The sequence below is a fragment of the Macaca fascicularis genome, chromosome 8 (assembly GCF_037993035.2).
Source record: "Macaca fascicularis isolate 582-1 chromosome 8, T2T-MFA8v1.1".
In the NCBI taxonomy this organism is placed as follows: Eukaryota; Metazoa; Chordata; class Mammalia; order Primates; family Cercopithecidae; genus Macaca; species Macaca fascicularis.
Genome location: NC_088382.1, coordinates 152644468 through 152786258, shown reverse-complemented (window position 1 = coordinate 152786258; position 141791 = coordinate 152644468). Strand labels below are relative to the sequence as shown.

Sequence of the window (141791 nt, the reverse complement as noted above, 5' to 3'; positions counted from 1 at the left end):
CCCAAGCCCAGCCGTTCCCCACCATGCCCCTCCTATGTCCCTCCCATTCCCCGCCATGCCCCTCCCATTCCCCCCGCCATGCCCCTCCATTCTCCGTGACTCCCAGCCATGTCCCTCCCATACCCCACCATGCCCCTCCCATGCCCCTCCCATTCCCCACCATGCCCCTCCCATACCCCACCATGGCCCTCCCATGCCCCTCCCATGCCCCCCCATTCCCCCGCCATGCCCCTCCATTCTCCGCGACTCCCCGCCATGCTCCGCCATTCTCCGCCATGTCCCTCCCATACCCCACCTATGCCCCTCCCATGCCCCCCCACTCTCCACCATTCCCCACCATTCTCCGCCATTCCCTGCCATACCCTGCCATTCTCTGCCATGTCCCCACCATGTCCCTCCCATTCCCCACCATACCCCTCCCATAGCCCTCCCATTCCCCGCCATGCCCCTCCCATTCCCCCCGCCATGCCCCTCCATTCTCCGCGATTCCCCGCCATGTCCCTCCCATACCCCACCATGGCCCTCCCATGCCCCTCCCATGCCCCTCCATTCTCCGCGACTCCCTGCCATGCCCCGCCATTCTCTGCCATGTCCCCACCATGTCCGTCCCATTCCCCACCATGCCCCTCCTATGACCCTCCCATGCCCCTCCATTCCCCGCCATACCCCTCCTATTCCCTGCCACTCCCCGCCCTGCCCCTCGGTAACGTGGTCTCTGTGTCGCCATGCCCCACCAGGCCCCTCACTGTCGCCGTTGGACATTGCACCAGCCGAGGGGCTTTCCTGGGCGGCCCCTCTCTCCGGTGCTTCTTCCCGCCACCTGGGACGTGGCCAGCTTTTCTGGTGTCGGGATCATCTAATGCTCTTCCATGCACGAAGAGTTCCAATGACCCCCTAAGATTCCTCCCCTGTCCCCACCACTCCGTGAATACCCGTGGGTGCTGCTGGGAAGGGGCCTTGCAGATGTGCTGTGTGTCCCAGGTCAGCCGACCTTAGGGTGCATGGATGCAGGTGGGCCTGGTCGAATCACACCAGCCCTTTAAAGGCAGAAGAAGAGTCAGAGGCCAGGGAAGAGTGCTGTGGGGCCGTTCGAGACGACAGCCTCCATGGTGGAGACCAGGTCCTGCTGACCGCCAGCAGGGAGACAGAGAACGCAGCTCTGTAGCCGGGAAAAGAGTCTGGCATCCGTCTGAACAGCCCTGGGCCTCCACCCAGGAGCTCAGTTTTACCTCGACTGCAGTCTGTGAGACCCCAGCCCAGCCGAGCCCTCGCACTCCCACCCCTCGAACTGCCAGGCAGTCACCAGGCACTGACCCACACTGTGGAGTTGTGGTGGCTTGCAGGGCAGTGAGGGCCCCAGCAGGGGCGTCTCCCCAGCACAGCTGCCGGCTCACAGTGGTCTCCCAGACAACATAAAATAAATGCATCAGGTAGCCCCTGGGTCCCAAATCTGATTTGCATTTCTGTCAAAAGCCCATCTCTTCTGACCAAGACCTGGGCCCTCCCAATAGAGCCTGAGTGGCCCTGTGAGTGCTGCCTGGGCCCCGTCCCAGCTCGTTTCTGAGCAGGGCCCTTTCACATCGAGGTCTTCCCCACAGTGACATTGTGATGAGAATCGCAGGATTTCTGGATGAGGAATTTAATTTTGCAAAAACCCATACAGTTTCAGTCTTGGGGGCTTCTGTTTAGTGGCAACGTTGGTGTCAATGGCATTAAATTAGGTATCCCCTTGTTCACCGTAAAGCCAGCCTAGGGTTGCCTGAACTTGTAACTTCCCACCTGCTTTGGAAGCAAGATGCCATTTGTGGGTTGGTGGGGGGCAGTCACTTCTCTCAGGATAAAACCCCCACCTTCGCCCACCGCAGCAGGTGCGGTGTGGACCCACCTGGAAGCGTTTGCTCACAAGAATTTGCAGCCTCGGGCCGGGCGCGGTGGCTCAAGCCTGTAATCCCAGCACTTTGGGAGGCCGAGACGGGTGGATCACGAGGTCAGGAGATCGAGACCATCCTGGCTAACACGGTGAAACCCCATCTCTACTAAAAAATACAAAAAACTAGCCGGGCGAGGTGGCGGGCGCTTGTAGTCCCAGCTACTCGGGAGGCTGAGGCAGGAGAATGGCGTGAACCCGGGAGGTGGAGCTTGCAGTGAGCTGAGATCCGGCCACTGCACTCCAGCCTGGGCAACAGAGTGAGACTCCGTCTCAAAAAAAAAAAAAAGAATTTGCAGCCTCTTGGGGACTGGTTCTTGGCCCTGACCATCACTTCCATTCAGCAGTATCTAGAATCAGTGGTGTGCCCTCCCCTCCCACTGATAATTTAGGAACCTGTGCCCATCGTGAGCCATTGGGCTTCGCCTGCCACTCTCCCCGAATATCCTGGCTCTTCTCAGAGGACCCTCGGGTTTGCGTGGCCGCTTGCCATGCCCTTCCACCAGCAGCATGGGTTTGCAACCAGTCAGGTTTCTCAGCTGAGTCACTTTTCGGATGAATGTCACATCTGTTTAATTGGCCACTGGAGAGAGGAGACTGCACTGACCCAAGGGCCGGGTCTGGTTTCTTTCTTGTTCCCCAGCTGCTGCTTCCAGTGGCCTTGCTTCTGCCTGGGTGTCAGTGGCACCCGCCACAGAAGAGCTGTTTCTCTTGCCTCCCTTGTGCCAGTCCTTGGCCAGCTCTCCGCCCCGGGTCGGCCTCCTCTCCATCCCCTCGGTAAGGCGCGCTCCCCGTGCCCAGCCTCAAGGGTGTCAGTGTTTTGTATCAGGGACAGGTTGACAGCCAGCTGGAGCCTGGTCCTCAGCAAGCTTCTCCCCCGCCCCCTTGCCTTGCCTCGGAGAACCTCAGCTTTGATAATAAACAGCCGTGCTGCTCGTGGCACCCACCGGAGACAGCACATAGAGCAGGATGGTCTCGTTTGCCTGGGAGCCAGGGGACCACTGGGACTGCCCACTCGCCCACCTCCCCCCTCCCGCCCCCGTCCCTGACACAGGGAGGTACCCTGCATCAAGGTTTAGGGTAGCAAGCTCCCCGTGATGCACGAGGGGCAGCTCTTACCCAAAGGGGACTCTTTCCGTTATGAAACTTTTTCCCTTTAAACTCCAGAAATTGCCAGAGGCACTGACATTTTCCAGTGGGCCGTGTGCCATAAGCCCAGATGTGTTTAATCCTGAACAGAAGGCTCTTCCGTGCTCACAGTCGACACCTCCAAGAGTTCTCATTGGCGTGTTTACAAGGACATTCTTTTCTTTTGTCTGATTTCTTTCTCCAAGAGCATCCCCAGGGAAGAATGGATGGGTTGCAAATGGTAACACTTTCCATATGTGTGTGTATGTGTGTGTACACGTGTGTGCATGTGTGAGGGTGTGTGAGAGGCATGTGTGTACATTTATCAGGGTGTGTGAGGGTGTATGTACATGTGTGAGGGTGCATGTGTGTGTATGTGTGAAGGTGTGTGTACATTTGAGGGTGTAGATGTGTGAGGGTATGCACGTGTGTGTGGGGATGTGTACATGTGTGAGGGTGGGTGTGTATGTGTGAGGGTGGGTGTCTATATGAGTGTGTGTACTGTGTAAGGGTGTGTATGTGTGTGGGGTGTGCACACGTGTGTGAGGGTGTGTGGACATGTGAACATGTGTGAGAGTTACGGGTGTGTGTGTGAGGGTGTGTACATGTGTGAGGGTGTGTACATGTGTGAGGGTGTGTACGTGTGTGAGGGTGTGTGTACGTGTGAGGGTGTGTGTATGTGTGTGAGGGTGTGTGTACGTGTGAGGGTGTGTGCATGTGTGTGTGGGTGTGTGTGGTTGTGACATGTGCAAGTGTGTGACATGTGCGAGGGTGTGTACATGTGCGAGGGCGTGCATGTGTCCCTGTGTGAGGGTGCATTTGTGTGCATGTTTGTGCACATGCATACGCTCGTGTACTATATTGTGTTTGTTGATATGGGCCATGATCAGAAAAGCTGAATGGCCGCTGGCTGAAAGGGCTGAGCTCAATCTGATTTCCCAGTGTTAAGTCTGGCTGAACCCCAGTCATCAGCAAGGTGTGTGCCATGACCTCACTACTGTCAGCTGCAATAGAATCATGTGAGAAAATGCCGTGGAGCTCCTTTCGCTGAGCTGGACTAGGGCGTGGCGTCCAGAGGCCTATCCGAGTATAGTCACAGGAGCCCATCTCTCTGTGGACTGCATCTTGACATCCAGGGCACGTGCTCTGCTGGGCTCATGGGCAGGAGCAGGGGTTTCCTGTCGGCTGGGCTCTGCTGCTGGGAGCTCAGATTCCTGTCCCACTCCCGCCCCGTAACCCCCACTCCGCCCCCATGGGGCTGCGGGACTCAGCCTTGCATCGGCTCCTTCCCGACTCTTCTCCTGGTCACACATTTGGTTTATTTCTTTCCCTCACCCTTTTCCTGGACTCTTGGAGCGTTTGTTGATGGGCTCTGTGAGCCTTGATTCTTTGGCTATAGAATGGGGTCGGTGCCTGGCACCCTGGCTCTCCGGTTCACTGACTTGTGTACAGGACCACGCTCGCCCTCAGTTCTGACCGTGTGGACAGAGCTGTCTGGTCCGGACTCCTTCCAGCTGTGCGATGACACAACCAGGAAGAGAGTTGGAAAAGCTGGGTCTCGGGGTGTGCAAGGCACCCTGGGCAGATGCAAGGCGGGGCACAGCTGCTTGAGCGTGGCAGCCATACCCCAGGCCCTGCGCCAGGTTCCAGGGCTCTGGGACTCTTGGGTGGCTCCACTTGGCTCTTGATGAACACAACTTAGTGTTTCAACTTCACATCTGGCAAAAGGGAGAGGATCCAGTGGTTCCAGGGGTGCCTCTCAGGCAGGTTTTTCTCCCTCTCCCCACCCATCTGCAACGTTAATCATCTCACAGGCAGCTGCAGAAGCTTGAGTTGTGCGTTCAGCACTTTCATCTCATTCTAATGGCCCAGATTCCAGCGAAATGCCATGTTTATCACATGACACACTGTAGTCACCACCCCCAGTCAAACATTAAGAAAAGCAGATAAGACGGGCGCGGTGGCTCATGCCTGTAGTGCCAGCACTTTGGGAGGCTGAGGCGGGCGGATCACGAGGTCAGGAGATCAAGATCATCCTGGCTAACAACGGTGAAACCCCGTCTCTACTAAAAAATACAAAAATTATCCAGGCATGGTGGTGGGCGTCTGTAATCCCAGCTACTCTGGAGGCTGAGGCAGGGGAATTGCTTGAACCCGAGAGGCAGAGGTTTCAGTGAGCCAAGATCATACCACTGCACTCCAGCCTGGGCAACAGAGTGAGACTCCATCTATATATATATATATATATAGGCCGGGCATGGTGGATCACGCCTGTAATCCCAGCACTTTGGGAGGCCGAGGCAGGTGGATCACGAGGTCAGGAGATTGAGACCATCCTGGCTGACACGGTGAAACCCCGTCTCTACTAAAAATACAAAACAAAATTAGCCGGCGTGGTGGTGGGCACCTGTAGTCCCAGCTACTCAGGAGGCTGAGGCAGGAGAATGGCGTGAACCCAGGAGGCGGAGCTTGCAGTGAGCCAAGATCGCGCCACTGCACTCCAGCCTGGGCGACATGAGCGAGACTCCCTCTCAACAACAACAACAACAAAATATATATATATTTATTTTAATATATATTACATATTTTAAAATTATATATATACACATTTTTTAAAAGGCTCCTTTATTATAACTTTAGAGAATATTTATTAGCTAGAAAAAAATAGAATACAGACTGCACCAATTCTCCTTGTGATAAGAATGTCCTGTGTGTGGTATGAGTGGAGCCATGCTAGTTTTTTCTTGGTTTACATGGTTTGCTTTTCTCTGGGGTTTTACTCTTGCTCTTTCTTGAGTTCTTATATTTTCTCATAAGCAGCTTTGAAAATCTTATTCTTCTGCTTCCAGTACTTAATTTGTTTAGAGTTAATGAAATTACTGATAGTAGGGTAGTATCTACCTTTGTTGTTTTTTTTTTTGGGGGGGTATTTGTTTCATCTGTTTTATGTTTCTTTTCTCATCTTTCTTTTTTTAGATTAAGCAAATATTTTTATTCCACTTTTTTCTGTTACTCAGTCACATGGCTTTTACTTTTAACTAGTTGCCCTAGAAATTACAGCATAAAATTTGACTTATTGGAAGTAGATGCAATTACTTTTTTCATATTTCTAGTACTGCTAGAATCTTAGAACTTTAGGCTATATTTACTGGAACTTACATCTGATAATGGCTGAAAAGCTCCTATTATACCAATCTTCCCTTAGATAACAACTCTAAATTCTAGACAAAAGATTAACAACTATCTGAGGGTCATCACTGGAGTGTGACAGAAGCGGGCCAGGCCCGGGGGATAGTCAACATCTGGGACAGGAGAACCCCAGGGATGGGGGGAGAGCGGGTTCCTGGTGTCATGGATTTTAGCCAGAGGATGGATTCCAGTCTGGCTGTTTTAGGGCAATCGAGTTATCTTGCATATAATTAAAATTAACAAAGTGTTACTGTATCAAACAAACATTTAAAAACAACAAATGTGTGGCAAGCAGGGATGCCACACCACACCATACCACGCCACGCCACGCCACGCCACACCACACCACACCGCACCGCCCATGGCGTCTGTGCCCAGGCCCAGGTGGAGAGGCTAAAACTCAGGTGGAAAACCCACAGCCTGATTGACTTGAAGAACCAGATAGCAGAGTTCAAGGCAACAGCAGCAGCTGGAAAGTGAGGGAGAAAATCCAAGACAGAGACAGAGAGGGAGAGCCAACATCCTATGCACACAACGTCCTCCTATTTCTGGCTAACCTCTGGGAACCTAGTATCCCCATATTTCTAAGAAATAAACTTTTAAAAATTGTTTTTTTCTCTTCTCCTCCCCTGCTCCTTGTTTCCTACTTAGCCCTTTAGAAAGGCAAACAAAACCACATATTCCCTACAGAGCAAGTTCATCTACCTGTGTGTTCCAGGACGGAACTCTCACCTCCAGAGGCTGCCTTGAAAATGGAACTCACGCCCACTAAGACGGCATGTCGAAAACATGCCCACTTGGCCACTTTTATAACCTACTCTGCCCAGGAAGGCTCCGACTCTAGATAACAACTGCCTGGTAGATACCAACTTCCCAGTAGCAGGGCACCCCTGCCCTTGCTCATTTCCTCCCTACCTTATAAAAATGCCTACATTCGACTCCAAAGGAGAAGCAGCACATTTAAAGGCAGGATGCTGTGTGCCCCTTCCCCCAAGCTAACTTCAGCGTAAGCTTGCTTCTCTGGTACCAGAACTTGCTCTTGTTAATTGGACACTGCGTGTGGTGAGCAACGAACCTGCTTTTCAGTTTCTGAACAATATTCAGCAAGGGTGGACTCCAAGTAGCCCAGCTAAGGGTGAATTGAACCAAGTAGAACTGAGCTGAAATTTCAGCTACCATCCACGCTTGGATGACAGAGTGTACAGGCTGAGTTCAGCCAAGTTGAAAAGCCTGGTTAAAAAAGGAATGCCCGGCCGGGCGTGATGGCTCATTCCTGTAATCCCAGCACTTTGGGAGGCCGAGGCAGGCGGATCACCTGAGGTTGAGAGTTCGAGACCAGCCTGACCAACATGGAGAAACCCCGTCTCTACTAAAAATACCAAAAATTAGCCAGGCGTGGTGGCACATGCCTGTAGTCCAGCTACTCAGGAGGCTGAGACAGGAGAATCGCTTGAACCTGGGAGGCGGAGGTTACAGTGAGCTGAGATCGCTCCGTTGCACTCCAGCCTGGGCAACAAGAGCAAAACTCCATCTCAAAAAAAAAAAAAAAAAAAAAAAAGGAATGCCCTTCAGAGGAACATGCACATCACTGTCAATGTCCAGAATTGATCTAAAATTACCCGTCTGGGCGTGGTAGCTCACACCTGTAATCCTAGCACTTTGGGATGCCAAGGCAGGTGGATCACCTGAGGTCAGGACTTCCAGACCTGTCTGGCTAACACGGTGAAACCCCGTCTCCACTAAAACAAAACAAAACAAAATACAAAAAAATTAGCCAGGCATGGTGGCACGCACCTGTAATCTCAGTACCTGGGAGACTGAAGCAGGAGAGTCACTTAAACCTGGGAGGCAGAGGTTGCAGTGGGCTGAGATCATGCCACTGCACTCCAGCCTGGGCGACAGGGTGAGACTCTGTTTCAAAAAAATAAAATTACTTGACACAAGAAGAAACAGTAAACTATGACCCATCCATTAGAAAAAAGATAATGAATGGAGATAATCTCTGAGATAACTCAGATTTTGTAACGATCACATCAAGGCTTTAAGCAGGAATTATATCTATGTTCAAGGATGTAAAGGAAAATGAGCTTTTAGTGAATGAAAAGATAGAAAATCTCAATGAAGAAATAGAAACTGTAAGAAGAATCAAGTGGAAATTCTAGACCAAAAAATTAAAATATTTGAGGTAAAAATTTGCCAGTTAGACTTAAAAGAAGATTGCGGGTGACAGGAGAAAGAGGAGCTTGAAGATAAATTAATAGAAATTAACCAATTTGAAGAATACAGAGGAAAAGGAAAATATGTACAGAGCTTCAGAGAATTGTGGCACAATATTAGAAGGCTTAAGATAAATGTAATAGGAGCTCCTGAAGAGGAGAGAAAAAACTGTGCAGAAAAAAATATCTAAAGAAACCACTGCCGAAAAACCTCCATATTTCATGAAAGGCATAAAATTACAGATTTAAGAAACTCAGCAAACCCCATAGAGTATAAATACAAAGAAAACTACATTTAGGCACACCGTAGTCAAACTGCTGGCGGCCAAAGATACATTTTGAAAGTAGTTGCAGGAAAACACACATTCCCACGAAGTATTAGAACAGCAACACCAACATGAGCTGACTTCTCATCAGAAATAACGGGGGCCACCCGGGTGTGGTGGTTCATGCCTATAATCCCAGCACTTTGGGAGGCCAAGGCGAGCGGATCACCTGAGGTCAGGAGTTCGAGACCAGCCTGACCAACATGAAGAGACCTGTCTCTACTAAAAATAAAAAATTACCTGGGTGTGGTGGCGCATGCCTGTAATCCCAGCTACTCAGGAGGCTGAAGCAGGAGAATCCCTTGAACCCGGGAGGCAGAGGTTGCAGTGAGCCGAGATTGCACCATTGCACTCCAGCCTGGGCAACAAGAGTGAAACTCTGTTTGGAAAAAAAAAAAAAAAAAAAAGAAAGAAAAAAAGAAAGAATGAATGGGGCCAGAAGACAGTGGAAAATGTCTCTAAAGTGCTGAAGGAAAAATAAAGATCTACCCAGTATTCTTTTTTTTCTTTTTAAATTATACTTTAAGTTCTAGGGTACATGTGTACAACATACAGGTTTGTTACATATGTATACATGTGCCATGTTGGTGTGCTGCACCCATTAACTCGTCATTTACATTTGGTATATCTCCTAATGCTACCCTTCCCTCCTACCCCCACCCCACGACAGGCCCTGGTGTGTGATGTTCCCCACTCTGTGTCCAAGTAGATCTACCCAGTATTCTATATCCAGTGAAAATATTCTTCATATTCTTCAAGAAGGACGGTGAAGTAAATACTTTTTTTTTTTTTTTTTTGAGACGGAGTCTCGCTTTGTCACCCAGGCTGGAGTGCAGTGGCAAAATCTTGGTTCACTGCAACCTCCACCTCCCAGGTTCCAGCGATTCTCCTGCCTCAGCCTCCCGAGTAGCTGGGATTATGGGCATGCACCACCATACCCAACTAATTTTTCTGTTTTCGGTAGAGATGGGGTTTCACCATGTTGGCCAGGCTGGTATTGAACTTCTGACCTCAGGTGATCCACCTGCCTTAGCCTCCCAAAGTGCTGGGATTACAGGTGTGAGCCACTGTGCCTGGCAGTAAATACATTTTTAAATAAAATAAAACCACAAGAATTTATTATCAGCACACAGGCACTACGAGCAATGCTAAAGAAAGCTATTCAGGCCGAATAAATGAGATCAGACCACAACCTTGGTGTGATATTTGGATTTCCTAAGGCCAGATCCTGAAATTCTTTAACCCATTTCCCGTTTGCCCCAAGAATGCTGGCCGATGGTACTTGTGGTTGCAGCGTTTACCCCGAGACAACTTTGCCACAAAGTAGCTCACTTTTATCACTATTTTTGCATTGCTCTAGCAGATTGACTTTGGCAACAAAAGACATTATTCTATTTATACATTCTGTTTTCAGTAAAGGCATTTCCAGTTATAAGATACAATAATTATCAACCACTGAAAATGTCAAATCTTAGAAAATGTAGCATTCCTGTGATGTTAACACCGTTTTCGAACAGTTGTTGGCTGAAGATTCATTTGATGAATCCTATTTTTCAGAAATAGATGATTCGGGTGTTTCAGATGACTCTGATGTTAGTCCTGTTTAGAAATAACTCCAAGAACAGTTTTTATATTTTATTTTCACATTGAAAAGCAGTCAGATTTGCTTCAGCCTCAAATAGTGTGTTTATGTAAAATTAAAGGAGCGCTGGCACCTTCTTTTTTGTCAATGGGAACAGGGTTAGGTAGAAGGCATGAGATGGTGGAGGAGGAGCCACGTCCCGCTCCTGTTTAGGTGGAAGGCATGGTGAGATGGTGGAGGAGGAACCACGTCCCACTCCTGTTCTATCTCATATACGTTTACCTGGGTCATGTGTATGTGACCTGTCAATACCAGCTTGTATGAAAGAACTCTAAGTGGCTTAAAGGAAATTTAAACACTTAAATATCTTATCAGGCTAATAGAAGCTAGCTCAAAAGCCTTTTAGTTCATGTGACTTTGGTAATCTTTGGTAAGTAAAACTAGTTTCAAAATTCTCTTTATAATATAAAATCTAAAAGTCATGTTATGCTAAATTAAGCCTAGAATTTTCTAGAAATAAAGAGTTACTAAGAATTATAGTAATAGTTTATATATGTACTTAAAACTGGTAGATAAAGGCAAAACTGTTCTACATACAGAGTGTATGAAAAGTAAGATGTGGTTTTTTTTGTTTTTTTTGTTTTTTTTTTTTGAGACAGTCTCGTTCTATCCCCCAGGCTGGAGTGCAATGGCACAATTTTGGATTCACTGCAACCTCTGCCTCCCGGGTTCAAGTGATTTTCCTGCCTAAGCTTCCTAAGTAGCTAGGATTACAGTCGCCTGCCACCACACCCCGCTAAGTTTTATATTTTAGTAGAGATGGGTTTCATCATGTTGGCCAGGCTGGTCTCAAACTCCTGACCTTGAGTTATCTGCCTGTCTCACCTCCTAAAGTGCTGGGATTGTAGGCGTGAGCCTCCGTGCCTGGCCATAATGTAAGATGTGTTTTTGGTAAAGGTTACAAAAATCATAAAGATATGGTTTCTGCTTAAAGGAAAAGTGCTCTTGTCTAGTTTGGAAGCTATTTAGAGGTTGTTTCAGAACCAAGGAAAGATGACAAGGATGAGAGTAAACGGATAGAAAGAGGAAGAATAAAGGGCTGGGCAACAAGGAGCCTTTGATTCCTGAGCGGCCACGCGTCACCCCTGGTCTGGAGCTGCAGCTGTGTCGTCCTCAGCTGCCAAACGGGAAAGCTACCAGTAGAATTAGAGATGACACAAACCCTTGGGAAGTTGGTTCAACGGATGCGTAAGAAGATGCAGACTAATAAGCAAAAAGCAAAATATGCAATCCCTTGGTTACTGTTAGCTGCAGTAGCTAAAATGAAAGTATAAGAGTGCTGGGTTGGGCCTGGACCATGCTCGGTTGTGGGTCTGTCTGAGCTCAGGCCACTAGCCTCAAAATAACCTACAAAGGGGAAAATAATGCCAGGGATGAAAGAAAGCACCCTTGAGACCTGTGGTTACCAAGAAGGTAGTAAGGGGCAAAATTAAGTAGTATTGAAGCTAGAGGGCGTGATGTGGTGGAATTGCTTCGTTCTGTAGATTCGCTTCCTGAGGAACTTCTACCAAAACGAATTATGAGAACAACTAATTTGGGAACAGTGTTTTTGGTTTTAAATGTGTAACTGAGCAGCTTGGCTTCAAATCATGTTTTAAAACTTTGTTTTTTCTCCTTTCTCCCCAATCTCAAGATATAACTTTGAGTCAAGCTACATACGTGTTTCTTTCATCTTGAAACACAGCCTGGGGATGTGCTGTGGCCTCCCCTCCCTTTCTTTTTCTATTCCATGCTCTCATGCCTTACACACACTTATTTACCTGGATGCTTGTTGAGCTCACACCATGCTCACTTATCTGGTGATATATTTTCTTAGAAGTTTCAGGGACTGGATCCTGGTATGGACCAGACACTTCCAGCCACAATGGTGCCAGCCCCTTCACCAGATGGAACAATAATTCGAGACGAGCCATGGGACTGGGTCCTGCCACCGGGCACCTCCTCACCCCCTGCCTCTTCTGCATTCCAAACCCTCTCTTTAAAACCTCCTGCGTTCCCTCCACAAACAGAAGAGTGGAATTGTTTTGTGCTTGTCCATTTGCTGGCACGGATAGGAAAGTCTCACTCTCTTCTATCACACCTCGTTATTATTTTGGCGTCTTTCTACAAGCGGTGAGCAGCCTCACCCTTCTGTTGGTCACAAGTGCAGCAGAGTGGAAGAGCACGTGTGGGCTGAAGCGGGACCCACAGCTCACTGCTGAACAATGGCAGATGGTGTGTGTGATCCAGACGCACAGATTATTCCTGAGGGAACGGCCAGCCTGGTGGACTGGATAAAAGGCACTGTAAGAGAAGGGGACCACCCAACTGTCCCCATAAATGCCAAATGGAGCATCCGTGATGAAGTAGCTGATGTGCTTCGTAAGCAAGCCATGTAGGACTGACTTTATGATGACCGGGATGTTCATGGCTGAGTATGCCCAGATCATGGTAAATGCTGTGGTTGAGGGGGGCCCATTGGCCTGGGCACCTCATTGGATCTCAACTTCCCCTCATGGGTCATCCAGATGCTAATAAAAACATTAGGCTAATTAATAAAAGCATCAGGAAAGGCAAAAGGGAGTCCAAGGACTCATCCTAGGCAGGGGAAAATTTTTAAACGATTATTTTTAAATAAGGTAAAAAATGGGCCAGGCCTGGTGGCTCACACCTGTACTCCCAGTACTTTGGGGGGCAGAGGTGGGCAGATTACCTGAGATCAGGAGTTCGAGACCAGCCTGGCCAACATGGTGAAACCCCATCTCTACTAAAAATACAAAAACTACCCAGATGTGGTAGCACGCACCTATAATCCCAACTACTTGGGAGACTGAGGGAGGAGACTTGCTTGCAGTGAGTCAAGATTGTGCTACTGCGCTCCAGCCTGGGCGGCAGAGTAAGATTCTGTCTCAAAAAAAAAAGTAAGTGAAAAGTGGATGGGGTGAAACCAAGAGGAAAAAGGAAAGGAGAGAGTCATGGGGTGCATCCTAGCGGGGTGGAATTTGTAGATGGTTGTTAAGCAATGGAATGAATAATAGAGGAATGGTGGGATCTTAACACAAAGGTCTTAATACAGCACTATCGAAAGCTGGGTGAACAAAGGGAGCCCCCGCTGGTCCCTCAACAGTAAAGAGCTCCAAACCAGTTTTCCCCAGATTGGAGAAGGCAATCTAATTATAAAAATTGGAAGGCAAAAGTTACATTGAGCTAACTGACCAACAATTGCCGGGGCCAACTTTGAGGTGGGTTAATCAAGATAAGATTGACAAAAGAACCAGGGTCCCTTGGATCAAGCCCCTGTGGGGCACCCAAATCCTTTTTCACTAGAGAGGGTAAAATGGTCTGGGGGTGGGAAAAAGAAGTTCCTGGGAGCAGAACAGAAAAATGTCAAATTATGAAAGTTGAATTGTATGATACAATTATGAAAGTGGAGATGTTTGAACAGGCTTTATGTAAGGTAGTTAGATACCCTTTATCTAAATGCTTTATGAAAATGGATATTGAAGCTGGTGCGGTGGTTCACACTTGTAATCCTAGCAGTTTGGGAGGCTGAGGTGGGCAGATCACTTGGGGTTGGGAGTTCAAGACCACCCTGACCAACATGATGAAACCCTGTCTCTACTAAAAATACAAAAATTAGCCAGGTGTGGTGGCACACACCTGTAGTCCCAGCTGTTGGGGAGGCTGAGGCAGGAGAATTGCTTGAACCCGGCGGACAGAGGCTGCAGTGAGCCAAGACTGCGCCACTGCATTCCAGCCTGGGCAATAGAGGGAGACTCAGAAAAACAAACAAACAAACAAAAACAGAAAATGGAAAATGGATACTGTACGTGGACTGGGGAAACCCCTACCTACTATTGCAAAAGCAGAGGCATGAAAAAATCAATGAAAAGAGTCAAACTCTGTAAAATATTGGAAGAGATTTATTCTGAGCCAAATATGAGAGACTATGGCCCATGACACGGCCTCAGGAGACCCTGAGAACATGTGTCCAAGGTGGCTGGGCCACAACTTGATTTCATAAATTTTAGGGAGACATTACTTTCTCTGAGAAAACGAAGTCAATCAATACAAGTAAGACATCCGGTCCGGAAAGGTGGGACAACTTGAAACAGGGACTTCCAGCTCATGGTAGATTCAAAGATTTTCTGATTGGCAATTGCTTGAAAGAGGTAGGTTATTATCTAAAGACCTGCAATCAACAGAAGGAATGTCTGGGTTAAGTGAGGGGTTGTGGAGACCAAGTTCCCATTATGCAGAGGAAGCCTCCAGGTAGCTTCAGAGAGAACAGATTGTAAATGTTTCCTACCAGAGTTGATTCTCTCCTGGATCAGGGAAAAGGCCTGAAAAAGGAAAAGGATTCTCTTCAGAACGCAGCTTTTCCCCACAAGAGACAGCTTTGCAGGGCTATTTCAAGACATGGCAAAGAAACACAATTGGCGGTAAAATACTTCAATTTCATTCAGTGAATCCTTGGCTTGGCTTCCTACCCTTGAGGCTTTTAATAAGTTGAATCCAAAATTCTCTAAAAAAGTTCCAGCAAAGTCAACTTAAAAAGAGTCCACCAGCTTAGGCAACATGCTGAGACCCTGTCACCACAAAACATAAAAAATGAGCTGGGTGTGGTGGGGTGTGCCGAGGGAGGGTCCCAGCTACTTGGGAGGCTGAGGCAGGAGGACTGTTTGAGCCTGAGAGGCTGAGGCTGCAGTGAGCTCTGATTGCACAATTGTACTCCAGCATGGCTGACAGAGCAAGACCCTGTCTCAGGAAAAAAAAAAAAAAAAAATGCTTCTAGGGCTGGTTACTATTCTTGCCACACTTTATGCAAATAGGCCAAGTATAAAGAGACCATTTATTTTGCAAATAAACTAGTCCTACTATGATTTATCCTTGGTAGAAATGGGGAAACGGGAGAGAGAAAAAATTAGATTCTAGCTCTGCCTGTTGTTTTTGAGTCTTTATTGTTTGTTTACAATTTGGGCTAATCCCGAATCATTCAGTGGCTACAAGTCTCTAAAGAAAAACCGGGTTTCAGTTTCCTTCACGATGTTTGTAGTCGGTTTCTTAATGAAATAGGTTCTTTTATGTTACTGTTCTGGCATACAAATTCCCTTTTGATTGGCATCCTTGTGTGCAAACTAATAATGCTATGTATCTCTTGTTGTTTTACTTTCTCTGAGAAAACGAAGTCATGGTATCCTGAAGACTAGAGGTGATTCAACAGCCCTCACTGGGACTCTCACTGCGCCCGGCCTGTCTTCTGACGCCAAGGCAGTGCTGCTAAAGCCGGACATCCCCAAGCACCCTCCCTGAGGCCCAGGGACCGTCGCGGAAGAGGAGGGCAGGTGCGGCGGTAAGAGCCGGGTTCGTGGGGCGGAGCCTGGAGGGCGGAGTACGGAGGCCGAAGCAGCTCCATCCTGGTTGCTAGTTTGCCGTGTTGGATACTGATTAACGTCAGTTCCGGGAACGCCTCTGAGAGTTCCTGTTCATCTGTTGTTCCTTGTGTAAGGGCACGTCCTTACCACACGTCCTGGCCTTAGGGAAATTCCTACCCACCGGCTCTGAGGCTTGTGCACTGTGGCATAGGAGCCCTGGGCCCGGGGAAGGCGCGGGGAGCCGCCATCTTGACTCACCGTAGCCTGAGACTGACATGGCGTCTGTTTCTGGGTCCCTATTAAGTGTTTCTTTTTGGCCGGGCGCGGTGGCTCAAGCCTGTAATCCCAGCACTTTGGGAGGCCGAGACGGGCGGATCACAAGGTGAGGAGATCGAGACCATCCTGGCTAACATGGTGAAACCCCGTCTCTACTAAAAATACAAAAAAACTAGCCGGGCGAGGTGGCGGGCGCCTGTAGTCCCAGCTACTTGGGAGGCTGAGGCAGGAGAATGGCGTAAACCCGGGAGGCGGAGCTTGCAGTGAGCTGAGATCTGGCCACTGCACTCCAGCCTGGGTGACAGAGCGAGACTCCGTCTCAAAAAAAAAAAAAAAAAAATGTTTCTTTTTAAGAACTGAATTTGTGGGCCGGGCGCAGTGGCTCACACCTGTAATCCCAGCACTTTGGGAGGCTGAGGCAGGCGGATCACGAGGTCAGGAGATCGAGACCATCCTGGCTAACACGGTGAAACCCCATCCCTACTAAAAATACAAAAAATTAGCCGGGTGTGGTGGCGGCGCCTGTGGTCCCAGCTACTCGGGAGGCGGAGGCAGGAGAATGGGGTGAACCCTGGAGGTGGAGCTTGCAGTGAGCGGAGATCGTGCCATTGCACTCCAGCCTGGGTGACAGAGCGAGACTCCATCTCAAAAAAAAAAAAAAAAACAAACCCCGAATTTGTCAGCCTCTTTGGCCTCTCAGCTTCCTTGGACTTTGGGGTAGATGTGTTTGGACTTGCTTATTGTGAGATAGTGGCTGATAAGTGTTCTGTTGTATACACTTACACATTTTGACATTTTGTTTATCTGTCATTTGTTGAGAGATATTTGGGTTGCTTCTACCATTTGGTACTTGTGAATATTGCTGCTATATTAGGCTGTTCTTGCGTTGCTATAAAGAAATACCTGAGACCGGGTAATTTATAAGAAAAGAAGTGTGTTTGGCTCACAGTCCTGCTGGCTGGACAGTAAGCATGGCGCTGGCATTGGCTCGCGGAGGCTTCTCGGGAGGCCTCAGGGAGCTTTTATTGATGGTGGAAGTGGGAGATGGCGCGTCACATGATGGGAGCAGGAGGAACAGAGTGGGGGGAGACGCGGCACACTTTTAAACAGCCACATCTCCCAGGAGCTCACAGTGAGAAAGCACTCATTACCAAGGGATGGCACCAAGGCATCCGTGAAGGGTCCACCCCCATGATCCAGTCACTTCCCCCCCCAACACCGGGGATTATTTCCACGTGATATTTAGAGGGAACAAACTTCCAAACCATATCAGCTGCTATGAACATTCGTGGACACGTGTCTGTTTGAATGCCTGTTTTCAGTCCCGTTGGGTATATGCCTAGGAGTGCCCTTGCTGTGTTGCACAGGACTTGCACGTTTACTTTTATAAGAAACTGTTTTCCAGCGGCTACAGCATTTTACATTCCCACCAGCAGGGTCTGAGGGTTCCAATCTCCCCACCTTCTCACCAACACTTGTTATTTTCTGTAGTTTTGATGATGACATTCCTAGTGGGTATGAAGAGGTATCTCATTGTGGTATTGGTTTTCATTTTCCTAATTACTAGGACTTAGAGCATCTGATACATGACATGTGCAGATGTACCTGCTACATGACATGCGTGGATGGACCTGACACGTGACACGTGTGGATGTAGCTGATACATGACACATGTGGGTGCACCTGATATGTGACGTGTGGATGGACCTGATATGTGACACATGTGGATGTAGCTGATACATGACACGTGTGGATGCACCTGATATGTGACATGTGTGGATGGACCTGATGTGTGACACATGTGGATTCAGCTGATATGTGACACGTGTGGATGCAGCTGATACATGACACGTGTGGATGGACCTGACACATGACACGTGTGGATGTAGCTGATACATGACACATGTGGATGCACCTGCTATGTGACATGCGTGGATGCACCTGATATGTGACACGTGTGAATGTAGCTGATACGTGACACGTGCAGATGCACCTCGGAAGCCTGGCACCAAAGGCTGCGTGCTGTATGGTTCCATTCGTATGAAATGTCTGGAACAGACAAGTCCAAGAAATAGAAAGTGATTGCTTAGGGGCTGGGGAAGGAAAAAATGGGGAGTGACTGCTTAGTGGGGCATGGGGTTTCCAGTTGGAGTGATGAGAAGGTTCTGGAACAAGATGGTGGTCATGGTCACATATTATGAGTGTACTTAATGCCACTGAATTGTACACTTTAAAATGATAAAAATGGTAAATTTAAACAAATAATTTTACTTTAAGTTTGGGGATACATGTGCAGAATGTGCTGGTTTGTTACATAGGTACACGTGTGCCATGGTGGTTTGCTGGTTTGTTGGTTTGTTACGTAGGTACACATGCACCATGGTGGTTTGCTGGTTGGTTACATAGGAATACATGTGTCATGGTGGTTTGCTGGTTTGTTGGTTTGTTATGTAGGTACACGTGTGCCATGGTGGTTTTCTGGTTGGTTACATAGGAATACGTGTTCCATGGTGGTTTGCTGGTTTGCTGATTTGTTATGCAGGTATACATTTGCCATAGTGGTTTGCTGGTTGGTTACATAGGTACACGTGTGCCATGGTGGTTTGCTGGTTTGCTGATTTGTTACGTAGGAACACGTGTGCCATGGTGGTTTGCTGGTTGGTTACATAGGTATACGTGTGCCATGGTGGTTTGCTGCACCTATTGACCCATCCTCTAATTTCCCTCCTGCCGCTCCCCAGCCCCCAACAGGCCCTGGTGTGGGTTGTTCCCCTCTCTGTGTCCTTGTGTTTTCACTGTTCAATTCCAACTTATGAGTGAAAGATTTGGCGTTTGGTTTTCTGTGTTACGTGCATTTTACAACAATAAAAAAAAAGCCAAAGGAAAAAATGTTTTTTTGTGTGTGTCAGTACCTTTGTACTTTGACAAATAAAAAGTGTGGCTGGGCGCAGTGGCTCATGCCTGTAATCCCAGCACTTTGGTAGATCAAGGCAGGTGGATCACCTGAGGTCAAGAGTCTGGCCAACATGGGGAGACCAGTCTGGCCAACATGGGGAAATCCCTTCTCTACTGAAAATACAAAAATGAGCCAGGCGTGGTGGCATGCACCTTTAGTCCCAGCTACTCAGGATGCTGAGGCAGGAGAATCACTTGAGCCTGAGAGGCAGATGTTGCAGTGAGCCAAGATCATGCCACTGCACTCCAGCCTGGGCAACAGAGCGAGACTCTGTCTCCAAAAAAAAAAAAAAAAAAGTGCAACAAAAGAGTATTCCAGAACTGCAAAAACGTTGCTTCCCCTGGCCTCCTGAATTCAGTGAGAGACAGTCTAACTTGATTTGTATAAGCAATGATTAAAACAAAATCCTGGCCTGGCCAGGCGCGGTGGCTCACGCCTGTAATCCCAGCACTTTGGGAGGCCATGGCAGGCAGATCACCTGAGGTCAGGAGTTTGAGACCAGCCTGGCCAATGTGGTGAAACACATCTCTACAAAAAAAAACAAAAATTAGCCAGGCATCATGGCAGGATCCTGTAGTCCCAGCTATTTCATAGGCTGAGGCAGGAGAAACGCTTGAACCCAGGAGGCAGAGATTGCAGTGAGCCGAGATTGAGTCACTGCCTTCCAGTCTGGGTGACAGAGCAAGACTCCATCTCAAAAAAAAAAAAAAAAAAAAAATCCTGGATCCTGGCCTGGGCAGCTCATGTTAGAAGTGAAAGACTCAAATGAGAACCCACCGTCCACCCCTGATTCCCATATTTTAGCCGGAGCACCCTAAGTCAAGTGTAGGCAGGGTTCCACTGAAGGAGAATGCTGTTGCATGCACAGATTCAGGGTGTAAATCTTCCTAGCCGTCCTCTTGCCAGGATGAGTGTGCATTGGAGGAGGAGAAATGACCAGATTTTTCAGGATTTTCAGGATGACTGCACACCGATAATTCCTGGAGACTTAACATGACACCGTTCCTTCATTCCAGGGGGTGGGGGTGAGAGTAAGCAGGTCAAATGGCAAAGAACATTTGAGATCAGCTCCATCTTATATGGAGCTATTAATAGCAAGCCAGGAACCACCATCTGTGGTGAATATTCCATTTCAGAATCCATGCTTAGAACACAGAAATGTTTGCCAGAAGCTTGGAAAAGAAGCCACACAAAATCCAGGCGTCTTCTGTCTCGGTGGGATCTCTGGGGTCCAGCGGCTGGGGGCATCTTCTGATTTCCCCCCAAGGGAAAGAGAATTGCTGTCCTGGTACCTCCCATCAATAAGAGCGGGGCACAGTGCCAGGCAGGGCATTCTGGAGTTTGGAGGCAGAATAGTCTTCGGCAGATAACTGTTCTCCTTTTAAGAAAAATAAAGAGTCTGGCTTTTGACTAGGCTCAAGTGGAGGTTCACCACTTACTAGAGGTGAAACTAGTAAGCCAATGAACACTATGAATGCTCCATTTCAGAATATATGCTTAGAACAGACAACCTATACCATAAAGTACAGGTTGTCAAGGGACCTGGGCCTCTCTGAGTGAGTGTCACCCAGCACTCATGCCCCAGATGTGCATGGCAGCACCCCGCTAACCAGGAGGGGTGAGGCGTGTGGCTCAGGCTTGTGCACGACTGACATGGCTGCACCCCACTAACCAGGAGGGGTGAGGCGTGTGGCTCAGGCTTGTGCACAACTGACATGGCTGCACCCCGCTAACCAGGAGGGGTGAGGCATGTGGCTCAGGCTTGTGCACGACTGACATGGCTGCACCCCGCTAACCAGGAGGGGTGAGGCGTGTGGCTCAGGCTTGTGCACGACTGACATGGCTGCACCCCGCTAACCAGGAGGGGTGAGGTGTGTGGCTCAGGCTTGTGCACGACTGACATGGCTGCACCCCACTAACCAGGAGGGGTGAGGCGTGTGGCTCAGGCTTGTGCACAACTGACATGGCTGCACCCCGCTAACCAGGAGGGGTGAGGCATGTGGCTCAGGCTTGTGCACGACTGACATGGCTGCACCCCACTAACCAGGAGGGGTGAGGCGTGTGGCTCAGGCTTGTGCACGGCTGACATGACTGCACCCCACTAGCCAGGAGGAGTGAGGCCTGTGGCTCAGACTCACACATGGCTGATACGGCTGACTCCTGTTGCACTCCCTGGTCTCTCCCCACACTGATGGCCTCACAGGTTGTTCCCTCTGACCAGTCCCATAGAGGAGAAAATATTTCGGCCTCATTTCTGGATGTTTTTTAATGAAATACTGGCATTACCTAAAAGTGCATGGCCACACCCTTCCCCTCTGAGGGGTGGCCCTAAATGATGCAGAGGGTGAAACTGCCTTTGCAAAAATGATAAGAGTGAGAAAATCATGGCGGTGAAAGAGATCTGACCTGACCAATCCTATCTTGCCTTTAACTCCAAACTGCCCTCAGTCATTCCTAGGCTTGGGCCGAGCTAACTGTGGGAAAATTTTAGTTTATAGTTGAAATTATTAGGTTTGTGCAAATGTCATTGTGGTTTTTGCCATTAAAAGTAATGCAATTACTTTTGCACCAACCCTTTCCCCAGACTAAATCACCTTTGTAAAATGAATGAAAGACTGCCAGGTTAGGAGACTGAGAGGGACCTGAATTCTGCTAAGATGTGGGCATAGTTATATGATTACCAGCCATTGCTCTGGAGGCCACAAGATTTGCAGCTTCCCCAATTCCTCCTGCAGATAACTTCACTATTATAGAACCTAAGGTGGCATTTTGAGGTGTCTTTTCAGGCTTTTGCATTTCTGACAACCGGATGGCCCCACCCAGACCCTCGACTCTTGGCTCAACTGGTCCTGTGGTCCTCACCCAGAGGCAGACTATCATTGCGTCCCCAACCTGTCAGCAGCACCCATTCCCCTAGCCCCCCTGCCCACCAAACTATCCTGGAAATGTGTGGAGAAAACCGTGAAAAACCCTAGCTATCAAACTCTCCTTGGTCAGGCGATTACGAGGGGAGAAGGGAAAGTCCACCTTATAAGCAGAACCTGTGGGACTCACCTGGCGTGGGTTTGCCTGGAAGGAGAAAGGGACAGAGCTGTAGCTGTATGTTGATTCAGCACCCAAAGGGGCTGGCCTGGACAACCGGGGTCTGGGAGGGAACCCTGTGGGCTGGAAGGTCCCAGGGAATAGCTAGTGGGTAGACGTCTCTAAACGAGCCCAAATGTGGAGATATTCGTGTCCCAGCTACGTGCTCAGTAAGTGCAGCCTCAGCAGAGGCCTCTCCTGCCAGCGAAGTGTACAAGGTGCCCCCAGAGTGGCCCATCCCGGTCTCTGCTGGTGCGGGCGGCCTCGACAGCGGAATGGGGGATGTGCGGCTCCACCTCGTGGTGCCCTCGCCCGTGCTGACGTGGCTGCTGCACTGTGAGGTCCAGCTCCTCCCTGGTGTCTGCTGCAGCACAGCCCAAGGGGCTCCTCAGGGGCCAGACCCAAGTCTGGGTGCCCAGAACAGGAACCTGGACCTCTGCTGCATACACACCTCTCTCTGGGCTGGTGAGTCTCCCTAGCCAGGGGAATGACACCTTCACTGCCGTGGGTCCAGCCCCAGGCTATCGAGATCCTGGACTAGCTGGGTGGTCTTTGGGCTCAGAGTTCCTTGACGGACATGAGGGAGCTTCGAGTGTTCACAGCAGAACCCCAAGAGGGCACAGCTGACACCACTAAGAGAAACACCTTTCACCCCTTTGGGACCTCTCTGCCTCATGCCTCCAGCATGTGCGTGGTCCACAGGCAAGCCACTCTCCAGACTGAGCCCCAGCTCACCCCAGCAGACACTTCCTGCTGACCAGTGGGATTGTAAATGGTCAGGCTCCAATTTGGAATCATCACCCCCTCACACGGTGGACTGTAGGATTAATGTGTGTCAGCAAAAGAGGGTGACAGGACAGGACACACAGGCACCCCAGGGGGCCCCTCAGGCAGTGGCAGTGCTCATCGGGCCCCGTCTGCCTTGAGGAGCTCAAGGTCCTGTGGAGACAGAGAAACAAAACGTCAGTGCCTGTCTACATGAGCACTCGCTTCCATAAACCTGCTGTGCCTCTGGGGAGGTTCTGACGCAGCCTGAGCCCTACCTGGTCCTGGCCTGCCTGGCGCTGGGGGTCCTGGGTGAGCATCTGGAGCATTGCTGTCATTGTGGGTCCTAAGCCTGCTGCCACCAAGTCCAGGGGCCCCGGGCCCAAGAGGAGCCTGCGTCGTCTGATCAGCACCTTGGACAGGGGCACGGGATGTTGTTCCTGGCCACGGCCGCCGACTCCTGGCACAAGCCTGGTGCCTGGGCCCAAAGGGATGAGCGGAGCAGAAGCCAGCTCAGGTGACTCTGACTCCAAAGCGCGGGGCCCAGAGCTCTAGGACGTCTTTCTCCGTGAGGAGCTCAGAGCACAGCATCAGGCCTCTTGCATTGTTGTTCTCTGACCTGGGATGTTGGGAAGTCATCAGCACATCCTTCTCTGCATATTTCTCCGACTTGTTCTTGTTTTTGTTTTTAACAGCTTTATTGAGATATAATTGACATACAATAAACTGTAAAAGTTTAGAGTGTACAGTCTGATAATCGTTGACACATGCATGGTGAACCAGCATGCTGATGGAGGTAAGGAATGGATCCGCCACTCTCAAACCCCCCCTGCCCCTCTGTAATTCCTCTTCCATTCCCTCCCTACCCCGCAAGGCAATCACTGACTCACTTTCTCTAACTGTAGACTAGCTTGCATTTTCGGGAGTTTTATCCAACTGGGATCATTCAGTTGAGACACGTGTTTTTGTCTGACTTACTTATTCTGAGCTTCATCTGCGTGGCGGCGTGTATCAGCAGTTAATTCCTTTCCATTGCCGGGCATTCTTCCATTCTTGGATGGAGCACACTTTGTTTACTCATTTGCATGTTGGTGGGTGTTTCGAGTCTTTCCAGCTTCTGTCCGCTACGAGTAAGCCTGCTACGAACATTCGCATACAGGTCTTTTTAAGGATGTGAGCTTTCATTGCTTTCTGCTAAATACCCACAAGTGGAATGGCTGCACCATATGTAGGCATACATTTAACTTTTTAAGGAACTGCCAAGCCATTTTCAAAGGTGGTTGTAGCATTTTCCATGTTCACCAGCAGGACAGGAATGGTCTGTGACTCCACCTTTTCACCAAGACTCAGACTCGTATGATTGGAAAGTAAGGGATAGTTCAGAGGATGACAGCGACATCTCAAAAGCACACAGAACCCCACTTGATCGGGCTCCTAGGGACCAAGTCTGGGATACTTTTTAAAAATTCAACTTTTAATTATGAGATCATTGTAGATCCACATGTAGTTGTGAGGAATAACACAGAGAGGTCCTGTGTGCCCTTCACCCAGTTTCCCTCAATAGTAACATCTTGTAAAGCTGAAAAGTACAACAGCACAACCAGGACATGAGCATTGATGTGGTCAAGGCACCATGTGGGTCCCTCCTGTTGTCCTTTATAGCCACACCCCTCCTCCTCTTACCCCCATTTCCAAGACCTCCCTCACTCTTGGGGAACACTAATCTGTTCTTGGGGAATACTAATCTCCACTAACTCTTGGGGAACACTCCTCTCCATTTCTATAATTGTGTCATTTCAAGCATGAAATAGAAATAGAGCCCTACATTATGTAACCTCTTGGGGCTGGGCACGGTGGCTCACGCCTGTAATCCCAGCACTTTGGGAGGCTGAGGTGGGCAGATCACTTGAGGTCAGGGGTTCAAGACCATCTTGGTCAACATGGTGAAACCCCATCTCTACTAAAAATAAAAAAGTTAGCCGGGTGTGGTGGCAGGCACTTGTAATCCCAGCTACTCAGAAGTCTGAGGCAGGAGAATTGTCTGAACCTGGGAGGCGGAGGTTGCAGTGAGGCGAGATCGCACCACTGCATTCTGGTCTGGGCGACAGAGCCAGACTCCATCTCAAAAAAGAAAGAATGTCACTTCTTGGGACTGGCATTTTCCCCTCAGCATAGCTCTCTGAAGGTTTATCCATCTTTGGAGTGCGTCGAGAGCCCATTCCTTTTTCTTGCTCAGTAGTGTTTCATGGTATGGATGTGTTGCACTTTGTTTAACCATTTGTCCACTGAGGGACACCTGGGTTGCTTCTAATGTTGGGGTATTTGGTATCAAGCTGTGCTAAACATTCATGTTTAGGTGACATGGTTTGGCCGTGTCCTCACTCACATCTCATCTTGAATTTCCACGTGTTGTGGGAGGGACCTGGTGGGAGGTAATTGGGTCAGGGGGCAGGTCTTTACTGTGCTATTCTCACGATAGTGAATAAGTCTAATGAGATCTGATGGTTTGAAAAAACGGGAGTCTCCCTGCACAAGCTCTGTCTTTTCTTGTCGCCATCCTCATAAAACATGACTTGCTCCTTCTTGCCTTCCATCATGATTGTGAGACTTCCCCAGCCATGTGGAACTGCAAGTCCAATAAACCTCTTTCTTTTGTAAATTGCCCAGTCTCAGGTATGTCTTAATCAGCTGTGTGAAAACGGACTAATACGGCAGGTTTGGGTGTGAACATAAGTCTCCATTTCTCTAGGTAAATGGCTGGGAGCGCAATTATTGGGTGGTATGGTAGTTGTATGTTTATTTATTATTATTATTTGAGATGGAGTCTTGCTCTCTCACCCAGGCTGGAGTGTAGTGGTGCTATCTTGGCTCACTGCAACCTCCACCTCCCAGGTGCAATCGATTCTCCTGCCTCAGCCTCCCGAGTAGCTGGGACTACAGGTGTGCACCACCATGCCCAGCTAATTTTTGTACTTTTAGTAGAGGCGCGGTTTCACCATGTTGGCCAAGATGGCCTCAATCTCTTGACCTCGTGATCCGCCTGCCTTGGCCTCCCAAAGTGCTGGAATTACAGGCGTGAGCCACAGCGCCCAGCCGTATGTTTAGTTTTTTGAGAAACAGCTGAAGAGATTTCCAGGAGGCGTTTGCTATTGTATGTTCATATCAATAATGTGTGAAGGATCCTGTGTTCCACATCTTCACCAGCAGCATTTTTTAATTTTGGTCTTTCCAATTGGTGTGTATAATATCTTGTTGCATTTTAACTTTTCATTTCTTTCACTTATAAAGTTGTTGAACATCTTTTTATGTACTTATTTTGCTATCTATATATTCGTTTTTCATGAGGAAAGCCCTCAATTTGAATATATATTCTCTTCAGTGAAATGCCGTTTCATGTCTTTTGCCCTCCTTTCTAATTGATTGACTTCTAACTGTTGAATTTTGAGAGTTCTTTATACAGTCTAGACACTAGTTCTTTGCTGGATAAATGGTTTGCAAATATTTTCCCCTAGACTGTAGCTTGTCTTTACACCCTCTTAACGGTTTTTTTTTTTTTTTTTCAGTGCTAAAGTTTTAAATTTGAAGAGGTCAAGTTTATCAGTTTTTCTTTTTATGGATCATGCTTCTGGTGTCAAGTCTGAAAATCTTTTTGCCTTGTCCCAGATCTCAAAGATGTTCTCCCGTGGTTTTGTTTTCCCTAATTTTTTTTTTTTTTAATTTCATGTTTGTGATCTGTTTTGAGGTCACCTTTATACAAGGTCTAGGTTGCGTTTCGTTGTTGTCTGTTGTTGCTTTTTGCCTATGGATTTTTGATTGCTGTGGTGCCGCACTTTGAAAGCAATGTATCTTCCACTCAGTTGCACTTGCATCTTTGTAGAAATCCCCAGGGTGCCCAGGGTGTATTGGTGTGAGTCTATTTCTGGGTAGTTTGTTGTGCTGCATCAATCTGAGTATCTGTCCCTCTGCCAACCCCACACTCTCTAGGTCACTGTAACTACTATATATAAGAAGTCTTGGGATCAGGTACATGGATTAACCCCATTTTTCTCTTTTTCCAAATTAAACCTCTTATTATTATTTTTTGTTTGTTTGAGACAAAGTCTCATTCTGTCACCCAGGCTGGAGTGCAGTGGCGGGATCTCGGCTCACTGCAAGCTCCACCTCCCGAGTTCAGACCATTCTCCTGCCTCAGCCTCCCGAGTAGCTGGGACTACAGGCGCCCCCCACCACCCCCGGCTATTTTTTTAAATATTTTTAGTAGAGACGGGATTTCACCATGTTGGCCAGGATGGTCTCAATCTCTTGACCTCGTGATCTGCCTGCCTCGGCCTCCCAAAGTGCTGACATTACAGGCATTAAACCTCTTTTCTTTAAAAATTACCCAATTTTAGCTATTCTAGCTCCATCACTTTCCATTTATCCTTTGGAATAATCTTGTACTTATTCATGACATATCTTTTTGGAATTTTGTCAGACACAATAAGAACTGTGTTAAACCCATAGATCAGTCTGGGGAGAATTCAGCTCTTTACGATGTTGGGTCTTCCACTCCATGAGCGAGGCATGCCTCTTCACTTGCTTACGTCTTCTTTCTTCCATCACAGTTCTGTGTACAAAACATATATACAAGTCCAGTACATTATTCATTAGACTTACACCTAAGTATTTCATTTTTTTGAGTGGTTAAAAATAGAAGTACATTTTTCATTGTGGTGCCCATGTGTTTACTGCTATTACGTAGAAATACAATTGATTTTTCAAACGTTTAATCTTCTTTCTTGTGACTTTTCTGAACTCACTGATTAGTTCTAGGAGGCTTTTATTTGTTTCAGATTCCTTAGGATTTTCTAAGTGGGCTACAAAGTCATCTGCTTATGGGACGAGGGCATGTCTTCCTTTTTGATGTGTATGCCTTTGGTTTCCTCATCTTGCTGTGTGCACTGACCAGAGCTTCCAGCACTGTGTTGTGTTGGACACGAGGGTTTCCCTGTCTTGCTGTGCACACCGGCCAGAGCCTCCAGCACTGTGTTGTGTTTCACAAGAGTGAAACTTCGTCTCAAAAAAGAAAGAATAAGAATAAGAATTAAGAATAAGAATAAGAATAGGAATAGGAAGAGGAAGAGGAAATCTGACTGGGCATGGTGGCTCACACCTGTAATCTGTAATCCCAGCACTTTGAGAGGCCGAGGTGAGTGGATCATTTGCGGTCAGGAGTTTGAGACCAGCCTGGCCAACATGGTGAAACCCGATCTCTACTAAAGATACAAAAATTAGTTGGGCATGTTGGTGGGCGCCTGTAATTCCAGCTACTCGGGAGGCTGAGGCAGGAGAATCGTCTGAACCCAGGAGGCAGAGGTTGCCGTGAGCCGAGATTGCACCACTGCACTCCAGCCTGGGTGACAGAGCAAGACTGTCTCAAAAAACAAAGCAAAACCTAAGATTGGGAAATTTATAAAGAAAAGAGGCTTAGGCCGGGCGCGGTAGCTCACGCCTGTAATCCCAGCACTTTGGGAGGCCGAGGCGGGCGGATCACGAGGTCAGGAGATCGAGACCATCCTGGCTAACACGGTGAAAGCCCGTCTCTACTGAAAAATACAAAAAACTAGCCGGGCGAGGTGACGGATGCCAGCTACTCGGGAGGCTGAGGCAGGAGAATGGCGTGAACCCGGGTGGCGGAGCTTGCAGTGAGCTGAGATCTGGCCACTGCACTCCAGCTTGGGCGACAGAGCGAGACTCGGTCTCAAAAAAAAAAAAAAAGAAAAGAAAAGAAAAGAGGCTTAGAGGGCTCAGGAAGCTTGCAACCATGTCGGAAGGCAGCAGGTGCGTCAGAGGCCGGAGCAGGAGAAAACTGGGGGGTGGGGGAGGGGAAGAGGGGAAGGTGCTACACACTTTTTAAATGCCCAGATCTCGTGAGGACTCTGTCATGATCCAGCCATCGCCGTCCACACTGCCACTGGGTCTTGGCTGCCTTCCTTGCCTTCCTCACCCTCCTCGTTGCTCACTGTTTGCTGAGGCACATTCCCAGTGCGGGTGCCTTTGCTGGGCTTCCCTGATGGGCGTGGAATCTGGGGCCGGTGGACAGGCAGAGGCTCCTCCCACCTCACAGCACAGAGGGGTGGCTTTGTCAGGGGACGGCCTCCTGGGCTGGAGCAGAAAGCACGCACGGGGGCATTGGCCACCCCCCGGCCCTGGGGGAGGGGATGGGGGCTGGACCTGCCCAGACTTACAGGCTCAGAAGGAAACGTGTCCCTCCACTGTCAGGGGAGGCAGTGAGTCAAGGGAGCCTCACCTGGGAGGGGGGGCCCCACGACCGGTCCAAACAGAGATGGGGGATGAGACGCGCAGATGGTCATCAAAGGACCATGCAGATGGGAGAGTGGGCATCAGGGAGGAAGGGTGCTAACCACCGGGTGAGTTGCGGCCCCCTTGCAGGGCCTGGGCAGCGCTGCCTGCCGTGGCTTCCCGGTTACCCAGGTTCTCGGAGCAGCACAAGACACTGGCACAGAGGACGCTGTCCCAGGCGAACTCCTCCCAGCCGGTTGTTGGTGCAGCCCCTGGTGACCTCTGTCACTTGTTCTGAACCTGGGGAGAGAGGAGGCTGGGCTCACAGCTCTGAGCCTCCAGGGGCAGCACAGAAGCCGGCTTTCCTGGAGGCGGTGAGGACCAGGGAGGACACAATTCCTCCCCAGACCTCCCTGAACCTGGGGGCGGAGTTCAGAGCAGCAGGTGTTCTCCCAGTGCCTGTGGGCGTCCGACCCAGGCTTGGCTGGGTCCTGCTTGTGTGCACAGACGGGACCGAGATGTCAGGAGAGGCCTCTGCCACTGTGTCTGTTTATAGGGGACCCTCCTGACAAGCCCAGAATGGCCCTGAAAGAAGAAAGGCTCGTGTGGGCGCAGCAGGAGGTGCCAACATCACACCCCACGCTCAAGAAGAATGTTTTCCAGCTGAAGGAGGCCTGGGGTCCTGCTGTCCCCGTCCCCAGGAAGCACAGGGAAGAAACAGGATCTTTAAAGTGCGAGTCAGTCCCGAGGGCTGAGCCGCCCCTGTAGCCCACCCACCTCCCTCCTGGCCTGCCCAGGGCTCACCCAGGTGGGGGCTTTGCTGCCACCAAACCTGGACCCAGAAGGACAGAGGGGAGGAGCAGAAACCAGCATGAGCTGCATCCAGGCGAAGCTGCAGTCTCCATTGATACAAAACTTCCTTCAAAACAGGAGGAAGGAGGAGCAGATGCTGAAGGAGCAGTGGGGTGACTGCCTGAGAAGGCGGCCACGGAAAATGGCAAACAGGAACAGCCCGCCCAACAGGGCTGGAGTTCAGTGCTTGTCAAAGCCCCAGCTGGCCAGCCGGGTGCAGTGGCTCATGCCTGTAATCCTGGCACTCTGGGAGGCCAAGGTGGGAGGATCCCCTGAGGCCAGGAGTTGGAGATCAACCTGGGCAACATAGTGAGACACCCATTCTATAAATAAATAAATAAGTTGGGTGTGGTGGCACGTGCCTGTTGTCCCAGCTACTTGGGAGGCTGAGGTGGGAGGATCACTTGAGTCTAGGAGGGCGAGGCTGCAGTGAGCCATGATCGTGCCACTGCACTCCATCCTGGGTGACAGAACAAGACCCTATTTCAAAGATAAATGAATAAATAAAAAGCCACCCCAAACCACTGGGAGAAGAGGACATGGTGCCGGGAGGGCCATGGGCGTGCTGAGGGCTACATGCCCATCAGCACATCAGTGAGGGAGTTTTCAAGGGAAGGTGACTTGCAGCCAAAATTCAAAATGTGCCTCTCTTATCTAGACTGGTGACAGAGGATGCAAAACCACGTACAGCAGGGTGGCGGCCTAGCCAGGCAGGGCATTGACGTCTTTGAAAGTAACAAGCCAGCCCTGCACCTGCCCCCCAAATACTCAGAAATGATCACAAAGAAAGAGGAGGGGGACGGTGCAGCAGCTCATGCCTGTAATCCCAGCAGTTTGGGAGGCTGAGGCAGAGGATTGCTTGAGCCCAGGGGTTTGAGACCAGCCAGAGCAACATAGTGAGACCCCATCTCTACAAAATAAAAATGATAGATAAAAAAGAAGGAAGACAGCAACACATGGCTGGCACGTCCTGGGGATGCCTGCTGGTGCCTGTGTCCCTGGGATGCCTGCTGGTGCCTGCGTCCCTGGGATGCCTGCTGGTGCCTGTGTCCCTGGGATGCCTGCTGGTGCCTGCTGCAGAGTTTAGAGTTGACCTGCATTGTGGCTTATGCCCTTTGGAACCAGAGCAGGGAGAGGACTTCCTGTTACCCAGGGTCTTCCCATGGAATTGGAATGTACATCAATTCTCTATCTGGTCACCCAAAAAGAGATGGGTTTCATTGGCTCTCTGGACTCCTGGCTGCTCCCCTCCTCTCCAGGCATATGTGGCATCCTAGGGCCTGCTTTTCCCAAGGTATCCAGAGGCTCAGCATGGAGTCCCCAGCTGAGTCCACGAGGAGGATGAAAGGAGGAGGAGGTTGCCTAGGCCAGAACTCGAAATCTAGGTCCCCCCACCCTGGATCCCCAGGCCCTGCTCACAGCTGAGCAGGAGCCCATGGAGGGAACCACTGAGCTCAGAAGCCCACCCCCACCCTCTCCAGGGACTGTCCAGGCTGGCCTTGCCCTGTGTGGACCACCGCATGCTGGGAGAAACCTAGGCCCTCCTGGGCGCTGCAGGAGACTGGCTTGTAGGCCGCTGACGTTGGTGTGGAGGCAGTGGTAGCTTGACAGGCTTTGGTCTGCAGGAGTAGGGGTGAGGGCAGAGCCCTGGGCTCTGAGCATACCTGGGTCTGGGACCAGCCACCACCGTGTGAAGATGCTCAGCAACCCCAAGCTCACAGCACCTCAGGTGACACCGTCAACCCTGAGCACACATTCTCCACCCTGGGGCCGGCGTTCACAGCCACGGGTGTGAAGCCACATAGCATCCCACCCCCCTGCAGGGTCACAGGGCAAAATGCACTCAGCATAGCAGGCCTGGGTTGTCCTCAAGGAAACATGCGCCTCACAGCACAGAGACACAGCTGGCCTTTCCTTCCACCCCGCCCTGGTGTCTTCACCTTTCTCTGCACACACCAGCATGGGCCCCAGAAGCAGGAGGAACTGTCCGTTATGCAGGCAGCAGGTCTAGGCTGAGAGCAGAGGCAGAATCTTGCAAGGGCCCTGACCCCTGTTCTCTCCCGTCAACCCTTGGTCTTACCCCTGGACGTCTCCTCTGTGCCCAGTGGGATGTGTCCTCCTGGCCCCTCCGGCCCTATCCTCATGGAGGTCTGCATCCCAGGGAGCCTCACCTGAATCCCCCTCCTGCCCCTTTCCTCAGACCTGGGCTGGGCCTGACAGAGGACAGAGGTACTGGGGAGGATTCCTGGGGTTCTTACACAGCAGCCTTGGAGGCCCAAGGAGGAGGATGCAGCCGTCACAGCCCAGGGGGACATGCAGGTCCACCCCCTGCCAGACTCAGCCCCAGCCTCAGCTCTGATGCATCCCCTCTTTGTCTAACAGTCCCCAAAAGCAGGGCACGGGGCTCCACACCGTGGGGTCACCAGGGACCGTGAAGGCTGGGAGCAGACCCAGAAGTCTCTGAGCTCCTGAAAGGACAGGGGGCTGAGGCTGAGAAACTGTGGAGAGAACAGTTTGTTTTATCGAGTTCATGTTCAGTGAAACAAACTGGTCCCTCGGGCTCCCTCGGCTCTCACCCTGTGAGCGTGATGGACATTGCATGCCCCTGGCACTCAGGCACTCAAGCCTGGGTGCTTGAACAAGGACATCCAGGGCTTTGATTTTATCCAGCATGTCCAGATCTTATCGTTCTTAAAAGCTTTCTGTATCTCATATCTTAAGACCATATTCTCTGATACAATGAAGTCATACAGTCATAACAAAAAGGATAAATACATATTTTCACAAGTGAAAATGCAAAAAGCACATTCCAAATGAATAGATTCTTTAAAAAGAGATCTTAAATATTTTTTTAAAAACCTAGAACAGATGAATGAGGAAAATACCGCTTCTCAAAATGGGATGCGGTGAAGGGTGGTAGCTGAGCAAAATGCGTATCCTATGTCCTTACATGAAAGAAGAATAAAGGAGAATGTTCTGTTGGGAGTTCGTTTTTAGCTTTTCAATTTTCTTTTTTGTTGTCGTTTTAACCTCTACTCAAGACAACTTGGATTAACTTCTCATTTTGAAACAGTTTCAGATTTATTAAAAAGTTGCAAAAAAAGTACAAGAATTATTCTGTCTGCTTTATATAGATTTTCTGAGTCTTAACATTTTTCATAACTATAGTACAATCAAAACCACAGAATCAGCACTGATAGAACAGTATAATCTAATCTACGGACCTCATTCAAATTTCAGCCATTGTCCCCCTCACAGCCTTCTCCAGTCCAGCATCTAATCCAAGCTCACACGTTTCACTTGGTTGTCTAGCCCCTTTAGTCTGCTTTAACCTGGAACAGGTCCTCAGCACAGATTTATTTCGTGACCTGACACTTTTGAAGAGTAAAGGCCAACTGTTTTGTAGAAAGCCCCATTATTTGGGATTGTTGCTTAAGTGTGCTGCTCTGTGTATTCACACTGACACATCTCTCCCACTGCCATAATATTCTGTATTTCCTTCCTTCTTGCGTACTTTTGATCTCTTTTCTCCCACAGTGACAATGCTGGCTTGTGACAAAATCAATTTATTTCAACAGTTTGATGATAATGTATCTGCATCTGTATTTATCCTATTTGAATTCACCGGCCTTTTGAATCTGTAATCTTTAGGTTTATGTTCTTTTTCAAAATTGAAACATTATCAGTCATTAGTTCTTCAGATCTCATTTCTGTACTCCACTCTTTCTCCTCTCCTTCTGTGACACCAATTATACAGCTGTTGGACTTTTTGGTATTGTTCCTGAGGTGTGGTTCATTTTTTGTTTTGTTTTGTTTTGAGACAGAGTCTCCGTCTGTCACCCAGGCTGGAGTGCAGTGGTGCGATTTTGGCTCACTGCACCCTCTGCCTCCCGAGTTCAAGTGATTCTCCTGCTTCTGCCTCCTGAGTAGCTGGGATTACAGGCACCTGCCACCACACCCGGCTAATTCTTGTATTTTTAGTATAGATGGGGTTTTGCCATGTTGGCCAGGGTGGTCTTGAACTCCTGACCTCAGGTGATACATCTGCCTCAGCCTTCCAAAGTACTAGGATTACAGGCGTGAGCCACTGAGCCCGGCCTCATTTTTTTAAAATCAGTGTCTTTTGTGTTGTTCAAATTGCACGACTGCCATACTGACTCTTTCCCTTTTCATTTCCAGTCTGCTGTTGGCCCAGCCAGAGACTGCTTTATCCTGGTGATTATGTTTCCAGTGGTGCAATTCCCACTTGGCCATTCTTCATACATTCCACTTTCTCCCTGAGCCTTCTTATCTTTCCATTTATCTCAAGAGTGTTTGCCATTACTTGCTAGAGCATTCTTATGATAATTACTTTAAAGATGTTACATAAAAAATTCTTATGATAATTACTTTAAAGCCAGTGCTGAGGGTTGGAATCATCAGCACTGGCACCTACTGGTTGCAGTTTTCCTTGCTCATTGAGATTTTCCTGATCTTTTGTAGAAGTAATTTTGGATTGTGTCCTGGGCATTTTGAATGTTATGAGAACCCGTGTCTTATTTAAGTGATATGGAAAATGCTGCTAGTTTTGTTTTGGCAGCAATTGATGTGGTTGGGCTTATACTGCAAGTGCAGACCAACCTGCAGAGGCTGCGGCTTCCACATCAGCTCAGTCTTTAAAGCCTCATGGTGTTTGGGTATGCAGGTCACTCTGACACCTCGGTGGAGGTTGATCCCATCACCTAGCTCTCATAGTCTATGCCATCGAGGGTCACATCCATGCATGCCCAGCTCGGGAGTGAGCCCGGGGTTTTATTGACAACACGATGAATTGCTTTGCAAAGTTCCTCACCTCCTGCAGTTTCTCTGATGCTGTGTGGTCACCTGGGATTCTTCTTTGGGGCATCTAGTCAGAAAGCTGTGGCTCACTATGTCACGGTGCTTACACTTCCTCCCTCCTCAACCCCCTCTGGGGTCATGATGTGGGAAGATGTGGAGAGAAAAAGACCCATGGCCTTTACCCGCCCTCTCGGAATCACAGCTTCTCTGATTAGAGGAAAGCTCCCTGCCCTCAGCGTTGTGAGTCCCTGCAGGCTTCATGGTGGCTTCTGTGGCTACTGCCAACCCACTCCCTGAGTAAGCCCTGGAGGGGTCCCCCAGAGCTCCCCACCTGTGCCCTGGTGTCTGCTCCTAGAGTGTGGGCTGCCTTGAGTCAAGGCCACGCAATGCCAGAGGAATGAAAAGGGAAAACTTTCCACTGGTTTGGTGGCCCTCACATTTTTATCTTATTTCTCAATCTTCCTGCTAATTTTCTGATCAGAGTGTCCATTTGCATGTGTCCTGGAGGCAGCTCAGATAGCTTCTCCACGTGTTTCAGGCCGGTTTTACAGCTGCACTCAGCAGAAGAGATGGGGGGGAACTGCCTCCTCCACCTGACCTTGAGCTCGAACCAGCCTTGGCAGTGCTGCCCTTGACAAGGCTGCAAGTTACCCTCTGCAGCAGGTGCCGCCCCAACATCCCTAGGGCTGTTTTCATTTGCATTTCTTCCACAAGTGAAGGGCAACATTTTTCCTTGTGTTTAAGTGATATTTTATATCACTGCTACTAATTGTTTTTGTATGTTGCTCATATTTTCTATCAAGCTTTTGGCCTTTGCCTACTTCCCCCAATTAAAAGTTGTTTATAACTCCCTGGTATGTGTTTGTTTATTTGTGTGTGTGCCCATGTGCACCTCATACAAAATATATTTTTATAGAGTCAAATTAGTCAATCTTTTATTTTTTGCATTTGGACTGAATTAAACTTAGGAAGTCTTTCTCCACACTCAGGTTATAAAGATATTCACAGTTGAGCGTGGTGGTTCACGCCTGTCACCCCAGCACTTTGGGAGGCTGAGGCGGGCGAATCACAAGGTCAGGAGTTCGAGACCAGGCTGGCCAACTTGGTGAAACACCGTCTCTACTAAAAATACAAAAAATGAGCTGGGCGTGGTGGCGGGCGCCTGTAATCCCAGCTACTTGGGAGGCTGAGGCAGGAGAATGGCTTAAACCCAGGAGGCAGAGCTTGCAGTGAGCTGAGATCGTGCCACTGCACTCCAACCTGGGCAACAGAGCAAGACTCCATCTGAAAAAAGAAAAGATTCACATATCATTTCTTTTGGTATTTGTACACTTTGGTTGTTTAACATTAATTCTTATGTGTGCTATATGGATGTATGGGTGGAGGTCCTATTTGACTTCTTCCAGGAATCCATTCATTTGTTCAAACATCAATTTTTTAATAAGTTTATCTTTGATTCAGAGATTTGAGATTCTCCCTGTTTTGTACACTGAGTTTCCATGCATTCTTGGGTATATTTCTGGTCTTTCTATTCTACTTCACTTGATTATTCATTCTTATGACAACACCACACTGTTTTAATTTTTGAGGGTTTTTTTTTTTTTTTTTTTTTTTTTAGTATGTTTTAATCTCTGGTAGTGCTAGCCCATCAATAACTCAACTTTTTTCGGAGTTTTCCTAACCAATCTTGAATGTTTTTGTTTGCATATGTTTCAACTTGTCTTGTTCAAGAAAAAGAAGTCATGATTTTTATAGCAATCACGTTAAATGAAAACATTTTATAAATTAGGGAGGACTGATGTCTAATGGCATTGGTGCCATTAGACAACAAGGAACCACTGAGAACAAGGAACAGCTTTACCGTTGCTCAAGGCTCCAGGTGCATCTCGCAGGAGTGCATTGAATTTTACTCCCTTAGATTTTGCACATTTTAAAATCCGATTTATTTCTAAACATTGGATTTTCCCCCTAATCGTAAATGAGGTTTTCTCTTCCATTATATCTTCTAGTTGGTTATTGCTTCTATATAATGAGGCTGTTGGTTTTCACTTTAATTTCATATTATACTACCTCACTGAATGATTTCATTGAATTTTCTAGTCTCAGCATTGCTCCATTAGGACTTTTTTCCTTTTTCCTTTTTTTTTTTTTTGATGGAGTCTCACTCTGTCATCCAGGCTGGAATGCATGGTGCAATCTTGGCTCACTGCATCCTCCACCTCCTGGGTTCAAGCAATTCTCCCACCTTAGCCTCTTGAGTAGCTGGGATTATAGGCGCCCACCACCACACCCAGCTAATTTTTTGTATTTTTAGTAGAGACAGGGTTTTACCATGTTGGCCAGACTGGTCTTGATCTCTTGACCTCGTGATCCACCCGCCTCAGCCTCCCAAAGTACTGGGATTACAGGCGTGAGCCACTGCGCCCAGCCAGGGCTTTCTTTAAAAAGAGTTTCTGAGGTAGATGGGTCAGCTGCAAATAGACTGTTTTCCTCAAATCTTATGCCTCCAATTGCTTTCTCTATTTTTCTTTGCTTCTGTCTCCACTGCAATGTTTAAAAAATGATGGTGCCTGTCCTGCTCTTGTTCAGTGCATTAGTGGGACTGCATCCAGTACTTTCCCATACAGTGAGTTTCTGGCTTCAGGGTTCTCTCACGCACACACACATGCACACACACACACGCACACACACGCATGCACACTTGTGCACACACACAATCATGTTATTGTCCTATGTGCTACTGTATTTGTCTTGCTAATATTTTATTTAAGATTATTGCACTGATATATAAAAGTGCTGTATTTTCTTTTTTGGTATCCTCTTTATCATGTTTAGCTGTCAATGTCATGCTTGCCTTGTAAAAGGAACTTGGAAACTTTACCTCTTGGGTCCAATCTGGCAAATTATGTTTTTGCTAGAAATACTTCATTTCATCTAAATTTTCAAACTTATTCCATATAGGTATGCAAAATGTCTCTTGTGGTCATTTATTTCATTTTTATTTATTTTTTTGACACAGGATCTCATTCTGCTGTCCGGTCTGGAGTGCAGTGGTGCGATCTCAGCTCACTGCAGCCTTTACCTCCTGGGCTGAAGCAATCCTCCTGCCTCAGCCTCCCCAGTAGCTGAGACGACAGACATGCACCACCCAACCCAGCTTCTTGTGCCAGTTGGATCAATTTTACTGAAGTGTTATTTACACACAACAAAAAGCACCCATTTTAAGTGGTCAGCTCAATGAATATTGGCAAATTTACACACCACATACCCACCACCACGCTCATCACACTTGCCTCCCACAACAGGTGCCTGCCATGAGTGGCATGGCCCCCCCATCGACATCCAGCTCCAGGCAGCCACTGATCCACTTCCCACCACTTGATTCAATTTCCACTTGCTGGGATTTTGCATAAATGGGTGCCTGGGACAGTTCAGCTTCTTTAACCACTCAAGCCGTTTATCTGTGTTTCCCCTTCCGTCTCATTCTCAGTCCTGCCAGCAATGTCACCATTTTGTGCATCTGTTGACTTTGTGGATCTTCTCTATTTTAGTTTATTTTGATTTCTGACTTATTCAATAACACCTTTGGGGGTACATTTTCCTTCAGACCTCCTTGGGTTTCATTTATTGTTCTTCTCAAGGTTCTAGACCTGAATACATGGTTTCTTAATTTTCAACCCCTCTTCCTTTCTAACACTAGGGCTTAAGTCTATATGTTTTCCTCAAAGCACTGCTCTCATTTAAAACAAATGCTGGTTCTGATTTTTGTTACTATGCAGCTCAAGGAATTTTTAAAAAGCCTATTATAGTTTCCTCTTTAACAGATGAACTAACTGAAATGTTAATTAAATTTCCCATATTTGAAATTTTAAAGTTTATCTTCATAAACATTTAATTTAAATGCACATGGTCAGAGAACATGCTGCATGGGAAATGTGTTACACTGGGATATTGAACATGTCAGGTCTTTACCACTGGGCTGGTATGTTACCGTGGGACATTGAATGTGTCAGGTCTACACCACTGGGCTGGTGTGTTACCCTGGGACATTGAATGTGTTAGGTCTACACCACTGGGTGGGTGTGTTACTCTGGGACATTGAATGTATCAGGTCTACACCACTGGGTGGGTGTGTTACCCTGGGACATTGAATGTGTTAGGTCTACACTACTGGGTGGGTGTGTTACCCTGGGACATTGAACATGTCAGGTCTACACTATGGGCTGGTGTGTTAACCTGAGACATTGAATGTGTCAGGTCTACACCACTGGGCTGGTGTGTTACATGTCAGGTCTACACTATGGGCTGGTGTGTTAACCTGGGACATTGAATGTGTCGGGTCTGCCCCCCTGGGGACAGCATCGCCATTTCTGGCTGTAGGGTGTCTGATAAAAGGTCTTGATTTTCCTTTGTTACTCAACTGTATAGAAGGTTTTTTCCCCTATCAGTAGGGGGAGGATGGGTGATTGATTATCGATGTTGCTGCAGTTGTTATTTTTAAAAATAAATTTGTATATAAAAAATGATGTGTTAAAATTGAAAATCCACATACAAAAACAAAACAAAACAAAAAACTAACCCAGACACAAATCTTATACCTTTCACAAAAACTAACTAAAAAGGACCATAGGCCTGAATGCAAAATGCAAAACTATAAACCTCCTAGAAGAAAATGCGGGAGAAAATCGATGTGACCCTGGGTTTGGTGATGAGTTTTTAGATACAACATTGAAAACATAATCTCTAAAATTAAAAAAAATTGATTAAAAAAATCGACAAAGAGGTTGGGCATGGTGGCTCAACCTGTTTCTCTTGGGCTCAAAGAATCTGCCCACCTCAGGCTCCCAAAGTGTAATCCCAGCATTTTGGGAGCCTGAGGCAGGCAGATTCCTTGAGTCCAAGGGTTTGAGACCAGCCTGGGCAACTTAGGAAGACCCTGTCTGTATTTTTTAAAAAAACAAAAAACAAAAAACAGTCAATAAGAACATAAAAAATTAAGAAAGCATCTGACCAGACACCTTACCAAAGATACACCACTGGCAAGTAAGCAGATGGAACAAGGCTCAGGGAATAGGGAATTGCAAACGAAGACACCTATAAGACACCAGCACCGCTTTTTAAGTGGCTGAAATCCAGAACATTGACAATATCAACAATATCAGTTTCTGGCTGGGATGCAGAGTGATGGGCACTCCCTGTCATTGCTGGTGAGGGTGCAAAGTGGTGTGGCCGCCGTGTATTGGGGGAAATTTGCCCCTGATACACGTAGGTTCTTTCCTATTTTCCTAAGTGTCAGTTGGTCTGAGAAATAAAGGGAAAGAGTATGAAAGAGAGAAACTTTAAAGCTGGCTGTCTGGGGGAGACATCACATGTTGGCAGGTTCCGTGATGCCCCCCTGCCATAAAACCAGCAAGTTTTTATTAGTGATTTTCAAAAGGGAGGGAGTGTATGAATAGGTTGTGGGTCACAGAGATCACATGCTGCAAGGGCGACAAAAGATCACAAGGCAGAAGGTCATGGCGAAACTCGAATCACTAATGAACTTCCATGTCCAGTTGTGAACACATTGTCATTGATAAACAAGGTTCAAGAGCAGAAAACTGGCCTGACTAGAATTCGCCAGGTGGGAATTTCCTAATGCTAGCAAGTCTGGGGGAGCTGCAGGAGACTAAGCTGTGTTTCATCCCTATCTACGTCTGCATAAGGCAGACACCCCCAGAGCGGCCATTTCAGAGGCCTCCCCTAGGAATGCATTCTTTTCCCAGGGCTGTTAATTAATATTCCTTGCTGGGGAAAGCATTCAGTGATATTTGTCTTACCCGTTTTTGGTTATAAGAGAAATATGGCTCTATCCTGCTCGCCCACAGGCAGCCAGACTTTAAGGTTATCTCCCTTGTTCCCTGAACATCACTGTTATCCTGTTCTTAAGGTGCCAGATTTCGTATTATTCAAATACACATGCTCTACAATGTGTGCAGTTAACGCAGTCATCACAGGCTCCTCAGGTGACATTCATCCTCAGCTTATGAAGATGACAGGATTAAGAGATTAAAGACAGGCATAGGAAATCACAAGAGTATTGATTATGGGGAAGGGATAAATGTCCATGAAATCTCCACAATTTATGTTCTTCTGCCATGGCTTCAGCCGGTCCCTCCGTTCGGGGTCCCTGACTTCCTGCAACAGCCATGGAACACAGGTGTGAAGTTTCTCACACAGCTACACAGAGGCTTCCCGGCAGCTCTGGCAATTGTGCTCCGTGGCATTTAACCAGAGGGGCTGAAGACTGACGTCCACATAAGAACCTGAATGTGGACGTTTACCGTAGCTTCATTCATAATTGCCGATGCTTGGAAGCAACAAGATGTCTTTTGATAAGTGAGTGGATAAACAAATAGTGCTACATGAAGACGGTGGAATATTATTCAGGGATAAAAAGAGATAAGGTAACTAGCCATGAGAAGACATGGAGGAACTGTAAACGCACATCGCTAAGTGAAAGAAGCTAATCTGAAAATGCTCCACACTGTGTGTTTCCAACCACAGGTCATTCTGGAAAAAGGAAAACTGGAGTCAGGGAAAGAATCAGTGGTTGCTGGGGTTCAGGGGGAGGGAGGGATGACGAGGGAGAGCACAGGGGATTTCTCTCCAGCCGTGAAAGTATCCCACTAGACACAGCAGCGATGGCACCGGACACTGTGCATTTATCAAAACCCACGGAACTTTAAGGCACAAAGAGTGAATTTTTTTTTTTTTTTTTTTGCCATTCTTCTTTTTGAAATGGAGTCTCTCTCTGTCACCCAGGCTAGAGTGAGGTGGCGTGATCTTGGCCCACTGCAACTTCTGTCTCCCCAGTTCAAGCGATTCTCCTGCCTCAGCCCCCCGAGTAGCTGGGATTACAGGTGCCCAACACCACACCTGACTAATTTTTGTATTTTTAGTAGAGACAGTGTTTCACCATGTTGGCCAGGCTGGTCTCGAACTCCTGACCTCAGGTGATCTGCCCACCTCGGCTTCCCAAAATGCTGGGATCACAGGCATGAACCACTGTGCCTGGCCTGCCATTATTCTTACGATATGGAAAAATATGGATTCTGGCTGCTTTGGTTTTTATGCGTTGCCGCACACTCCTGAGCGTTTGCCTGGCCGGCCTGGCTGCCTGCCCCGTACCTCTCCCTTGTACAGGTGGTGCTGGGCCACCTGCCTGCATGTTCTCAAGGTCCCCTGCCCTGCCCCGTCCCCCTGTTGGAGGCTCAGCCCCCGGTCTGATCGCTGCCTGTGGGGAACACAGATGGCTCAGGTTCCCCAGGTAACAGGGGGGGCCCCACTGCCCTGGAGAGACTAGAACAGTGGCTCAGAATTTTCTCAGGTCAGAAGGACAGGGAAACTGAGGGCCAGGAGAGAAGCAGTGGTGCGGGAAGGCATGCACCGCCCTCCTCATCCACCCTGACTGTCCCTTCTGTGACCACTTCCCAGTCTTATGTGCTCACCCTCAGCAAGCATTTATTTACCACTCGAGGAGTCTTTTCTCATTAATCTCTGAAGCATTCAGTCATCTTCATCTTTCCTTCCTTCATCCTCTTTTTAAAAAATCCATTTATTCAGACAAACTGTGGTGGCACACACCTGTAATCCCAGCATTTTGGGAGGTCGAGGCAGAAGGATCACTTGAGGCCAGGAGTTCAAGACCAGCCTGAGCAATACAGTGAGACTCTGTTTCCACAAAACATAAAAATGAGCTGGAGTGGTGGCACGCGCCTGTGGTCCTAGCTACTCAGGAGGGTGATGTGGGAGGATCGTTTGAGCCTGGGAAATCAAGGCTGCACTGAGCTAGGATTGTGCCACTGCACTCCAACCTGGGCCACAGAGCAAGACCTTGTCTCAGATAATAATTTTTTAAAAATCAATGTATTATGCAATGTTTCTGAGTTCCAGCTGAGCAGGCGCCCTGAAGGAATTGTGGTTCCCGTCCTCCTGTCCAGAGAGGCCAAAGCCCCCAGCTCTCAAAGGCACAAGAGTGGCTGGTCCAGTGGCTGTGGGGAGGGGGGCCATAGGCCCCTGACCCCAGCACAGGTGCCCAGATTAGATTCACACATATTTCCTGGGAAAATGCATCAGGGAAGACCTGCACCGCCACTCTCACTGCGGCCAGATCACTTCCCAGTGCCTTCCTGTGCAGAAAAACAGAAGCTTTCGGGCCAGGGTCCTGGGGAATCTCCTCCCAGCACTGGTCTTGCTGGCTGCCCCAAGGCGTCGGATGCCAGATTCCTGACGTTACGAGGAGCACCAGGTGCCCTGCCCTGAGGATCTGCCCTAGCCAGCAGGGTTGGAATTCAGCCGATAATTCATAACCGCAAGAGGAGGGGAGCAGGTCCTGCTCTGCCTGGGAACCCGAGGACCCTTCTCTGGAGAGCCTGCAGCCTGCCGAGGACAGGGGATCCAGGGCCTCTACCTGAGGGGGCTGCCATGGCCACCTGGGTCCACAGGGGCAACATTGACTGGCTGGAGGACAGCGGGGGGTGCAGTGCACAGGCGCAGGGGTGCAGGCTGCAGGGGTGCTGTGAAGACCTGCCCTCGGGCAGCAGGCGGCAGACCCAGCATTGTCCTTCATCTGGGGCTTTGCTACCTGGTGAGGTCACCTCCTTCCCGATGCAGAAGGCCTCCTTCTCAGCCACCCCTGCCCTAGGACAGCTCCAGGATGTCCCATGGTGCCCTGCTTAGCCTGGCCAGTCCTGAACTCGGCATTGGTCCCCTCTGCCCCAGGCTGCCCATTACCCGTGCCTCACCTGGCAGCCCTCCCATTCCTACCCTCCCCTTGCTGGCACTGTCCATCAGTCCTGACCTCCTGTTATCCTACTGTGGCTGCTCAGACGGGCACCCCAACCCTGGTCACATGCCACAGACCCCTTTCTCCAGGCTCATCCCCACCTCCACTCAGGGGCCCCAGCCCTTCTAGGATCCCAGCCCCGAGCCTGTGACATACTGCTTACCCACTGCTGGGCCCTAGGCTGCAGGGACAGTCCCTATCCTCAACCTCCCAGCTGGAAGGTTTTTTGCAGATCTGGCTGCTCCAGTGGCCGCCGGTACCAACCCACAGAGCCCTTTGCTGAGGACTGGGCAGGGTGGGTGGACGGGAAGGAGCAGGAAGGAATGAGCACCATGGAGCATGAGAGTTTATTATCTCCAAGAGGGTGAAGGTCATTGTCCCAATGGACGGGTGGGGGCACCCACAGTGTTATCCTTCCTGGGTTTCCCTTGGGCAGAGGGGGAGCCCCAGCTGTGGCCGCACCCGGGCTCTCCTGCCCCTCAAGGGGTCCTGGACAGCATTCAGGGCAAGGGGCCTCATGCAAGGGGCCATCGTCCACGAGAGACACCGTCCTTCCCCATCACCCAACACCAGAGGCACCGTCCTTCCCCATCACCCAACACCAGAGGCGCCGTCCTTCCCCATCACCCAACACCAGAGGTACCGTCCTTCCCCATCACCCAACACCAGAGGCACCGTCCTTCCCCATCACCCAACACCAGAGGCGCCGTCCTTCCCCATCACCCAACACCAGAGGCGCCGTCCATCCCACCACCCACACCGGAGGCACCGTCCTTCCCCAGGAGGAGCAGTTGCTGAATCCACAGGGTTCCCCAGCAAAGGGGCCCCTGTGGGGGAGAAGCGAGGTGGCTAGATCCAGGGTGGAGGCAATGGCACCTTCCCCACCACCTCAGAGAGGGAGGGTCCCCCCCAGTGTCCCGGAAGGGGCGGACACAGGATGGTAGTGGGAGGCAGGAGACAGGACGGGCCAGCAGGGCCAGGAGGGGGTGTAGAGGGAGGGCCCTCACAACAGGGCCCTGAGGAGGCCGAGGCCCACCTGGAGCAGGAGCCCCCCTTGCAGGGCCCAGCGCCCCTCCTGTGGGGTTGGTGCCCTGTTGCAGAGAGCCCCGGAACAGCAGCGCCTAGTTATCACGCCTTGCACCGTGGGGGCTGGCGTCCATTCGAACTTCGTGTTGGTGTTGGGACATCTGGGAGCACAGCGTTTGCTGAGCAGGGTGTGTACGCTCCATTCTGCAGAAAAGAGGAGAGGCAGGTGGCCCCAGAGCCCCCAGCAAGGAAGTATCCACAGTTATCAGGAAAATGCAAGGATGCTTTCCAAAGGGGCAGCCGGGACCCAGAAGAACTAGAGCAAGGAATCTGGCCCTACGAGGGGGACCAAGAGACCACCGTCTCCTGTCCTTTCCTGGGCAAGGCGCTGCAGAGCTGGGGACCCTGGCTGCCCAGGCCACCTCCGCCCCGCAGCACAGCAAATACAGACTCCAGGGCAACTGGCTGTAAGGGGCTTTCCCTGGAAGCCAGGCACAGCCTGGACCACCCCTGCCAGCCCGGGGGCGTGTGCGTCGTGGGGAGAAGGGGTGACTCAGAGCAGTGGAAAGGGACTGCCCATCACAGAAAACCTGCTGGGCTGGGTGCCCAGCCCTGGGCTCCTTGCTCTGCTGCTCACTTAAAGACACGGCAGAGACTTTCTGATGGACACGTGTCTGTCAACAACCACGGAACCCCTGAAGGGATGTACAACACTCAAAATCCAAATGGTGGAGAAAAGAGCTTGGGTGGAATCTCCTTTATGTGTCATAGTGTGTTATGGCGTGTTGTGTTGCATTCTATTTTATTATATTATGTTGTATTGTATCGTATTATATTAAGTTGCAGTATACACGTTATATTCATTACGTTGTGTTATACTCTATGACACTGTCATACAGTGTATTAGATTCCAGTGCAGCCTGCCCCATGCTGGGCTGTAGGGCTGTGCCAGGAAGGGCGGATAACCCATCCACCCGAACAGCTGCCTCTTCCCCACCCCTGTGTGTTCTGCTGTCTTCGTAAATTCAGTGACATCAGAGCCTTTGTCCTGCTGACAGTTCCTAGAGACACCTCAAATGGAGGAGAAAAAGAAAAGTCAAAATTCACACTCTGGGATGCTCGCCCAAACCCAGCGCGGGAGAGAGAGCAGGAGGCACTGTCGGACCCACACGTCCCCAGGTCCTGGAGGACGCATCAGCTGAGTTGCTGAGAGGCGGGGCACCCGGCAACTGCCCTCTGCCCCAGGGGGGACTCACCAAAAGAGACGACCACCTCGTTGGAGATGCAGACTTGGTCCAGCGGGCTGCACGCGGTGGGCGGGCACTGCCTCCAGCTGCTCACCTTGAAGCACTGGTAGCAGCTCAGGTTCCGAGCTGTGGGCAGCAAGCGGGCCGCGGTGGACCAGGGTCCCCAGACCCAGCCCCAGCCCTGATGCCCCGAGCCCTGTCAGGGCCGCTCCTTACCTGGCATCGTGGCGCAGACAGCAGACGCGGCAGCCAGCGGGAGGGCACACAGGGCTAGGACGAGCCCCTCCATGACGCCAGAGGGCTCAGCCTGAGTGGGGTGAGGTGGGTGTTGCGGGGGACTTCGCCCAGAGAGCCCCCTCCCCAGCTTCCTGCTCCCTAACCGGGCTTCACTCAGGGCGCAGCCCCCATCCCACCCCAGCCTCCTGCGCTCCTGGACTCGGCTTCACCCAGGACGCCCCCCACCCCCAACCTCCTGCACTCCTTGGCGGGGCTTCACCGAGGGCGTCCCCGACCCCCAGCGTCCTGCTCCCGCGCTCGCTCTCCTCCCTTCCCCGCATCCCCTCTCCCTGGGCCCTCTGCCTTTGGTCCCCCTTCCAATCTCTCTGTCTAAACTCCTCGGAGCCCCATTCTCACCCGACCCTCATCCCAGCCCCCGGCCCACAGTCCGGACCCCTCTCCAGGCACCTTCTCTCCTGCCGGGCTGCGGGGATCTGCGCCCTGGAGGAGGAGTCAGCCCTGGGACCGAGGGGCTGGACCGGCCAGCCCCTCCTCTGGTCTCTTGCACTGGGGCGGCTCCGGGGTTCCGAGGGCCTCAGCGTCTGCCTGCAGCCGCCTCCTGGGGAAAATAGCCCGAGACCCGGGAGAGGGGGACGCCTGCAGGTCCCCCCAAGGCCAGCCTCAACCCCAATCACAGACCCTGGGCTCCACGCCGTAGGGAACGTCGGGCCAGATTTGGTTCCTGACTCGGGGACCCACGGAGGCTGAGGGAGACCCAGAGGGCGCGGAGGGCGGGACGACCCTTTCCCTGGGGTGGGGCGGGAGTGGTCTGGATTTGGCCGCGGACGGGGGAGGGAGGAGGCTTCAAGGCGGAGGAGGAGGAAGAGGGAGGAGGCGGAGTAGGGACCCTGGGGCGCAGGTGAGGTTTGGACAACCTGAGATGGAACGGGAGGCGGCCAGGGCAGGGCGGCCTGGAGCCGGCCAGGCAGATCCAGGAAGGAGCATAGATCCAGGAAGGGCAAATGAGGTCGGCGGGGATGGTTAGGCCACAGGCACAGAATCTTCGTTCTTTCTAGAGTGCTTGGAGGCTTTCCCCGGCAGAGGTGGCCTGGGAGGAGGGGAGAAGGGAGGAGAAGGGCAGACGCCTCCAGGGGCCCCTCGGGCGCGTTCAGTGGCTCAGAGAAAAGCAGGGCTTAGCCTTACAGGAGCCTGGAGCTGCCGCAGGGGTTGGAGGCTGCTGCTCCAGAACCCTTGCTAAGTTTCTGGGACCTGCAGGGGGCTGAGTCCGGGCCTTTGAAGACTGGTGCCCTGGAAAAACGGCTCCTGCGCAGGCTGCCTCCCAGCTCTGTCCTCCCACACTTCCACCTCTCACAGGTGAGGCTGGGGCCCAGCCGGGTCTGTCCGGGTGCTTAAGCGTCCCTGGGCCCCTCGGAGGCTGTGGTTCCAATTTATTTTGCAGCATCTGCCCGGACCCATGTAGGTCCTGGATGCAGAGTGTTAGGCCGCCCCGTCACAGCGCAGACCTGCCCCCTCCCCACTAAACTCATCTGCCTCCTACACGGAGTCTTCCCTTTGTCCTGTCGTTTATTCTGTTGTTGTTGTTGTTTATTTTTTTATCCCCAGGAGCCAAGGGAGTTGACCCATGTTCTCACTGGGCCACTGGAACCCAACAGCGTGGACATCGCGGTTGGTGGGCACCCAGCTCTCCCCTCCAGAGGCACTGTCACACCCTCCCCCACCTCACCAGGGGGCACAGGGCCCTGCTGGACCCAAGCGACGTCAGGAAATGCTGTCCTCAGTCTGGAGGACCACCGACCCACTTTCCTCCACGGAGCCCCTCCCTGGGACCTCAGTGTCCTGAAGCTGTCTCACTAAGGGGTAGCCCCAGGCTCTCCCCTCCAGCCCGGGTGGTCACACAGTTTTCACTCTGTGTCAGGTTCACTCTTTTCTCCTTCCTGCCTTCATTTCCTGAATCACATCCTTTTGAGCATGTGTGATGACAAGGCAGGGCTGGACCCTGGGTCTGCAGCAGTGAACCGGCCCAGTCACCTGCCCTAAGGGGTCTTGCAGGAAGTAAGTGGCAGAAAGAAGAAAGGGGTAACTGCTACCCATAAGGTGGTTGGGAAGGGCTGCCCCTGGCCCCAGCGTGACTGCTGCCCACCACCTCCAGGGGCCTGGCATCCTCTCCTGCACTGCAGCCCAGCAAACCCCTCCCCTGCTGTGGCTTCGGGTGACAGCTGCTGGGAGAGAAGGTGCCGACCCGGCCCAAGAGTGAGTGTGCAGGCAGGTGGCGCCATTTCCCCTTCGTCCACGCAGTGGCCCACCCAGCAGGACTGTCCCGTTCCTGTTTCCCCTGGTGCATGCTCTAGGGATGCCCCAGATGGGCCCTGCCCTCTGACCCCTGCCTGACCAGGCTCAGCGTCCTCTGCTCCCTTTGTCCTCTGATGCTCTAGCCCTTTCTGCCTGTGTGTCGGTCGGGGCTGTTTTGGGGGTGGGTTTAGAGGGCACGGGATGGAAGTCGTTTGGAGGGGAGGGGCCGTATCCCCTTTGTTTATCATGTGCATTTTTTCATTTGCCATTCACACTGTGATTGATTTGAATGAATCTGGCACTGTGAAATCTGCAAAGTCAAAAATCAAAAAGAACAATCAAAAGAACAGTGGCATTGGAGGCACGTGCAATAAAGGAGTCCAGGTGGCAGTTGGAGGTCAGAGGCTGGAAAGAATACACAGTTCTCAAAGGAAGTGGCTGAGGGGTCTGTAGATACTCATCTGAGCCTGCGGCTGGTGGTGGGATGTTGGAGCAGCCACGGCCAAGAGGGCCGTGCTCAGAGCCGCACAGCTTTTAGTGCCCATGAGAAGGCACTGGCCCTCCTCAGGGCTGACCAAGTTCCTCGGTACTGCATCCAGCTGTGCTCCTGGCCTCGTTTTTTCTCTCCTTGGTGAATTAACTCCCAGACACAGCAGCCCCTGGAGGTGGCGGGGAGTAGCCAGGGATGGGAAAGGGTCAGTCAGCCTGTGGTCAGCAGGGCGGCGGGTGCAGGCCTGGTGTTCCCAGGATACTTTGCTGGGTCATGCAGTTGTCCCCATCACGGATCACTCCAGCTCTCCGGAAGGCACAGGCTGTTGCTGTTCCTGGGGGCACCCCTGGAATGAGCATAGTTCGTGGACAGGCTTCAAAACAGCCCAGAGCAAAGATGTGGCTGTGAGGGAGGGGCACGGCTCTGGGGTCTTTGCCTCCACGGTTCCCTGACTTGGTCCCGCAGTTGCCCTGGAGAGGCAGGGCCACCTCGTTAAGGGCTTGCTTGTTCCTGGTGGTCTCTGTCAGGAGCCCCCGTCCCCTGGCCCCAGACTCCAACACCTGTCCAGGTGTGTGAGCCAGTGTCCCTCTGGCAGCAGAGAGGCCTGTAGGAGCACAGCCCACAGGCCCCAGTGACATTTGCTGAGTGTTTATTCTATCAATATTCTTCATTTCTGGCCTGACTTCAATCCTAGGAGGTGGGTACCATGATGAGTCCAATTCTAAAAATAATAAAATGGAACAGAGACCTGAGGAGATGGCTTCCTGATGGGGGACCAATGTCCCAATTTTAGCACCAAAATCCTGCGACCTGGGAAGCCCTCAGTGCTGGGCAAACCCGGATGGTTGGTGCCCTGATTCAGGATCACCCAGGTAATAGGTAGAGGGCTGAATTCAAGCCCGGCGCAGCCGCGCGGAGCCTCGGCCTGCACTCTGCTTCTGAGCGGAGCCGGGAGCAGCACTGTCCAAGGAACCCGGGTCATAAAACCCAGCTGGCGAATAGGAACCATGTTTGTATGTTCTAGAAGATGAAAGAATAGAATTTAACTGAATAACAAAGATCAGGGTACATTATGCACAATTAGGACACATATATTTTAATGAAGAAAGTAATTAAATAAAAAAGTGTTTTATTTATGTTTATATATTTTTGCTTGTGTATATATGTGTATATAATGTTTTAGATATACAAATATATATTGTAAGTGTTTCATATTTTATTTCATATTTTATATTTATGTTTTGTTATAAATATGTTGATCAGTTATAAATGTATGTAAATAAGTTCTGTGAATGTTTTCTGTGTCAGTGTTTTGGGTGTGTATATATTTATTTAACTTTTTAAAGTATAGATCTCAATCAGGAAAATGTGAGAGCTTCCTGTTTAGATGAAGTGGATGACCTTCCTTCCTGCCCTTATTGTATTCACCGTCCGAGAGCTGGGTGCCAGGAAGCTGCTGTGTGGGTATGTGCGCCAACCCTGGCATAGGCATGGACAGAAACACACTGTGGAATTTTTCCAGTGAGGGAATCTTGGAGCGATGTCCAGAGGCCTCCCCGAGAGGTGTCCTGAATGAGTCCCACAGTCTCCGTCCCTGCACTCTTGCTATGGAATGCTAGGCTGAATTGTTGAACTGAAGATGACTGTGCTCCCGCTACACTTATACCTCTGACTCTTTTTCCTTTTCACCTTGGCTGTTGGGAAGCTCAGATCCTAACCATTTGCCCCCAGGCACACGTGTGGGGCCTGGCAGGTTTCTTGTTGCCCCTCGTGGCTCTGCTCAGGTCGTAACTTGCTTGCCTTTCTCCTCCCCTTGCCATGTGGAACCCTGGTTTGAGCGTCAATTCTTAGGGCCGTGGAGCTTTAGCCCTTTTGACTGTTCATAGTTTTGGTGCCTTGGCTTCTTTCATGCTCCAGTTCCTGGCCCTGCCTTGGGGGCTCCATGCACAGCTCTCCCTGCGAACAGGTCGTCTCCTTGCCCTGTCTTAATCTGGGGACTGGTGTCTGGGTGTCCCCAGCGAGACCCCTCTCTGCTGCTGACAGGGCTTCCAGGAGGAACGACAGCAGCACCCCAAAGAGGCATGAGGGTGCAGAGAGAGCTGGGTCAGCAGTGGGGGCCTCACACTCTGGCTCCTCACTCCCCATGCCTGAGCAATTCATCAGGTGCTCTCCTTAGATGGACAGGTGTGTGCGATTGTGTTCCGTTTCTGACTTTCGGTTTAGTGACGTCAGTAAACATCAGGTTTAGACCTGAATGGTCTCCCCACGGTGCACAGCCCTTCTTGTTAATGCTGCAAAATCAGTCAAACACACAGCCACCAGGGAGCCCTTGAACCAGAGAGCCCAGTACTTTCATTTTGTTCTAAATGTACAGATTGTTATTATTTTCTTTTTTTTCAAGGCAACAGTGAGCAAGGATTTTGTTATCATTTTCAAACTGGCACATTTACCACGCTGACAATATTCTCTGACCCAGCACAGAAGTTCTTAACAAAAGCATCAGTGACATAGTCACACATATTAAAAGATTGAAAACCACTATTCTAATAAACCACAGTTAAAGAAGAAGTCATATTGGAAATTAAAATACCTAGAAATGATTAAAACTAAGATACTACTATCAAAACTATTGGGCTGCAGCAAAAGCTGTACCTGAGAAAAAAAATCTAACTGTACATATTTGCATTGGGAAATAAGAAAGGTCAATTTTTTTTTTAAGATGGAGTCTTGTTCTCTTGCCCAGGCTGGAGTGCAGTGGTGCAATCTTGGCTCACTGCAACTTCTGTCCCCCGAGCTCAAGTGATTCTCCTGCCTCAGCTTCCCAAGTAGCTGAGAGTACAGTTGTGCACCATCACGCCTGGCTACTTTTGTATTTTTAGTAGAGACGAGGTTTCATCATGTTGCCCAGGCTGGTCTCGAACCCCTGGCCTCAAATGATCCACCCTCCTCAGCCTACCAAAGTGCTGGGATTACAGGCATGAGCCACCATGCCTGGCCTTATTTTTGAATTAATAATTTTCTCAGCCATTAGAGTGATATTTAGTGAGTAGGAGGGAGACTTTTTTCTTAGGGAATCAATGCTGGAGTTATTGGGGGAAACCGGTGGGAAGCCTGAAGTTAGCAAGCTCAGGGTCCAATCTCCGCATTTTGAAACTCAACTGAAGAAAAGAGACAGGACTGAGAATGCCTATTAACAAAACAGAAAACCAAGGTAAAATCACATGGCTATGACTGTGTCTTCGAAGGAACAAAAATTAGACAAATATCTGGTAAGACTGAATAAGGAAAAAAGATCCACAGATGAATAATGTAAATGAAAAAATGGGTCATAATGACAAATAACTCCCAGATTTTGTAATGCAAAAAGACAAGAGTTTCACTTCCAGTTAGCATGAGGAAAGAGTGTGAAGCCATCCTTTCTATCTCAACAATGAGAAAGAAATGGAATTATGTACAAAAATTATCACTGCTTTCAAATGCATTGGAAAGTGATGGGTGCAAATCTGAAGGAACTGCCAGTCTCGGGAGGCCCTTCCTCGCAGTGGAGCTGAATGGTGCTGAGGGCGGGTTAGTCATTGGCAGAGCTCTATCTGCAGGGAGAGACTGATGTTTCTTGGTTCTTTTGCATATAATTTCTAGTACACTACCAAAAATTATAAGAATTACAGGAGAGTGTGATTTTCTTCCTTTTTTTTTTAATTTGAGACGGAGTCTCGCTCTGTCGCCCAGGCTGGAATGCAGTGGCCGGATCTCAGCTCACTGCAAGCTCTGCCTCCCAGGTTCACGCCATTCTCCTGCCTCAACCTCCTGAGTAGCTGGGACTACAGGCGCCCGCCACCTTGCCCGGCTAGTTTTTTGTATTTTTTTTAGTAGAGACGGGGTTTCACCATGTTAGCCAGGATGGTCTCGATCTCCTGACCTTGTGATCCGCCCATCTCGGCCTCCCAAAGTGCTGGGATTACAGGCTTGAGCCACCGCGCCCGGCCGAGAGTGTGATTTTCAACCAAGAGATAAGCTATGCAATAGAAGCAGACACACAGATAACCCAGATGAAAGAATTAGCAGACAAGTGCTTTACAATACTGTTGTAAATACATGAAATAAGATGGAGGAAAGGATGAACAAAATGGATGAAAAGATGGAGAATTTCAACAGAGAGATGGAAGCTATGAAAATAAGTGCTTATCTGTTATTAAAAATAAATAATAAAAATAAGTTTTTATTATTATATTAACCAATTAATATAATACCTGAAATTAAGAACTCATTGGATGGGCTTAAGAGCAGACCAAACATACAGTAGCAAAAAAGATTAATAAAATTTCAGACAGGTCCATAGAAATTATCCAAAATATGGCCGGGCGCGGTGGCTCAAGCCTGTAATCCCAGCACTTTGGGAGGCCGAGACGGGCGGATCACGAGGTCAGGAGATCAAGACCATCCTGGCTAACATGGTGAAACCCCATCTCTACTAAAAAATACAAAAAAAAAACTAGCCGGGTGAGGTGGCGGGCGCCTGTAGTCCCAGCTACTCGGGAGGCTGAGGCAGGAGAATGGCGTAAACCCGGGAGGCGGAGCTTGCAGTGAGCTGAGATCCGGCCACTGCACTCCAGCCTGGGCAACAAAGCCAGACTCCCTCTCAAAAAAAAAAAAAAAAGAAATTATCCAAAATAAAGCACAGAGACAAAATAGAATTAAAAGTACACATACACACACACACACACACACACACACACACACACAGAGGAGAGGGCCATATGGTACTGATCCAACTGTCTAACATGTATATTGGAATCCCAGGAGAAGGGTGAGAATGGGATAGGAGCAATATTATTTTTATGTATAGTAGCCAATTTTCCAAAACTGATAAGAGGCATTAACCCACAGATTCAATAGGCTTATTGAACTCCATGAAGTATAAAGCTGAAGAAAGCCATACTTAGTCACATCGTAGTCAAACTGCTGAAACTAAAGGAAAAGAGAAAACTGTTAGATGTAGCCAGGAGAAAAAAAAACACCTTAGCACTAGGGAACCCCGAGAACGACGGCTGTCTCCTTAAACAGGAACCCTGAGAACGACGGCTGTCTCCTCAAACAGGAACCACGAGAATGACAGCTGTCTCCTCTAATAGGAACCAAGAGAATGACGGCTGTCTCCTCAAACAGGAACCCTGAGAACGACGGCTGTCTCCTCAAACAGGAACCACGAGAATGACAGCTGTCTCCTCTAATAGGAACCAAGAGAATGACGGCTGTCTCCTCAAACAGGAACCCTGAGAACGACGGCTGTCTCCTCAAATAGGAACCCCGAGAACGACGGCTGTCTCCTTAAACAGGAACCCCAAGGATGACGGCTGTCTCCTCAAACAGGAACCACGAGAATGACAGCTGTCTCCTCTAATAGGAACCAAGAGAATGACGGCTGTCTCCTCAAACAGGAACCTCAAGGATGACGGCTGTCTCCTCAAATAGGAACCATGAGAATGACGGCTGTCTTCTCAAACAGGCACCCCCAGAATGATGGCTGTCTCCTCAAACAGGAACCCTGAGGATGACGGCTGTCTCCTCAAACAGGAACCCCCAGAATGATGGCTGTCTCCTCAAACAGGAACCCCGAGGATGACAGCTGTCTTCTCAAACAGGAACCCCGAGGATGATGACTGTCTTCTCAAACAGGAACCCCGAGGATGATGACTGTCTTCTCAAACAGGAACCCCGAGGATGATGACTGTCTTCTCAAACAGGAACCCCCAGAATGACGGCTGTCTTCTCAAACAGGAACTTTGGAAGCCAGAAGCAGACACTGGTAAGAAATCAAATTGCCAGCTTGGACTCTGACACTATGCACAATTTCCCTCACAAATTAGGGCAAAATAAAGGCATTTTTCACATAAATAAAAGCTGAGAGGAATTGCTGCCAACTGTGATGTCAGGAGGAAGCGTGGGGATGTCACATCCTTTTCAGAAGGTAAATGTGAGGGGAGGTTGTGTTAGATGCTGTGTTGACTTTGGGGTGGATGGTGCTGGATTTTCTGTTGTAGCCTTGAACCCAGCACACCCTCTTCTGAAGAACCACCAGACTCCCTCCCGTGTGGCTCTGAATTAGAGTTTTCCAAGGGAAACTCACGTAGAACTTGGAAGATTAAGCAGAGGCCCTCCTTTCCGGTGATGGCTGAAGCCGGGCGCGTGTGTAGACGGCACAGAGATCCTCCTGCGAGCTCGTGGAGATGCTCGTTGCTGTAGAGAGTGACAGTAGGTGGAAGCTGTTTGGGGACCTTGGGGATTGCAGCAGCTTCCAGGAAAACTTATTTATTTATCAATAGACTCTATTTCTTTGAGCAGTTTTAGCTTTATAGAAAATTGAGAAGATAGTACAGAGGGTGCCCATGTATCCTCCTGTCTCTCACATTTCTCCTGTTACTAACACCCTGCATTCACGTGGTACAATGGAAAAACCAATATTGACACGTGGTTACTAACACAAGTTTATAGCTTACATCAGGGCTCACTCTTTGTGTTGTATATTCTGCGGGTTTTGACAAATCCATAACATCATGTGTCCACCATTACAATGTTGCAGAATCGTTTCAGGGCCCTAAAAATCCCCTTGCTCCACCCACTCATCCCTCCCCTCTAACCCATAGCCCTCTGACCACTGCTGCCAGGAGAATGTTTGAGACCTCTTCTTGGGTGCTTCAAGCTGACATGTCCACCATCAAGTCTTCTCACTGTGTTGACTTTGGTGTGGCCGCTGTAACATCCCCTGTCCCCTGTTCATTCACGTGTATTTTGTCCTCAGTGTGGGGACAGCTTCCCTGACATCCATGCTGCTGGGTCTTCCACCAGTCGTGCTGCCTCCTGAGTCTATATTCCACCCTTTATTCCATCCCGTGTGAAAACAAGCGACCTTCCTTTCCCCACCACACTCTGATCAATACACATCTCTCTCTGGGTGAAAGTGTGTGCTCTGGGAAGCCAGCCAATCCTGTTAGAATACTTTGTAACAGGCCGGGCGCGGTGGCTCAAGCCTGTAATCCCAGCACTTTGGGAGGCCGAGACGGGCGGATCACGAGGTCAGGAGATCGAGACCATCCTGGCTAACACAGTGAAACCCCGTCTCTACTAAAAAAAAAAATACAAAAAAATAGCTGGGCGAGGTGGCGGGCGCCTGTAGTCCCAGCTACTCAGGAGGCTGAGGCAGGAGAATGGCGCAAACCCGGGAGGCGGAGCTTGCAGTGAGCTGAGATCCAGCCACTGCACTCCAGCCTGGGCGACAGAGCCAGACTCCGTCTCAAAAAAAAAAAAAAAAAAAAAAAAAAAAAAAGAATACTTTGTAACATAAATACTAAGTCTGTTAATTTACAACAGATTTAGTAATTTGTATAAAATAATAAGGTAGAGGAGGAGTGAGAGGAGAAGAAATAAAATAATACATAAAAACACAGGGCAACTGAGGCTGGGCGCGGTGGCTCACACCTGTAATCTCAGCACTTTGGGAGGCTGAGGCGGGTGGATCACGAGGTCTGGAGTTTGAGACCAGCCTGGCCAACATGGTGAAACCCCGTCTCTACTAAAGATAAAATAATTAGCTGGTTGTGGTGGTGCATGCCTGTAATCTCAGCTACTCCGGAGGCTGGGGCAGGAGAATAGCTTGAACCCAGGAAGTGGAGGTTGCAGTGAGCTGAGATAGCATCACTGCACTCCAGCCTGGGTGATAGGGTGAGATTCCATCTCAAAAAAAAGAAAAAAAGAAAAAAAAAATATATATATAGCAGCTGGAGAAAGCCCATGGGCACTTGTTATGGCTGAACCGTGCCCCCCTCAAATTCATAAGTTGAGCCCTCACCCCCACTATCTCAGAATGTGATCGCATTTGAAAACAGGGTCCTTAAGGTGATTACGGTAGAATGGGGTCATTAGGGTGGGCCCTCGTCCAGCATGCCTGGTGTCCTTATAAGAGGAGATGAGGACTCAGACACACACAGAGGGCAACTGTGAGAATGCAGGGTGCAGATGCCATCTGCACGCCAAGGAGAGGGGCCTCACGGGGAGCCAGCCCTGCTGACACCTTGATCTTGGACCTCCAGCCTCCAGGACGAGAGAATCCATTCCTGTAGCTTAAGCCCCCAGTTGTGGTGTTTGTTATGGTGGCCAGAGCTGACTAGTGCACTGCTGGACCCTAATGCCTGGGGCTTCCTACGACGCTGGGTGCGGCCGCTGTAACATCCCCTGTCCCCTGTTCATTCACGTGTATTTTGTCCTCAGGAAAGGGCTCTTTACTGGTGGGCTTGGAGCCGCCACAGGTTCAGGGGTTCTCTGCTGGCAGAGTCTGATTAACAACAGCAGGCGCCGGTAGAAAGGAAGAGGTTTCATTAGCCAAGACTAGTGAAAGGAAGTAGCTGGATTCTGACCCAGAGCAACCACTTCAAACGTGGGGGGAAAGGCAAGCGTTCACAAATGGAAAGCTCGATATGGAAGGCATGCAGGAATCATGCTGAGCACAGCGCCTGTGTGTCCTGTCCTGGTGGCAGTCTTGGGTCTCAGTCCACCTAGAACGTGGGCTGGCATCATCGCAACTATGGCCGGGCTGTTAATTACCCGCTTTGAAGTCATCTCCGGAATTTTGCAGCTGGGTCTCCAGGCTTGGCCTGTCTGTCTCAAGATTAGCCTGCGGCACTTCTAAGAAGGCACATAATTAGATACTAATGGACCGTTAGAGAAATGGGAGGGGTTATTTACGGTGAGAAAGGGAGGGATGAGGAGTCTATTTCAAGGCTAAGGGAAAAGGCTTCTGCAGTTTGCTTCGAGGTTATATCTTGAAACCGAAGAGAAAGGAAACAGGTCTAAAAATGCATTTTGAAGACCAGCCACTCAGTTACAGGGTGACCAAGCCCTCACTGCAGAAGTCTTTGGACTTTCCACAGCCTTGTCTCTTTCTAGGGGCTCTGGTTCCCATTAACTTTTTCTCTTGGATGTAGGAGACATAAGAGATGACAGAGAGCCTCGAGCCCACAGACATTTCCCCCCACGCCGTGGTGCGGTGCCAGCTCGCTTCCTTGGTTGAGTTGAAAACAGCCCCAGCTAGGATGGCACAGCCACTTGATTTGCCTATTGACTCAGAGATAGGAGCTCAGAACCACCATGGGTCAACCTCCGCTTCCAACTTCCAGGGCCCCTGGGGTCCTCCTGGGGTGGTGCGGGGAGCATTTCTCCCTGGGACATAAGATCTCAGACCCAGCCCAGCTCACTCCCACAGTGACAGGACAAACAATTCTGGGAGTGGCACGGCAGAAGAGCTTGGATTTTTATCCTAAGCATGGTAGTTTTCTAGGAAATTATTAGTCAATCTGGAGCAAGATTCTCAGGAAAAAAAAAGAAATTATTAGTCAAGTGCCCTTTTGTTGGCATAAATCACCATAACAACCACTATAAATATAAAATTACTGTTCTCCAGGGAAACTGAGACAAGAAAATTTTGACTCTTTCCTGTTGTATTAGTCTATTCCTTTGTTGTTGTAAAGAAATACCTAAGACTGGGCAACTTACAAAGAAAAGAGGTTTAATTGGCTGTTGGTATTGCAGGCTGTACAGGAAGCATGGCGCCGGCATCTGCTTGGCTTCTCGGGAGGCCTCAAGAAGTTTCCAATCATGGCAGAAGGCAAAGGGGAAGTAGGTTGCGGGGAAAAGAAAGAGAGATCAGATTGTTACTGTGTCTATGTAGAAAAGGAAGACGTAAGAAACTCCATTTTGATCTGTACTAAGAAAAATTGTTCTGCTTTGAGATGCTATTAACCTGTAACTTGAGCCCCAGCCCTGTGCTCACAGAAACATGTGCTGTATTGAATCAAAGTTTAATGGATTTAGGGCTGTGCGGGATGTGCCTTGTTAACAATATATTTGCAGGCAGTATGCTCGGTAAAAGTCATCGCCATTCTCCGTTCTCTGTTAACCAGGGACACAATGCACTGCGGAAAGCTGCAGGGATCTCTGCCTGAGAAAGCCTGGGTATTGTCCAAGGTTTGCCCCCACTGAGACAGCCTGAGATATGGTCTCATGGGAATGGAAAGACCTTACATCCCCTAGCCTGACACCCGTGAAGGGTCTGTGCTGAGGAGGAGGAGTGAAAGAGGGAGGCCTGTTTGCGGTTGAGATAAGAGGAAGGCCTCTGTCTCCTGCTCTTCCCTGGGAATGGCATGTCTCAGTGTAAAGCCGACCATTCATTCTATTCTGAGATAGGAGAAAACCGCCCTGTGGCTGGAGGCGAGATACGCTGGCAGCAATACTGCTCTGTTACTCTTTGCTACACTGAGATGTTTGTGTAAAATGAAGCATAAATCTGGCCTATGTGCACATCCAGGCACAGTACCTTCCCTTGAAATTATTCATGATACACATTCCTTTGCTCACATGTTTCCCTGCTGACCTTCTCCCCGCCATCACCCTGTTGCCCGGCCACACCCCCTTCACCAAGATAGTAAAAACAGTGATCAATAAATACTGAGGGAACTCAGAGACCAGTGCTGGTGCAGGTCCTCACACGTTAAGCGCCAGTCTCCTGGGCCTACTATTGTTTCTCGATTCTTTGTCTCTGTGTCTTATTTGTTTTCTCAGTCTCTGGTCTCCACCTGACAAGAAATACCCACAGGTGTGGAGGGGCAGGGGTCCCTGTGGCTTTCCGCAGTGCATTGTGTCCCTGGTTAACAGAGAACGGAGAATGGCGACGACTTTTACCAAGCGTACTGCCTGCAAACATATTGTTAACAAGGCACATCCTGCACAGCCCTAAATCCATTAAACCTTAATTCAATACAGCACATGTGTCTGTGAGCACAGGGCTGGGGCTCAAGTTACAGGTTAACAGCATCTCAAAGCAGAACAATTTTTCTTAGTACAGATCAAAATGGAGTTTCTTATGTCTTCCTTTTCTACATAGACACAGTAACAATCTGATCTCTCTTTCTTTTCCCCACAGCAGGTATCTCACATAACAAGAGTGGAGTTGGGGGTAGGAGGCACCTCACTCTTTTAAACAATTACATCTCACATGAACTCAGAGTGAGAACTCACTCACTGTCATGAGGACGGCACCAACATGTTCATGAGGGACCTACCCCTACAATCCAAACACCACCCACCAGGCCCACCTCCACCACCAGGGACTACACTTCCGGAGACTTCTGAAATCCCACCAGGCCCACCTCCACCACCAGGGACTACGCTTCCGGAGATTTCTGAAATGCCTTTGAGGCCTTTTCCCCATGAGATTTAGAAGAGACAGACATCTAAACCATATCATTCCACCCTGGGCTTCCCGAATCTCATGTCCTTCTCATATTGCAAAGTAAGATTGTCCCTTCTCAGTAGCTCCCCAAAGTCTTAACTCGTCCCAGCATCAACATAACCAAAAGCCTCCAGTCCCAGGTTCAGTCTCATCTGGAAATGAGTTCCTTCCACCTATGAACCTACGAACTCAAAGACAAGTTATTTATTTCCAAGATACAATGGGGATGCAGGCATTGGGTAAACATTCCCATTCCAAAAGGGAGACATTGGCCAAAAGAAAGGGACAATTGTCTTCTCTCTGGTCTGCGCCTCCAAGATGACAAAGAAAAGAAGTAACAATGGTCATGCCAAGAAGGGCTGCGGCCATGTGCAGCCGATTTGCTGCGCGAATGGTGCCTGATGTGTGGCCAAGGACAAGGCCATTAAGAAATTCATCATCTGAGGCCGGGCGTGGTGGCTCACACCTGTAATCCCAGCAAGGCCAAGGTGGGTGGATCACCTGAGATCAGGAGTTCCAGACCAGCCTGGCCAACATGACAAAACCCCGTCTCTACTAAAAATACAAAAAATAGCTGGGTGTGATGGTGGGTGCCTGTAATTCCAGCTACTCAGGAGGCATGAGAATCTCTTGAACCTGGGAGGCGGAGGTTGTAGTGAGCTGAGATTGCGCCACTGCACTCCAGCCTGAGCGACAGAGTGAGATTCCATCTCAAAAGAAAAAGAAAAAAGAAAAGAAAAGAAATTCATCATTGGAAACATCATGAGGCCACAGCAGTCAGGGACTTTTCTGAAGCAAGCGTCTTCAATGCCTGTGAGCTTCCCCAGCTGTATGTGAAGCTACATTCTCGTGCGGGTTGTGCAATTCACAACAAGGGAGTCAGGAATGGATCTCGTGAGGCCCACAAGGACTGAACACCCCCACCTTGATTTAGACCTGTGAGTGCTGCCCTGTGATCCCCACCAAAGCCCACATGAGGAACTGAGTCCTTAAAGACTGAAGACGGACTATTCTCAGGAGAAAAATAAAATGGATATTTACTGAAAGAAAGGAAGAAAGAAGAGAGAGAGAAAGAGAGAGAGAGAGAGAGGAAGGAAGGAAGGAAGGAAGGAAGGAAGGAAGGAAGGAAAGAAAGAAAGAGACAAGTGGCCACATGCAAGTCCTATGCCCAGCACAGGAGTCATTATGTCTTCCGGCTCCAGTACAGACAATGCTCTGTCTCTCCCTACACAGTCATTTAGGGAGAATTCTGTCACATTGGAAGAACTTTGGTTATCCATCCATGACCAAAAAAAAAAAAAAAATCTTTTATTGCAACACAGCTTGGCCAATGTTTGTTTGGGGGTCTGAGAAACGGGGGCCAGTTTTTGGATCTTTGCAATTTCATACCATTTATCCATTAAAACTGTTCTGCCAGAGGTCAGGTAAAGGGGGCAGAACACCTTGACATGTATGTGGCTGCGTAACGAGGATGCTGAAGCAAAGGGAAATGAGCTCATGGAGTGAGGCACTGCTAAGGTCTGTCCTGCTCCCCAGGGGAGGAGGAGAAAACCTCCAAACCTGACAGTGAGTACCCTAAACCCCATAGTGTCTCCTGCCCCAGCTCAGAAAAGAGAGGGAATGTGACTCCCAGAGTACAGGGAAGCACCAGGGCTACTGTCTTCCTCTCAGACTAGGCTAGGTACTAATTTTGGCCGAGAAGTCACGGAGTCCAGAGCAGGGCACTGCATAATGTTCCCACGATGACAACATCCATCAGCAAGCAACTCCAGCCCGAAATGATTGGGCCTGTAGTCCCTGCTCCACCTCAGACTTGTTAAATTGGAAGAACTCTAACCCTCCCTACAGACAGGGAGGATCCCCGAAAGATGGCTGAATTATTGACCACTATTTGCTGCACACCATCTCACCTGGGCAGATGTGCAGGCTCTCTGGGACAATATGCTCACTGCAGATGAGCCACAACTGGTTTTAAATGAAGTAAAGGAAGAGGCACAGCAGCTTCATGATGAAAATCCAGACAACACTCTAGATCCTGACCAGAGCAATTCCCTGCACGGACCCAAACTGGGATGTTGTAGAGGACATACATCCCACTGTAGCTAACCTGTATACTATGTCTGTTTCTCTTCCTGGAGATCATAAATGGTTTGCAGTATTGGATTTAAAAGAAGCTTTCTGTTGCATACCCACAGACACAGAAAGCTAACTGTTGTTCACCTTTGAATAGATAGGTCCTAAAGCCACACACAATTTCAGTATCATTGGACTGTGCTCCCACCAGGATTTCAAAGCTCTCCAACTATATTTGGAGTAGCCTTGGCTCAAGATTTGAGGAGCTTACAATTGAAAAACTGGGTATAGTTACAATATGTGGATGATTTACTAAGATCTAGCCCCTCTGAATGGGACTATCAGAATAACACCATTAAAACGCTAAACCATCTAGCAACCTGTGGATCTAAGGTTTCAAGTAAAAAGGCTCAAATATGCAACAAACTGTGGAATATTTAGGTTTTCTCTTACAGAAGGGAAACAGAGCTCTAACAGTGGAAGGGCGAAATGCAACCTCTTCCATCTCAGCCACAGCTACCCGAAGGCAGCTAAGAGGATTTCTAGGTATAACAGGGTTTTGTTAATCTGGATTCCTAACTATGAACTACGGTGAAGCCACTAGACAAACTGTTGAAGGAGCTAACCGTGGCCCCTTCTCCTGTGAACAAAACACCAGCACGCATGTGAATAACTGAAACCTAAGTTAACCTCTGCCCTAGTCCTCGGGCTCCCAAACTCTCACAAGCCCTTTCACGAGCCTGAGAGACTGGGTCTAACACTAGGGGTCCTTACACAGAAATTAGGAAGAATATTGCAGCCAGTGGCTTACTGGACACTGTGGCCAAAGACTGGCCCCTTGTGTAAGGGTGGTCGCTGCCACCTGCCTGCTGTTAAAGGAAGCTGAAAAGTTGGTTTGGGGACAGCCCATCATGATCCACGAACCTCACCAGGTGCTGGTGTTACTAGAACAGAAGGACTGACAGCAGGCAGGCTGAGCAAATGCCAGGCCACACCTCCAGATGACCCTGCAGGAAAAGTGCAGACTGCTGGAGCCTTAAACCCAGAAACTGTACTTCCTGCTACTGAAGAGCACAAAGAACCTATGCACAATCATTTAGAAATTATCTACCAGGTGTCTTCCAGTTGCCCTAATTTATTTGTTTGCTTGTTTATTTATTTATTTATTTTATTTTATTTTATTTTTGAGACGGAGTCTCGCTTTGTTGCCCAGGCTGGAGTGCGGTGGCGCGATCTCGGCTCACTGCAAGCTCCGCCTCCCGGGTTCACGCCATTCTCCTGCCTCAGCCTCCCAGTAGCTGGGACTACAGGTGCCCGCCACCACGCCCGGCTAATTTTTTGTATTTTTAGTAGAGACGGGGTTTCACCGTGTTAGCCAGGATGGTCTCGATCTCCCGACCTCGTGATCCACCTTCCTCGGCCTCCCAAAGTGCTGGGATTACAGGCGTGAGCCACCGCGCCCAGCCCAGTTGCCCTGATTTAAAGGACACAGACCTGCCACATTCAGACTGGACATTGTTCGTGGAAGGGAGCAGCCTGGTAACCAACAGAAAAAGAAATGTTGCATATGCCTTGGTAACTGTTTCCAAGGTAACAGAAGCAGGGACTTTACTAATGGGAATCTCTGCACAGGAGGCAGAACTGATTGCCCTTATGAGAGCCCTGTGGTTGTCCCAAGTACACAGGGCACTCGGAATAAATTGGGAGTCGCACTCAGCATGGAGACCACAATCCTCTGGACCGATGGAAAGGAAAAATCAAACCCTAAAAACAGTTCTTACCAAACCGTGTCAGGAAACTCAACTGAAATGGATTTAGGGCTTTGGCCTTGCACTGCTCCGGGTAAGAGTGACCCCCAGAAGTGGGATCAGGTTAAGTCCCTAAGAAATTATATAGGGGAGACCCTTGGCTGCTAATCTGTCTCAGGTTACTGGGGTGCCCCTTGGTAGAAAGCCAACTATTAAACATACTCAGGTGGGACAAATTCTTCATGTTTTGCATAAGCTTGCTCTGAACAGGAGCCCTGTGAACTCGGCAGAACCGGTCCGCTCGTTCCAGCCTGGTGATCAAGTGCTGCTAAAACATGGGCCCAACTCAGCAGCTGTCTGTCCCCTTTGCCAATACCTAGCTGTCACAACAACAGAAAGTTTCAGAAAATCTTGACACGTGATTCATAAGCCCTTGTTCTTCTCCAAGGTTGCCCTGGTTATTCTAAAATTTTAGTATTTCCAGGTAAATTATAGACTCAGCAGGCGAATTTTGACATCTTCATCATTATCATCATTCCTGATACCCTTTTGATCAGGATTGCATCAAGTCTATACATCAGTTTAAAAGTATTAACTCTTCCAACAGATGCCTTTGTATGTCCTTCCTTATGTAGATCTCCATTTTTTTCTCATGTGTATTTTTATTTTTATTTCTTTGAAATGGAGTCTCACTCTGTCGCCAAGGCTGGAGTGCAATGGTGCGATCTTGGCTCACTGCAACCTCCACCTCCTGGGCTCAAGTGATTTTCGTGCCTCAGCTTCCCAAGTAGCTGGGATTACAGGCACCCACCACCATACCCGGCTAAGTTTTTGTATATTTAGTAGAGACAGGATTTCACCACGTTGACCAGGCTGGTCTTGAACTCCTGACCTCATGATCCACCCACCTCGGCCTCCCAGAGTGCTGGGATTACAGGCGTGAGCCACCATGCCCGGCCTCATGTGTATTTTCTTGGTTTTTCAGGGTAGAGATCTTCTGCATCTCTTGTTGGGTTTCATTTTAAACATTATATTGGTTTTGATGATAATATAAATGATATTGTCTTTTACATTTCACTTTACCTTGTCAGTCTATAGAATATATTTGATTTTTGTACCTTGACCTTCAGAACCCTGTTAAATTTATGTATATTTTGTTTGCAAATTCTTTTGGTTTCTCCCCATATGCAAGTATATCATTTGCAAATAATGACATTTTCATTTCCTTTCTAGTCATACCTTTTTCTTGCCATATTGCATTTATTTCTTTCCAACCTTTATATGTTTTATTTCTAATTCTAGATTAATTGCATGGCTGAGCATGGGACACATGTGATAAACGTTCTACATTCACTTAAAGAAATGTGGATTCTCCAGGTGTTTGGTACAGCATTCCATATATGTTCAGTATGTGAATATTTATAATCCTGTATAAATTCATGTATTCTATTTTTTGGTCTGCTTGTTCTATCAGTTACTTAAAGATTCATATTAAAATACCTGGCCAGGCACGGTGGCTCGTGCCTGTAATCCCAGCACTTTGGGAGGCCGAGGCGGGCAGATCACCTGAAGTCGGGAATTCAAGACCAGCCTAACCAACATGGAGAAACCCCATCTCTACTAGATATACAAAATTAGCTGGGCATGGTGGCACATGCCTGTGATCCCAGCTACTCAGGAGGCTGAGGCAGGAGAATCACTTGAACCTGGGAGGTGGAGGTTGCATTGAGCCAAGATCGTGCCATTGCACTCTAGTCTGGGCAACAAGAGCAAAACTCCATCTCAAAAACAAAACAAAACAAAACAAACACCAAACGAACAAACAAACAAACAAAAACCTAAGTGTGATTGTGGATTTGCCTTGATTTTCAGCTTTGTCATATTGTGCTTAAATATTTGGAAGCTGTTATTAGATATGTACAAATGTAGGATTAAAATATTGTCCTATTGTGTTGACCCTTATATCACTATAAATATCCTTTTATTTCAGTTGCATTTCCTGCCTAATACTATCAGTATGATGTATCTTTTCCCATTGTCTTCTTTCAGTGACCTTTTTTTTTTTTTGTAGACAGGGTCTTGCTATGTTGCCCAGGATTGTCTTGAACTCTTGGGCTCAAGAGATCCTCTGACCTCAGCCCCTCAAAGTGCTGGGATTACAGACATGAGCCACCATGTCTGGCCTGTGTCCTTCCTTTTAAAATAAGTGCTGTGACCAGTTTATTGTTATCTTTATTCAGCCTAAAACTTTCTGTCTTTAAATTAGAATAAGTTCATTTACATTTAATGTGAGAACTAACATAGTTGGGTTAAAATATTCCATTTCACTGTTTGCTTTTATTTTTTCCCAGCTTTTTTTTTCTTTGTTTTCCTTTACTGTATTCTTCTGGATTTGTTAAATATTTCTCGTATTTTGTTTTGTTATATTCTGACATATATTTTACATGATTCGTCAGTGGTTATTTTAGACATTACGATATGCATCTTTGACCTATAGTCCATCTTAAGTTGGTTACTGTCTCATCATAGGGTCCAGCCCTACAGGGCCTGTGGGTTTTTCTCCTCATGTGTGGAGATGAGAGATCGTAGAAATAAAGACACAAGACAAAGAGACAGAAGAAAAGACATTTGGGCCCTGGGGACCACTACCACCAAGGTTCGGAGACCAGTAGTGGCCCCGAATGCCCGGCTGTGCTGTCATTTATTGTATACAAGGCAAGAGGGCAGGATAAGGAGTGTGAGTTGTCTCCAATGATAGGTAAGGTCACATGGGTCACATGTCCACTGGACAGGGGGCCCTTCCCTCTTTGGTAGTCAAGGCGGAGAGAGAGAGGGGAGAGTTTGTGTCATTATTTCTTCTATGTATTTCTGGAGAGATCAAAGACTTTAATACTTTCACTAATTCTGCTACTGCTATCTAGAAGGCAGAGCCAGGTGGACAGGGCGGAACATGAAAGTGGACCAGGAGCATGACCGCTGAAGCACAGCATCACGGGGAGACGTTTAGGCGTCCGGATGGCTGCAGACAGGCTTGACTGATGTCAGGCCTTCCACAAGAAGTGGTGGGGCGGAGTCTTCTCTAACTCCCCAAGGAAAGGGAGACTCCCTTTCCCAGTCTGCTAAGTAACGGGCGCCTTCCCAGGCACTGGCATTACCGCTAGACCAAGGAGCCCTCTAGTGGCCCTGTCCGGGCATGACAGAGGCTCACACTAGTCTTCTGGTCACTTCTCACCGTGTCCCTTCAGCTCCTATCTCTGTATGGCCTGGTTTTTCCTAGGTTATAATTGTAGAGCAAGGATTATTGTAATACTGGAAAAAAGAGTAATGCTACAAACTAATGATTGATAATATTCATATAGAGTCATATCTATAATCCATTTCTAGTATAACTATTCTCATTCTATATATTTTCTTTATTAGACTGGAACAGCTTGTGCCCTCGGTCTCTTGCCTCGGCCCCTGGGTGGCTTGCCGCCCACACTCATGAACAATTCAAGAACATTACACAGCATAACTTCATTTACCTACCTCTATTCCATTGTACTTTCGTTGTTTTAATATTTGCTTGTGCCAGACACAGTGGTTCATGCCTGTAATCCCAGTACTTTGAGAGGCTGAGGTGAGAGGATCACTTGAGCTCAGGAGTTCAAGACAAGCCAGATATCGGGGAAACCCCCCCAATGTTTCAACACAGGCTCTTTCTATTTTCCGTGTCAGCTGGCTGAGAAATAAAGAGAAAGAGTACAAAGAGAGGAATTTTACAGCTGGGCCGCCAGGGGTGACATCACATATCGGTAGGACCATGATGCCCACCTGAGCCTCAAACCAGCAAGTTTTTTATTAAGGATTTCAAAAGAGGAGGGGGTGTAATTACAGAGAGTAGGTACAAAGATCACATGCTTCAAAGAGCAAAAAGCAGAACAAAGATCACATGCTTCTGAGGGAACAGGACAAATGGCAAAAGCAGAACTACTGATAAGGGTCTATGTTCAGGGTGCACATATTGTCTTGATAAACATCTTAAACAACAGAAAACAGGGTTCAAGAACAGAGAACCGGTCTGATCACAAATTTACCAGGGCGGAGTTTTTTCCCCACCCTAGTAAGCCTGAGGGCACTGCAGGAGACCAGGGCGTATCTCAGTCCTTATCTCAACCATGTAAGATAGACACTCCCAGAGTGGCCGTTTATAGACCTCTCCCCAGGAATGCATTCATTTCCCAGGGTATTAATATTAATATTCCTTGCTGGGGAAAGAATTTAGCAATATCTCTCCTACTTGCACGTCCATTTATAGGCTCTCTGCAAGAAGAAAAATATGGCTCTTTCTGCCCGACCCCGCAGGCAGTCAGATCTTACAGTTGTCTTCCCTTGTTCCCTAAAAATCGCTGTTATTCTGTTCTTTTTCAAGGTGCACTGATTTCATATTGTTCAAACATACATGTTTTATAATCAATTTGTACAGTTAACACAATTACCACAGTGATCCTGAGGTGACATACATCCTCAACTTACAAAGATAACAGGATTAAGAGATTAAACACAGGCATAAGAAATTATAAAAGTATTATTTGGGAACTGATAAATATCCATGAAATCTTCACAATTTATGTTCCTCTGCTATGGCTCCAGTCGGTCCCTCCATTTGGGGTCCCTGACTTCCTGCAACACCAGGCAACATATCATGATTCCATTTCTACAAACAAATTTTAAAAATTAGCTGGGTGTGGTCATGTGTGCCTATAGTCCCATGTATATTTACTTGTATGTATGTTATAAACCTACAAGATGTTATTCTTATTTTACACCAATAATTACACCAATATTATTATTTTATTTTATTTTATTTATTTATTTATTTTTTTTTGAGACGGAGTCTCGCTTTGTCGCCCAGGCTGGAGTGCAGTGGCCGGATCTCAGCTCACTGCAAGCTCCGCCTCCCGGGTTTACGCCATTCTCCTGCCTCAGCCTCCCGAGTAGCTGGGACTACAGGCGCCCACCACCTCGCCCGGCTAGTTTTTTGTATTTTTAGTAGAGACGGGGTTTCACCATATTAGCCAGGATGGTCTCGATCTCCTGACCTCGTGATCCGCTCGTCTCGGCCTCCCAAAGTGCTGGGATTACAGGCTTGAGCCACTGCGCCCGGCCTCACCAATATTATTTTATATTTATCCAAGTAGTTATTATTTCTGCTTCTCTTGCCTTCTTAGAGTTCCATACTCCCATTTGGGATCGTTATAAGTTAGCTTGAAGAACGGTGCTGGAACAATTGAATATTTGTCTAAAAAAAAAAAAACTCTTCAGTAAATCATGACCCCAAGCCTCACAGTCTACCCAAAACCATCCTAACCCTGAATGTAGGACTTAAAAACAATAAAACATTTAGAAGTCAACCCATGGGAATATTTTAAGAAATCCTTGTCTACTCCACAAAAGCACTAACTATCAGAGTAAACGTACATGAATTTGACCTCATTAACATTGAGAATTTCTGTTCATAAGAAGATGTGGCCGCACGTGGTGGCTCATGACTGTAATCCCCGCACTCTGGGAGGCTGAGGCAGGCAGATCACTTGAGCCCAGGAGTTCAAGGCCAGCCTGGCCAATCATCTCTATTTTATTTTTTAAAATATATTACAAATATGGTGGATATGCATGTTTAATCATTCACCTGCCACCTCACTGCCTGTCCTTTCTGAGGTGGCCTTAACCTGGTCACTCCTCATCCCAGCCCCTTGTTTGTGCATCCTGAGAACCATCATCACTATCTGAAATGCTCTATTTGTTTGTAATTGAATACAGTTAAATTAATTGCACTGACATTAATGAACTTGCCTCCACTTTCTTTCTTCTCAATTTGACTCAGTCTGTGGGCTGCCAAGATTTGAGAGAGATGCAGAGGGAGGGAGGGTCAGACAGAGGCGACGCTGAGACCACCCTCACCATGGGCTGTATCCCTCTAGAGCTGCTGAGACCACCCGCGCCGTGGGCTGCAACCCTCCAGAGCTGCTGAGACCACCCACACCATGGGCCGCAACCCTCCAGAGCTGCTGAGACCACCCATGCCATGGGCCGCAACCCTCCAGAGCTGCTGAGACCACCCATGCCATGGGCCGCAACCCTCCAGAGCTGCTGAGACCACCCACACCGTGGGCCGCATCCCTCTGGTTGCGCGTGGGCTGGTTGAAATCTCTCATATGGCACCCGACACAGGCCACCAATCAAGCCGGCTGCAAGAGCTGGAAAATCTCACCCAGTCTAACTGGCTGTTGGATGGTTTTTCAAGGACATTTCGACAGGCAGAAGCCCTAGATAGGGCTCATCAGATCGACGCAGTGATTAGCCTGAATGTGCCCTTTGAGGTCATTAAACAACGCCTTACTGCTTGCTGGATTCATCCCGCCAGCGGCCGAGTCTACAACATTGAATCAACCCTCCCAACACTGTGGGCACTGATGCTCTGCCTGGGGACCCTCTCATTCAGCATGAGGATGATAAACCAGAGATGGTTATCAAGAGACTAAAGGCAGCCAGGCACAGTGGCTCACACCTGTAATCCCAGCATTTGGGGAGGCCGAGGCAGGCGGATCACAAGGTCAGGAGTTCTAAACCAGGCTGCCCAATATGGTGAAACCCCATCTCTACTAAAAATACAAAAATTAGCTGGGCGTGGTGGCGGGCACCTGTAGTCCCAGCTACTCAGGAGGCTGAGCAGGAGAATCGCTTGAACCTGGGAGGTGGAGATTGCAGTGAGCCGAGATGGCGCCACCACACTCCAGCCTGCGCAACAGAGCGAGACAGTGGCTCAAAATAAATAAATAAATAAATAAATAAAGAGACTAAAGGCTTATGAAGCCAAACAAAGCCAGTCCTGAAATATCACCAGAGAAAAGGGGGTGTTGGAAACATTCTCCGGAACAGAAACCAATAAGATTTGGCCCTCTATATATATTTTCCTACAAACTAAAGTGCCACAAACAAGCCAGAAAGCTTCAGTTACTTCATGAGGAGAAATGTGTGTAACTATGAATAGTAAGATGGGCAAACCTCCTAGTCCCTGCATTTAGAAGCGCTTTTCCTAAGACTTCCAGTATGTATGAATTCTTTGAAAACTATATGACTTTTATTTCTACTGATTTTATTCTGGATACTAAGGATGTGCCAAATGAGTCAGATACTAAGATTCATCCTTTGAAATCACGTAGTGTGTTTTATGCAGCTATCCTCAGAAACATCAGTGATGCCTGAACTTTTAAAACATCTGTTAGAGCAAAATTAAACAAGCATTTGGTAGTAATCTCACTTTGTGTTCAGTTAATAAGTGGTTGATAAAGTTTCTATATTTGTCTGGAAAAGTTAAAAAAAGTTACATGTCATTTGAGGAAAATATGTAATCAGAAATTTTTGCATAGATTGATTCCAAAAAAGGCATTTCTAGCATTGTGGAACATGGTGAGACATTATATAAATTCCAGAAAGAAAGCAACTGGATTTAGAGATTTATTGTAAGACACAAATTCACTGCTGCCTTTACAGTAAGAAATGTATGTGCTAACCATATATGCTGTATTTATTTTGTTGTTAAGCATACTTTCAGTTTGCTCAGAATTTTCAATTTGCTATAAACATGTATCAATTAGCATGTAGAAAAATATTACTTTAAGATGACTTGTTTCCTTTGAAAGTACATATATACTCAGGGCTATGATTTATGTCAGAAACTGGCATTATAAGTCCTTGGACAAGCACCAAAGTTGAATGAATTTTCAACAAAATGTAATTAAAGTCTGTATGTTTTCAGATATGACTCAGGTGAAGAAATGTGTTTTAGGATCTACTTGACGGTTTCTCTTTTTGATCCAAACGTATGATCTGCCCTGATAAATAACAAGTCACAGTGCCACCCCGCTGCCCAAAAAAGAAAAGAAAAAAGAGAAAACTGCGGCACTGTGTAAATAAAGTAAGCACACGTTGTCGTGAGTAAATAGATGAGGCATGCCTGGCATAAATAGCAATCAATCGTAATTAGTAAACAGGTGTGCCAATAAAGAGAATTTACGTGACGGGTTAACAAGGACCAGGAAGGTGAGTGAGTTTCCTGAAGGAGTTCTTGGTTCCTGATCAGAGAACTCAATGCTGTTAGCACTCATCGCCGCCTTATTGTAAGGGGAAAGAACTCTACTGGCGTCATCTGAGCAGCCATTTACAAATCGGAATCTAAAGTGATTCCTCAGTGGGGCAGCAAGGACGGCTGTTGACGTGCTGTGTGGTCTGATAGAAGTGGGGCAGCATGAGAGGTGGAGGAAATGCCCGATGGCGTCTTCCATGGCGTGTTTACTCTTCCTTTACTTGGTGCCAAGTCAAATGAAACAAGCCCTCGTACAAGCCGTTATTAATTGCCTTTAAAAATCTGTTCCGTTGTTTTCCAGGTACTTAAAATACCAGTGCCAGTAAGTAGTTCTTATGTATTTTGGGGGAAAAATTTCATTTTCCTTTTCTTCTGATATTTAAAAAATTCATCTATCTTTCAAGATGAACCAAAGTTTCTTAAACTAATTATAGCAAACACTTCATTCTTCATAAAACCTTCTATAATGCCTTGTTTGAATGTTAATCGTATGTGCTTTCTAAAATGTTGTGAACTACTAAACTTATGGATTATTGCTAGGCTATCAGGCATACATTAGTCTTTATCAGAATAAAATGAAATTAAATAACTGTGGCTATTACTTTGTCCTTGGTCCTTCACAGGGCCTGCTCCACCCTACCTTCCTTCCTGCTGCCTGATGGCTCAATGGCTTCTGAATGACTGTGTTCTAATAAAAGATCTTAAAACAGAAAAGCAGCAACAACAACAATAACAAAACAAAGTTGGACTAAAAGTTAAGGCTAAAAGTATGACAATAATCAGCACTATTAAAGGGAGTAGGGCAGACAACAGCCATTGCTTCCAAGTTCCCATGGAAGTTCTAAAGATTCAATTTTGTCTGCCTGGGTAACGATGTTTTTAATATGTTCTAGGACCAAACTGGGCTGACTGATGTAGCCACAGCATTGTCCTTTTAGATACAGACATGTTCCTCCTTGTCTGGCATGAGAAGATTTAAGGTCCCTCAGTTTTGCAGGACTACAGCAGCCAGGGAGTCCAGCTGCTGTTGAAGACTCGTGAGGCCCTCTGCCGTTTGCTGGAGGGCCATTCGGTCTCCCAAGACAGTTTATGCTGGATTCCCAAGGCTCTGTCTCCCACAGCTGTCTCTGCTAATCCCAATAGAGAGGATGACACTAAACCCAAGGGAATAAGGGGTCCTGCTCAGCGGTGGCTCGCGCGATGTTAGTACATGGGAAAAGGGAGAGACACAGTAGCCCATGGGGGGTTAGATGGGGCGAGCTGTAAGCGATGGAACGCTGTCCCTTCCAGAGTGCAGGGAGTCGTAGATACACTGGAGACTGTCCCTTCCAGAGTGCAGGGAGTCGTAGATACACTGGAGATCCACAACCCCCAAAACTCCGTGTGCTACAAAAGTATTTTTCATTAAAGTGGTGAAAGCAGTGGAGGTTCTATAAAAGAGGGTTTTCTATTTTCTGGCCTACGAGTGAAAGGTTTTGTGCAGCTATGTTGGCAGTGCTCACTGGGTCCATCAGGGGATGGTAGAGTTGGATGGTGGTGTTAACAAGTTCTTTAAACGGTGCTCACTGGGTCCATTAGGGGATGGTAGAGTTGGATGGTGGTGTTAACAAGTTCTTTAAATAGGGTTCCCCTCTTAGGGTCCCACCACATTTAGTTTATTTTTTTATTATTATTTTTTTTTGAGACAGAGTCTTGCTCTGTTGTCCAGGCTGGAGTGCAGTGGCACGATCTCAGCTCACTTCAAGCACTGCCTCGTGGGTTCACGCCATTCTCCTGCCTCAGCTTCCCAAGTAGCTGGGATTACAGGTGCCCGCCACCACGCCCGGCTAATTTTTTGTAATTTTTTTAGTAGAGACAGGGTTTCACCGTGTTAGCCAGCATGGTCTCGATCTCCTGCCTTGTGATCCACCTGCCTCAGCCTCCCAAAGTGCTGGGATTACAGGTGTGAGCCACAGCGGCCGGCCAAGTGTAGTTATCTTTAACAGGAAATGTTGATGGTCCCCAGAGGATATATTGAGATAGAGTGATTAAAGGCTTCCCATGTGAAGGCAGCCCCAGCAGAAACCCCGTCCTAGTTTTGTTGACAGGAAGTAGAGACCCTGCCAGTCAGGGAACAGCATAGAGCAGGAAATTGATTGCATGAGCGAGTTGTCCATTTATCAGTATAGTTCCTGCAGATGTGTGGACTAGATAGTGACCCAGTGACAAAGGTTCATCTACACGGACTCTCTTGGAGTTTTCCTGCAAAAGTGTTGGAACTGGCATGATGGCTGTAAAGGCAGAAGGGGAAATACTCCAGATAAAAGATACGCTAAGAAAGCATTTCTCCTTTTGGGACATTTGAACTACTGTTGATCGTTAAGAGAGGGAACTTAGGGAACCCATGACCCCATCCAATAAAATCCCTTTGTATTGACTGTTGGGGCTGCTATCCCCATCCTGCTGGCCAGTGAGTTTGCTCCTGGAGGTGTGCTGGGAGGCCAGAGTCTTCCACGGGCACAGGTCTGGCATATTCCCCACGTTTGGTAGTCATGGAAAGCCAGCCAGGCTGAGTTATGTTTAATAGACTAACATAATTATGTTATGTTAATTGCTTCCCTAGCACACGGACCAGCACCTCTAAAAGCGCTTAGAGCACAGCAGGCGAGCACCAGAAAAGGAAGATGTTACTTGTCTTCTGGATCAGCCCCATCTGGGGTTGTTTTCTTGAATAGAAACTTCAGAGCCTCTTTGAGCTCTTGGGTGTAATGAGCGGCTTCCTCTGGTTTCTGTAAAGGTTTATTGCAAAGTTTAATTCTGGTCATGCAGGCCCAACTGGCGATTCCCTGCAGCTTTACAGCCACTGGGGGTGGTTCGCAGCACTTGGTAAGGTCCGTTCCATTTAGGAAGAAGTTGATCTGCTGGGGAGCCTTCCTTCTAGGTTTTCAACAGGACCCAGCCTCCAGGCAGCACTTTGGGCTTCTGTTTCACTTGCCCAGGCGAGGGCAGCACCGTGTTTCCATATTCCTGGATGGCCAGCCGCACCTGGCCTAGATTTTGAATATATGTTATAATAGACTGAGTTTCAGGTTTGATTAATGGGTCTACGGTGAGGGAGGGTCTCCCATAAGTCATTTAAAAAAGACTAAGTTTCCTCTTCCCTTCGGGGACCGTTTGTATTCTCATGAACGCGGAGCAAACTGAAAGTATGCTTAACAACAAAATAAATACAGCATATATGGTTAGCACATACATTTCTTACTGTAAAGGCAGCAGTGAATTTGTGTCTTATAATAAATCTCTAAATCCAGTTGCTTTCTTTCTGGAATTTATATAATGTCTCACCATGTTCCACAATGCTAGAAATGCCTTTTTTGGAATCAATCTATGCAAAAATTTCTGATTACATATTTTCCTCAAATGACATGTAACTTTTTTTAACTTTTCCAGACAAATATAGAAACTTTATCAACCACTTATTAACTGAACACAAAGTGAGATTACTACCAAATGCTCGTTTAATTTTGCTCTAACAGATGTTTTAAAAGTTCAGGCATCACTGATGTTTCTGAGGATAGCTGCATAAAACACACTACGTGATTTCAAAGGATGAATCTTAGTATCTGACTCATTTGGCACATCCTTAGTATCCAGAATAAAATCAGTAGAAATAAAAGTCATATAGTTTTCAAAGAATTCATACATACTGGAAGTCTTAGGAAAAGCGCTTCTAAATGCAGGGACTAGGAGGTTTGCCCATCTTACTATTCATAGTTACACACATTTCTCCTTATGAAGAGCTGGACCATGACAGGGTCTGGGACATCTCCTTGAATCCTCATGAAACCAGGGCCCTAGGAGGTCACGGGCATTTGGCATGCACCGTCCTGGGTCTCCTGGGTGCTGGAAGTCTCCAGGCCCGACTGAGGTGGCCCCCCCTGCTGGCTGGGAGGCCTGACATCTCACCAGCAAGCCTTTCCCTGCCTCACTGGTTGGCCATTGGTGATGCCCAATTACAATGCCTGGAATGCCTGATGCCATCCCCACGGCCTGGCATCTACATGACTAAGCATCTTTTGTTCAGCAAAGAAAGCCAGTCGAAGGACCATCTGAAGGAGCTGGAAAATGCATAAGGTCTGGAGGGACAGGGCACTCTTAATGTGTCCCTCAAAACAGACTTTGGCCAGGCGCGGTGGCTCATGCCTGTAATCCCAACACTTTGGGAGGCCAGGGTGGATGGATCACTTGAGGTCAGCAGTTCAAGACCAGCCTGGCCAACATGGTGAAACCCCATCTCTACTAAAAGTATAAAAAATCAGCTGGGCGTGGTGGCAGATCCCTGTAGTCCCAGCAACCCGGGAGGCTGAGGCAGGAGAGTTGCTTTAACCCGGGAGGCAGAGGTTGCTGTGAACCGAGGTGGTGTCATTGCACTCCAGCCTGGGCAAAAGAGATTCCGTCAAAAAAAAAGAAAAAAAAAAAAAGAAAGAAAGAAAAGAAAAGAAAGAAAAAAGAAAAAAAGAAAATTTTGTAAAACAGAAAACGCGATCAGACAATAAATCACAATGGCCACGAGGTGGCGGCCGAGTGCTACCAGAGGGACAGCAAACAGCTGCGTCTGAAACGAGTCCAGAAAGGTGTGAAATTAAGCAGCAAAACAGCCCAAATACTGAACGTTGAGAGCAACCCATGTGGTTAGGATAATGATGAGCGGTGCAGAGGCAGCCAGAGGACAGCAGCACATACATCCACAGAAAGGGTACAGGCAACTTAGAAACCTTTCCCAGAGCTTGACTGAAACAGCCCTGGGAAAAGCAGCAGCAGCCAACCAGGCAGCCTGGCACTGCCACGGTACCCGCCGCGGGGAAGGGAAACCGGAGTGAACGACGCGGACAAACCTCCATCCGAGTCACGGCACCAGAAACGGTGACGGCTGCTGGGAGGCCTCCATTCTTGTCTTCTTCGTTTAAAAGAATTTATTTATTTATTTATTTATTTATTTATTTATTTATTTGAGATGGAGTCTCGCTCTGTCGCCCAGGGTGGAGTGCAGTAGCCGGATCTCAGATCACTGCAAGCTCCGCTCCCGGGTTCCCGCCATTCTCCTGCCTCAGCCTCCCGAGTAGCTGGGACTGCAGGCGCCCGCCACCTCGCCCGGCTAGTTTAAAAGAATTTAAACAAGAGACACGCAGCCAAGGAGAAGCAGCACAGAGCAATGTATTGCAAAGGAGAAAGAATATTTTGAAAGTGCGACGCAGAAGAGACAGGACGCCCTGAGAGAGAGGATTCAGGGCCGTCTGCTGGTAAGGGCGAGACAGCAGAGACTGGCACCAGGGAGGCTCCTCCGTGGGAGTCTTCCCTGATTACTCACCGCGGGTGGGCAGAGGCGTTGCTAGGAAACATGTTCGGCGGGGCGGGGCGGGGCGGGGCGGGGGGGGGGTCCTCTAGGTGCACATGCGCAGTACCTGCACCTGCTTGTTCATCAGTTGCGTGTCTCATTAGCATCTTAAATCTCCACCCAGGGGTGTGTTTTCTATTATAATGAGCAAAGGGTCAGTCTGAGGACAGGGAAAATCAAATATGCATGCTCTCTAGTTGGGGAGGGGGGATTTCTCTCCTGGAGCTAGCTTTGCTTGGATGAGCTGGACCACAGCGCAAATGCAAAGCCTCACTGTGTTGACTGTACAGTGGCCACGGTGGCTGCATCCTAACGATATGGTCACTTCCTTGACTACCTATCCTGGCTCATAAGCAGAAGTCAAGCCCCTGGGCCAGGCGCCATGCCTCACGCCTGTAATCCCAGCACTTTGGGAAGCCGAGGCAGGCAGATAACAAGGTCAAGAGTTTGAGACCAGCCTGGCCAACACAGTGAAACCCCGTCTCTACTAAAAATACGAAACCCCCCCCAAAAAAAAAAAAACTGGGTGCGGTGGCAGGTGCCTGTAATCCCAGCTACTCCGGAGGCTGAAGGAGGAGAATCACTTGAACCCGGGAGGCAGAGATTGCAGTGAGCTGAGATGGCGCCATTGCACTCCAGCCTGGGTGACCGAGCAAGACTCCATCTAAAAAAAAAAAAAATTTCAAGCCCCTACCATAATGCTAACATTGTGGTCTTTCATTAGTTTTACAAAGGCGGCTTTGGTCAAGGAGTGGAGTAGTTTTGGGAAGAGACTATTATCGTCCTTACTTTATTTTTTATTTGTATTTATTTATTTTTGTTTTGAGATGGAGTTTCGCTCTTGTCACCCAGGCTGGAGTACAATGGCACAATCTCGGCTCACTGCAACCTCCCGCATCTCAGGTTCAAGTGATTCTCCTGCCTCACCTTCCTGAGTAGCTGGGATTACAGGTGCCCGCCACCATGTCAGCTAATTTTTATTTTATTTTATTTTATTTTTTATTTTTTATTTTTTTTTGAGACGGAGTCTCACTGTGTCGCCCAGGCTGGAGTGCAGTGGCCGGATCTCAGCTCACTGCAAGCTCTGCCTCCCGGGTTTTTACGCCATTCTCCTGCCTCAGCCTCCCGAGTAGCCGGGACTACAGGCGCCCGCCACCACCTCGCCCGGCTAGTTTTTTGTATTTTTTAGTAGAGACGGGGTTTCACCGTGTTAGCCAGGATGGTCTCGAACTCCTGACCTCGTGATCCGCCCGTCTCGGCCTCCCAAAGTGCTGGGATTACAGGCTTGAGCCACCGCGCCCGGCTATTTTTTTTTTAGTAGAGACAGAGTTTTGTCATGTTGGTCAGGCTGGTCTTTAACTCCTGACTTCAGGTGATTCACCTGCCTCGGTCTTTCAAAGGTATTACAGGTGTGAGCCTTCATGCCTGGCCCATCCTTACTTTAAACTATGAACTAAATTCCTCCCATAGTTAGCTTGGCCTATGCCACCTGAGCAAAGGCAGGTTAGCTTGTGAGATTAGAAGCAAGCTGGAAACAGTTATGTTAGATTCCTCCCTTTTTTTTGAGCACGAGTCTCACTCTGTCACCCAAGCTGGAGTGCAGTGGCGCAATCTCAGCTCACTGCAAGCTCTGCTTCCCAGGTTCACGCCATTCTCCTGCCTCAGCCTCCTGAGTAGCTGAGACTACAGGCACCTGCCACCACGTCCCGCTATTTTTTTTTGTAGTTTTATTAGAGACGGGGTTTCACTGCGTTAGTCAGGATGGTCCTGATCTCCTGACCTTGTGATCCACCCGCCTCGGCCTCCCAAAGTGCTGGGATTATAGGCATGAGCCACCACGCCTGGCCTCCTCTCATTGTTATAATCTTGCTAAAGTTCTTTCACTCCTGGCCTCAAGCTATCTTCCTGCCTTGGCCTCCCAAAGTGATGAGATTACAGATGTGAGCCACCAGGCCCACCTACTGCCAATTCTAGTGTAAAGAGTAAACTGGGCTAGGCATGGTGGCTCACACATGTAATCCTAGCACTTTGGGAGGCCAAAGTGAGCAGATCACTTGAGGTCAGGCTGGCTCAGAACGGTCTGGGTGAATGAACGCCTGTCTCAGCCTGGAGTCAGGGCTAGATTCAGAACAGCCTGGGTGGACGGCTGTCTCAGCCTGGAGTCAGGGCTGGGCTCAGAACAGTCTGGGTGAATGAACACCTGTCTCAGCCTGGAGTCAGGGCTAGGCTCAGAACGCCCTGGGTGGACGGCCGTCTCAGCCTGGAGTCAGCACTAGACTAAGAACAGCCTGGGTGCGCGGCCGTCTCAGCCTGCAGTCAGGGCTGGGCTCAGAACGGTCGGGTCGGAGGGCCCTCTCAGCCTGGAGTCAGGGCTGGGCTCAGAATGGTCTGGGCGGACACGTTCTCAGCCTGGAGTCAGGGCTGGGCTCAGAATGGTCTGGGCGGACAGCGTTCTCAGCCTGGGGTCAGGGCTGGGCTCAGAAGGGTCTGGGCGGACAGCGTTCTCAGCCTGGGGTCAGGGCTGGGCTCAGACGACCAGCAGAGGCTTTGCCCTGCCATGCCAGGAGCCACATCTCATGACCAGGTCCTGGTCTCCCACACTGGCCAGACGCCTCCATCTGAGACGTCCTGGTCCCTCCGACTGCACAGTGTGACAGCCACCACCCAGCCGTGCTGGGTAAGATGCCCAATTAAATTTTAATTTCAGATAAACAATTTTAGCATAAGTATGTCCCCAACATTGGTAAAAATGACTATTTGTTGTTTATCTGAGATTCAGAATAAACTGGGCATCTTGGACTTTTTATTTGCTCAACCTAGAAATTCATGAGTGCCTAAGGAGGTCAAGGCAAATTCCCGACCACCCCAAATCTGTGTCGGACCCAGGGGCAGTCACAATGGGGTGCAGTGGTTGTACCTGGTGACTCAGGCCGCTTGTCTACCATCTCATGTCGCCCCCTGCCCCTAGCACCATGGTGTCATGCCCTACCCGCCAGTGGGCCCAGAAAGCAGCGCTTTTGCCCAGGGCCATGGTCTTCTAGGCACAGGGTTCAGCCCAAGGAGGGCAGCCCTGGTTCCCAAGCCTCCTGCAGCACTGACTCTCCACTGCAGCTGGCCTGGGGTCTGCAGCTGGCCTTCTGCTTCTGGCCCTGGCTGGCCCTGGCTCACCTCTCCAGAAGGTCTCTGGAAGCTTCTTCCCCACAGGGTCCTCCCTTCTACCGTAATCTTCCCGGGTTCTGGGAAACAAACTTGAGAGGCCCAGGCGCACCCCACCTCTTCTCTCTGGGTATCCACAGCTTCTCCTCTGCCTCCTCCCCAAGGGGATCACTCCGGCCTTTCCCCTCTCCAGTGACCCTCTCCACACCCACCCGGCTTCCCCCTTCCTCTGAGCACCCCAGATCCCAAAGGACGAGGTGAGGGAGGCTTTGGAGAAATGTTGCCTGACGTCACGGGTCCTCCACTCTCGGGGGAACCACGCGGCCTGCCCGGCAGTCAGCCCCCTCCCCGCAGGCAGCTCCCTCCCCATAGTCAGCTCGCTCCCCGCAGGCAGCCGCCTCCCGCACGCAGCCCCTCCCCGCACGCAGCCCCTCCCCGCACGCAGCCCCCTCTCCGCACGCAGCCCCTCCCCGCACGCAGCCCCTCCCCGCACGCAGCCCCCTCCCCGCACGCAGCCCCCTCCCCGCACGCAGCCCCTCCCCGCAGGCAGCCCAGTCCCCGCAGGGAGTCCCTCTCCCCGCACGCAGCCGGGTCCCCGCACGCCGCCCCCTCCCCGCAGGCAGCCCCGTCCCCGCAGGCAGCCCCGTCCCCGCAGGCAGCCCCTCCCCGCAGGCAGCCCCCTCCCCGCAGGCAGCCCCTCTCCGCGTCGCCTCACAGCTGCAGGGGTCTGGGCTGGGAAGTGTTGGAGGCAGCTCAGGTTGAAGGCCGGGCAGCGGGCGCTTCTCCCCCAGCCTCCTGGGGCCCGGGCATCACTGGAAGCGGCGTTTGTCCCCACTTTGTATCAGTCGCAAAGAAAGAGCACCCAATTGGACGAAAGGCTGCGTTCCTGGCCCAGAGTGGGTGAGAGTGAGCCCCTGCCCTGTGGGGGAGGCTGAGGCCGGGGGTTGTGAGGAGTCCCATGCGGGGAGGAGGCTGCAGGAGCACCTCCGTGCGCCTCTTGATACCACGCATGCTTAGCAAGCCCTGGGGACTGTTCTCCCGGGCGGGGACTTCCGCCTTGTAATGACATGTCACTGACTTAAAGGGAACTGGGGTCACCAGCTCTGGTTTGTGCCCATCTGGTGCGTTCTTATCTCCCTGGTATTTGGCAGGGGATCCCAAGCCTCTCCTGGCATGCTGAGACATCTGGAGCTCATTAAGCCTTGGAGCCTGTAGATAAAGAGATTAAAGGAAAAAAGAAAAGAAATCCCGCCCTGGGAGAGTTGGGGCAGGATTAGCCCGGAGGCCACGCCTCTGCGGGGTCTCCCATAGGCTGGGCCAGCCTCTGCCCTCCCTGCTTCCAGAACCCTGAAGGCTGATGGCCTGTGGCGGCCAGTCTCCACCCACCCCAGAGCCCAGCCTAGCAGTAGAAGGCCGCCCACCCCGTTCGAATGTCCCTCTTCCTCCAGGGTCAGCCCACACGCCACTCTCACGGAGGCCAGGAAGGTGGTGGGACGGGGAGTTTATCCTCTGCCTGAGGGGGCGTCTGGGGTGCCATTGAGCCTTTCACCCTTTGAGAGGAGTCAGGGTCATGCAGCGTCTCCAGCAAGTGGTGGCAGCAACTGATGGAGCATCCTAATCACAAAATAGGAAGAGCGTTTACAAAATAGGAGCGTTTACCAAGAGCCTCTCCCTCCCTCCCTCCGTCCCTCTCTCTCTCTCTGTCTCTCAAGTAGAAGTGGGGTCTCTCTGTGTTACCCAGGCTGCTCTCGAACTCCGGGGCTCAAGCGATCCTCCTGCCTCAGCCTCCCAAAGTGCTGAATTACAGGTGTGAGCTACTGGGCCCAGCCCCAGGTCCTCTTACAGGGGTGGGCTGCCCAGAAACAATCCTGCGCCGTATCCCCCTCCGGGTGCAGTGACAGGACCCCTGCCACCCCCAACCCAGGCCCAAAAGGAGGGGCCAGGAGGAGAGGGGCCTCCAAGGCAGGTGAGCTGCTTAAGAGGAGCGAGGGCTGTGGACAGTCCTGCGGACTGCAGGAGGGGCCAGCAGCAGGATCAATACCTAGCTTCTCTCTCCTGCTGGGCTCCTGCTGGGGCTCCCCGTTGGTCACCCCAAAACTTACTGTCTCTCATGGCTGCCGGGGCTGGCCAGGCTCAGCTGCTGGTTCTGCCTTGGGGCACCTCCTAGGTGGAGTCAGGGCGGCTGAAGGCTTCTCCACTCATGCATCCACTGTCTGGACGTCCTGCCTCTGCTGACCTCCAGGACTTGCAGTGTGCGAAGGCCACACCACAGCCCCTCTTCCGCTGCCTCCCTCATGCCTCCCGGAATGATGCTCTTAACCCCCCGTTAGAGGCCCCATTCTTCCCGACTGTACCTCTTCACACCCTGAGTACAGTTCAAGAGACCGTGAAGAAACTCACAAAAGTGACAATTAGAGGCTCTGAGAGAAAAGAGTGAAGTCACTATGCATTTATTTTTATTTACTTATTTTTTTTTTTTTAGAGATGAGGTCTTGCTTTGTTGGCCAAGCTGGTCTCTTGAACTCCTGGCCTCAAATGATCCTCCCACCTTGGTCTCCCAAAGTGTCGAGATGACAGGTGTGAGCCGTTCTCTCCGGCTTACTCTGTGTTTTACAGGAGGGATGTGTTGAAAGAAAACCAAACTCTAAAATATTTGAAGAGGTTTATTCTGAGCCAAATGTGAGGACCGTGGCCTGTGACAGAGACTCAGGAGGTCCTGAGAACACGTGCCCAAGATGGCCGGGGTACAGCTCGATTTTACACCCTTCAGGGAGAAAGAAGTTACAGGCTGATATGGTTTGGATTTGTGTCCCCCCCGGCCCCCCAGATCTCATGTGGAATAGGTGGAGGGGCCTGGTGGGAGGTGATTCGATCATGGGGTCAGATTTCCCCCTTGCTGTTCTGGGGATAGTGAGTGAGTTCTCAGGAGATCTGATGGTTTGAAAGTGTATGGTGCTTCCCCCTTTGCTCCTTCGCCCTTGGGCTCAAGGGATCCACCTGCCTGGGCTTCCCAAAGTGTTGGGATTACAGGCGTGAGCCACTGCGCCTGGCTGAAGCCTCTGTTGATCCTGATTTTTTTTCCCGTTGCTATTATGGCTGTTTTTCTCCTCTTCTTTTTCTGACGGGTCTCTCACAAGAATTATCCACATTTTTAAGGCTGGGCACAGTGGCTCACACCTGTAATCCCAGCACTTTGGGAGGTTGAGGCAGGTGGATCATTTGAGGTCAGGAGTTTGAGACCAGCCTGGCCAACATGGTGAAACCTCATCTCCACAAAAAATACAAATATTAGCTGGGCATGGTTGCACAAGCCTGTAATCCCAGCTACTTGGGAGGCTGAAACACAAGAATTGCTTGAACCTGGGAGGCAGAGCTTGCAGTCAGCTGAGACTGCACTACTGCACTCCAGCTCAGGCAACAGAGTGAGACCCTGTCTAAAAAAAAAAAAAAAAAAAAAGCAAGAGTTATCCAAGTTTTTAGTTTACCCAAAGAAATAACTAACTTATGAATCCTATCTAATGTATACATAATTTATGTATTATTAATTTGTGATGTCACTTTTATTAGTTTCTTTCTTCTGTTTTTTTTTTTTTTTTTGGATTCCATTTGCTGTTCTTTCTGTAACTTCCTGTGATGAATGCTTCATTCATCGATGTTGAATCTTTTTTTTTGAGATGGAGTCTCGCTCTGTCACCCAGGCTGGAGTGCAATGGCACGATCTTGGCTCACTGCAACCTCCGCCTCCCGGGTTCCAGCGATTCTCCTGTCTCAGCCTCCCAAGTAGCTGGGATTACAGGTGTGTGCCACTACGCTCGGCTAATTTTTGTATTTTTAGTAGAGACAGGGTTTCGCTATGGTAGAGGCTGGTTTCCAACTCCTGACCTCCGGCGTTGGCCTCCCAAAGTGCTGGTATTACAGGCATGAGTCCCTGTGCCTAGCCTGAATGTTTTTTTAATGTAGGAAGGTAAGGGCCAATGGGAAATCTTCCCTTTTAACCATGACATTTCCATGAAAACTCAGCTCAGAAAAGGCAGAGTAACTGGAGAAAAGGCACACAGGTTTATTAACGTGTTCACAGGGAAAAACACAGAGTGATATCCCCCACCCTGCAGCGGGGTTCAGACGCTGAAGGACCACCCTGGCCACACAGGCCATGGGGAGAGAAGAGGAATTCTGAGGGCAGTGGAGCAGGGAGCAGAGATGAACTTGTAGACAGTTCTCTTTGGAATGTGGATGGGCCTGAGGGACAGACATTATTATCTTTTGAAAGGGTCTGTTCAGATATGGTGACATTCTTTGTCTTGGGGTAGGGGGAAGAAAATACAATTGTTCTTGGTGGTTCAGACTTTAGGCAGACAAAGGAAGTTTAGAGAACTCCATCCTGACTTTGGGAGTCTGTGGGTTGTGGGGGAGAACAGAAAGTTCTTGAAGTTTCTTCAGCATGTCAAAGTGCCATAATTTGAGGTATTGGGTTCTGAGACCTAACAGTGGATACAGTTCTCTCAAAGCATGCAGTTATGGCCAGGCGTGGTGGCTCATGCTTGCAATCCCAGCACTTTGGGAGGCTGAGGAAGGCGGATCACCTGAGGTCAGGAGTTCGAGCCCAACCATGGCCAACGTAGCGGAACCTCGTCTCTACTAAAAATACAAAAATTAGCCAGGTGTGGTAGTGCATGCCTGTCATCCCAGCTACTTGGGAGGCTGAGACAGGAGAATTGCTTGAACCTAGAGGTAGAGGTTGCAGAGCTGAGATCGTGCCACTACACTCTAGCCTGAGCAACAAGAGCAAAGCTCCGTCTCAAATAAATAAATAAATAAATAAATAAATAAATAAATAAATAAATAACTAGCAAGATGTGGGGTGTGCCTGTGGTCTCAGCTACTTAGGAGATTGAGGCAGGAGGACCACTTGAGCCCAGGAGGTCAGGGCTGCAGTGAGCTTTGATTGTACCCACTGCATTCCTGTTGCATTCGGCAACAGAGGGAAATCCTATTTTCATTTTGATTTCTTCTGTGACATATGGGTTATTTATAAATATACTTGTTCATTTCCAAACAGAGGAGGATTTTCTCGTTTTGGGTAATAATTTCTGGTCTAATTGAAGTGTAATTAGAGAAGCCACTCTGTATGATTTCAGTTAATTCGTGGAAACTTTTTCATGGCTCATTATGTGATCGATAGTTGTGAATGTTTGTGTGTACTTGAAAAAGATGTGTGTTCTGGAATCGCTGTGTCCAGTTTTCTATGTCGGTTACCTTTCTTTTATTAATTTTAAAATTTGTTTTATTTTCTAAATTTTTAAATTGAAATTTTTTTTTTTTTTTTGGTTTTGAGATGGGGTCTTGCTCTGTTGCCAGGCTGGGGTGCACTGGCGCAATCTCGGCTCACTGCAGCCTCTGCCTGCAGGTTCAAGCAATTCTCCCACCTCAGCCTCCCGAGTAGCTGGGATTACAGGAGCCCACCACTACACCTGGCTAATTTTAGTAATTTTAGTAGAGATGGGTTTCACCATCTTGGCCAGGCTGGTCTTGAACTCCTGACCTTGTGATCCACCTGCCTTGGCCTCCCAAAGTGCTGGGATTACAGGCATGAGCCACCGTTCCCAGGAAGATCGCTTTTTAAAAGACGTTCTTGGCTGGTGCTGTGGCTCACACCTGTATTCCTTGAGCACGGGAGTTCGAGACCAGCTGGGGCAAAATGGCGAAACCCTGCCTCTACAAAAATACAAAAATTAGCTGGGCATGGTGGTGTACACCTGTCATCCCAGCTACTTCGGGGGCAGAGGCAGGAGGATCGCTTGAGCCTGGGTCAAGGCTACAATAAGCTGTGTTCCCACCACTGCACTCCAGCTTGGGCAACAAAGTGAGATCCTGTCTAAAATAAATAAATAAATAAATAAAATAAAATAAAATAAAATAAAATATTCTTTTAGTACAAGTATGTTGGAAGTATGTTGGTGATAACCTTTGCGTCTGTCTGACAAAGTCTTTCTTCCAATGCTCTTGTTGCCTGTGAATTCAGGGCTATCATCTCTCCTGGCTTCCATAGTTGTCCTTCTCACTACTGCCCCCTGGTGGCTGATCTTTTTCTCTGGCCGTTGACAGGACTTTTTTTCTTTGGGCTTCTGCATTTTCACAGGTGCATGTGGGGTTATTTGTTGACGCTGCCTGAAATTTTCTGGGCTGCCTGATCTGTGGCTGGATCCACTTTATCAGTTCTGGAAATGTCTCAGCTATTAAGTCTTCAATATCACCTCTGTGCTAATCGCTCAGCTATTTGGGGAACTGTCACGGTGTATCTGCTATCTTTGTATATTTCTTACTTTTTCTCCTTTTGAGTATGGATCGGGCACTGAGGGGAAGGTCCGTCAGAAGGATTTTCCACAGATCCCTCTGCTCCCCAGGTGGGAAGGCAGGTCCCAAGTTTTCCCCATGGAGGAGGCTGGTTCTCCCAAAGGGACCTGGGTGCTTTCTGGAGAGGCAGTGGTGGCTGTGTGTTTTTAAATTATGGACCAGGCCGGGTGCAGTGGCTCACACTTATAATTCCAGCATTTTGGGAGGCTGAGGCAGGGGGATCACTTGAGCCCAAGAGTTCAAGATCAGCCTGGGCAACACAGTGAGATCCCATATCTATAAAAATTTTTTTAAAAAAATAGCTGGGTGTAGTGGCGGTGCCTGTGGTCCCAGCTACTTGGAAGCTGAGGCAGGAGGATTGCTTGAGCCTGGGAGGACTGCAGACTTGGCGTGGGTCTGGGGGCCGAGGCCCGTTCTCTTCTGCTTGTCTCCTGGTTGTCTCCGTGTCCACACTGGCTTCAAGGTTCCCTGAAGGGGGTGGCCCTAGGGAGGGTCCGAGGGGGTTGGGTGGGGCTTCCTGTGCCAGACGCCCTCCTCTTTCACCCACAGGGCAGAAGTTCAGCTATACTAGCAAGGGCTGTGGCCCTATGTCCAGATTATGAACCTCACCCATCCTGTGGTCCCTGGCAGGTCTTACCCCACAGAAACTGAGCATGGACTGATTGACTTGAAGACTGAGAAGCTGGACATGACCTGCTGTGAAAAGAGCCTCTGTAACAAGGGCGTCAAGGGGGCAGAGGCTGTGGATGGGGAAGGCGGCACAGGGTCCTGCCTGGGCCTTACCTCCCGAGGTCCCCACAGGGGCAGAGTGGTGGGGGGCTGGTGAGGGGCAGTGCCAGGACCTGCTGCCCATCCTCCGGAGGCTCATTTGCAGGCAGATGCTGGGAAGCAGGGGCTGGATGGGACTGCAGAGAGGAGGGTGCCCAGTTCCGGGCTGGCGTGCAGACTGGGAAATCCCCGGCGGGAGGCTCAGGTTCAGAGCCCTGAGATGAGGCTTCCTTCCTTTCCCTTCCCTTCCTCTCCCTCCCCTCCCCTGCAGGCTGAGGTTGGGAAGGAGGTTGAGGCTGCAATGAGCTGTGATTGTACCACTGCACTCTAGCCTGGGCGACAGAGGGAGACCCTATCTCAAAAAACAAAACAGGCCAGGCGTGGTGGCTCATGCCTGTAATCCCAGCACTTTGGGAAGCTGAGGCAGGCAAATCACTTGAGGTCAGGAGTTCGAGACCAGCCTGACTAACATGGTGAAATCCCATCTCTACTAGAAATACAAAAACTAGCCAGGCATGGTGGCACGCACCTGTAATCCCAGTTACTCGGGAGGCTGAGGCAGGAGAATCTCTGGAACCCGGGAGCTGGAGGTTGCGGTGAGCCGAGATCGTGCCACTGCACTCCAGCCTGGGTGACAAGAGCACGACTCCATCTCAAAAACAAAAACAAACAAAACACCAAATAATCCCCCTGCCAATAAACTGGGGACCATGTGCATAGAGGGTATAAAATCCATTGAGTGGGACACAATCGATACTTTTCAAATAAAGTAGAAGGCATCACATGAAGTGAGGATAATTTGCTGTGTGAAAGCCATGCTTTCATCATCCATAGACACACAGAGTGCACACCTCGCGGGGATGCTTGTGCTCTGACTGGCATGTAACATGCACTGCTTATGGACGGTCAGATTAAAACATATATTTTAAGATTCAAAAATACAGCAAGTCAGTATCCCTAGCAATATTCTAACTTCTCCATTGCTTGGTGTTATGATGTCTGGCTCAGCCATCATCAGGCCGTGGGACCCGAGCAGTGTGACTGCGGGGCCAGCAGAGTGACCCGCGGGCCATGGGCCCTGCTGGCGCTGCCCCTTCAGGTCTGACCTGTGCTCTGGTGCACTGCTTGGCGGGACAGTCAGGCCTCTTGGGCCCACAGCTGCCCGGAGCCACTGGGGTCTTTTGTGCCTGCTGCCTCCAGCTCTGTCCTGTCCTCCCCGCTCTCAGGAGCCACCCCCACCTCACCTGGCTCATCCTCTCAGATGCCATGGAGTCTCCAAGCAGAGACCCCTGAGGGCACAGGGTGGATTCTGATTTTTAGAGGGGACCTCCCACCTGAAAGGCGACCCATTCTTATGCGGGTGTGCTGCCTTCATCTGTCTTCATCAAGGGCTGTCCCCGCAGTCCAGGAAGCCCTCTCCCTCCTTCTGCCCAGCACCTGGTGGGGGGGTGCGGGGGCGGAGTCTGCAGTCACCCCTGGCCCATTTCCTGTGTCTTCTGATTCCCCTGAAGAACAAGTTCGGGTGTGGGTGTGATGGGGGTGGGCAGGGGGCACTGACTGGGAGGGACAGGGGTGGTTCCAGGAGTGGCCAGGACCCCCCCCACCGAGGGAGCCCCCATGTCGCCCCACCCCATTACAGGGGCCTCTGCTCCCTGCACAGAAAACAAGGGGTGCCTGCCCTGGGGTCTCAGTGTCAGAGCTTGTTGCCCCGCTGGCCCCTCCCAGGCTCTGTCTGCACAGGGGCCTGCCAGTGGTGGGCTCAGCCAGAGACCCTCATCCTGAGTGGGATGACCTGAGTGTGACGGCTGCTTTTCTCTCTTGCTTCTGACACCAGGAAGAAGCTTGCTCCTGATGCACCAGGAAACTGAAACTGAAACTCAGGGCCCTAGTCCAGGACCCTCCTCTCTATTGAGTCACAATTTCTCCTTCTAAGGCAACCTCCCACCCCAGGGGACACCCTCTTGCTTCTCTCCTCACGGCAGCCCCTCCTCCTTCCGGGTCTGTTCTGCTCACACCCTGAGCTCTGGGAGGCCCCAGGCAGAGAAGGGGTGGGGGGGTGGGGGGGTGGTCTTGCTCGAGGTCACGTCTGCCTTCCAGAGCAGCCAGATCAGGTCACATCTGCTTTCCAGGCACAGAAGGGTGGGGTGAGGGGGGTCTTGCTCGAGGTCACATCTGCCTTCTAGAGCAGCCAGGTCAGGACGGAAGGGTTTCTACCCCTCAGTTCCCGTACTACGAGATGATGCGGTGAGGCCATCGGCTGTGTGCATATTACACAAGCAATCTGGGTTCCTCCTCATAAACCAGACGTGGGGCAGAGGTTCCCAGGCTCGGGGGTGCAAGGCCTCCCCTAGCTCTTTCCAGGCTCGGAGCCTCTGTGCCACACCTGCCCTCAATGCACCCACACCCAAGACCATGAAGGTCACCGGCCCCTGCTGCTGCTGGCGCAGCTGTGGGTGAAGCCCTGTAAGTGGGGGCTGAGGGTGGAGGATGGGAAGGAGGCCTGAAGGTGGGAGTGAGACCCTCTCGATGCTGGGGGCTCCAGATGCCAGCAGGACCCTGCCCACAATTCTGAGTAGCCAAGGGCACCTGAGCCTACCTGTGTGCTGCCCAGGCCTGCTGCCTGTGCTGGTGAGAGGGACTGGAACCCACCCTTCAGCCTGGGACCCTGACCTGCACCCTCCCCGCCCCATCCCGAGTCAGGGCCTTGAGTGCTTCCAGTGCTACGGTGTCTTGGACCCCAGCCTGTGCCACCCGTCTCCGACCCCATGCAGGCTCAAAGCTGCCCCTCCTCTGTGGTCACTGGCACTACCAATGGTGAGTCCGGGTGGGACCGGCGTCTGTAAGCAGGTAAGGGGTGGGCAGGGCACTCTCAGGCAGCATCCCAGGGGCTCTGCCTTGAGCCCCCTGGCCTGGTAGAAGCTTGGATCTGGGGACAGAGCTCAGGGACCTCCATCTAACGGATCACAGACTTGGCATGGAGCCTGGGGCCGCCCCCCGTTCTCTTCTGCTTGTCTCCGTGTCACCACTGGCTTCAAGGTTCCCTGAAGGGGGTGGTCCTGGGGCAGGTCCGAGGGGGTCGAGTGGGGCCTCCTGTGCCAGCCGCCCTCCCCTCTCGCCCACAGGGCAGAAATTCAGCTACGCTAGCAAGAGCTGTGCCCCCACCCCGTGCCCAGATTATGAACCTCACCCATCCTGTGGTCCATGGAGGGTCTTACCCCATAGAAACTGAGGATGGACTGATTGACTTGAAGACTGAGAAGCTGGACATGACCTGCTGTGAAAAGAGCCTCTGTAACAAGGCAGCCACAGCGCGGCGCGGCCTTTGGGGCCTGGCTGTCAGGGAGCTCCTGCTCAGCCTGGGCCTCTTCCTTTGGGCCCTGCTGTGAGCCCAGCCCACCCTGGCACTGCCCCTGGTGGGTAAATAGGAGCGCAGGGCAGTTGCCCTGTGCAGCCCTCAGCTCCTGCCCTGATGCCCTCGCCTAGCTGCCCAGCAGCCCAGAGACCCCCCTCACCCAGCAGCCTAGATGCCCACTGACCCAGATAGTAAATGCATGTGTTCAACCCAAGGACTTTGTTCCCTTATTAACCCTTGGGGTCTGGTCTGTGGCCTTCAAGGGGGTCCCAGCAAATTCCCCAAGGTGGGGTTCAGAGACTGGAGGGCCTTCCCCAGGTGGCCCAGCCCTGTGCTCATTTCCAGCCAGGATCAGGCTCAGCCCCAGCCCGAGGTCCAGAAGCAGCCCGGAGGGTCTTGCACTCAGGGCTGGGGCCACCCAGGAAGACTTGTTGGGGGCTGACGGAGGGGGCGGAGGGGTGGAGGCACTAAGGGCCCAGGCCAGCTGTGGCTGCCGGATGTGTGAAACGGTCCCGGGCCCACAGGCTGGTGACTCCTGCAAGGCACCGCAGAGGGCGGGGGTGTCAAGGGGGCAGAGGCTGTTGATGGGGGAGGCAGCGCAGGGTTCCGCCTGGGCCTCACTGCAGGAAGTCCCCACAGGGGCTGAGCGGTGGGGGGTGGGTGAGGCGCAGCGCTGGGGCGGGCTCCCCATCCTCCAGAGGCTCATCCATGGGCAGATGCCGGGAAGCGGGAAAGTGGGGCTGGATGGGCTGTGGAGAGGACGGGGCCCAGTTCGGGTCGACGTGGAGACTGGGAAATCCCAGCTCCTAGCAGGGTGTGGTGGGCCCTGGGCGGGAGGCTCCGGTCCAGAGCCCTGAGGTGAGGTTCCCTTCCTCTCCCTCCCTCAGGCTTCAGGAAATTGAAACTCAGCGCGCTGGGCTCCTCCCTTCTCTGCTCCAGCCCCAGGACACAACCCGGGCTCCCTCCCTCTGCTCCCGGACTCCACTCCCTCCCTCGGCTCCTGGAAACCACCTGTCCTTGGGGGGCCTCCCGCCTCCGGAGGGCAGGGCGGCAGGAACCCGGCGGAACCACTCTCTCTGCTACCCGCAGGTCAGGGCTGCCTCTGACCCCAGCCCTAAACCCAGAGCAGAGGGAGAGCTGGGCCCCGAGTTCCAGATCCCAGGAGGACAAGCAGCTTCCACTCTGAGACTGTCTCCCCTGGGGAAACGAGGGGATGACTGCGCCCTCGTCTCAGTGTGGTTGCGAGACTTAGAAACCAGTGAGCTCACCTGGGAAGTGGAGGAGATGCCAGAGATAGAAGTGAAAATTAGCTTTAGCAGAAACCAAGCATTTGTTAGAAATTCTATCATCGCCCAGCGCCCACCATGTTCCTGTGTCCCTGGAGTCAGATCCAGGTTCCTGGCCATGGCTTTTGGGTGCAGCTTCCTCTCACCAGCTCCACTATGATCAACTGGTCTGTCCCTCCAGCAAAGCCACCTGTGATTCCGAGTGAACAATGCAGTGAATGCACTGCACACTGGGACCCGAATGCCGGGATCTCTGTCCTGGCTACCGTGCCCAGGCTTCTGGACCATCTGGTTTCCACCCTCTGTTCTCTGCTTGCATTTCTCAATGCTAGAGCAACCCACTCAGCAAATCCAAACTCCCCACAGAATCTCAAGCTCAGTCTCTGCAGGGTCCGTCCACAGGGAGTGGTGATTGGCGGCAGGACCCTCCTCCCGGTGACCCCTTCCAGGTCCTCTTGCTCAGTTACAACGGGCCCTTCTTGGGTGGCAGTAATGATTCGTGTGTTTCAGACAGGAATCACTACCTCAGGGACACAGGAGGACGACACAGGTCGTTGACCTGCCTTGACCTCAGGGACCTGGGAGGACCCGGCTATTCATATCAGCTGCCAGGGGTGGGAATCTTGGGCTTCCATGGTGACCACCGGCCCCTCCTGCTGGACGGTGCCCCTGGAATCTTGACACACACAGCACAGTTTCTGGGCAGCCAGGGAAATCCAGGGTGGGCGCCGAGTGGCCGAGACCCTGGTCCGTTTCCTCCCGTTGTTCCAGATAAACAAACACACACACCTCCATTGCGTGTCTGCTTGTTTTCTCTCTCCAGCCCAAAGAGCCCTCTGGGCTGTGCACAGCACCTGCCTGCAGATGGTGGCCTGGGCCGGGTTCCTCTGTCAGGAGGCTGCCACCTGCTTGCCAGGGGGAAGCGGGCAGCGCTGCAGTCCCAGGCATGGATGGGTCAGGGTTGCTGCCCCGAGCTTTTGCGTGGGAGCCCCCTGCTCCTCTCAAAGGCCACTCACTGAATTCCGGACTGTCTGTCCTGCCCCAGCCCAGCTTTTGTGCCCTCTGCAGCAGCGGGTCCAGACAGACACCCTCCATTCCCAAGTCCTAGAGAGCCCTGGGTGCTGCCCCAGCCTGAGCGTGCTCCTTCTGGCACCTGCTTTCTTTCCTCCATGCCCCCCGACCTCCTCCTGCTGTGGGAGGCCGAACTCACTTGACCTGCTGAGCCTGGGGCAGGAGAAAGGGCAGAGTGCTGGCGAGGGGCTCCCTCGGAGGCCAGGCAAGCTGCTGGCTATGGCTCAGGGGACGACTCCTCCTCTCTGACCACCCGCCGGGCCGTACCACAGAAGACCCCAGAACGCTCCAAACCTGGGGTGCTCTGCCTTTTCCCCCATGGGGCAGCCATACTCAGAGCAGGAAGCTGGGGGACATCTGTATTTATTTGAGGCACCACAGCAGCAGGAGGGCTCCAATGTAGGGGTGGGCTGGGGCAGGACTGGCTGGATTTGGGGCGGGGCCTAGACCTGGAAGCTGCAGAAATCCCAGCTCCCAAAGGCTGCCCTTGACGGGCATGCGGCTGTGCCAGGGCAGGGGCTACAGGAGACTGAGGCTCTCCAGGCTGCCGGCACCCCTCCCTCCCCAAACACCGCCCCCAGAAGCCGCCACGTGCTCCCACATGCACTGCACACCCACGTACACAGCTAGGCACACATCCCTACTGACACAGCCTCCCTGGGGGCTGTCAGCGTGTCCATGGGACTTGGTCCTGACGAAGGACCCTAAGACTCCAGGGAACCCTCGTCTCTTCCGCAGTCCCCCAAGGAAGGTCACATCATCGACCCCAGAAGTAAGGGCAGCTGGCCCCACTTGGGGCAGCGGCAGGGGCTGGGGCAGGTGGAGGTGCAGGGGGTGGGCCTGACCTGGGACCAAGGGCACAGATCAGGCACGTGAGAAGTCAGGGGCTCCCATACCCTGTGGGATCCAGAAAGGGCTGGGCTTTCCTTCCTGAGCTGGGGGATCGGGGGACAGGGTCTGGGCGGTCAGGGGCCGAACCGCAGCAGGGCCGGCAGCAGGCTCAGCAGCAGCCCGGCGCCCAGCAGGGTAGCGCTTGCCCGCAGCCCGCCGTCGGCTGCACTGAAATTGCACAGGAAGCTCTGGCAGCAGCTGATGCCCATGGAAGCCACACCAACATTGATGCCTTCTGGGAGGGGGCAGGCCGGGGAACAGGTCTTGCTCAGGCTGTGGCCAAATGTCACGAGATTCCCTGCATGGGAAATGAGGCTGTCAGGGGAGAGGCAGACGGCTGCAGGCAGACAGCAATGGCCTCTGCTGAGCCCCGGCCTGGGCCAGGGAGACGGCCAGGGGAGGAGGGCGTGGTCTGAGGCCTGGCACTCACCAATGCCGGCACTAGTAGACACGGTCACGCAGTAGTTGTCCTGGTCGGAGCAGATGGTCGGCTTCAGGCAGTACAGATTGCTCTTCTGGTTCAGGCAGGAGAAGCACATCAGCGAGCTGGCTGTGGAAGGAGGACACACCTGTCTCAGGGAAGCCTCCAGTGTCCCTCCCAGGCCTGACCCCAGTGGACATTTACTGAGAAATTACCGTATAGCAGCCCTTGGGGTGGAGGCAGAACGAAGACAGTGACACCCTACCCTGGCTGTCAAGCAGCTCAAGTGGCACCCAAACACACAGTGGGACAGTGTGGCCAGGCCGGGGGAGCCCTCTGCTGGGAGCGGCCTGGAAGGACCCCTGGGAGTCGAGCAGGGCACAGCCGGACAAAGTTCTGGGGTCCCCGAGGGCACCTCACCTCGCTCCACACCCAGAAGCGCAGCCAGCAGCACCGGCAAGAAGATCTTCATTCTGGAGAGGATGGCCGTCCTGTCCGGAAGTCACAAACCAGAGCAGCCGTCCTGCTCCGGAGAGACACCGCTGGTTAGGGGGCCGGGTGGTGCCTCGCTCCTCCCCAGGACCAAGCACCCCCACTTTGCAGATGAGGACACAGACAGCAAAGAGGGGCAGGGACCTGCCAGCACACAAGAACTTCCCTGCTTCTCTCCCGACCTGCCCCTCACTCAGTGCAGGCATGCTCTAGGCTATACCCCTCCTGAAACCTGGCATGGGCGCTGTGCAGTCAAGAGGAGGAAACTCACCAGCCTTCTCAGAACCACAGAAAAGGAAGCAGAGTCAGTGGCCTCTGCCAGTAGTCCTGGGGTGGGGGAATGGTGACCAGTAATACTATGAGCTAGTCTGGGGCTGGGTACGGTGGCTCACGCCTGTAATCTCCACGCTATGTGAGGCCAAGGCAAGAGGATCACATGAGGCCAGGGGTTTGAGACCAGCCTGGGCAACCGAGTGAGACCTCCTGTTTCTATAAAAAATACAAAAATTAGCTGGGCGTGGTACGTGCCTGTGGTCAGCTACTTGGGAGGCTGAGGTGGGAGGATCTCTTGAGCCAGGGAGTTCAAGGCTGCAGTGAACCGTGATCATGCCACTGCACTGCAGCCTGGGCAACAGAGTGAGACCGTCTCAAAAAAAAGAGAGATCTATATACACATTTATATGTGTGTCTGTCTGTGCATATTAGCTAATCTATATCTAGAACTTTCCTTGGGACAGCTCAGTGTCTTGAGCCCAGGCATCTCTCCTGACATGGAGACCGGGGGCCGCGTGGGACATGGCCCAGGGGAAAGCACTCCCCATTCCTGATGTTACTCAGTTCTGAGGACAGCAGCCCACTAAGTATCTGCTACTCCCCATTCTGTGGCTGGGAAATGGGCTCCAAGAGACCAGGCTGCGTGCCACCGGTCCCACCAGCAGGAAGGGGCCAGATGGGTCCATGTACTGCTCCTTGGCCTCTGCACAGGACCCTCTGTTGAGCAGGGGCCCATGGCACTGTTGGAGAAAGAATCTGGAACACGCCCTGCTGGGGTCGTGATTCTCTATTTTGTAAGTGCATGGTGTTGGAGGGGGAGGCTGCTGCCTTCTGCCAGGGACAGCCGTGGGCAGAGGAGGGGGAGGGACATCCCGGGCCTGGGGAGCTAGTGCTGGGCACTGGGGGTGAGGATGCCTCAGAGAAAAGATCTGGAGAGGGGCCTGCAGAGGCCCTAAGGGGAGAGCAGCAGGCCAGGACCCTGAGACCTGGGCTGACATCCTGGGGTTGGGAGTGGGAGCCCCAGATGGCCAAAACCAGTGCCAAGTCCAGCTGGGGCCTGTCCCCACCTCCAGGGAGGAACCCGAGGAGGAAGGATCTCCAATTCCTTATCCCCCCACCCCCGAAAAGTGAGGTTCTGGTGTGGGGATCCCTGACCTGTCTCTGAGGAAGTCCTGGCATACAGGGCCACAAACAGGTCCAGTTGGTGCCGCCATCTGCCCACTGGTTGGCACCCAACCTGCAGGGCCACCAGGCTGAGCTAAGGCACCGGTGGGAGCAGAAGGCAATTAGGAAGGCCGGGTGGGCTGTGGAGCCCAGAGGGAGCCGGCAGGCCGTAGGGGGCGCCCGTGGGGTCCAGGCTGCAGGCTCGTCCCCAGGCTCAGGGAAGCTGGCCCCTGGGAGCCAGGTATCTAGGGGCTGCCCAGCCAGCAAGAGGCGGGAGCCTCTCCTGTGGGAATGGGGAGCGGCCCGGCGGTCCACTCCGGGAGGCTGGGCTCCTTGGACCTCACCGCAAGCACCACCAGTGCCAGAACAAGAAGCGGGGGCGGGTTCCAGTGCTCCGGGGTGATACGCGGGGGAGCGGTCAATCCTCCCTTTCCGGCCAGGAGCTCTGCAAGGTCCCGTGCCCCCTCCCCTAGTCAGCAAAGCTGTCACTCCCGGCCCACGCTGGGGAGCCAGGAGCGTCTGGAGTTGGGTGATGGGCTCCAGTGGCTGCGCAGCCCTGGGCCGGCCGGGAGGCTCCTGGCGGGTCTCCGCCCGCTCCCGCCCCAGATCTTTGGAAACATTCGGGGAGGCCTGGGGGGGGATGGGAGGAGAGGCTCAGCTCTCGCGGGACCAACCCACCGGCAACCCCAACCCCTCTCCTGCGCCTCCCCGTGCGCCCCTCTTGCTCTCTCCCACCGTCTCCAGCCCCGGCCCCCGCAGGGCGCCTTCCGCCGCGCGTGGCTGGGCCGGGGCCGCGTGCACCGCAGCCGAGGCCGCCGGGTCTGAGCGCGTGCGCGCAGGTGGCGGGGGCGTCCCGGTCGCGGCCCCGCGGACTCACCGCCGGGCGGACGCAGGTACCAGCAGCCTCGCGGAGCTCCCCGAACCTCGCGCGCTCTGGACCGCTGCTGGACCGCAGACTCCCAGGCAGCCCGCGCGGCCCCGGGGCGGGGGCAGGGGCGGGGCGCGGGAGGGGCCTCCGGGGGGCGGAGTCGGCGAGCCAGCGGTGGGGGTCCCCTCGCCGCCCAGGCCTGCCCCAGCTTCTTGGGATAGATGGGGAGGCTGAGGACCAGAAGGGGGCTGAGACCACCCCCCAATTTCCCCAGCGAGGTGGCGCCTGAGCCACGGCCAGGCCCGGCCTCCTTCCACCCGGCCCTGCTGCGCGCGAGGCGGGTGCTGACCTGGCGAGGCCGGACAGGGACCAGGTCGGGGTGAAGGTAACTGACACCTGGACTTGTGGCCAGTCCTCGTTGTGATCGGAGTGGGAGGCCCACGGGTGAGCAGACGTGTTTTGGGTGTGAGCACGGAGGAGGGGTGCCTCGGAGAGTGTCGGGGAGCAGTGTTGGGGGTCTCGCCTGCGGAGTGGAGCGGGGGAGGGGAAGAAGCAGGCACCCTTGTAGCCTGGGCTTCCTGAGGTCATCTTGTCCCTGCTCCCCGCTTCAGACTGGGCTGTGTCTTGGCCATCCCCCAGGCAGAGGTGGGGAGACCGGCAAGGGTTGGGAGGTGGGAGGTTGTGGGTTCTGGCTTCTCTCAGGGCACTGGGGCTCTGCCATCGGTGCGTGCCTTTCCTCCCGCCAGGCCCTCTCCGAGGGTTTGTGGGCGCTGGGGCTCCGCCACTGGCCTGTTCTCCAGTTGACAGTGAGTTTCCTTTCTGGGTGACAGGGCGAGCGCCAGGGAGGGGCTTCTGAACCCCACACGGAAGTAGGGGGAGGGTGTGGGGAAACGCGAGGGTCGGCAGGTGGCCGCGTGGCCAGGAGGGGGCTGGGGTGGAGAGACACCTGTAACACCCATCTCACATCTAGGGGTGCATTCAGTGTGGCTGTGTATGTGTTTTGCATGAGTGTGTGTGGTGCGTGTGTATGGAGGCTGAGGCTGGGGCTGTGTGTGTCACAAGATGTCCTGGCTGTGGTATGATGGCACCGTGGGTGGGGCTTCCACGACTTTGGGGGCGATGCCCCAGCTGTCTCTGGGGACTGGAGCCTCCAGTAGGCTGTGGCCCGGGGGGAGTCCAGGCCTCTGGGTCTTAACTGGGGCACAGGCAGGGTGTCTTCCCCTCTAGAATGTTGGCGGTGAGGGCAGGGGGTTCTCTCTGCGCAGCCAGCACCTGGGGCCATCCGTGCCACCGCAGGGGCTCAGTAAGAGTGGTGGGACGAGAGCGTGGGTGGGTTTGCCCCCTTCAAGACAGTACCGTCTGATTCAGAAAACAAGCCGCTTTAGGAAGAGGGCTGTTTGGAAAAGACTCTCAAACCTTTAATCCTGTCTCTCACTCAACACCACACAGGAGACATCAACACAGAAGACTCCCACGACTGCTGGGGCCCAATGTGGGGGGTGGAAGTCTCCCCGCCACCAAGCAAGCCGTCAGTTCTGCAGCGGACACCAGCTGGGTGTCCAACACCATTCCAACACTGTACCTGGAGACAGTGTCAGATCCCACAGCGTGAGCGCTCAGCCCCGAGACACCTACACACACACACACACATACACACACACACACCAGCTGGGTGTCCAACACCATTCCAACACTGTACCTGGAGACAGCGTCAGATCCCACAGCGTGAGCGCTCAGCCCCGAGACACCTACACACACACACACACCCCAGCTGGGTGTCCAACACCATTCCAACACTGTACCTGGAGATAGCGTCATATCCCACAGTGTGAGTGCTCAGCCCCGAGACACCTACACACACACACACACACACACACACACCCCAGCTGCGTGTCCAACACCATTCCAACACAGTACCTGGAGATAGCGTCAGATCCCACAGCGTAAGTACTCAGCCCCGAGACACCTACACACACACACACACACACACACACACACCAGCTGGCTGTCCTCCAACACCATTCCAACACTGTACCTGGAGATAGCGTCAGATCCCACAGCGTGAGTGCTCAGCCCCGAGACACCTACACACACACACACACACACACACACACACCAGCTGGCTGTCCTCCAACACCATTCCAACAGTGTACCTGGAGATAGCGTCAGATCCCACAGCGTGAGTGCTCAGCCCCGAGACACCTACACACACACACACACACACACACACACACACACACCAGCTGGCTGTCCTCCAACACCATTCCAACAGTGTACCTGGAGATAGCGTCAGATCCCACAGCATGAGTGCTCAGCCCTGAGACACCTACACACACACACACACACACACACACACACACACACACACACACATACACCAGCTGGCTGTCCTCCAACACCATTCCAACACTGTACCTGGAGATAGCGTCAGATCCCACAGCATGAGCGCTCAGCCCCGAGACACCTACACACACACACACACACCAGCTGGGTGTCCAACACCATTCCAACACTGTACCTGGAGATAGCGTCAGATCCCACAGTGTGAGCGCTCAGCCCCGAGACACCTACACACACACACACACACACACACACACACACACACCCCCCAGGTGGGTGTCCTCCAACACCATTCCAACACTGTACCTGGAGATAGCGTCAGATCCCACAGCGTGAGCGCTCAGCCCCGAGACACCTACACACACATACACACACACCTACACACACACACACACACAAACACACCCCAGCTGGGTGTCCTCCAACACCATTCCAACACTGTACCTGGAGATAGCGTCAGATCCCACAGGGTGAGCGCTCAGCCCCAAGACACCTACACACACACACACACACACACACACACACACACCCCAGCTGGGTGTCCTCCAACACCATTCCAACACTGTACCTGGAGATAGCGTCAGATCCCACAGCGTGAGCGCTCAGCCCCGAGACACCTACACACACACACACACACACACACACACACACACCCCAGCTGGGTGTCCTCCAACACCATTCCAACACTGTACCTGGAGATAGCGTCAGATCCCACAGGGTGAGCGCTCAGCCCCAAGACACCTACACACACACACACACACACACACACACACCCCCACCCCAGCTGCGAGGGCCAGCCTCTAGAACTTCTTGCCGACTGGCCCGACATTGAGGTTCCCACTGTCAGAGGAACTCCTGCTCACCAGGCCTCTGGTTTAGTGAAACATGACCAGAGTGACTCCATCTTGAAGTAAGTAGGAGGCACTCACAAGGCACCTATAAGGTTAATGCTTATGGTCTAAAAATAGCCACGTCTCAAGCTGGCCACCAATTATAATGACAGAATATTTATGGCCATATGGGGCATCTCCCAGCAAGCCTGCAGACTGTCCAGATAACCCGAGAGTGCAGGCCACGTTACTCAGAGATAATGTCAGTGAGCAGCCTGAGGTTGGAGGATGAACGGTCACTGATGGCACCCACAGCCCCTATCTTTAGTGAGCGCATCTGCACATTCCAGGAGTGATTGCAGCTCCTTACAGTTTCTTGTAAGCAGAGGCACTAACAGAGGACCCGCCCTCCTTCTCCTGCTTTCTGAGCACGCCCCACTCTAGAACGGAGTCATTTCAAATAAACCTGCGTCTCTCACTGTGCTCTGTGGTTCACCAAAATTCTTTCCTGCACAACATCCAAGAACCCCTCTTGGGGTCTGGATTGGGACCCTCTTTCCCAGCAATATTGTAGCCCCTCCCCATTTTGCGTTTAATTGATTTGCAAGAGTGGCTCCGGGAAGTCAGGGAAATACATTTGCAGTTAATTATAAAGGGATACACATGAGAGGCACCGGCGCGGTCTCCGGGAAGGGGTGGGGAGCTTCCATGCCACCCACGTGGCCCCTCCAGGAACCCCTGTGTGCCCAGCATTCCTACCCCCAGGGCGTGGGACGAATCCTCTCTGAATGACCCCCTTGGGGCCCATGATCAGAAAGGAGGGGGAGGACTGGAGTCCTGCCTTGGGGCAGGTGAAACGGAGCAGGACCCGTCACAGACATTCCATTTCTACCCGTAACTGTAACAAGGGCCACGGAGTCCCCAGTCAGGAACCTGGCCGAACGCCAACTCTACCCATGCATCTCCCTCCTTACAGAGCAGCCCTCCTGCTCACACGCCATTCCCTCCTCCTCACACGCCACTCCCTCCTCACGCGCCACTCCCTCCTCCTCACACGCCACTCCCTCCTCCTCACACGCCACTCCCTCCTCCTCACACAGGACTCCCTCCTCCTCACACGCCACTCCCTCCTCCTCACACGCCACTCCCTCCTCCTCACACGCCACTCCCTCCTCCTCACACAGCACTCCCTCCTCCTCACACGCCACTCCCCCCTCCTCACACGCCACTCCCTCCTCCTCACACGCCACTCCCTCCTCCTCACACAGGACTCCCTCCTCCTCACACAGGACTCCCTCCTCCTCACACGCCACTCCCTCCTCCTCACACGCCACTCCCTCCTCCTCACACGCCACTCCCTCCTCCTCACACAGCACTCCCTCCTCCTCACACGCCACTCCCTCCTCCTCACACAGGACTCCCTCCTCCTCACACAGCACTCCCTCCTCCTCACACGCCACTCCCTCCTCCTCACACGCCACTCCCTCCTCCTCACACGCCACTCCCTCCTCCTCACACGCCACTCCCCCCTCCTCACACGCCACTCCCCCCTCCTCACACGCCACTCCCTCCTCCTCACACGCCACTCCCTCCTCCTCACACAGCACTCCCTCCTCCTCACACGCCACTCCCTCCTCCTCACACAGGACTCCCTCCTCCTCACACGCCACTCCCTCCTCCTCACACGCCACTCCCTCCTCAAATGGCACTCCCTCCTCCTCACACGCCACTCCCTCCTCCTCACACAGCACTCCCTCCTCCTCACACGGCACTCCCTCCTCCTCACACGCCACTCCCTCCTCCTCACACAGGACTCCCTCCTCCTCACACGCCACTCCCTCCTCCTCACACGCCACTCCCTCCTCCTCACACGCCACTCCCTCCTCCTCACACAGCACTCCCTCCTCCTCACACAGCACTCCCTCCTCCTCACACGCCACTCCCTCCTCCTCACACGCCACTCCCTCCTCCTCACACAGGACTCTCTCCTCCTCACACAGCACTCCCTCCTCCTCACACGCCACTCCCTCCTCCTCACACAGGACTCCCTCCTCCTCACACAGCACTCCCTCCTCCTCACACGCCACTCCCTCCTCCTCACACGGCTCCTCACACAGGACTCCCTCGTCCTCACACGGCACTCCCTCCTCCTCACACAGGACTCCCTCCTCCTCACACAGGACTCCCTCCTCCTCACACGCCACTCCCTGCTCCTCACACAGGACTCCCTCCTCCTCACACGCCACTCCCTCCTCCTCACACAGCACTCCCTCCTCCTCACACGCCACTCCCTCCTCACACGCCACTCCCTCCTCCTCACACGCCACTCCCTCCTCCTCACACGGCACTCCATCCTCCTCACACGCCACTCCCTCCTCCTCACACGGCACTCCATCCTCCTCACACGCCACTCCCTCCTCCTCACACGCCACTCCCTCCTCCTCACACGGCACTCCATCCTCCTCACACGCCACTCCCTCCTCCTCACAGGCCACTCCCTCCTCCTCACACGCCACTCCCTCCTCCTCACACAGCACTCCCTCCTCCTCACACGCCACTCCCTCCTCAAACGGCACTCCCTCCTCCTCACACGGCACTCCCTCCTCTTCACACGGCACTCCCTCCTCCTCACACGCCACTCCCTCCTCCTCACACGGCACTCCCTCCTGCTCACACGCCATTCCCTCCTCCTCACACGCCACTCCCTCCTCACACAGGACTCCCTCCTCCTCACACACCACTCCCTCCTCACACGCCACTCCCTCCTCCTCACACGCCACTCCCTCCTCCTCACACGCCACTCCCTCCTCCTCACACGCCACTCCCTCCTCCTCACACGCCACTCCCTCCTGCTCACACGCCATTCCCTCCTCCTCACACGCCACTCCCTCCTCCTCACACAGCACTCCCTCCTCCTCACACAGCACTCCCTCCTCCTCACAGGCCACTCCCTCCTCCTCACACGGCATTCCCTCCTCCTCACACGGCTCCTCACACAGGACTCCCTCCTCCTCACACGCCACTCCCTCCTCCTCACATGGCACTCCCTCCTCCTCACACGGCACTCCCTCCTCCTCACACGCCACTCCCTCCTCCTCACACGCCACTCCCTCCTCCTCACACGCTACTCCCTCCTCCTCACACACCACTCCCTCCTCCTCACACGCCACTCCCTCCTCCTCACACGCTACTCCCTCCTCCTCACACGCCACTCCCTCCTCCTCACACGCCACTCCCTCCTCCTCACACACCACTCCCTGCTCCTCCTCACATGCCAGAGCGGAGAGATCATAAGACTGGGATGGGCCCGCTCTCATGTGGAGGGCCTTTGTTTTTTCAATTTTTAAAATTTTGAATTAGGCAACCTCTGAACCAGAATAGGGTCGGAGAGGCTGACATGACTGAGGCCTTTGGCCCTAGCTGTGGAAGAGTTTTGTCCTGGTGGCTTCTCAGATGACAGGAGGAGGCCGGTGGGGCCTGTGGGGAAAAGTCCTGTGGGTCCGAAGGGCCGAGTGAGCGTTGGCCCCCAGGGTGAGCGCGCAGCCTTGACGTGGCCCTTTCCTCCCACATGCTTAAGAGAACTTTCCTCTTGCAGGATTGAGTTAGGTGCATGTAGAGTTTGGGGCACGTTTGCTGCAGGCTGCCTCCCAGCTCTGTTTCGAGTCTGGATTCAGCCATGACTGCTGTCAGGAGGGACCTGGCTGACGGCCTGGCCCAGCAGGCGGCGTCTGGAGCCAGAAAGCCAGATGCTGCTGCCCCGGGAAGAGCGAGCCGGGGCCTCCTGGAGCCCGGCGCTTACTGGGGCCGGCAGATGAGGCCACAGATGAGCTCTGCCCTGGCTTCTGGGTTCAAGAGGGAAGGAGCCACACCTGCCCTGTGTGCTCCTAGGACAGGTCAGCCACCTGAGACCTGCCCGTGGCCATGGGCCTCATCCTGCCCTGACCTTTCTCTGGTCACTATTCAGGGGTCCTGTCGGGGAGCGCCCCTGATTCTCGGCCTCCCGCATCCAGCCCCTGCTGCTGCTGCCTGTGTCTCTTGGAAGACAGGGACTGTGGAGCTGACCAGGAGGCCTGACGGGGAGTGCAGATGGCAGGACAGGGCAGGCTGGGGCAGGACGGGGCAGGCTGGGCTGGGACCTGCCTGCTGGCTCTGGCGGGAGGTAGGCTGTCTCCCAGCCTGGGCTCAGTGCAGGGAGAGCAGGCTGACTCTGGCTGGGCTGCCATGAGCTTGCTGCCTGACCTCCCTGAGTCCAGGCTTCCCGTTCCAACCTGCAGCTGCCAGTACTCTCAGGCCTGGTTCCTGCCTGGGCACAGTCCAAAGTGTGTCAGCATCTGCTCCCACCGCTGGGGCCTCAGGCCCTTCCTCTAACTTGCACTGCCACCTTGACCCTGGCTCAACCCTGACACCGAAGTTGGCTCCAGGCCTCCCTGAGTCGCTGCTTGGCCTCTCCTCTTGGGAAATCTTCCCTGACCCCAGGGGAGCCCCTCCCGCAGAGTGACTGAGACAGGTCTCAACCAGTTCAGAGGTTTACTTTGCCAAGGTTGAAGCCATGCCTGGGAAAAAGAGACAGAAGCCACAGTAGGGTGTGCAGCCCACTCCTTTTCCAAAGAAGGTTTTGGGGCTTCAATATTTAAAGAAAGAAGTGGCCGGAGGGGAAGGAGGAAAGGAAAAAAGGGAGGGTCGTATTCCTGTGAGGCTGTGATCTGTATCCACTGCTCTCCAGGTTGCAGGTAAAAGGAGCGGGGGAGGGGGGCAGAGGAACAGTTGATTTGTGTTTGTTTTTCATTTTTTATTTTTGTTTTTTTGAGATGGAGTCTCACTCTGTTGCCCAGGCTGGAGTGCAGTGGCACGATCTCAACTCACCGCAACCCCCGCCTCCCGGGTTCAAGCGATTCTCCTGCCTCAGCCTCCTGAGTAGCTGGGAATATAGGCGTGTGCCACCACGCCCGGCTAATTTCTGTATTTTTGTAGAGATGGAGTTTCACCATGTTGGCTGGGCTGGACTCGATGTCTTGACCTTGTGATCCACACTGTTCTTCACTGTGGTTGTACCAATTTACATTCCTTCCAACAGTGTACAAGGGCTCCCTTTTCTCCACATCCTCACCAGCATTTGTTATTGTCTGTCTTTTGAATAAAAGCCATTTTAACTAGAGTGAGATGAGATCTCATTGTAATTTTGATTTGCATTTCTCTGATCATCAGTGGTGTTGAGCAACTTTTCATATACCTGTTTGTCATTTATATCCCCCCTTCCCCTCCCCCTTTTCCTCCCCCTCTTCCTCCTCCTCCTTCTTCCTCTCCTTCTCCTTCTCCTTCTTCTTCTGACAGGGTCTTGCTCTGTTGCCCAGGCTGACGTGATCACATCACATCTCGCTGTAACCTTGACCTCCTGGGCTCAAGTGATCCTCTTACCTCAGCCTCCCAAGTAGCCAGATCACGGGCACACTATACCCAGCTAAATTTTGTATTTTTTGTAGTGACAGGATTTTGTCACATTTCCCAGGCTGGTCTTGAACTCCTGAGCTCCACCAATCTCTCTGCCTCAGCCTCGAAAAGTGCTGGGATTACAGGTGTGAGCCACTGTGCCCAGCCATGCATGCCATTTGCATGTCTTCTTTTGAGAAATTTCTATTCAAATCTTTTGCTCATTTTTAAATTGGATTATTAGATTTTTCTTCTGTAGAGATGTTTGAGCTCCTTACATATTTTGGCTATTAATCTTTTGTCAGATGGATAGTTTGTAAATAGTTTTCTCCCTTTCTGTGAGTTATTTCTTCACAGTGCTGATTGTTTCCTTTGCTGTGCAGAAAGTTTAAAACTTGATGTAATTCCATTTGTCCATTTTTGCTTTAATGGCCTATTCTTATGGGGGCATTTGCCATGTTGGCCAGGCTGGTCTCGAATTCCTGACCTCAGGTGATCCACCCGCCTTGGCCTCCCAAAGTGCTGGGATTACAGGTGTGAGCCACCTCGCCTGGCTGATTTGTTGTTCATTTATATTTTCAGGTGAGGAAGGCCGCCTGGGGAGACTCGTGGCCTTCTCTCTTGTAGCTGTCTGTTTAAGAACAAAAGGAAAGGCAGGTTTTTTTCTTGTTTTTGTGTTTGTGTGACTCAGTTTCCAAGCTTCACTTTTTCCTTTGGCATAGTGAGTTTGGGGACCCAGATCTTATTTTCCTTTCTGTCACCCCACTTGGTTTTGGGCTCCATGGCAGCTGGACCCGGCTTCTGCGTGGTGCGTGCCTGAGTGGAAATGCTTGTGGGTGGTGGTGTGTGTGTTTGAACACGTGGAGGGGGATCTCTGACGGAGTCGCTGACGGAAGTCCAGCAAGCCTCACTCTGAGAAGCCTCCTTATTTGTGTAGTCACATTTGATGAGCCCTGAAGGAATTGTTAGTGGAAGCTCAACAGGCCTGATTGGGGATGACTGTCCGCTCGTCCATCTGGCCCGAAAACCACCCATTGAATTCCTGGTCAGAGGTCATCCCTCCCCTCCTTGAGTGCATCAAACAAAGACACCAGGGACCAAAGGGGGCAAGTCTGAGCCTCGTGAGGTCGGCGTTGACTGCTGCGCGAGGTGACCTGTGTCTGTTTCGTTGTGTGTATTTTGCGACAGCTGGGATGAAAAATGTGAATTTTACCGGTTCCCCATGCAGCTCACTGGGCAGCATCTTGCAAAATTGAGAGTTTTTTTTTCCCCCTGTGATTCCATGAAGTGGAAAAGGTGATTTTCCTTTGTGATGCCGCTTCGCCACCATAGCTGTGGTTGGTGCTGTGAGCAAGGTCACCAGGGCAGCCCAGGGAAAGGGAACCCAAAAACCTGGCATACCAGCAACAGGGTAAGACTGTCTTACCGGGCTGGGTGCGGTGGCTCACGCCTGTAATCCCAGGACTTTGGGAGGCCGAGGCGGGTGGATCACCTGAGGTCAGGAGTTCGAGACCAGCCTGGCCGACATGATGAAACCCCATCTCTACTAAAATACAAAATAAATAAATACATAAATAAATAAATTAGCCAGGTGTGGTGGCGGGCGGCTGTAATCCCAGCTACTTGGGAGATTGAGGCAGGAGAACTGCTGGAACCTGGGAGGCGGAGGTTGCCGTGAGCTGAGATCATGAGATCATACCATTGTACCCCAGCCTGAGCAACAAGACTGAAATTCCACCTCAAAAAAAAATAATAAGAATAATTCCTTACCAGCCAGGCTTCTGGGCCCTCTCTCTCTGTGCATCCTGGCTGAGTGAATGGTAAAAATCACTGTTTATTAATGAGGAAAAGGATTTGTGAGGCCAGTCTGAGGCTGTAGCACATCTGGAGTACCTTGTGCTGTGGATTTGTCTTTCTCTGTTGTTCTGTCATAAACAGGGTACCACAGGATGAACGTGAGCTTAGGACCCCTGGAAGCCCACTACTCAACCTGGTCCCACGGGCTGGTCAGTGACAAACTTTGCTGCGGGTTCCTGGAGCCAAAACTGAAGGAAGTTTCCCTCTCGTCTTGGTTTATGTCCTTGGAAGCGTGACTTTGTGACCGTGTGCAGGAATTCTCTCCGGGTCTCCACCATCCGGAGGGCAGGAATTTTCAAGTTCGTGTCGGGCGGCCGGTCCGAGAGGACCAAGAGTCAGAAATGAGTTGCCTTGCTCTTCCCCTGAGTGTGTTGAGCCCTCGCACGAGTTTTGTCTTAAAAGGTTTCGTCCCTAGGGGGCTTTTACTGTCTATCGCTTTCTTCTTTTTTTTTTTTTTTTGAGACGGAGTCTCGCTCTGTCGCCCAGGCTGGAGTGCAGTGGTGTGATCTGGGCTCACTGCAAGCTCTGCCTCCCGGGTTCATAGCATTTTCCTGCCTCAGCCCCTTCTGAGTAGCTGGGACTACAGGCGCCCGCCACCATGCCTGGCTAATTTTTTGCATTTTTTTTTTTAGTAGAGACAGGGTTTCATCATGTTAGCCAGGATGGTCTCGATCTCCTGACCTTGTGATCCGCCCGCCTTGGCCTCCTAAAGGGCTGGGATTACAGGCGTGAGCCGCTGCGCCCGGCCATCTATCGCTTTCTTAAGCCCATTTCTCAGAGTGAATTCTTGGGGATCATGGAGATGCCTGCTTTACCCGCTTTCTGGAAATACCTTTTGCTAATATGGTAAAAACCTGGAAAATTGCCATCTGGACTTCAGCTAGCTTTTTGGATTGAGTCGCAGTTGACACTGACTCCTGGGAAAGACGCCAGCAGTCACCTTGTGCTAGAGGTCAGCTAGCTAAAGCTTTGGTGGTTCTTCACAATAGCAGCCTGGGTTCAGCTCCTGGCTGTGGGAGTGAGTCCTTCGTGGTCTAATACTTGCTAGACTTTTGCTGCTTGTTGATTATTTTCCCCTCCATGGACAGCTTCTGATTTTCTGTCTTGAACTACATTTGGGGAGATTCTAGACCTTGTAAAAAATCACTTATTATCTCTTTGGAGACACTCTGCATATCTTTGTGGTTAAGTCATCCTCTTAGTTAAGGCTCACTGATTTACCTTTAGTAAAACAATTCCAAAGCCAGAAATATTGGCCCTTTGTCCTGGCTGAAATCTGGTAATAAAAGATTTATTATTATTATTATTATTATTTTTGAGATGGAATTTCGCTCCTGTTGCCCAGGCTGGAGGGCAGTGGTGCAATCTCAGCTCACTGCACCTCCGCCTCCCACGTTCAAGCGATTCTCCTGCCTCAGCCTCCCGAGTAGCTGGGATTACAGGCACGTGCCACCACGCCCAGCTAATTTTATATTTTTAGTAGAGATGCGGTTTTACCATGTTGGCCAGGCTGGTCTCGAACTCCTGGCCACATGTGATCCACCCACCTCGTCCTCCCAAAGTGCTGGGATTACAGGTGTGAGCCTCCACGCCCAGCAAGATTTTAAAAGGATTTTTCTTTTGAGAGCTCTGTAGTTAGAAATTGACTTCATTAAAGCCGATATTTGGGCAGACATTGTTTTAAAGCCCCTGCTCTCCCTCTAAACACTTCTCAGTCAATGGAATTCTGTCTTCATTCTTCGTTTCTGTCTGTCTGTGTATTTAATGTCTCGCGTGTGGCCTTTCTATAAAAAAGCTCTAATTGCTGGGCTCGGTGGCTCACTCCTGTAATCCCAGCACTTTGGGAGGCTGAGGTGGGTGGATCACCTGAGGTCAGGAGTTCAAGACCAGCCTGACCAACATGGAGAAACCCTGTCTCTACTAAAAATACAAAATTAGCTGGTCGTGGTGGTGCATGCCTGTAATCCCAGCAACTCAGGAGGCTGAGGCAGGAGAATCGCTTGAACCCGGTAGGCTGAGGTTGCAGTGAGCCAAGATCATGCCATTGCACTCCAACCTGGGCAACAAGAGTGAAACTCCATCTCAAAAAAAAAAAAAAAAAAAAAAAAGCTCTAATTAACTGGATTAAAGAAAAATAGGCTAAAAGTTGGAAGACGGGTGAAACAGCTGCCATCGAGGGGCGCAGACGACTGGTGTGTTTCCAATAGATCTTCAGAGGGAGGGCACCAGGAGTGGACTGCGGGGCACCCAGAGTGGACTGCAGGAGGACACAGAAGCTAGGCTGAAGCGGGAGGAAGCTGGGAACCCTGTGCGGGGCCACTGCACACCGGGACTCGTTACTGGTCCCCAAGACTCTGGGAGAATAGGTGAGTTGAACTGGCAAGGAGGAGCCTGCTGTCACTACGGGCCTCTGGAATCCTGGCAGGAGGAGATTAACCACCATGGACACTTGAGGTGGCGGAGACAGCTGCCTAGAGAAGGTGTAGGGGCAGCCGCCAGCTGAGGCGGAGCCCGGAGGGTTTGGTGCAGGAGAGTCTGTAGTGGAGGGCCATCCCCCAGGCTCGAATTCCTCCCACAGGAGATTTTAGCCCTAGGGGAACTGTTGTATATGATCTTTGCAGGGCAGTCTTGCCCATCAGATGGGGCCAGTCTGACCCAGCCTGGCCACGCCTGCTTGCAGGGCAGCTCTGGGTGCCCTGGGGGCCTGCAACATAGCTTCTGCACTGGTGGACCATGCCTGACTGGTGGAGAGCTCCAGCAGGGCGGCCCCCACATCCCTGTGCCAGCCTACCCACTGCCTCCCACCCTGCAGCTTCTCCAGGGCCCACCGTCACCCCCCATGTTGCTTTTGCCAGTGCATTTCTGTGCAGGTGGGTTTTGCTTTCCTTGCCCACCAGTGTACCTGTGTGTTTGCACCCTGCCCTGCCATTGCTGTGGCAGGAGTATGGTTTGCCCCATGCCCCCTGCTGACTGCCATTGCAGTTGGAGCCTTGGCAGACACACAGCCAGCCAGCCCCACCTCCCTTGCACCCGCTCTTGCACCAACACTGTTGTGGGAGTGAAACTAGGCACCGGGAACAGGGACCACCCCTGCGTGTGGGGCACAAAGAATGCCACAGGCCTGGGCCTGCCGGTGCCCCACCTCCATCCCAACACCACCACCAGCATGGCTGTCGCCAGCAGGGGGCCCTGCCTCCCAGGTGCTTGCTTCTGCCACTGCAGTGAACACCTGCACAGAGGCAGGCACCCCAGCACCTGCTAGCACCCTGCTACAGTTGATGAACGTGCACCCTATGCTGCTGCCACCGCGGCTACTGGCACATGCAAACAAGAATGGATCCTGCTGCCTCTGCACTGCAAAATGCATTGGCTGGCACCACCTATCAGAGTGTAGTGACCAGTAGTCCAGGAGCACCTTGATCTCTCCAGGAGCCAGAGAACAAAGTTGGTGCCTGATACAAGTACCCCAGAGTTAGAGCACACAGTCCAGGAGTTGGGAACTGAGCCTTGGCCCCCTAAAATCTTCCAGAAACAAAGCCAGTCAGCTGAATCCAACTTATACTACAATGAGATCCTCAAGGTCATCAAACAGGATAAAAGAAAAAAAAAAATCATCCAATGGTTAGCAATTCAAAGAGCACGGGAACATCAGCCCAAAAGATAAGAAAGAACCAGTGCGAGAACCCAGACAACACAAGCCAGAGTGACCTGCCCCACCTCTCCAGCAAGGGTTCTGAACCAGGCTGAGATGGCTGAAATGACAGAAATAGGATTCAGAATATAGATAGGAACCAAGATCGTTGAGGTGCAGGGATATGTGAAAACCCAATCCAAGGATGACAGGAGTCACAATAAAATGATGCAGGAGCTGACAGACAAAATAGCCAGAAAATAACATAACTGACCTGATAGAACCAAAAGCCACACTATAAGCATTTCATAATGCAATCAGAAGTATTAATAGAATATACGAAGTAGAGGAAAGAATCTCAGTGCTTGAAGACTAGCTTTCTGAAATAAGACAGTCAGACAAGAATGGAGAAAAAAGAACTTTGAAAAGGAATGAACAAAATCTCTAGGAAATACGGGATTCTGTAATCCAAATCTATGACTCATTGGTGTCCCTGAAAGAGATGGGGAGAGTGTGAGCAACTTGGAAGACAGATTTCAGGATATCATCCATGAAAACTTCCCCAACCTAGCAAGAGAGGCTGCCGTCCAAAGGGAACACAGAGTGAGATACTCCATGAGATCATCCCCAAGATACATAATAATGAAATTCTTCAAGGTCAACATGAAAGAAAAAATGTTAAAGGCAGCCAATGAGAAAGGCCAGGTCACCTACAAAGGAACACCTATCAGACTAACAGCAGACCTCTCAGTAGAAACCCTACAAGCCAGAAGAGATTGGGGGCCAATATTCAACATTCCTAAAGAAATTCCATCCTAGAATTTCATATCCAGCCAAACTAAGCTTCATAAGTGAAGGAGAAATAAGATCCTTTTCAGACAAGTAAATGCGGAGGGAATTTGTTGCCACCAGACCCGCCTCAAAAGAGCTCCTGAAGGAAGCACTAAATATGGAAAAGAAAGACTGTTACCAGCCACTACAAAAACATACAAAAGTACACAGACCAGTTACACTATAAAGCAACCACACAAACAAATCTGCATAATAATCAGCTAACATGATGACCCGAGCAAATCCACATATATCAATATTAACCTTGCATGTAAATGGGCTAAATGCCCCAATTAAAAGGCACAAAGTTGCACGCTGGATAAAGAACCAAGACCCATTGGTATCTTGTCTTCAAGAGATCCATTTCACATGCAATGTCCGTAGGCTCAAAAGGATGGAGAAAACTCTAGCAAGCAAATGGAAAACAGCAAATCCGGGGTTGCAATCCTAACTTCAGACACAACAGACATTAAGCCAACAAAGATCAAAAAAGACAGAGGGGTATTATATAATGGTAAAGGGTTCAATTCAACAAGAAGACCTAAGTATCCTAAATATATATGCACCCAGCACAGGAACACCCACATTTATAAAGCAAGTTCTTAAAGACCTTCAAAGAGACTTAGACTCACGTACAATAATAGTGGGAAACTTTATTATTTTATTTTTATTTATTTATTTATTTTTGAGACAGAGTCTCGCTTTGTTGCCCCGGCTGGAGTGGAGAACCTCCCAGGTTCACGCCATTCTCCTGCCTCAGCCTCCCGAGTAGCTGGGATGACAGGCGCCCACCACCACGCCCAGCTAATTTTTTGTATTTTTTTTTTTTTAATAGAGATGGGGTTTCACTGTGTTAGCCAGGATGGTCTCTATTTCCTGACCTTGTGATCCACCTGCCTTGGCCTCCCAAAGTGTTGGGATTACAGGCGTAAGCCACTGTACCCAGCCTAATAGTGGGAAACTTTAACACCCCACTGACAGTATTAGACAGATCATCAAGGCAGAAAATTAACAAAAAAATTCAGGAGCTGAACTCAGCACTGGACCAAATGGACCTGATAGACATCTACAGAACTCTCTACCCCAAAACAACAGAATATGCATTCTTCTCATTGCCACATGACACATACTCTAAAATAGATCACGTGATTGGACAAAAAAACACTCCTCAGCAAATACAAAAGAACTGAAATCATAACAACCAATTTCTCAGACTACAGCACAACCAAATTAGAAATCAAGACTAAGAAATTCACTCAAAACCATGCAATTACATGGAATTTGAATAATCTGCTCCTGAATGACTTTTGTGTAGATAATGAAATTAAGTCAGAAATCAAGAAGTTCTTTTAAACTAATAAGAACAAAGATACAACATACCAGAATCTCTGGGACACAGCTAAGACAGTGTTAAGGGGAAATTTATAGCGCTAAAGGCCCACATCAAAAAGTTAGAAATATCTCAGTTTAACAACCGAACATCACAACTAAAAGAACTGGAGAACCAAGAGAAAACCAACCCCCAAGCTAGCAGAAGACAAGAAGTAACCAAAATCAGAGCAGAACTGAAAGGGACTGAGACATGAAAACCATTCAAAAGATCAACAAATCCAGGAGCTGGTTTTTTGAAAAAGTTAATGCAATAGATAGACTACTAGCTAGACTAATACAGAAGAAAAGTGAAGATCCAAATAAACACAGAGATGACAAAGGAGATATTACCACTGACCCCACAGAAATATAAATAACCATCAGAGAACATTATGAACACCTATATGCACATAAACTAGAACATCCAGAAAAAATGGGTAAATTCCTGGACATATACACCCTCTCAAGACTGAGCCAGGGCCAGGCATGGTGGCTTATGCCTGTAATCCCAGCACTTTGGGAGGCCAAGGTGGGTGGATCACTTGAGATCAGGAGTTTGAGACCAGCATGGCCAACATGGTGAAACCCCATCTCTACTAAAATTTAAAAGTTAGCCGTGCATGGTGGTGCATGCCTGTAATCCCAGCTACTTGGGAGGCTGAGGCAGGAGAATTGCTTGAACCTGGGAGGCAGAGGGTGCAGTAAGCCGAGATTGCACCACTGCACTCCAGCCTGGGTGACAGAGCAAGACTCTCTCAAAAACAAACAAATGAAAAACAAAAAACTGAGCCAGGAAGAAAGTGAATCCCTGAACAGACCCATAATGAGCTCCGAAATTGAATCAGTAATGAATAGCATACCAGTCATAAAAAGCCCAGAACCAGATGGATTCTCAGCTGAAGTATATCAGATGTACAAAGAAGAACTGGTACCATTGTTGCTGAAACAATTCCAAAAAAATTGAGGAGGAGAGACTCCTCTCTAACTCATTCTATGAAGCCAGCATCATCCTGATACCAAAACCTGGCAGAGACACAGCAACAACAACAAAAACTCCAGGCCAATGTCCTTGATGAACATCGATACAAAAACCCTCAACAAAATACTGGCAAATGGAATCTAGCAGCACATCAACAAGCTTATCCACCGTGATCAAGTAGGCTTTATCCCTGGGATGCAAGGTTGGTTCAACATACACAAATCAACACATGTGATTCATCACATAAATGGAACTAATGACAAAAACCATATGATTATCTCAATAGAGTCAGAAAAAGCTTTTTATAAAATTCAATACCCCTTCATGTTAAAAACTCTCAATAAACTAGGTATTGAAGGAACATACCTCAAAATAATAAGAGACATCTCTGACAAACCCACAGTCAACATCATACTGAATGGCCAAAAGCTGGAAGCATTGCCCTTGAAAACCAGCATGAGATAGGAATTGTCTCACTCACCATTCCTGTTCAATGTAGTATTGGAAGTCCCAGCCAGAGCAATTGGGCAAGAGAAATAAATAAAAGACATCTTGTCCAGGCACGGTGGCTCACTCCTGTAATCCCAGCACTTTGGGAGGCTGAGGCAGGTGGATCGCTTTGAACTCAGGAGTTGGAGATCAGCCTGGGTAACACAGTGAGACTTTGTTTCTACAAAAAAAAAAAAAAAAAAATTTACCTGGGATGGTGGCTTCTATCTGTAGTCCCAGCTCCCCAGGAGGCTGAACCAGGAGGATCACTTGAGCCTAGGAAGTGGAGGTTCCCATGAGCTGAGATTGCACCACTGCACTCCAGCCTGGGTGACAGAGTGAGACCTTGTCTAAAAAAAAAAAAAAACAATTAAAAATGCATCCAAATAGGAAGAGAGGAAGCCGGACCATCCCTGTTTGCAGACAACATGGTCTCAGGATACAAAATAAGTTTACAGAAATCACTAGCATTCCTATACACCAACAAGAGTCAAGCTATGAGGCAAACCAGGAATGCAATCCCTTTCACAATTGCCACAAAGGAATAAAATACCTAGGACTACAACTAATCAGTGAGGTGAAAGATCTCTACAAGGAGAATTACAAAACACTGCTCAAAGAAATCAGAGGTGACACAAATGGAACAACATTTCATGCTCATGGATAGGAGGAATCAATATTGTTAAAATGGCCATATCACCCAAAGCAATTTGTAGATTCAATACTATTCCTATTAAACTACCGATAATATTTTTCACAGAACTAGAAAAAACTATTTTAAAATTCATATGGAACCTAAAATGAGCCTGAATAGCCAAGGCAATCCTTAGAAAAGAACAAAGCTGGAGGAATTTGTTTGAAGCCACCCAGCTTCAAACTATACTACAGGACTACAGTAACCAAAACAGCATGGTATTGGCACAAAAACAGACATATAGACCAAAGGAACAGAATAGAGAGCCCATAAATAAGGCCACACACATACAACCATCTGCTCTTCAACAAAGTCAATAATAACAAGCAATGGGGAAAGAACTACCTATTCAATCAGTGGCACTGGGATAACTTGCTAGCCATATATGCAGAAGGATGAAATTGGCCCCCTATCTTTTACCACATACAAAAATTAACTCAAGATGGATTGAAGACTCAAATGTAAAACCCCAAACTATAAAAACCCTGGAAGACAACTTAGGCAATACCATCCTGGACATAGGAAATGACAAAGATTTCATGATGAGGACACCAAAAGCAATAGCAACAAAAGCAAAAATTAACAGATGGGACCTAATTAAACTAAACAGCTTCTGCATAGCAAAAGAAACTATCAGCAGAAGGCCGGGCGCGGTGGCTCAAGCCTGTAATCCCAGCACTTTGGGAGGCCGAGACGGGTGGATCATGAGGTCAGGAGATCGAGACCATCCTGGCTAACACAGTGAAACCCCGTCTCTACTAAAAAATACAAAAAAAAAAAAAACAAAACTAGCCGGGTGAGGTGGCGGGCGCCTGTAGTCCCAGCTACTCGGGAGGCTGAGGCAGGAGAATGGCGTGGACCCGGGAGGCGGAGCTTGCAGTGAGCTGAGATCTGGCCACTGCACTCCAGCCTGGGAGACAGAGCGAGACTCCGTCTCAAAAAAAAAAAAAAAAAAAAGAAACTATCAGCAGAGTAAACAGACAACTTACAGAATGGGAGAAAGTTTTTGCAAACTATGCATTTGACAAACAGCCATAAGGAACTTAAACAACTTTACAAGAAAAAAACAACCCCATGAAAAAGTGGGCAAAGGACATGAACAGACACTTTTCAAAATAAGGCATACTTGCGGCCAACAAGCATATTTAAATAAGCTCAACATCACTGATCATTACAGCAATGCAAATCAAAGACATGATGAAATGCCATCTCACACTAGTCAGAATGGCCATTATTAAAAAGTCAAAAAACGGCCAGGCATGGTGGCTCATGCCTGTAATCCTAGCACTTTGGGAGGCCAAGGTGGGTGGATCATGAGGTCAGGAGTTCAAGACCAGCCTGGCCCGCATGGAGAAACCTGTCTGTAGTAAAAATACAAAAATTAGTGGGGCATGGTGGTGCACGCCTGTAGTCCCAGCTACTCAGTAGGGTGAGGCAAGAGAATCGCCTTAACCTGGGAGGCGGAGGTTGCAGTGAGCCGAGATCATGCCACTGCACTCCAGCCTGGGCCACAAGAGTGAAACTCTGTCTCAAAAAAAAAAAAAAAAAAAAAAAAGGTAAAAAAATATCAGATGCTGACAAGACAAGGTAGTAGAGAAAAAGGAATATTTATACATTGTTGGTGGGAATGTAAATTAGTTCAACCACTGTAGAAAACAGTTTGGCAATTCCTGAAAGACTTAAAAACAGAAATAGTATTTGACCCAGCAATCCCATTACCAAGTATATACCTAAAGGAATGTAAATTATTCTGTCATAAAGATACATAAATGTGTATGTTCACTGCAGCACTATTTACAATAGCAAGGACATGGAATCAACCCTAATGCCCATCAATGGTAGACTGGATAAAGAAAATATGGTACATATACACCATGGAATATTATGCAGTCATAAAAAAGAATGAGATCATATCCTTTGCAGGAACATGGATAGAGCTAGAGGTCATCATCCTTAGCAAACTTAGGCAGGAACAGACAACCAAATATTGCATGTTCTCACTTATAAGTGGGAACTAAATGATGAGAACACATGGACACATAGATGGGAATAACATACACTGGGGCCTATCAGAGGTTGGAGGGTAGGAGGAGGGAGAGGATCAGGAAAAATAAGTAATGGGTAGTGGGGCTTAGTACCTGGGTGATGAGATGATCTGTACAACGAACCCCCATGACACAAGTTTACCTAGATAATAAACCTACACATGTACCACTGAACTTAAAATAAAAGGTAAATGATAAAAGGAAAGCAAGTGCTTAAACACTGTCAGAAAAATAGAAACTTTAATGCCTTTTAGGTCATGTGACTCTGATAATCTTTGAAAAATAAAGACAATTGAAAGATTATTGCCAAGAAGTTTACACATTTGGTCTAAATTAGGAATGTTTAGTACTGTTTGCTAGATGCTTTAAGGCCATAAACTGCTTCTGTGACTTTTAATAAGTGGTCTGTTTTGTAGCCATTAGATTCTAGGGAAGGCCTGGGGGCACATGGAGGTAGCTAGGTCCCCTGGTGAGGCTGGGAAGAGTCATACATTATCTGCAGCAATCTCCTTGCCTGGGCTCTCCAATCTTATACATGGTGAAAACTGCTTGCTTACCAGGTTTTTCACCAAAAATAAAAGTTGCTAAGAGTTAACAGTGTAACACGTACTTGAGACTACTGGAAAAACAGATTTACATGGAAGGTGTAGAAGGAAAGTAGAATGTGTTCTTTGTAAAAGGTTATAAGAAGGTTTGGAAATATATGTTTGTTTGTTTGTTTTTTGTAAAACAGAATGTAGTTTTGTCTAGTACACAGATTTTCAAGGGTTGCCTTACAAGAGTAATGGGATGAAACTGAAGGTTTAAGCAAGTTGTGAAGGGTTTGTGAAGGATGGATCTTGTTCAGGATGTTCTGTGGATATGAGCAAGTTGGCTAGGATTTAAAGGGGATGATTTAGTTTTCCATAGGTTGAACATGGAAATAAAAGCAACACTGATGCAGGGCCAGAATCTGGGCCCATGTGTTTGAATAACAGGGCTTTCTTAGAGAACTGATCTGCTGTTTAACAGAAAATTATAAAACATTTATGGAAATTTTGTCTTATGTACAAAGTAAGATTGGATAGACTTGTTTGTAAGGTTTTATTAAGAATCGGATTTGGCCAGGCGCGGTGGCTCATGCCTGTAATACCAGCACTTTGGGAGGCCGAGGCGGGTGGATCACCTGAGGTCGGGAGTTCTAGACCAGCCTGGCCAACATGGTGAAACCCCGTCTCTACTAAAAATACAAAAATTAGCTGGGTGTGGTGGTGGGTGCCTGTAACCCCAGCTACTTGGGGGACCGAGGCAGGAGAATCGCTTGAACCCAGGAGGCAGAGTCTGCAGTGACCCAAGATCGTGCCATTGCACTCCAGCCTGGGGGACAAGAGTGAGACTTCATCTCAAAAAAAAAAAAGGGAATCGGATTTAACATTAATAGTACATTAATGGAAAAGTGAAATTTGGGTTTCTTTTTTGAACAAGATTTTCATGTAATATTAAAAGAGAATGAAAGAGTTTTGTTTGCCTTTTGAGTAACAGCAGGAAAAACAGGAGGGAAAGAGGGGACATTCAGTTGGCCTCATGCCATCTTTTTTGGGTCCTGTTTGGAAAGTGGAGTCTCCCCTCTGTCAGTGAGTAAAGATGTTCCCCTTTACTTGTAGTGATCTGGACTTTCATGTTGTAATATCAAAAATTTAGTTAAACCTTTGATATCTGATAAACTTTCCAAAGTCAAATTCTAAAGTTAGCCTTTTAAAAACTCTGATAAAAGTCCAAAAGAGGCATATTTGGTTTATTTGGTATATTAAAACCATACAGGAAGAATTATCAAGTATGAAATAGTATTTAGCTTTATTTGGGCTGTATTTGTATGAATATGTTATGAGTATGTGTTCCAAAATTGTGTAAGATTCCTATAATTCTGGTATGTCTCAGGATATATTGTCAGTAATAATTAGGATTGTTATGTGAAATTATTGTGAACCACAGAGATGACCAGACTTTAACTGTGGCTCTTCTGAGATTTCCTCATCCACAGTTGTTTTACTTTATTCTCAAGGTGGTTTTATAATCAGCTATAGGACTCTGACAGGTGCTCTTGAAGGCAAGTTTCTGAGAACTTTGGCAATTGTGACATTAGAAAAGAGGAAAAACTTCCAAGACTCCCACAGACAGCTAATGTGTTCATGAATACTGAGTGGAGCAGAAGTGAATTACATAGACTGAACTAATGGAAGACTGGAGTAATCTTTTCATTGCTTTTTTGTTTGAAGTGTTGCTAATTCTTTTGTTTTTCAGAGTCTAGAAGAACTTTTTTTTCTTTTGAGCTGTGTACAGCTTTTTTTTTTTTTTTTTTTTTTTTTTTTGGCTTGTGAAGGGTTTTTGTTTAATACATCTGAAAAGAATGCATATACAAAGAATTGAGACATGAGAAGGCATTGGTTCAACACTAATGAATCTACAAGAATTAGGATTGGGAAGGTGGAAAAGATTACCTCAACATTTAAAAAAATTGGAAACTGCAACCAAAGTAAGCTGATAAAATCCCTATTAACACTTATGAAGAGTCTTCATAAGATTCTTTCCGGTCAGGCGTCGTGGCTCACGCCTGTAATCCTAGCACTCTGGGAGGCCGAGGTGGGTGGATCACAAGGTCAGGAGATCGAAACCATCCTAGCTAACACAGTGAAACCCCGTCTCTACTAAAAATCCAAAAAAATTAGCTGGGCGTGGTGGCAGGTGCCTGTAGTCCCAGCTACTCAGGAGGCTGAGGCAGGAGAATGACATGAACCCAGGAGGTGGAGGTTGCAATGAGCTAAGATTGCGCCACTGTACTCCAGCCTGGGTGACAGAGCAAGACTCCATCTCAAAAAAAAAAAAGACTCTTTCCATGATTTTTATTAAACTAGACAGCCTCACCTGGCTGCCTTTAGGGTTCCTCATATGCAAAACAGAAATAAGGGGATTCCCCTGACTGGTCCCCATGTTGTTAAGTGTTCTCCCCACCCCCACAAGACCCCCAGCTTCTTAATGAAGTGGGATCCCCCCCTAATGAGAGGATGTGAATCAATCATCCCATAGATGTCTATCTGCTGGCGCCACCCCTGGTATTACCTCTACATACCAGGTCTTCAGCTGCGTTCTAGGAACACCATATACCACTGAATTGCAAATCTATGCTAAGCATATAAGACAATGGCTGATGGGGGAAAAAAATGTTAATTACAAACTCAATTCATTTGGTGTACTTCAAAGGTGCAATACTTTTCTTCATTTATTGGTGAGAGAAGTTAGAAATTAACTCCCCCCAAAAATCAGCAAATGGCAAACAAATGTCCTTGAAAGTCACAGTCACATATGGTGTGTCCTAGAAAAGAGGAGGGGCAAGACAGGCTCCACCCACTTTCATGAGTTTCATCAAATACTGGATCTACTGAAAGGTGAAGAGAAAAGGCAACTTTCAAAAAGGAGTCTGTTGTTAAATGAGTCATTTACTATACTCCTGCCTGAGAACCCCAGGTGGGGAACATGTTTTCTCAACTAGATCTAGGAAGTGGAATGTTCCTTCCTCAAGGTCCCAAGAAAATTTTGGGCTCCTGAGCCTGTCAGAAAGTGATATTCTTTACATACTCCTACTGAGTGGGGCTGGTCTCCCTGTCCCTGGGGCTACCCTGGAGCTGGGCCTGCTAGTGGTCACCTGTCTGAGCGTGGGTTAGGAGGCTGGGACGGCTGCCCACCACTCCAGGGCCCGCCTCCAGCTGCCTCCACCCTCAGGCACTACTGGCCGTGGTGCTCACACAGGGCAGGGTAGGCTGGCTGGCTGAGGGCAGGGGGTCCCACGTCAACATTCTGAGGACTACACTCTGGCCCTTTTTTCTTCTTTTGCCCAAATTCCTACCTAAGAGGCCTGGGGAGTGTGCCCTACAAACCGTAGAGTCTCTCAAATGGGTTTTATTTAACCCTATGTAACACGGCTCCCTTTCCAGCCTGACTGTGGCGTACCATCGCACGACAGACGAGGAAGGAAATGAGATATTTTAACTTCATATACGTTTATTTGCCATATCTTGATGTAGCCCTGCAAAGTTGTCTCTTGTGGAGAAACGTCTACATTCTGCAGAGAATCCCCTTCCTCTTCTGAGGCCTTTTTCCTGACCCAGGAGAGAATCAGCTAAGAGACTGACACCATTTTAGGACTGATAAGAAACATTTACATTCCATTCTTCCTGAAGCCTGCTATCTGGAGGCTTTACCTGGATAAGAACATTGATGTTGCAATCCCTTATCTTAACCCAGACATTCCTTTCTACGGATTCCAAGTCTTTTTTTTTAGACAAAGTCTTGTTCTGTTGCCCAGGCTGTAGGGCAGTGGCGTGATCTTGGCTCACTGCAACCTCCGCCTCCTTGGTTCAAGCGATTCTCCCATCTCAGTCTCCTGAGTAGCTGGGATTACAGGCGTGTGCCACCACATCCAGCTAATTTTTGTATTTTTGTAGAGATTTCTACAAAAACTTCAACACAGGGTTTCACCATGTTAGCCAGGATGGTCTTGAACTCCTGACCTCAGGTGATCTGCCTGCCTCGGCCTCCCAAAGTGCTAGGATCACAGGTGAGCCACTGAGCCCAGCTACAAATGAATTTTTGTTTTTTTTGAGATGGAGTCTTGCTCAGTCGCCCAGGTTGGAGTGCAATGGTATGATCTCGGCTCACTGCAACCTCCACCTCCTGGGTTCAGGTGATTCTCCTACCTCAGCCTCCCGAGTAGCTGGGATTACAGGCACCCACCACCACACCTGGCTAATTTTTGTACTTTTAGTAGAGATGGGGTTTCACCATGTTGGCCAGGCTGGTTTCGATCTCCTGACCTCAGGTGATCTGCACACCTTAGCCTCTCAAAGTGCTGGGATTACAGGCATGAGCCACAGCGCCCGGCCATACACGTGAATTTTTAAAGGCAAAAAGGGGGCAGGGTGTGGCGGATACAAAGTTGTTTGTCAGGAATTCTGATTGGTTCACAGAAGTGACATTGCTGGGTGATTGGCTGGACATGGTTAAGTTTCAGGGTGTGGGTTTTCATGTCCAGCACGGCATTATCAGGTGAATTCATAGCTGCTGGCAATGGCAGCCACCGGAGATGAATCCATTGCTCAAGGTAGTAGAAGGATGCACCTGCTGTCTCATGTCGGCTTCTCTCTGGGTCTGATAATAGAAAAGGACTCACATTTCCCAGATAAGAGTTCTTTTCTTTTCTCCCTCTCAGCAGGGTGAGTGCCAGTCTGCTTCCGGGACACCACTGGGAGCACAGCCAATTGGAGGGGGAGAGGACCCTGCGTTTGGGGCAGGAGCTGGCCTCTGTTGACGCAAGTTCAGCACTGCCCCAGCCCCTTCCTTCCTGCTGGCAAGGACACAGAATCCCTGCAATTCCCTTTTCCCTGCCCCCACCCACGCCAGCTGGGCTCTGCTATGGCTCAGGGTGGCTCCTCCGGGTCCACTCTGTGGCCTTGGGAAGACCCTGCGTGCTTCCTGTGGCTGCCTCTCCCCACAGTACTGACCCCAGCACCTGATGAGGATGGTTTGCTTGGCCAATCTGTAATCAAGCTTCTGAACCTTCCCCCAGTCCCGTCTGTGCCTTTCCTCTACAATTCAGTTTTAGCAAGAATCCTGCTGAGTCAGTTTAGCCCAAAACCCGCAGCCTCGCTGTCTGATCCGTCTCACATCTGATGGGGTTTCTCATCCTTTACCCAGGGCCAACCTGGGAGACTGAAGCAGGGTCTCCATCAGCTGAAGCTTGTTGAGCCACAGCTTGAGGGCATGGTCGGGAAAAATGCGGGCCCAGAAGCTTCTGTGGCCCATGTCCTCTGAAGAGGACTGTGGGGGTTCAGTATAAATAACGTTTCTTTAACCGGGAGAAGGAGCGCAGGAAGAGGCAGCAGGCGTTTAGGCAAATTGGTTTCATTAACGAGTGCCCAACAGTAATCCGTGGGCAAACATTGCCGGGGATGAGAGGAGGCAAAGGAAGAGTTAATCCTGCTGGCGTCTGGTCTCAGGTAGGCAGAGGAATGGTTGATCTCATCTGGCCTTTGTTCTGCACCTGGGAAGGTCCACTTGGAATGCAGCTTGTCGATGTGCCTCTTCTGACAGACAAGCTTTGGGGACCAGGTGCTGCAGACTAAAGTTGCAGTTGAGGGTGTTCTTTTCTTGTTTGTGGAAAGATAAACATCTTGGAAGCTTGGGCCAGCAAAGAGTGCTATGAATGTGGAGGCTATGGTCAGCCTGGGGCCCTTCCCCTCTCCTCAGCTCCTGGAGGCTGTCAGGACACCTGGAGCTTCCACTCGCTCAGGGAGGGCCCAGGGCCACTGCTTTGCTCTTGGAGGCCTTAGCTGCTCCCTGCCTTGGGCCTGCTCAGGGGCCCCAGGTCTGCCCAGCAAGTCTCCCCAACTGGAGGATACGCCTCTAGAAGGCGTATCTGCTCTTTGGGGTTTCCTGGGATTGGGGAAGAATGCCCACCTGTGCCCACCTGCCACTGTGGGTGGAGGCTGTGGGTGGTGGGTAGAGGCTGTGGGTGGTGGGTGGAAACTGTGGGTGGTGGGTGGAGGCTGTGGGTGGTGGGTGGAAGCTGTGGGTGGTGGGTGGAAGCTGTGGGTGGTGGGTGGAGGCTGTGGGTGGTGGGTGGAGGCTGTGGGTGGTGGGTGGAGGCTGTGGGTGGTGGGTGGAAGCTGTGGGTGGTGGGTGGAGGCTGTGGGTGGTGGGTGGAAGCTGTGGGTGGTGGGTGGAGGCTGTGGGTGGTGGGTGGAGGCTGTGGGTGGTGGGTGGAGGCTGTGGGTGGTGGGTGGAGGCTGTGGGTGGTGGTTAGAGGCTGTGGGTGGTGAGTGGAAGCTGTGGGTGGTGGGTGGAGGCTGTGGGTGGTGGGTAGAGGCTGTGGGTGGTGGGTGGAAGCTGTGGGTGGTGGGTAGGTGGAGGCTGTGGGTGGTAGGTAGGTGGAGGCTGTGGGTGGTAGGTGGAGGCTGTGGGTAGTGGGTGGAAACTGTGGGTGGTAGGTAGGTGGAGGCTGTGGGTAGTGGGGTAGATGCTGGGGAGGCTTTCCCGGACAGAAAAAGCACTGAGTAGCACCCCTGAGGTGCAGCGGGAGAAACCTCTTTGTGTGGCAGCCAGGGGTGGGGCAATGTGGGATCGCCCATGTCAGCTATGAACCTGGAACCACATATTCCAAACACGGGTTTCATGAGGCCAGGCCTGGTGTACTGTGAACCCATCCTTATACACACATACACACACACACCACAAATGCACACCTACCAAACCCAAACACACCCACCACACACACACACCTCTACCAGACACACACTGCAAATGCACACTTACCAAACACACATGCATACACACCTACCAAATCCAAACACACATACCACACACCACACACACCTACCACACACATACATGCACACCTACCACACACATATCCAAACATACATACACACACACTTATACCACACACCCACACACCACACACACGCACACCTACCACAGCCAGATACCTAAACACACACCACATACACGCACACTTACTGAAGGGGTGGCCTGCCCCTCCACACCTGTGGGTGTTTCTCGTAAGGTGGAACGAGAGACTTGAGAAAAGAAATAAGACACAGAGACAAAGTATAGAGAAAGAAAAGCGGGGGCCCAGGGGACCGGCGCTCAGCTTACAGAGGACCCACGCCGGCCCCGGTCTCTGAGTTCCCTTAGTATTTATTGATAATTATCTTTACCATCTTAAAGACAGGGGAGTGGCAGGACAATAGGATCAAAGAAAAAAGAGGAAATCGGCAGTAAGACATATGAACAAACACCTCCGTGACATGAATAAGTTCAAAGGACAATGCTGTGCCTTGAGATGCATATGCAAACATCTCCATAAACCTTTTAGCAGCATACTTTCAGTCTATCACATGGGGAGAAACCTTAGACAATACCTAGCTTTCCTAGGCAGAGGTCCCTGCGACCTTTGGCCGTGTACGTGTCTCTGGGTAGTTGAAATTAAGAGAATGGTGATAACTTTTAACCAGCAAGCTACCTTCAGGCATTTGTTTAACAAAGACACATCCTGCACAGCCCAAAATCCATTAAACCTTGAGTCACCGCAACACATGTCTCTTGCAAAGGACAAGGTTGGGGGTAGGGTCACAGATTAACAGCATCACAAATACAGAACAAAATGGAGTCTCTTATGTCTACTTCTTTCTATATAGACACAGTAACAGGCTGATCTCTCTTCCTTTTCCCCACACTTACCACACACCGACACACACACACATGCACACCTACCACACACCCACACCACACACATGCACACTTACCACACCCCCACACCCCCACACATACGTGCACACCTACCACACACCCACACACTCACCATACATAAAAGTGCATGCCCATCACACCCACATGCTGGCACACACATTTGTGCAAATGCACACCACGCACACCGCGGCACATCGCATGCATGCATGTGTACACACGCTCCCCCATGCATGGATGTGCTGTGAGCCTGGGAGCCAGGCTCTTGCTGCACTGTGTAAAGGGTGTGTAAAATGAAAATTTTTTTAATTGGACACACAGGTGGCCGTTCTAGAGCCCTCCTGTGCACATCTCATGTCGTGTTCAGTCACAGCACTGTGGAAATCCCAGCTCAGAGACAGCAAGGAGCCCTGCGTGGGTTTGCCCACAATGGTGTCCTGGCTCGGTTGAGACTCACAGGCTGGGATGTCCAGAGGCGGCTCCACCACATCCATTCTGCCCTCTGTGGCCACACCTTGCTCTCCTGCAGAGACTAGAAAGCCAAACACGTTCCCCAGACTCCTCATAGCAGAGTGTCTGGAAGTGGCTTCGGTGCTGTGGAGCGACGGTAGGTTTGTGGTTTGGAAGGAGGGCTCCTGTCTCTGTCGGCGTGCAATGCGTTCCCCAACTTACAGCTGGAAACAGCCATCTTATTTTGGTCATGTTTTAGGGTCAAGAATTCAGGAAGGGATCTTTGGGAGTCAGTCTGTCATATGAGTGTGTTCGGAAGTCACTGGGCTGCGAGTCCAAGATGGGACACCCACGAGGCTGGAGCTCTGCAGGGGCCGTTGCCTGGACGCCACACATGGTGTCTCCAGCGTGGTGCTCACAGGGTGCTGGACTTTTCCACGTGGGCTGGTCTCCTCTCATGGAGCCTCCGAAGACGCCAGGTGGGAGCTGCAGGGCATTTCTGACGTGGCCGCGGGAGCCCTGTGCCACCGCTCCCTTCTCAGACCCCATCTCTCTGTGGGACAGCCCCATAGAACTTGCAGAGCTGTTAAAGGCTGTTGCACAGGGAGGTGGCACCTGGGGGCCGCAGCAGCCCTGAGAGTGTGGCTCCCCTGCGGGTGTGGAGATTGGGCTCTGGGTGTTTCTGCGGCAACTCAAGCAGAGATTGTGGAGCCGTTCTCATCCTGGAATGCAGGCTTTTCATTCATAGAAACAGCAAGCGGCCATGAGTGTGATTTATTGGGAACTGGAGGTGAGAAGAGGGTTGCACGATCTCCTAAACCAACCTGAGGAAACAGGTAGTCATTGCTGGCATTTAACTGTGAATATTTCCTAAGCCTGCCATAGATTGAGACTCACTGCCGTAGCTGTAAAGGGTGTGGACATGATGGGAATGGGGGTTGGTCTCAGTAGGGAGGCAGGGCTCCCATTTTTACTAACACCAGATTTACAGGATCAGCTCAACAAACAGACTGCTTTTTTTCTGGCTGGCTGAAAATAAATGGGAGAGAGAAAATAAAACAATACTGGTGCATTAGTTATCTATTGTCACATTAAAATAATTGCTCTAAAACTTGGAGGTTTACAATCTCAATAAGCATTTACGATGGCAGAGTTTCCATAGGTTGTTCAGAAAGGCCTGCTGGGTGGGCTCCGTGGTGAGCAGGTCTATGCCACTTACCCACAAAGGCTGAGGGAGCTGAGAGGCTGAAGAAACAGGCCGATGAATCCTGTTTCTCAGAAAGAAACATTCAACAGTGCGATGGGAGCAGAAGCCACGTGTGGGCGGCCATGAGATCCATGCATTGCTACCTGCAGACCCAGGGCTTAGGTAGCAGCCAGAAAGGGAGCGGGAGCTTCAGAAGGATGTGTAAGACAACTGGCCTACCCTCAGGAAGAGGCAAGAATGCCACCTGCTGGTCCACCCTCAGGAGAAGGCAAGAATGCCACCTGCACCACAGCCTGTGACTCACGTAAGGGCAGGATTTTGTTTACAATAACATTAAGGTTGTTTTGACCTAAGGGCCCAGAACTAGGGTTCATGGGAAGTCCACATGGAGGCTTAGCATCCGAGATGGAATCATTTTAGCCTTTGCCACAGGTGGTTCCGGCTGTGTAAGCCTAGATGTTGTCTGGGGTGAAGCAGTCCGAAGGCTCGGCTAGGGCTGGAGGACCCATCTCCAAGATGGCACACTGTGCTGCCGGCAGGCAGCTGCTGCCCTTCGGCGGGAGGCCTTGGGTTCTTGGCACGTGGTCCTGTCTGCGTGTCTTCGCCGACTGTCCTCATGAGTGGCCTCTTCCTCCACACAGGGATCCCAGAGAGCACAGCGTAAGCTGCAGTGTTCTTCGCAGCCTCGTGTCTGAAGTCACAGTGTCACTCTGCCACATTCCATGTGTGGGGTGTGAGCCTCTAAGGTTGATTCTGCCTTTAGAAAGGAGGGTATCAAAGACGTTGGAACATATTTTAACAAAGACGTGACTATAAAAAATAAAATGACGAAGTGAATTATATAATATTATGTATAATTTTATGGCAAGAAATTTGAAGATTGAGAGGAAATACATTACCAGAATAAGTGGAAAACTTGGGTAAATCAATAAAAAAGGAAGAAATTGGCAAGTCCGTTTAACATTTGTTAGCGCAAAGCGTGCCGACACCAAATGGTTTTAAAGCTGACTTCCTCCTCATTGGTAAGGAACAGGTTCTTCTAGTATTTTTTAAAATATTCCGGAAAATAGAAAAAGGTGAAAAATTTTCCAATTCACATTATATAGCTAATTTTGATGCAGTATGAGAAAAATATTCCAATTTATTTTATAAAATGGATGCAAAAATCCAAATAAAATACCATAAATTCATACACAGTCATTTATTAAGGAACAGCACACCATAGTCAAGCTTTTATTGCATACATGTAACAGTGACTTAATATTTGGAAGCATAATATAATACATTACATCAATACACTAAAGTACACAAATCATAATTATGTTGTAATTAGTGAAAAAAGTACTTGACAAAATTTAGCCATTTCTCATAAAATCTTCTATTTAAAATAAAAGGGGGCCGGGTGTGGTAGTTCACGCCTGTAATCCCAGCACTTTGAGAGGCCAAGGTGGGCAGATCACTTGAAGTCAGGAATTCGAGACCAGCCTGGCCAACATGATGAAACCCCATCACTACTAAAAATACAAAAATTAGCCGGGCATGGTAGCACACGCCTTCAGTTCCAGCTACTCAGGAGGCCGAGGCAGGACAATCGCTTGAACCCAGGAGGCGGAGGTTGCAGTGAGCCAAGATCACGCCACTGCACTCCAGCCTGGGCGACAGAGAGAGATTCTGTCTCAAAAAATAAAGTAAAATAATATATGGAATTTAAATAATGCACCTAAAAAATCACACCTACTTTTTAAAAAAGAACAGATAACATATTAATTGATGAAATATTAACGATCAGCATTAAAGCTGGGAAAAGGTCAGGGATGCCTGTTTCACCGCTGCCACTCCACCTGCATTTGGGGGTTCTCATGGCAGACGAAGGCAGGCAGGTGTGGTGGAGATTGTGCACATCAGGCCAGAAGTGCTGACATTCTCCCCTCCCTGCAGAAGAGAGGGATGCCCGTTGAGAAGATCCAAAAGCTTCATTCATACATTCGTAACCTACAGAACCAATAAGATGCTTTAGGCAAGTGATTGAACATATAAAATTGCTTTTATGTACTGGCCATAACCAGTTATCATAGAAATTGGAATAATAACAGTGAATTCTATATGTAACAGAGTCAAAAGCAATAAAATAATGCCTAAGAATATGTTTAATAGATGGCAAGATGATGAACCAGCACTGGCCACCGGTCCCTTGCCCCACATCAACCCTGGGCGAGGACACCCTGCCTAGCCCTCCTGGGGCTGGGGCCGGAGGCCGGGCTGGACACCCGTTATATAGGATCTGAAAGTTCTTCTGATGTAGGGCACGGCACACTCACACTCCAGAGGTGAAAAGCAGAGTGCTTTGTCACTCACAGCTCCAAACAAGGAAGGCGTCCAGGCAGGGCCACATGAGGCACCCAGGGATGGGGTAGCAGCCAGCTGGGGCTGCCGGGCAGCTGGTGTGTGGCCAGCAGGTGGGGTGGCTGGGTTTCTCGGGCTCCCTGTGGATTGGCTAATTTGGGTGATTTTGAGCTCTGGGTCACAGGGCTGTCCCTGGTTGTCTGGCCCTTGGCCCTGGGGCAGATTTGGGCAGATGTGCAGTGGCCTGGAGTGTGAGGGGCCAATGAGGAGGTGGTTGGGTGTGGACTTAACTGGCTGCTCAAGGAGGGAACTGACTGGCCTCTAGGGCCTCAAAACTGGGTCAAGACAGCACATCAGCAGTAATAAAACCCAAGCTGTGTCACCCCACCAAGGCCAAGAGGGCAGGTGTGTCCCAGAGTGGAGGTGACTGCCCCTGCACAGATGCACCTGCTGCCTGTGGGGTCAGGGTGTCTGCAGGCACTCTGTGATGTCCACCCCCTGGATCTCTGGGTCTCACCTCCAGGGGCCCAGCCTTGGTGCACAGACCTGCCTTGGCTGAGCATTAGAGCTTCCTGAGCTCGCACTCTGTTGTGTCCTGACTGCCCCACAGCTTTGCCCATCCTCTGCAGGGGCCCATGCCTTCCTGATGCTTATGCACCTCCTGGTGTTCTCATTATCCTTTGTAGGGTTAGTGTGACTTGGTGAAGGCTAGCGCATGACTGTGCCTGTAGGCATTTGCCCCCAAGACCCTCCAGGCCGCTGAACCATCACATGGGCTAAGGCGTAGTCCTCCCCGGGGTGCTTGCCCAGGCCACTGCCAGTGAACCCTCTGTGACCAGTCCCTGCCTTGAGCCAGGGACCATCTAAGTCCCACCTTCCACTCCAGATGGCCCTCCCTCACCAGGCAGGCCATGACTGGCTGGTCTCAAAATCCCATTTGTTATCTGTTCTCTCTCTTTCTTTCCTTCCTTCTTTCTTTCTCTTTCTTTTCTTCTCTTTCTTCCCTTCTCTCTCTTCCCTTCTGTTTCTTCCCTTCTCTTTCTTTTTTTCCCTTCCCCTCCCCTTCCCTCCCCTTCCCTCCCTTCCCCTCCCTTCCCTTCCCTTCCCTTTCCTTCCCTTTCCTTCCCTTTCCTTTCCTTCCCTTTCCTTCGAAGTCTCGCTCTTGTCCCCCAGGCTGGAGTACAGTGGCATGATCTCCACTCACTGCAACCTTCACCTCCCGGGTTCAAGTGATTCTCCTGCCTCAGCCTCCCGAGTAGCTGGGATTACAGGTGTGGGCCACCATGCCCGGCTAATTTTTGTATTTTTAGTAGAGACGGGGTTTCACCATGTTGACCAGGCTGGTCTCGAACTCCTGACCTCAAGTGATCCACCTGCCTTGGTCTTCGAAAGTGCTGGGATTACAGGCATGAGCCACCGCGCCCGGCCTTCCTGTCTGTTTTCTTGGCCCATGGCCTGCTTGGGTCCCTCAGAGAGAGGACACAGGAAGGATGTTGCATAGAAAGAGTTTCCAGCTTCAGCACAGTTCTAAAAAAGCCTCAGCCAGCCAGCAGGTTGCCTTCAAGCCAAAGTTGCCCATCAGAGGACTCTTGCCATGGGCAGAAAAACAGCCAGCTCGAGTACCCTCTCCTGCCCTGTCCTTGTGGGGAGTAGCCGGAGGAAGCCCCAGGCTTAGGCCAGCCTGTGGCCACATGCAGCCAGCAGGGAGCAGCCGTGAGCTGCAAGCATCGGGAATTCATGCCAGTCTCTGCTGCCTTTATCCCTTGCATGTTAATGTGCTTGTAAAATCTCTCGTAGGGAATGCAGCCAATTCACCTCTCAGCATCCCAAGGGGGAAAGGAGAAAAATCAGCCGGCCTGTCCTCATCCGTAATCCGTGGGGGATAAAGAATGGAGGAGCTGCCAGTCCTAGAGAGCACTGGGCTGTCCCTGTGTCCCTTCTGAGATGGGAGAGGCCACATGGGGTGAACTTACGGGCTTGGGCTTTTGAAACAATTCAAAGGGTGAGGCCTCACCAGTAGGGGGCAGAGAAACTAAGGCAAGTTCTGGATTTTCCTTGAGTACTGCTATTATTTATTCATTTGTTTAACGAGATGGAGTTTCGCTCTTGTTGCCCAGGCTGGAGTGCAATGGCACAATCTTGGCTCACTGCAACTTCCGTCTCCCGGGTTCAAGTGATTCTCCTGCCTCAGCCTCCCAAGTAGCTGGGATTATAGGCGTGCACCCCCATGCCGAGCTAATTGTGTGTATGTACATATATATATATTTTGTAGAGACGGGGTTTCACCATGTTGACCAGGCTGGTCTCAAACTCCTGGCCTCAAGTGATCCACCTGCCTTGGCCTCTCAAAGTGCTGGGATTACAGGTGTGAGCTACCACACCGAGCCTTGAGTACTATTATTTAATATTCTTTGAAATAAAAGATAAAAGAAGAGAGAATTTTAAGAGGCTTTCATTTTTGGCAAAAGTTTGAGCTACAGGATACTGGAAGAAGTTGAATTATTTGAAAAGTACGCTGAATTTACAACAAGCAAGGGGGAATCTCTGGGGGGTGACTTGGTACCACACAACAAAGAGGGTGTTGGGATCCAGGACCATTTGCCTGCAGCGTTGCAGGGGTCTGGTGTGCTTAGCCAAGGGTCTTGGGGACAAGCTCTGGTCATGGGGGACGTAAAACTGAGACCCTGCAGGAGGCAGGACCTTGGCAGGGCCACACTCTGCATGGGGAGCGGGAGGGGGGACTACAGAAACCGCTACCCTTCACAACAGGGAATGAATAGGGATTTTGCCTGTATTGGCTTCTGGGTAGGAAAAAAAGCAACTGCCCTGAGATGTACACAGAAGCCTGAACTTCAGATGGCTCTGGGGCTGGAGTGGACACTGCCTGCATACTTGCAGAGGTGCCAAGCCCATAAATCACACCAAAGTGTGGTCTTGCCTTAGTGACATCCCTGTGGCTCCCAGGGAAGAAGATGAGACCTGGATATGAAGGGAAAGGAATCCCCTGAAATAGGGGCTTCCAGAACACAGCTTCAAGATTCACGATTTCAAATCTCATCAGGTAACACACCCACTGAAGGCGATATGTTGTAGGCACAGCAAAGGGCAGAACTGGTTCCGTGAGACCTTGGAATAACAGCACTTTGGAGAGGCACTGCATGATATATAGTTTTAAATAATTGGAGATGTAAAAGAATAAACTGGGAGGCCAGGCACGGTGGCTCACACCTGTAATCCCAGCACTTTGGGAGGCCGAGGCAGGTAGATTGCCTGAAGTCAGGAGTTCAAGACCAGTCTGGCCAACATGGTGAATCCCCATTTCCACTAAAAATACAAAAAAAGTAGCCAGGTATAGTGGCGTGCACCTGTAATCCAGCTACTAGGGAGGCTGAGGCAGGAGAATCGCTTGAACCCGGGAGGCGGAGGTTGCGGTGAGCCGAGATCGCGCCATTGCACTCCAGCCTGGGCAAAAAGAGTGAAACTCTGTCTCAAAAAAAAAAAAAAAAAAAAAGAAACAGTTACCTGTCGGCTGCAGCTGGTACCAGCTCCCCACCTTGTAGAGAGCCCAAAGCGTCCTCTCTCTCCCCACTCACCCAGCACTAGACTCTGCCCCGTGACCTCAGGCTGCACCGCTTCCTGGCCCCATCCAACCTTCCAGCCTCACTTGATCATCATGGGCCACTGGCCAACACACAGGGCAGTGCCAAGCCCAGGCCGTGGGCACACATGGCTGGGTCAGTAGCTGAAAACATTGTTTTTCACTGGCCTCACAGTAGTGGCACCTGCCCCCATTTTCTGTGATTGAATTTTTGGATCCTGCTACCAGGTTATGATAGATGTTATGGTATGTCTCAAGATGTTGAGATAAAGGTAATAAAACAGATATAAAGTCCTGGCTCAGGAATTGTTACAAACCCAAGCTGGGTAAATACGAGAAAACCGCATGCAGGCACAACATAGTAAAATTGCAGAAAACCAAAGATGAATAGAATACTTAATAGTTGGAGAAAAAGAGCCACATTACCTTCAAAAGGACACAAATCATGCAAACATCTGACTTCGAAATAGAAATACAAAAGCCAAACCACAAGGGAATGTGATCTTCAAAATGTTGAAAGAATTTACTTGTTAAGTGAAATAATTAACTGCCAACCTAAATTGTATTCCTAGTGGAAATACTCTCCAAGAACAGAGGTGAAATAAACACAGACTCATACAAAAGAAATCAAGAGTGTTCTTCCTCAGGAGACGAGCTGATGGGTATGAGGAGAGGTGTTTGAAACGTCCTTAGAGGGAGAGCTAGAGACACAGGGAGGAGAAACCTTCAGAACACACCTTCCACTGAGGGCCAGAAAAGTCAACTATCGATTCTTTGAAAATGCCCCAAACTTGTAAATCTCTGGTGATGCTGACCAAGAAAACAATGAAGGCACCCTGCGATGGGGAAGGAAAAGGGGAGATCGCTGGAGATCTGTGGACATTAAAAAATAGAGCACAAGGAACATGCTAACAAATTTGAAAGTTTTGATGATTTGGAAAAATTCCTACGAGCTGGAAAAATTCCTAGAAAATTACAGCTTACCAAAACTGAAAGAAGAAAGACAAATGACCCCATGTTTGTTAAAGAAATTGGATCTGTCATTAAAAATTTTCCCACAGTGGAAACTCTAGTCACAAATGGCTTCACCAGTGAATTCTACTTAACATTTAATGAATAAATATCACCCATCTCACACAAACTCTTCTAGAGCCGAGACATGATGGGAACAGCAACTCCACCTGTCATGTTTCAGCTCCAGGAAAACGTGATACCCAAACTCAACAAAGAAAAAAATAAACTTACAGACTAGTGTCACTGATGAACATAAACAGAAATCCCCAACAAGATAGTAGCATATAAGACCTGGCAGTTGGCCGGGCGCGGTGGCTCACCCCTGTAATCCCAGCACTTTGGGAGGCTGAGGCGGGCGGATCACGAGGTCAGGAGATGGAGACCATCCTGGCTAACACGGTGAAACCCCATCTCTACTAAAAATAAGAAAATTAGCCAGGTGTGGTGGCGGCGCCTACAGTCCCAGCTACTCGGGAGGCTGAGGCAGGAGAATGGCGGGAGGCGGAGCTTGCAGTGAGCTGAGATTCGGTCACTGCACTCCAGCCTGGGCGACAGAGCGAGACTCCGTCTCAAAAACAAAAAACAAACAAAAAACCCTGGCAGTATGTAATGAACATATTAAATTGAGTCATCTCTCTCTCTCCTCCTGCCTCTCTCTCTCTCTGTTTGTGAGTGTGTGTATATGTGTGTGTGTGTGTGTGTGTGTATATATATTTCTACAAACCAATGAAAAAATGACCGGCAGCCTGCGAGGCAATTGTGCGTAGAACTGAACAAACACTTGACAAAAGAAGCTGTCCCATGGCCAGTAAACATGAAACGGTGTCCAGCCTCATTAACATCAGGGAAATGCCATGCAAAGCACAAGACACATCAGCACATTCATCAAAACGTATAAAATTGAGGAGACCAACCACACCGAGCACTGGGGAGGTTCCGGGGCGAACAGAGCTCTGTGCACAGCGGTGGGGAGGGCACACATGGAAGGTCCTCCCATTGCCTGCGAGGTGGCAGGGCTGGAACGTCCGTGCTGGCTTCCTTCCTCCCTGGTGGCGCTGTGGCTTGGACAGCTGGGGGCTGGCCGGAGCCGCTCTGCTGGAGTTGCATTTCTGGGGCCTCAATTCCTGCTGTCAGCAGGGTTCCCCGATTTCTTTCCATGTAGCCTCAGGCTCTCTCCCTCTGCACGTGGCTTCTCCACCTGGTGTCTTTAGAGGGGCAGCCGGGCTTCATCCATGGTCGCCTCGGGCTTCCAAGAGGTATAAGACCGAGCTGCCCAGCCCTCGTGAGACTCAGACGCAGAACTACAGCATAGGCCCCACCCAGATCCATGGGGCGTGGACTACAAGGGCGCAAATACGGGAGGCAGGTTAACACCTGCACCACCTGCACCACCATCCTTGCCAGCACGTGCCCAATGGCGGGTGAGAAAGCAACCGCACAGGCGCACGCAGGGGATGCCCTGACGTAACGTTTTCAGACAGGAGCACGCAGGGGAGGCCCTGACGTACCGTTTTCAAACGGGCGCCCGCAGGGGAGGCCCTGACTTAACGTTTTCAAACGGGCGCCCGCAGGGGAGGCCCTGACTTAACGTTTTCAAACGGGCGCAGGCAGGGGAGGCCCTGACGTACCGTTTTCAAACGGGCGCACGCAGGGGAGGCCCTGACGTACCGTTTTCAAACGGGCGCACGCAGGGGAGGCCCTGACGTACCGTTTTCAAACGGGCGCACGCAGGGGAGGCCCTGACGTACCGTTTTCAAACGGGCGTACGCAGGGGAGGCCCTGACGTAACGTTTTCAAACGGGCGCACGCAGGGGAGGCCCTGACGTAACGTTGTAACCTTGTGAAACAGGCGCACGTAGGGGATGCCCTGAGGGAACATTTTCAAACAGGCGCACGTAGGGGATGCCACGATGTAACATTTTCAAACCAACCTAAGACACACTGTGTATCAAGCACATCTTTAGCAAAGATACAGACACATTTGGAGGGCAAGGATAGCCCCGTGTGAAGGATGGGGTTACCTCTGGGTCTCGCTCCGTCACCCAGGCTGGAGTGCAGCGGCGCAATCTCGGCTCACTGCAACCTCCGCCTCCTGGGTTCAAGCGATTCTCCTGCCTCAGCTTCCCGAGTAGCTGGGATTATAGGCGCATGCCACCACGCCTGGCTAATTTTTGTATTTTTAGTAGACACGGGGTTTCACCATGTTGGCCAGGCTGGTCTCGAACTCCTGACCTCAGGTGATCCACCTGCCTTGGCCTCCCAAAGTGCTGGGATTACAGTCGTGAGCCACAGCGCCCGGTCAAATCATGTCTTTGAAAGAATTAGAAGCAACTATGTCAAAATGTTAAAATAGGACATACGTGCGTGGTGAGTTTACAAGTGTTTGTTTTGTTATTCTACCATCTATCTATCTATCAAGCTATCTATCATCTGTCAATTATCTATCTATCATCTATCTATCATTTATCTATGTAATCTGTATGAGTAATGTTAAGCAACACTTACTTAAAACTTTCCAGAGAGGTAGTAAGAGCTCCCATGTCCCCTCTGTCTCTCCACGAAGTGGTCACTGCCTTTGCCTCATCACACTGCGTACATGCATTCCCTGCCATCATTCTTTCTCGGATGCCAGCCTTGGCCCCTGGTCCTGTGGGGGTCAGCCAGGTTTCTCCACCTGAGATTTTCCTTTTTCCCTTTGTAATTGATTGGTCTTTTGTGGGAGTCATTCTGGATTGCACCAGTGTCCTGTTCTTTAAGTATCCACCCGGCAGCCTCACCGCTCGAACAACCACCCCAAATTAGCCACCTCCAGGAGAGTTGCTCATGGATGAACCTTCATTTCTATAATTTCTTCTGCATTTATTAGCTGACATGTGACTATTTAAAAATGTGAGTTTTCCAATGAGATACCATCTCACACCACTTAGAATGGTGATCACTGAAAAGTCAGGAAACAACAGGTGCTGGAGAGGATGTAGAGAAATAGGAACACTTTTACACTGTTGGTGGGACTGTAAACTAGTTCAACCATTGTGGAAAACAGTGTGGCGATTCCTCAGGGATCTAGAACTAGAAATACCATTTGACCCAGCCATCCCATTACTGGGTATATACCCAAAGGATTATAAATCATGCTGCTATAAAGACACATGCACACGTATGTTTATTGCAGCACTATTCACAATAGCAAAGACTTGGAATCAACCCACATGTCCATCAGTGACAGACTGGATTAAGAAAATGTGGCACATATACACCATGGAATACTATGCAGCCATAAAAAAAGGATGAGTTCAGGTCCTTTGTAGAGACACGGATACCGCTGGAAACCATCATTCTCAGCAAACTATCACAAGAACAGAAAACCAAACACTGCATGTTTTCACTCGTAAGTGGGAATTGAACAATGAGAACTCTTGGACACAGAGTGGGGAACATTACACACCGGGGCCTATTGTGGGGAGGGGGGAGGGATAGCATTAGGAGATATACCTAATGTAAATGACGAGTTAATGGGTACAGCCCACCAACATGGCACATGTACACATATGTAACAAACTTGCACGTTGTGCACATGTACCCTAGGACTTAAAGTATAATAAAAAAAAAATGTGAGTTTTCTCATCTTCCAGGTTCATTCATGTACACTATTAACTTGTGGGTTCCTATTTTATTCAGAGGGCTATAATCCATGAAATGCCTTTATTTACTTATTTATTTAGAGAGTGAGTCTCACTCTGTCATCCAGGCTGGAGTGCAATGGCACAATCTCGGCTCACTGCAGCCTCCACCTCCCAGGTTCAAGTGATTCTCCTGCCTCAGCCTCCTGAGTAACTGGGACTGTAGGTGCATGCGCCACCACACCCAGTGAGTTTTTGTATTTTAAGGAGATGGGGTTTTATCATGTTGGCCAGGCTGGTCTTATACTCCTGACCTTAACTGAGCCACCCGCCTCAGCTTCCCAAAGTGCTGGGATTACAGGCATGAGCCACCATGCTCGGCCAATTATTATTTATTTTTGATGTTAAAATGGTTTCTGATTTAGGCATGGGAGCCCCTTCGGGCTGGCCCCCTGTGTCCCTTTGACATGCCTATATCATTCATTGACTAAGTCTGTACTTTATGGCACAAAAAATGTCCCAGGCTCATTTTATTCTTTTCCTGCGCGGCCCTGGAATCATTCCTTTTAGTGAAGGACGGTGTTTAGAAACCAAGGTCTGGGCACTAGGTCTGCTCATAGCTGCCAGGGTGTTAATGCCACTGGGTCCTCTCAGTGGACAGCCTGGGGAGTATGTGTGTGTTTATCCATACACGACACACATCTGTAAGTATCTCTGTATCTATCTGTGCATCCAGTCAACAGCCATGAGTTCTTACCAGTACTCTCAGTTTCAACCAACACCCCAGGATTCTTTCTAGCCTCTCAGAATTCTGTGTTTGTGAATGTCTTCCCCAGCAGGGCGTAACTCAATCTCCTTTATCCTGAATATATTTACTTGTTTGCTTAACATTACTTATCTCCCTATCACACTGATGGCCTCCGTCCACTCACTTTGTGCCCCTTCCCTGACACCCCTTGGCAATGGGGCCCAATGGCCTGCATTCTGAGGGGCTCCCCGCACTCCTGCCACCCCCCATGTCCTAGGAAACCAGAGCCTCTGGTCCACACCTTTGTGCAGCTGCCAGCTCCAGCCTGTGCCCCAGTGTAGCTTCCCAACCTCCATCACGTCCTCGTGTCCTCAACCCCTTGGCTGTCTCTTCTATGCTAGAAGGGGAGGGAAGAGAAGGGGAAGGGGAAGGGGAAGGAAGGTGTCTTAGTTTGTTAGGGTTACCACAGCGCAGGTGTCTTATAAAAAACAGACGCTTACGTCTCACAGCTCTGGAGGCTGGAAGTCTAAGATCAAGGCGCTGGCAGATTCTGCGTCTGGCTAAGTCCTGCTTTCTGGTTCATCGAGGCGCTGGCGGTTCCCTGTCTGGCTAAGACTTTCTGGTTCATCGAGGCGCTGGCGGTTCCCTGTCTGGCTAAGACTTTCTGGTTCACAGATGCCACACTCTCACTGTGGCCTCACATGGGGGAAGGTGCATGAGCTCCCTTGGCCCTCTTTCATAAGGGCACAAATCTCATTCATGAGGGCTCTGCCACCATGACCTAATCACCTCCCCAAAGACCCCACCTCCTGATACTCTGTCCTTGGGGACTAGGATTTCAGCACAGGAATTTTGGGAGGACACAAACATTCCAACAATAGCATTCTGCCCTGCAAAATTCATGTCTTCCTCATATGCAAAATATATTCACTCCATCCTAACAGACCAAAAGTTTCCAGTCATTCCAGCATCAACTCAAATAGGCCCAAAAGTCTCATTTAAATATGTAAATCAGAGCTCGGTGAGACTCAAGGTGCGATTCATCCCGAGGCGGATTCTCCTCCAGCTGTGAGCCTGTAGAAGCAAGCAAGATGTGAGCTTCCAAAACAGGGGTGGGACAGGCAGAGGACAGATGCGCCTATTCCAAAAGGGAGAAATAGGAAAGAAGAAAGGGTAACAGGTCCTGAGCAAGGACGAAGGCAATAAAGCAAACAGCATTAGGTCGTAAGGCTCAAGAATAGTCTTTTTCTGGCCTAATTCGCTGGTCTCCCATCCCACGGGCAGTTGAGGGATCCACCTTTCAGAGACAGTGGGCGCAGCCCTGCCCACTGGCTCTGTCCCTAGGCCCAGCCCCTACGGCTGTTCTGTGGCGGCCCCAGCTCTGCATGTTCTGTATCTGAGTCTGGAGGTGTGAAATCATATGCTACTATCCTCCACTGCTCTGAGGTCTTGGAGGCGGCCCTGACTCCACAGCTCTGTTTGGCATTGCCCTAGTGGGAGCTTTCTGTGGAAGCTCTGCCCCACAGTGGTCCTCTCTCTGGCTTCCCAGCTTTCTGAGGCGTCCCTTGAAATCTAGGTGGATGTAGCCATGCCCCACAGCTTTGCTGGGCGCACAGACCACCAGCACCTGCTGGAGCCCAACTGGGGTAGTGAGGAGGGCTGCAAGGAAGTCTAGGGGGTGCATCCCACCAGACCAGGCAAAGCCTTCCTTTGAAGTCATTCTGTTTCCGGGGCCCTTGCACTCTGGGTCTGTAATGGATGGGGCAGTCCCATGATCTCCAGACCATCAGCCTTTGGGCTCATTCTTTCACCGTCTCCATGGACAGCACCTGGCTTTGCAGAGGTGGCTGAGCTGTGCTGATCTCCTCATCGAGCGGTGGCTTGGCCACACCCTTGTTCTCTCCTGGACATGCTTTCTCATTCCTTTCTGCATGAGCTGGCTGAGAATTATTCAAATTTTTAAGTTTCGATTCCCTTTTGACTAAAAACTTCATCTTTGAATCATTTTCCTCTTCATGTATTTCACTACAAGCATTTGAGAGCACCAAGCTGCACCTTAATGCTCTGCTTAGAAATGTCTTCAGCCAAATACCCGATTTCTTCCTGTGCAAGTTCTCCATTCACAAAATACTAGGACAGGAGCACAATTCAGTCAAGTTCTTTGCCACTTCATGTCAAAGATCACCTTTCCTCCAGTTTCCAGTCATTTCCATCTGAGACCTCATTAGAATGTCCTTTACTGTCCATATTTCTAGCAAATTCTGCGCCTGACCACCAAGAAGACTGAAGAGTTCTCTGTAACTCTGCTCTCTTCTTTCTGGCCCTCACCAGAAATGGCTTTAAGATGACAAAGTTTCCTTGCTTGATCAAACTTTAGTCAGGCTCCTGAACCTTCTAGACCCCTCTGTGCCC

The 141791-nt window shown here is 50.2% G+C and overlaps 3 protein-coding genes and 3 long non-coding RNA genes across 37 annotated transcripts; 2 read left to right on the top strand and 4 right to left on the bottom strand.

Annotated features, from left to right (window-relative positions):
• Positions 1-43969: 43969 nt before the first annotated feature.
• On the bottom strand, positions 43970-46626 carry LY6L (lymphocyte antigen 6 family member L). Of its 3 annotated transcripts, none has more exons than XM_065519720.2 (4): positions 46546-46626; positions 46129-46219; positions 45922-46038; positions 43970-44869 (listed from the first exon to the last, which is right to left on the bottom strand). In XM_065519720.2, the coding sequence occupies exons 2-4, from the start codon at positions 46199-46201 to the stop codon at positions 44643-44645; spliced, it is 417 nt and encodes a 138-aa protein (XP_065375792.1). In that variant the 5' UTR covers positions 46202-46219; positions 46546-46626; the 3' UTR covers positions 43970-44642. The 3 variants fall into 3 exon arrangements, with proteins under 3 accessions (XP_065375792.1, XP_005564260.1, XP_045254720.2); XM_005564203.5 differs by having other exon boundaries at positions 46597-46626; XM_045398785.2 differs by lacking the exon at positions 43970-44869 and adding an exon at positions 45449-45736 and having other exon boundaries at positions 46597-46626.
• A 2355-nt stretch (positions 46627-48981) lies between these two features.
• Positions 48982-55437, top strand: LY6S (lymphocyte antigen 6 family member S). The gene is given in 2 exon segments (XM_065518667.1): positions 48982-49024; positions 53883-55437. Coding segments are annotated over 2 exon segments (927 nt in total). The 3' UTR covers positions 54767-55437.
• A 3037-nt stretch (positions 55438-58474) lies between these two features.
• On the bottom strand, positions 58475-81713 carry LOC135964839 (uncharacterized). Of its 11 annotated transcripts, none has more exons than XR_012416698.1 (4): positions 79733-81713; positions 77506-77667; positions 67559-67751; positions 58475-63818 (listed from the first exon to the last, which is right to left on the bottom strand). It is a non-coding gene; the product is annotated as an uncharacterized lncRNA (long non-coding RNA). The 11 variants fall into 11 exon arrangements; XR_012416696.1 differs by lacking the exon at positions 58475-63818 and adding an exon at positions 66383-67303; XR_010577540.2 differs by lacking the exon at positions 58475-63818 and adding an exon at positions 66383-66835 and having other exon boundaries at positions 80522-81713.
• Positions 76806-129007, top strand: LOC123575142 (uncharacterized). 19 transcript variants are annotated; one of them, XR_012416679.1, is made up of 7 exons: positions 81205-81588; positions 89645-89921; positions 90008-90624; positions 90933-91223; positions 92050-98072; positions 99078-100878; positions 105607-118354. It is a non-coding gene; the product is annotated as an uncharacterized lncRNA (long non-coding RNA). The 19 variants fall into 19 exon arrangements; XR_010577533.2 differs by lacking the exon at positions 105607-118354 and having other exon boundaries at positions 81205-81325; positions 81379-81588; positions 89645-89889; positions 89976-90624; positions 99078-101281; XR_012416683.1 differs by lacking the exon at positions 105607-118354 and having other exon boundaries at positions 81205-81325; positions 81379-81588; positions 99078-101281.
• LY6E (lymphocyte antigen 6 family member E) lies at positions 93867-97740 on the bottom strand. 2 transcript variants are annotated; one of them, XM_065519721.1, is made up of 4 exons: positions 96752-97740; positions 95252-95354; positions 94841-94960; positions 93867-94708 (listed from the first exon to the last, which is right to left on the bottom strand). In XM_065519721.1, exons 2-4 carry the CDS (start codon positions 95301-95303, stop codon positions 94485-94487), a joined length of 396 nt encoding a protein of 131 aa, XP_065375793.1. In that variant the 5' UTR covers positions 95304-95354; positions 96752-97740; the 3' UTR covers positions 93867-94484. The 2 variants fall into 2 exon arrangements, with proteins under 2 accessions (XP_065375793.1, XP_015310240.1); XM_015454754.3 differs by having other exon boundaries at positions 97638-97740.
• LOC141407469 (uncharacterized) lies at positions 125762-136434 on the bottom strand. The gene is made up of 2 exons (XR_012416701.1): positions 135931-136434; positions 125762-130048 (listed from the first exon to the last, which is right to left on the bottom strand). It is a non-coding gene; the product is annotated as an uncharacterized lncRNA (long non-coding RNA).
• Between the last annotated feature and the right edge of the window lie 5357 nt (positions 136435-141791).

Excerpts from the sequence above, each read along its gene's own strand:
- LY6E (XM_065519721.1), bottom strand. The coding sequence starts at position 95,303 with ATGAAGATCTTCTTGCCGGTGCTGCTGGCTGCGCTTCTGGGTGTGGAG. Across the intron at positions 94,961-95,251 it reads GCTTCTGGGTGTGGAGCGAG|CCAGCTCGCTGATGTGCTTC; the intron begins GTGAGGTGCCCT and ends CTCCTTCCACAG. Across the intron at positions 94,709-94,840 it reads GTCTACTAGTGCCGGCATTG|GGAATCTCGTGACATTTGGC; the intron begins GTGAGTGCCAGG and ends TTTCCCATGCAG.
- LY6L (XM_065519720.2), bottom strand. The coding sequence starts at position 46,201 with ATGGAGGGGCTCGTCCTAGCCCTGTGTGCCCTCCCGCTGGCTGCCGCG. Across the intron at positions 46,039-46,128 it reads TGTCTGCGCCACGATGCCAG|CTCGGAACCTGAGCTGCTAC; the intron begins GTAAGGAGCGGC and ends TGCTGCCCACAG. Across the intron at positions 44,870-45,921 it reads CGAGGTGGTCGTCTCTTTTG|AATGGAGCGTACACACCCTG; the intron begins GTGAGTCCCCCC and ends TCTTTTCTGCAG.